This window comes from Ochotona princeps, chromosome X, assembly GCF_030435755.1.
Source record: "Ochotona princeps isolate mOchPri1 chromosome X, mOchPri1.hap1, whole genome shotgun sequence".
NCBI classification, from domain to species: domain Eukaryota; kingdom Metazoa; phylum Chordata; class Mammalia; order Lagomorpha; family Ochotonidae; genus Ochotona; species Ochotona princeps.
Window position 1 is genome coordinate 27,808,690 of NC_080865.1, and position 144,179 is coordinate 27,952,868.

Genomic DNA, 144,179 nt, shown 5'->3' on the forward strand with positions numbered 1-144,179 from the left:
AATACTGGCTTCTAAATGGATTTTTAAAGAATATGCCACAGAGAGATGAAAATTATTCTAGAAGGAACTTTAGAAGCATAGGAAAGATCAGTGATCAAAATTCAACATTACACTAAAAATCCTAGTTAGTGAAATAAGTCTAGAAAATGAAATAAAGGAATACAAATCGGCAGTGATGAAATAAGACCATTTCCATTGACCACTGTCAATGTATAAAAACCAGTAGTCCACGAAAAAAGCTAACGGAACTAACAAGTGGGTTTATTAAGGTCTCAGCAAATGAGATCAGTCTGCAAAAATCAAATGTTTTTCTGTATATACTGGCAATAAACAACCGGGGACCAAAACTTTAAAAAGCACTGTTCACAATAACAGCAACATCATAACTTCAGGTTGATTCTTTAAAAAATGTGTAAAGTTTGTATACTAAAAACTACAAAACATCAATGAACAAAAATAAAAGATGACCAAGAGGTTGGCATTTGGTACAGAAGTTAAGACACTCGTTGGGACTCTCTCATCCCATATTGGAGTCCTGCACTTAAGTCCTGGCTTAGGTTACCATTCCAGGTTCCTGCCAGTGCACACCATGGGGGCAGCAGGTCATGTGTCAAGTAATTGGATCTCTGCCACCCCCCTGGCAGACCCAGAAAGCGTTGCAGTTTGGGCTCCTGGCTTCTCCCTGTCCAAGCCTCAGCTGTTGCAGGCATCTAGAAAGTAAACCAGCTGACAGGTGATTTCTGTCTGTCTTTGTCTCTCTGCCTTTTACATAAAATAAGCAAATAAATAAGATGACCTAAATTAATGATGATATATGGTGCTCCTAAATTGGAAGACTCATTTTGCAAAATAGATTCATGTATTTGTTTGAAAGGGGGGAGTCATTTTCCACATGTTAGTTCACTCCTATGACACCTGCAACAGCCGAGACTTCAAAGCATGGCATATATAGGTCTCCTGTATGGATGGCAGGAATACAAGCACTTAGGTCATTGTCTGTTTGCCTCTCAGGCACATCATCAGGAAGGTGGATCAGAAGCAGAGGAGCAGGGACTAGAACCAGGCATTCCAAGGTAAGGTGTTGACATCCCAACTTTAACCTTCTGTGCTACAAAACCTGCTACCCTCTCCCCCTTTAAGAATTCATTGTCAGGAGTTCTGTGCCAGGTAGACTTTAAGATGGCTCTGAATACTCCCTGACTTCTGGCACTGATGCCCTTGTCCTGCCCTTCTCTTGAGTGTGAGCTGGACCTAATCAGATGTCACCTCTGTATTAAGTTGCAGAGGTAGCTTTTGTCTTGAGGGCTCCCTCTCTTGCTCTCAGGGAAGCCAGCTATCATGTTGTAGGCTGAGGGAGGCCTCCAGCCAGCCAGGAACTGAAACTTGCCCACAGTTACTGGAGTGACTTTGGAAGCAGAACCTACTACAGCTGAGCCTTCAGCTCGGCCCTTGCTGACAATTTTATTGCAACATTGCGAGAGACTCGAGGCAGAGGACCAAGCTAAGATGCAGCCAGATTCTTGACCCATAGGATCTGTGAGAATATTTGTAGGTCTCTAAATGTTGGGCTAATTTGTAATGTAGTAATAGATAATATAGTATCAGGTCTTCCCCAAACAGATCAAGAAATTCAGGGCAACTCCAATCAAAATCCCACAGTGATTTCTTGTAGAAATTGTCCAGCTGACTACATTTATACAATAAAGCAAAGGAACCAGAATAGCCAACCAGTTTTGGAGGACCCACAGTACTGGATTTAAAATGTACTGTATAACTAGATAATTGAGACAGAATGATAATAGCAAAAGGATAGACTCATAGGTACATCAAATGGAACAGAGTGTCTAGGAATAGGCCCACACATACATGTTCAATTGATTTTTGACCAAAATGAAAAGGCAATTTTTAGAAAGATCATTCCTTAAAGAATACTGCTGGGCTACTGAAGAAAGAGCCTTGTTGAAAGCCTCATCTACAAAAATAAGCTAAAAATGGGCCTAAATATGAAACTTAAAACAGTGAAACTTCTGGGAAAAAACGCAGAAGTATATCTCTATGACTAAGGTTGGACAAAGACCTTTTCTTCAGACAGATTTGGGGGAGGGGATGAGATTGTGGTACAGCAGGTTAAGCCAGGGCTTGGACATCAGCATCCCATAGCAAAGTGCTTATTTGACAAAGTGCTACTCGGCTTTCAATCTCTATTCCTGCTAAGGCATCCTGGGAAGTGACAGATGATGGCTCAAGTGCTTGAACCCCTGCCACTCATGTGGGAGACCTTGATGGAATGCCTGGATCCTGGCTTGTACCTTGCCCAGCTCCAGCTGTTGTGGCATTTGGAGAGAGAACCAAAGGATGGAAAATCTCTCTCACCCTTTCTCTATCTCTCTTTCACTCACTCTCTCTTTCTCTCTCTCTCTCTCATTTAAATGACATAGTATTTTTGGTGAGAGAGGGAGATAGAGACAGATAGAGACAGCTCTTCCCTAAATATCCACAGCAGCTGGAGCTTAGAGCTGGGAGCTGGGGCTGGGCCAGGCCAAAGCCAGTAGGTAGGAATGCAGTCTGAGCCTCCCACATGGGTATCAAGAGCCCAAGCACTTGGGCCATCATCTGTTGCCTTTAGGTATATTATCAGGAAGCTGGATCGGAAGAGGAAGAACCAGGACTCTATTCCAGGGACTCCAGTATGGCATGTAGACATCCCAAACATCAGCTTAACATGCTGTGTCACAGTACCTGCCTCACAATTTTTGTTTCCTCTTTTTTGGTTTATTTATTTATTTATTTTTTAAAAGATTTATTTATTTTTATTTGCAAGACAGATTTATACAGAGAAAGAGAGACAAGAGAAAGATCTTATATCTGCTGGTTCACTCCCCAAGTGACTACAATGGCTGAGATGAACTGATCCAAAGTCAGGAGCCAGTAGCTTCTTCCAGATCTTCCACACAAGTGCAAGGTCCCAAGGCTTTGGGTAATTCTCTGCTGCTTTCCCAGGCTATAAGCAGGGAGCTGGATGGGAAGTGGAGCAGATGTGACATGAACCGGTATCCATATGGGATACTTGCACTTGAAGGTGAAAGAGCCTGTTGAACCACAGTGCCAGCCCCAAGACTTTTTATTTCTAACATAAAACGGTAACCCCAAAACATTAAGTTGGATTCATCAAAGTTAAAACCTTCCTTTTCAAAAATGCTGGTAGGAAAAGGAGACAAACTAGAATCTGAGAAGAATATTTTTTAAATGCATGTCTGATAAAGGAATTGTAAGTAGACTACATAGAGCACTCTCAAGAGTTGTTAGTAAGAGCACAAACAACCTGAACAAAAATGTACAAAATATTTCAACATCTTTTTTTTTTAAAGATTTATTCATTTTATCACAGTCAGATATACACAGAGGAGGAGAGACAGAGAGGAAGATCTTCCATCCGATGATTCACTCCCTAAGTGAGCCGCAACGGGCCAGTGCTGTGCCGATCCGAAGCCGGGAACTTGGAACCTCCTCTGGGTCTCCCACGCGGTTGCAGGGTCCCAATGCATTGGGCCGTCCTTGACTGCTTTCCCAGGCCACAAGCAGGGAGCTGGATGGGAAGTGGAGCTGCCGGGATTAGAACCGGCGCCCATATGGGATCCCGGGGCTTTCAAGGCGAGGACTTCAGCCACTAGGCCATGCCGCCGGGCCCAATATTTCAACATCTTTACCAAAGAAGATATACAAATGGAAAATACATATATGAAAAGGTGTTTAACAGTATTAGTCATTAAGGAAATGCATATTAAACCACAGTGAGATGTCATTTTGTACCTATTTGCTAAAAGGAAAAAGGTTGATAATATCAAGGGACTTGAACATCTATTTTCTTTTTTCTTTTTTTTTAAGATTTATTTTATTTTTATTACAAAGTCAGATATACTGAGAGGAGGAGAGATTAGAGAGAAAGTGTAGCTGCCGGGATTAGAACCAGCAGCCATATGGGATCAAGGCGAGGACCTTAGCCACTAGGCCATGCTGCCGAGCCCTGAACATCTATTTTCAAACAAGGACTGTACATAAATGTTTAAGATAGTTTAATTCTCAAGACTGGAAATAACCCAATTGTCCATCAACAGATGAAGGAATGGACAAAGTGAGATACACAGAAACAGAACAATAGTTTTGCCTGCGTCTGTACTAGAACTATTGATACAGGCAACGATATTGACACATCTCAAATATTTATGTGGTGACTGAAAAAGCCAGACCAGAAAAAAAAGCCTGTACGATTTGAATCTACTTTTTATAGAACTCTAGAAAAAACAAAGTAATTCATACTGTAAAAAGGTAGATGAATGATGGCTTGGAGATGGGGATGCAGAAAGCCAGAGGGAGAGATGAAAGGAATTGGGAAGCAAACTTTGGAGCTGTGGAGGGTATACTCACTATCTTGCTTGTGGTGATGGTTTCATGAAAGTTCAGATGTCAGAACTTACCCAAGCGTCCTCCTTCTATATGTGCAATTTAATGTGTGTCAATAAATCAGTCAAATTAAAATTTTTTACTTTAAAAATGATCGCCATGTATTGCAAACATTTTTCTCTAGCCCAATTTTCTAAGTGAAGATTATAATTGTAGTCATGCTTGACTGGGCACCTCCCTCATTTATTGATTATTAGAAACAGAAAGATAGGAGTTCAGGGATTAAATTGGCTCTCTCGGGCCCTGTGGCATGGCCTAGTGGCTAAAAGTCCTCACCTTGAAAGCCCCGGGATCCCATATGGGCCCCGGTTCTAATCCCGGAAGCTCCACTTCCCATCCAGCTCCCTGCTTGTGACCTGGGAAAGCAGTTGAGGACGGCCCAATGCATTGGGACCCTGCAACCGCGTGGGAGACCCGGAAGAGGTTCCAGGTTCCCAGCTTCGGATCGGCGCAGCACTGGCCCGTTGCGGCTCACTTGGGGAGTGCATCATCGGACGGAAGCTCTTCCTCTCTGTCTCTCCTCCTCTGTGTATATCTGACTGTAATAAAATGAGTAAATCTTTTAAAAAAATTGGCTCTCTCCTCTTTGAAAATCATTATTCACCCTTTAACTACCAGGATTAAATGTCTTCAGTCAATATGCAGCGATGTAGAGTGTTTTTTTGTAAAGACAGGAAGGAAATACATGAACGGTAAGAAAGCATAACGCTTAAGTTAGAAAATTCTGTCATACTGCTTTGTCTGCTATCATTGTTAATCTCACCAAAAATACTATGAATGGTTAATGAATTAGTGTGGAGCCGAAAGTCTGGAAACAAATGATGGGGAAAATGGGGTTCTGTTGGAAAAGAAACATGGCTGAATAATTTAGGACCTGTCCTAGCTGTTCATGTGCAAAGAGACATTCTCAGACCTTGCAGGATGATGTCGCTTTCTGAAAAGATGACTGGAAGCAATAATACTGCCATCAGAAAATTAATCAGGATGAGTCAGGCTGCACAAATGAGGACCCTGGGCAAGCAATGAATCCAACAAAAGCAGCAATTAAATACACATAATTTTTCATGCCATGACTGTGACAAAAGGCACAATTTAGAAATAAAGAGAAAGATTAAAAAATGAAAGTCCATATTAGGTATAAGAGTAGGGTTACATTGTGGTAACTGTGCCCAGCGCTATAGCCTAGTGGCTAAATCCTCTCCTTGCATGTGCCAGGATCCCATCCCATATGGGCATCAGTTAGTGTCCTGGCTGCTCCATTTCCCATCCAGTTCCCTGCTTGTGGCCTGGGAAAGTAGTAAAGGCTGGCTCAGAGCCTTGGGACCCTGCATCTCTGTGTGGGAAACCTGGAAGAAGCTCCTGGCTCTTGGCTTCGGATTGGCTCAGCTCTGGCTGTGGCAAACACTTGGGGAGTGAACCAGCAGATGGAGGATCTTTTTCTCTGTCTCTCCTCTGTGTAAATCTGACTTTCCAATAAATAAATAAGATTTATTTTATTTTATTTTATTAAATCTCCAGCAACGGCTGGTGCTGAGCCAATCCAAAGCCAGGAGCCAGGAACTTCCTCCTGGTCTCCCATGCAGGTACAGGGTCCCAAGGCCTTGGGCCGTCCTCAACTACTTTCCCAGGTCACAAGCAGGGAGCTGGATGGGAAGTGGGACTGCTGGGATTAGAACCGGCGCTCGTATGGGATCCCGGGGCATTCAAGGCGAGGACTTTAACTGCTAGGCCACGGCGCCGGGCCCAATGTAGATTATTTTTACTTCTCATAATTAAGTGGCACATAGTTTCAAACATGGAATCAAAATTAGAAATTAAGGAAAGTATTAGTAAGATAAAAATAACATACAAATCTTACAGCTCGTTAGAGGAAAAATAGATATCAGTGAATACCTGGCCACTTTAGCAAAAAACTAACAAAGGAGAAAGAAATGAAGCTTTAAGGGCACATAGAAAGCACAGAATATAAAATCATGTCAATAAGAACGGAATGAAGTGGTCTCAATATGCATCCCAAGTTAGGTTTCTTCTTTAAAAGGCTAATGACTTTCATGTCAGGCCAGTAAAACAAAATGCAGTGTAGTTATATGCTGTTTATGAAAGGCACACATGAATGGCAAGCAAAAGTTAAAAGCTTTGTAAAATCATATCAAGAAAATTTTAGTGAACGACATTTGACTCAATGCGTAGGTTGACACTTGGGACACCTGCATCTCATTTCAGACTTCCTGCTTCAAATCCCAGTTTCTCTTCTCACGCAGCATCCTGCGAATGCACACCCTGGAAATCAACAGGTGTTGGCTCTGATAAGGCTGCTGCCAGCCATGTCGGAGACCCAGATGGAATTACAGGCTCCTTGCTTTGGCCTAGGCCAGCCCTGGACGTTTGGGGAATGAACCAGCATCTGGCCCTCTGCTTTTCCACTTCAAATGAAATAACAAATAAATAACTTTTTAAAAAACATGAGAATTCTGGTAACAGGAATGCTATGTAAAAATTATAATAGTAGGATTGAAAGCAGCAAACATTTGATAGACAGGTATTTTGTAATTTTATAATGTATTATTTATGGACCTTATAAAATCCAGATGGTGGAGCAGATATAAACACGAAGGTAGAGTTGGCCGGTTAGCTCAGTTGGTTAGAAACACAAAGGTTCAGCAGTAGAAAAAAGCCAAGAATGTCCTGTGCTGTGACTGTCTTCATTCCAGAGGACTGAAAAAAACCTTCTTTGTGCTTCAAGACGGCTGTATGAAAGCTTTTTAAGAGGATGGGTAATTTACATTTTGACAGATATTTATTCACATCAAAGTTCTTACCACCCTAGGAGTTTATATCTTACAATATATAATTTCTAATTGTAGGTTAAAGATTCTTTCTCTGATTAAAGACCTTTCCTCAAAGCAGTGAGCTGGGGGAAGGCAGGGCAAGGATGCAGTGTGTCCTGCAAGTACACCTGCTGTAGTCTGTGATGGCGCCTAGTGAGGCAAGATCAAAAAGGATCGTAGAACACACTGGCCCTGGCCCTTTTGCCTCTCCGTTACACTCATTCCTTTGCAGCAATAATAATGAGGCACTGTGATGTGGTTAACAACAATAAACAGCAGAGTAGAAGCAACTGTTCTCCCTTGTGCTCCCAACCCCGAGTCAGGCCATATCCAGCTTTATTGGCTCCAGGGATTTCCCGTTATCACTCAGAAAAGGTAGCAACCAAGAATCCTAAGTCAGTACCTATTGTGCCTTGTCCCCCTTCTGTTATGATCACATAAACTTGGAATTTTGACAAATTTACTTTGAAATAATGATAGACTTATAAGAAGTTGCAAAAATAGTATAAAATGCCCCCATATTCTCTTCCCCAGCTTCCCTCTTGGGTGATTTCTTGCCTAGCCATAATGTAATATCAAAGCCAGAATGACATTGCTAAATTGCTGTTCCCCATAACACACTTTCGCCATTTTTTCACCTACATTCAGCTCTGTGTGTGTGAATGTGAGCATACAGTTCTGTGTGATTTTATTCCACATGTAGACTTCTGTATTAAACCACTTCATCCATGATGAAAAATTGTTTCATCACCACCAAGGAACTGCCTCACACTACTTTTCTGTATTTGTACTCAGTCCTCATTCTCTCCCTCATCCTTGTTGCCTAGCAACCACTAATTTGTTCTCTACCTCTACAGTTTTGTTATTTCAAGCATATTATATAGATGGAATTGTGCAGTATGTAACCTTCTGAGATTGACTTTTTTCCCTTAAGAATAATGCCTTGAGTTCCATGCAGGTTTTTGCAAATATAAATAATTTCTTTTTATCGCTAAATAATTTATTTCTCATTGGATGGATGTACCCGAGTTTGTTCAGCTAGTCTCTCACTGAAGGGCATTTAGGTTGTTTGTAATATTATCATGAATAGAGCTACTATAAACATTTGTATACATAGTTTTTCTGGACATAAGTTTCCATTTCTGTATGATAAATGTCCAACAGTGTGATTATTTGGCTGCATGGTTAGTGCATATTTAGGTTTTCACAAAAATGCAACACTGTTTCGCAGAGTGGCTGGACCATTTTCCATTCCTAGAAGTAATGTATGAGTAATAATTTCAGTATTTTCCTATGCTCATCGGCATTTGGTATTATTACTAATTTGTATTTCACTCATTCTAATAGTTGCATGATGATGTTTTAGTATGATTTGAATTTGGCCAATAATAATGAATAGCTTTTAAAATTTTTTATTTATTTTTTTTATTTTTCTGAAAAGGGAAGAGAGGTACAGATATCTTTTATCTGCCGTTTCGCTCTCCACATGCCCACAATAGTTAGGACTGGGCCAGCCAGACCAAAACCAGGAGTTGGGAACTCAGGTCTGGATCTCTCACAAAGGGGTCAGGGACCCAAGTACTTGTTTTATCTCTTGCTGCCTCTCAGGGCACACATTAGCAGGAAGCTGGAATGGAGAACTGAGTTACAACTCAAGCCCAAGTTCTCTGATATGGGATGCAGGTAACTCAAGCAATAGCTTATTCCACTGCATGAGACACCTTCCCTAAATATCTTTTTCTGTGCTTATTTGCCCTGTATAAATTCTCATCATTGAAGTATTGATTGTACATTTTCTAATTGGCTCTATATTTTTCTATTGCTGAGTATTGAGAGTTCCTTATATGTTCAAGATATAGATTCTGTTAAATATGCTTTGCAAACATTTTCTCCTAGAATGTAGTTTGTCTTTTTTTTTTTATCACCACAACACATTAATTCACTGTGTAAAAGTTAATTTTTATGGAGCCAACTTAACTGTCTTTTATGGACTATACTTTTGGTATCATGTTTAAGAACTCTGCCTGGAGATTAGCATTGTGGCACAGTGGGCTGAGCCACCACTTGTGGCAAAAGTGTCCCATATTTGATTTCCGGTTTAAGTCTTGGCTGATAATGTACCTGAGAAAGGTGCCTGAGGTGCTTGAGCCTCTGTTACTTGTGTGGGAGACTCAGATGCAGTTCCAAGCTCCCAGTGCTGGCTACTGTGGCTATTTTGGGAGTGAACTAGTAGAAGGAAGATTTTTCTGTTTGTCTCTGTCACTTTGCTTTTCAAATAAAACAAACAAATAAATAATTGGGAGCCGGGGTTAGGGGGATGGTAGAAGAATTCTGCCGACTCTAGCTCCTAGTGATTTTCTGTTGTTTTCTTTTTCTTTTTATAAGATTTATTTATTTTTATTGGAAAGGCAGATCAGATTTACAGAGAGAAGGAGGGAAAGATCTTTCATTCACTGGTTCACTCTTCAAATGGCTGCTATAGCCAGAGCTGAGATGATTCAAAGCCAGGAGCCAGGAGCTTCTTCTGCATCTCTCACATAGTTGTAGGGTTCCAAGGACAGGAGCAGGGAGTTGGATGGGCAGTGGAACAACTGGGGCATGAACTGGGCCCTTATGGGATGCTGGCACTTGCAGGTGAGGATTTAGCCATTGAGCCATCGAGCCAGCACCCTGTTACATTTTCTTCTAAAAATTTCATAATATTTTACATTGAAATGTATAGTCTACCGGTCCAGCGCGATAGCGTAGCAGTTAAAGTCCTCGCCTTGAACACACTGGGATTCCCATATGGGCCCCAGTTCTAGTTCTGGCAGCTCCACTTCCCATCCAGCTCCCTGCCTGTGATCTGGGAATGCAGTGGAGAATGGCCCAAAACCTTGCGACCCTGCACCCACCCGAGTGGGAGACCCAGAAGAGCTCCTGGCTCCTGGCTTTGGATTGGCTCAGCTCCAGCCATTGCGGCCACTTGGGGAGTGAATCAGTGGATGGAAGATCTTCCTCTCTGTCTCTCCTCCTCTCTGTATATCTGACTTTCCAATAAAAAAAAAAGACTTCAAAACGTTAATGGAAATGATGACTGTGAAAAAACTGATTTTGCCCATGGAAATCTTAAAAAAAAATTTATGTCTACCTTGTTAGATTTTGTACCCAACTCATTTGTTTTTAGTGTTGTTTGTGGGGGGAAGATTGCCTCTAGTTGTCTTACTCAGTCAAGTGTGGTTTGTTGAAAATAGTGTTTTTTCAGTCATTTAATTTACTTTGTATTTTTGTCAAAAATCTATTTTGCTTATCTTTATTCATTTCTGTGTTCTGTTCCATTAATATATATGTGTATTCCTTTATCAATACCACACTGTCATGATTACTGTAGCTGAATACTATGCTGACACTAGATAAAATGGTTATTCCCATTTCTGTTTTTCAAAATAGTTTTAGTTGTTCTGGTTGCTTTGCCTTTCCAAGTAACTTTTAGAATAATCTTGCCTACATCCATGAAAAAGGCTTGCTGAGATTCTGATAGGAATGATGTTGAATTTGTATGTCAGTGGGCAAAACTGACATCTCATTACACTGGTTCTGCATGTTTCTCCAACTCTTATTAAACCTTCAACTTAAATCTTTTTTGATCTCTTTCATTGTCAGTTAAAAATATTCAGAGGGCTAGTGTTATGACAAAGTGGGTGAGGCTTTTGCTCATGATGCTGGCATCCCATATGGGTGCTGGTTTGTGCCATGGCTTCTCCACTTCCAATCCAGTTCCCTGCTAATGACTTGGGAAAATGCTGGAAGAGGGCCCTGTGACCCATGGGGGAGACCCAGATGGGTCTGTCAGCTTGGCTCAGCCCTGTCTGTTGTGGCCATCTGTGTGGTGAACCAGGGAATGGAAGATTCTTTCTCTCTGTGTGTAACTATTTCAAATAAATAAGTCTTTAAAAATGTTTTCAAAATGTAGAACCGGTGTACATATTTTTTTGTTTTGTTAGATTTATAGCTTGGCAGCTGTTCTTAATAAAAATTTTACTAATTTTTTCCTAATACTTTACTTTTTTTTTTTTTAAAGATTTTATTATTATTGGAAAGCCGGATATACAGAGAGGAGAGACAGAGAGGAAAATCTTCCATCCGATGTTTCACTCCCCAAGTGAGCTGCAACGGGCGGGTGCGCGCCAATCCGATGCCGGGAACCAGGAACCTCTTCCGGGTCTCCCACACGGATGCAGGGTCCCAATGCATTGGGCCGTCCTTGACTGCTTTCCCAGGCCACAAGCAGGGAGCTGGATGGGAAGTGGAGCTGCCGGGATTAGAACCGGCGCCCATATGGGATCCCAGGGCGTTCAAGGCGAGGACTTTAGCCGCTAGGCCATGCCGCCGGGCCCTAATACTTTACTTTTAATGTTAATGTATATTAATGCAAAGAGAACAGATTCAATGTAGTTGAAGATTGTAGTTGTAGTTCTAAGAGTGTAATAATATTTCCTTCCCCCCACCTTTTTTAAGATAGGGTTGGAGCTGAGCCGATCCGAAAGTAGCAGCCAGGAGCTTCTTCCGGGTCTCCCACACGAGTACATGGTCCCAAGTCTTTGGGCCATCCTTGACTGCTTTCCCAGGTCACAAGCAGGGAGCTAGATGGGACATGAACCAGCGCCCATATAGGATCCCAGCATGTGCAAGGCGAGGACTTTAGCCACTAGGCTACCACTCAGGGGCACCTCTTCTTTCTTCTTTATCTCTCTCCATTCTCCTCTTCCTTTCCTTTTTTAGTTTTTGAGATAGCATGTTTTTTTTTAAAGATTTATTTATTTTTGTTGGATAGGCGGATATACGGAGAGGAGGACAGACAGAGAGGAAGATCTTCCATCCGATGATTCACTCCCCAAGCGGCGAGGACTTCAACCACAATGGAGGTAGCGTGTTTGTAATTAATGTTTACAGTCAAGCATTTATTGTTCCATTAAATAAAAAGATCAACAAGTATAAAGTAAAAAGACCCAAATTCAGTGATAACATATTTAAGGGCTACAAACACTAATCGAGTGGAAAGCTGGACCATTTCAGCCCTATCCAATAAATTTAAAAATAATCACAGGTCATTTAGTTGTATAACATTTTTTTTAATTTTATTTTTATTTTTGATGATGTTACATAGTTAATCAGGCTGGGAAGGGTAGGGGATCGGGGAAAGTGGCGAGACCACTGTTTATGCATTTTCTTTTTATTCTTCCTGTATCTGGAGGAGGGGGATACAACGGGAGAGACCACACCCAGCTTCCCAACTGCTTCAGTACCTGATGTCATCCCAGGGTCCCCGGGGTGGAGCGTGTTCTGAGGGTTCTGCTCAAGTGGTTTTGATAGTTCTGAGTTGTTGATTTGCCGCTCCAGGTGTAACATTCTTAACCACTGGTTTGACAAAGAGATAAATCAAAGTTTTACAAAAATATATTTGTAGTAATACTGATACACATAGGCCTTTCTATGTTTTTGATTTTTAAAAAATGTTAGCTCTTGTGGTTATGCAACAAGGTGGAGAAATCCATCATGGTGGGAGGGTTTGGGGAGGGGTGGGGAGAACCCAAGTATCTATGTAACTGTGTCACATAATACAATGTAATTAATGAAGTTAAATAATAAATAATTAAAAAAATGTTAGCTCTTACATGGAAGAGAGAATATGCTTTAATAGCAACTTAAAATGATACCTTTTTGATTGATTTGAAAAGCAGAGTTAGAGAGAGAGAGAGAGAGAGAGAGAGAGAGAGAGAGACAGAGAGAAAGAGAGAGAGAGAGATTCTTCCATCCACTAGTTCACTCTCCTAATGGCTGCAATGGCCAGGGCTGGGCCAGGTTGAAGGCAAAAGCCTGGAGTTTTCCTTGGGTCTCCCACATAGGTACAGGGGTCCAAACATTTGGGTTATTTTCTGCTGCTTTCCCAAACATTTAGCAGGGAGCTAGATCAGAAGTGGAACAGCTGGGACTCGAACCAGTGCCCATATGGGATTCTGGCACTGTAAGCAGTGGCTTTGCCTGAAACACAACAGTGCCAGCCCAATGATACCATTCTAAATTGTTGTTTTCACATTTCTTGCTAACTAGATGGGAATATGATTGCTTTTGTGTTTTTCTTGTATACTGTAATGTTGTTGAACTTGTTAATTCTATGAGTGTTTGTGCATTCCTAAGGATTTTCTTTATTTTTTAACAGTGATTTATTTATTTGTTTAAAAGGTAGAATGACAAAGAGGGAAAAAAACTTTCCATCTGCTTGTTCACACTCCCTTCCCTCCGAAATGACTATAACAGCTGGGGCTGGGTGAAGCTGAAGCCCGGGATTCCATCCCATTCTTGCATGTGAATGCAGGGGCCCAAGCACTTGGGCCATCTTTTGCTGCTGTTGTGGCCTGGGAAAGCAGTAGAAGATGGCCCAAAGCTTTAGGACCCTGCACCCATGTGGGAGGCATGGAAGAAGCTCCTGGCTCCTGGATGTAATGAGATACATTAGCTGGGAGCTGTTTAGAAGTGGAGCAGCCAAAACTCAAAATGGTCCTCATATGAAATGTTGTCATATGAAATGAAATGCTGTCAGCCAGGTGCTGGCTTAACCTGCTGTGTTATTTCAGTCCCCCCTGGAATTTCCTATGTAGATTATCATGTCATTTGCAAATAGAGACAGTTTTTTTTTCTCCAGTCTATATCTACTTGAAAGGCTTATCAACAAAGGGACACAAAGATATTTTCCATTCACAAGTTTAATCCCTAAATTCCTGTATTGGCTAGGACTGGATCAGGCCAAAGCAGGAGCTGGAGACTAGGAGCGAGGAACTCCAAAGAGCTCTCCCACATGGATTGCTGGAACCCAAATACCTGGACCCCCTGCCTCCCAGGTTGATTAGCAGGATGCTGCATCAGAAGCAATGTAGCCCTGAGTCAAGCCAGAATACAGGTATCTCAAAAGGAGGCTTTGCTCACTGCGTCACAACACATGCCCATCCGTGTGCATCTTAAGTCATTTTCTTCCTATAGTTTTTTTTTACTTCAGTATATCTGATTTTAAAAAAACATATTCATTTTTATTGGAAAGCAGATTTACAGAGAAAAGGAGAGACAAAGAGAAAGCTCTTCCATTTTTTGGTTCATTCCCTAAATAGATGCAATGGCCAGAGCTGAGCCAATCCAAAGCCAGGAGCTAGGAGCCAGAAGCTTCTTCCATGCCTCCCGTGTGGGTACAGGGTCCTAAGGCTTTGGGCCATCTGCTGCATTCCCAGGCCACAAGCAGGGAGCTAGATGGGACGTGGAGCAGCTGGGACACGAACCAGCATCCATATGGGATACTGGCACTTGTAGGCAGACAAAGTAGATGTAATTTATCAGGTTGAGGAAATTCCTCTGTGTTTCTTATTTGTTAAGTGTTTTTCATGAATAGGATATTGAGTTTTGTCAAATATTTTGCTTTTTTATGCATCAGCTATAATATCATGATTATTCTACATTAGCCTGTGACTATGATGGAATCTAGCACCTATTTTTTTTAAAGATTTATTTATTTTTCTTGGAAAGTCAGATTTACAGAGTGGAGAGACAGAAAGAAAAATCTTCTGTCTACTGGTTCACTCCCCAAGTGGCTGCAATGGCCAGAGCTAAGCTGATTCAAAGCCAGGAGCCAGGCACTGTACAGGACCATACGGCAGCTTTTTAAAGCTTTTTAAATTTAGAGTTACTCTGTACTGGAATAAACCCCAGTTGATCATGGTGTGTAATTATTTTTATATAGTTTGCTGAATTTGATTTGTTAATTTTTTTGAGGAATTTTGTATTTAAGTTCATGAGTTATATTGCTTTGCAGTTTTCCTTTTTGTGCTGCCTTTGTTTTTGTTTTAGTGTTGCAGAAATGTGGCCCTCACAAAATGAATTGGGAAGTAGTCTATCCTCTTTGATGATCTGGAAATAGTCTCTTTAGAACTGATGGTAAAACTCATAGTGTTTTAAAGCTGAAAGACACCCTCGCAATCACTAGTACTGATGGTACCTTGATTTGACCATTGAGAGCCAAGGGGACCCCATTCTCCATGCAGCAAAAATGAATTGTGAATTTCCGTATGTTGGAGGGTTAGCAAAGGGATAAAGTGATTATTTTTGACACACAATACAAAGAAGACAGTATGTTCAGAAGTAGCTGAAAAGCCATTCCCTAACAAAGTTGACATTTGTTCTCTTCAGTGCACTCTAAAGCTAGGAAATGACAATGAATTCAAATATTGAGGCAATAATGTAGAACAGTAAGAGCTGATGAATCTCAAGTTAGTTACCCAAAAATTGACCTTGGGGGCAGAGATCATTCATTTAGAAGATGTAAAAACCACAAACAGAGAATACCTTAATTGGAAAATAGAGAAGTTACTGGGAGGAATTAGACAAGGCAGGATAGGTGAGCAGTAGAGGGTATATAACCAATTCCATTACCATTGGAGGTGCCTGTCGCTTAATGTGCTGGGGAAGTTTTGAAGACTGATAACACACACAAACACATATACACACCCCTACCCCTCAGTTATTCTACCTAGGGCAAACAGAGCTGGGGTTTTTACACAGCAGTTTGTTAAGTGGGATGTCAGGCTTTGTGCACCGAAGCCGTATGGGCAAGAGGATCGGGCAGAACTGGGTACTCACTGACAGCACCTACTACAGCAGGGTAAGAGGATTATAATTTGGACACAGAGAAACTATCTTCTGGAGATAGACTTCTATGAGTATAGAAGGAAAATACAAAATTAAATTATACTTTTATGTTCCTGGGGTGACTGTACAATTTTTGTGAAAAGTAATACTCCTTTATGCTGTGCCCTCAGAAATAATCTATCAACGCAAAAAAGACTGACAAGAGACAGTATTGATTCAGTTTAAATTAATGTGAACCTAAATATAATCATTATGGTGTTTTGAGTATTATATTAACTTCTTTGTGCTAAATGAGAAAGTATCTCAATTGAGAAAAAGCAAAAGGTAATGGATTGCATGCTGAGAATAACCTATGTATTATTTAGTTTCTTAAGAGATGATGTCATAACTCCTTCATTGGGACACAGTCCCTGCAGGTGAACACAAGAAGCAAAGCAAAGAGCAGCCGAAACAACACCAGGCTACAGTACCTGCCAACATACATATGGGTCAGGTCTGGGGACAGACCAATCTGGGCCAGCACATACCACCCGCTAGCAGATCTGAGAACCATGGTCAGGGGCAGGAGGAACCAGATCCGGCCGCAACACCAGCCAGTTCACATTAGGACCGAGACAGCAATCATACTGAGTTGGGACAGGCTGCAGCACCCACCAGCAGGAGCTGGAACAGAGGGCAGACTAGACTAGGCCAGACTGTGCAATAAGATTGTAGATGCTGAGGTGAGACGAGTCATGCCAGCCTGGGCCCAGCGGGAGCTGGGTTCATGAGTCCCAGGGACAGGGGATCCGACAGGGCTTGGGTAGCTTGGTTCAGGACCTAGGGTCCATCTGCATGGTGGGGACTGGTTTCCTGAGCTCCAGGGACAGGGGAATCGGTGGGGTTGGGTTGCCTAGCCCATACCCTGGGATCTGCCTGTGAGGTGGATGTCTGGTTCGTGAACCCTGGGAGCAGGAGATCCAACGGGGGCTTGGGTTGCCTGGCCTGGGTCCCGGCACCCTCCTACTAGGTGGGTGCCGGGTTTGTGAGCCCCAGGGGTGGGGGATTCCTCTGAGCTTGGGTCACCTGGCCAGGTCCTGGGGCCTGCCTCAGAGGTGGGTGTCAGGTTTATGAGCCCCAGGGGTCGGGGATCTGGTGATGTTCGGGATGATTGGGTCTTGGAGCCTGCCTACTAGGTGGGTGTTGGGTTCATGAGACCCAGGGGTGGGGGATCTGGCGATGCTTGGGACAACTGGCTTGGGTCCTTGGACTTGCCTGCAAGAACATGTCCTACTTAATAAAAAAGGCAGAACACTGCACATAGGCCATGTTGTAAAATGAGATTACAGCAGCTCATTTGGTGCTGTAGCAGTAGAAGAACAGAACTAGCTGGACAACTACCGCAAACAAACGATGACAGCAAATAATTTCGGTGAATGGAGCCAATGGACGTTGGGGGGGGGGGTGACATCATCCTTAGATCGGTGAAGTCAGCATTCCAGAACTATCCAAACCACCTGGACAGAACCCTCGGAATATGTACATGTTGAGACTCTGGGTTGACGTGAGGTGGCGGTTCCTCATCCCTGGGGACTGGGATGTGTGGAAAGTCATGAGTGGTTTCCCCCTTTGTCTCTCCTCTTCCCTCAGAAACAAGAAGAAATAGCAAATTTGGAAGCAATAAGTGCACCTAATTTTCCCTAAACCTCGATCCTTCCCACCCTGATCCACCATGTAATCATTATAAAAAAATAAATTTTTTTTTAAAAAAGAAAATTTCAAAAACAAAAAGAGATGACATCATGATAAAACTCCCCAGGACAAACAGTACAATAGCATTAGTCATAGATTTCTGGAAATGCTGACCCAACATCTCTGAACACTAGAGGTTTTTTATTTATAGAAATCTGTAATAATTATTGATCCAAAATATGCCTAGGCTGTATTTGATTCTTTCTTAATATTCTATGATGGAATGGTATAATTTTTGGTATTTATTTTTTAAACTCTGACTCATAATGATCATATCTTGATATTTTCATTTTTAGAAGTTTGTGATATCCCTGCAGATGATGGAGAACTCTTTAGAACGCAGTTTGACAGGTTAATTGAATGCCAAAGATTGTCATAATTTAGTATTACCAGAGAGAAATGAATATTCACTTTTCCAAAAATACAGAAGGAAATGATTTAGTTTTAGAAAACTAAAAAAATGATACACATGAATATTTTAAACTTAATGTCATTTCTGTGAATCATAGCTGAATGTAATACTGTAAATTTATAGACTAGGGCTGAACATTTTTGAATTTTGGACAAGCTCTTTTTTTCACGTCTTTTTGGCCCACAGACCCCAGCATCTCACCTTACTTCCAAGCAAAGATTTGGTAGTGGAGAGGAACTAAGTTCTCATATTACTAAAACCCCATTAATTTTGTAAACTCAGCAAATACATTCACCAATATATTATATGCAAATAAATGACAAAACATTGAATTAACTCAGTTAAAATAATTTAGTCAAATTATGAAATTTACCATGTTCATGAGAAGGAATTCTTGATGTTAGATTTTAAAAAGCAAATTAACATTTCTTTAGTGATTGACATTATTCTACAAATTATTAGCTTTAGTTGGGGAGGCTATAGTATTGATTCACCATAGTAAAACATCATAGAGAGTTTCATATTGCAGGATCTTACTATTCTGTGTTTTACTTAAGGTTCTGGTTACTTAGAAACATGTAATGAAATTTCTTCCTCTGCTTTTAGAAAAGCTTTGATTACTGAGTTCCAGGAAATTGTTCCTATGAAATTTGCAGTTGTTGTCAGTAGTGTTTGGTCAAATGTACCGTTGTTAAAAGAAGCCACTGTTTGTGGCAATGTAAATTAGCACAACCATTATGGAGAGACAATATGGAGATTTCTTTAAAAACTAGAAAGAATTGTCATATGATCCAGCAATCCCACTATGTTATATATCCAAAAGACATGAAGTTGCTGTATCAAGAAGAAATACCTGTTTCACCATTGCTTATAGCAGTACTAGCCACAGTAGCCAAGATATGGGATCAACCAAGGTGTTCATCATTAGATAAGTGAATAAAGAAAATGTCATATAAATATACCTATACACAATGGAATATTATTCATCCATTTAAAAAGAATGAAATCCTGTCATTTGCTGCAAAAGGGATTTAACTGGAGGACATTATGTTAAGGGAAATAAGCCAGTCACAGAAAAACAAATACTACGTGTTTTCTCTAATATGTGGGAGCTAAAAAAAAAATCTCAGTCTGAACACAGAATGGTGATTACTCAGGACTGAGAGAGTGGGGGGCAGATAAAAGGAGACTGGATAATGGGTACCAAATTAGAGTTAGGCCAAAGGAATAGTGTTGTACAGCACAGTATGGTGACCATAGTTCACTGCAACCTAGTGTGTGTTTTCTGAACAAGTACAAGAAAGGAGTTCCAAGGCTCCAAATCATGAATTTGAATGACAAACAGGTGGAATGTTGACTACCCTGATTTGATCAATATATATTGCATACATGGACGTCCCATGGTTGCTCATAAATCTGTACAACTCTTGTTAAAAATTTGTAAGAAAAACAAAAAAGCCTAGAAAAACAGATAACAGCTTCTATCAAGTGGTTTGCAGTTTCTTGGGCCCAGCACGTTAGCCTAGCAGCTAAAGTTCTCCTTGCCTTGCATGCACCAGGATCCCATATGGGCGTCGGTTCGTATCGCAGCGGCCCCACTTCCCATCCAGCTCCCTGCTTGTGACCTGGGAAAGCAGTCAAGGACAGCCCGAAGCCTTGGGACCCTGCACCTGCATGGGAGACCTGGAAGAGGCTCCAGGCTCCTGGTTTTGGATCAGCGCAGCTCCGGCCTTTGTGGTGCTTGGGGAGTAAATCAGTGGATTGAAGCTCTTCCTCTCTGTCTCTCCTCCTCTCTGTATATCTGACTTTCCAATAAAAATAAAATAAATATAAAAAAACATAATTTCTTTTTTTTTTTAAAGATTTATTTATTTTTTATTACAAAGTCAGATATACAGAGAGGAGAGACAGAGAGGAAGATCTTCCGTCCGATGTTTCACTCCCCAAGTAAGCCGCAATGGGCCGGTGCGCGCCGATCCGAAGCTGGGAACCTGGAACCTCTTCCAGGTCTCCCATGCGGGTGCAGGGTCCCAAGGCTTTGGGCCGTCCTCAACTGCTTTCCCAGGCCACAAGCAGAGAGCTGGATGGGATATGGAGCTGCCGGGATTAGAACCGGCGCCCATATGGGATTCCGGGGCGCTCAAGGCGAGGACTTTAGCCACTAGACCATGCTGCCGGGCCCAAAAACATAATTTCTTTAAAAAAGATTTATGGGCCCAGCACGGTAGCCTAATGGCTGAGGTCCTCACCTACATGTGCTGGGATCCCATATGGGTGCTGGTTTGTATCCTGGCTGCTCCACTTCCCATCCAGCTCCCTGCTTGTGGCCTGGGAAAGTAGTTGAGGACGGCCCAATGCCTTGGGACCCTGCACCTGCATGGGAGACCCAGAAGAAGCTTCTGGCTCCTGGCTTTGGATTGGCTCAGCTCTGGTCATTGCTCCCATTTGGGGAGTGAACCAGAGGATGGAAGATCTTTCTGTCTCTCCTTCTCTCTGTAAATCTGCTTTCCAATAAAAGAAATAAATAAATCTTAAAAAAATTTACTTATTTATTTCAAAGATAGAATTACATGGAAGAAGAAAGAGAGATATTTTGTATTTGCTGGTTTACTCTTCAAATGTCCATAATGTCTGGGGCTGTGCCAGGCCACAGACAAGAGTCCAGAGCTTCTTCCTGGATATGGGTACAGGGGCCCAAGAATTTGGTTCATCTGCTGCTGCTTTCCCAAGCACATCAGCAGGAATCTTGATCAGAAGTGGGGCCGATGGATCTTGAACTCAAGTCTATATGGGATGTCAACATTGTAGGTGGTGTCTTAACTTGCTATGCCACAATGTTGCTCCCCCCCAAGTTAATAATTTCTTTAGGAAAACATTGCTGTTCTATTTCTGTGCTATTTTCAGGAGTTCCTTTGTCAGTGCTATGTATTGCATATATAAGGCCTAATATTTTTGGAGATCTCTTGAGTTGGCAAGCAAGCAAAAGTTACAGAGTGCACTATAACAATCTGTCAGCCAAAAAGACTGTTGGGGTGGGCATTGTGGCACTGTGGGCTAAGCTACTAGTTGGAATGCTTACATTTCATATAAGTCCCAGGTACTCTGCTTCAGATCCATCTTCCTAGGGAGCAATGTGCTTTTTATCTTTCAAAACTGATTACATTTGTGCTTGTAATAGTTTACTTCATTGTAAATTTATACAATTTTGTTTTTAATAATGGCTGTACCTAATAATCGGCTCACAAAATTTCTGACAACTTAAGAATCAGCTTGAGCCAGCTAAACACAAAGCGCTCCAGCACACTTCTGGCTGCAGCCTAACCGTTCCTTTGCTTTCTTCCATTTAGAAACAAATGGGTTTCAAAAATCAAGTGCCTACTTGCGCAGGGTTTTAAACAACAACAATAGTTCCACAGTGATTGTTAGCAAAGCCACTGGACCATGCTCATCTTCCATTTTCTGATCCTCAAAGTCAACCATTTCAAATATTTTAATAGATTGTTTTGGTATTTTCCTCCATATCTCTAAATTGGATGCTTCTTGATTTTCAGTTCTGTGTATTTCTATAGAATGACTATTTGCACCTCCTTCTCCCCAAATTCATTTGTTAAAATGCTAAACCCCTGGTGTGATGGTTTTAGGAGGTGGGGCCTGTGGAGGTAAATTAGTGAGGGAATTGGAGTTGTCATGAAATGGGATTTTTTTTAATAGAAATATTTTTATTTGAAAGGCAGTTACAGAAAGAGAGAGAGAGAGAGAGAGAGAGAGATCTTCCATCTGCTAGGGTGATTGGCTGGCTATCTTGGACAACTCTTGAATTGCGGCTGCGTAATGCTGTCTCTGCTATTACATGGGGACCTCTCTCTGGGTCTCAGCTTCTGCCTGTCTTCTTGCACTTTTTTTTTAAAGCTGTATTTGTTAATTTAAAAGTCAGAATTACACACACAGAGATAGAAACAGACAGTTCTTCCATATGCTGGCTCGCTCTCCATATGACCATAGTGGCTGGGGCTGGGCCAGGCCAAACCTGGGAGCCAGGAGCTTCATCTGCATCTCCCTTGTGGGTGGCAGGGACCTAAATACTTGAGCCACCCTATGCTGCTTTCCTAGGCTCGTAAGCAGGAGCTGGAACATTGGAGCAGCCAGGACATGAACCAACACCCGTATGGGATGCTGGCACCACAGATGGTGACTTTATCCACAATGCTAGCCCCAACACATATCTGTCTTCTTAAAAAGACTAAATAGCCTTATCATACTAGAGGCCTATCATACTGTAGTGTCACTTCATTTTACCTAATTACATCCACAACAATCCTGTTGCCATTACAATATTGTCACAATTCAACCCATGACAACTAGGAAGGGAATTGTTTTTCCAGTTGCTTCTTAAACAGATTTTCAAACAATCCCTTCTTCTTCATCCCTTACTTCCAAAGGTAGCCTGCTGTTGCCAGTTCTGAGTCTTCTGGGGTGGGTGGGTGGGGGAATTTCTCACTGTTTGCTTCCTAGCTTTATTTAAGATTAATTGAAGGGTCTGTTTTCTTGAATCTGCTACGTCAACACCACTCATTCACAAGCTTCCCAACTGATGAAATGTTACCACTTTTTTCTCTGATCTCTATCATTGAAGACTTATGCTATTAAAAACACAAGAAACAAAAAACATACCTCTTTCTTGTTATTTTAGAAGGTTTTAAGTGGGGAGCAGAGTCTTAGATGTTCAAGCCAGCATTTTTAGCCAAAAATTCTCCTACATTTATCTTTGGTCTCTCCCTCTCAAATGGCGCCTTCATTAGCTATTTGTTTTTTATTTGGAGGTGGGGAGGAGAGGAGGAAAGGGAAAAAGACTATTGGTTCACTCCTCAAATGCCCCAAAGCCAGGGTTACTCCAGGCTGCACCTGGGAACTAGAAACAAAATCCAGGTGCCCACGAGGCTGGCAGGGACCCAGTCATGGAAGTCTTCACCGCTGCCCAGGTCTGCGTGTGAGGGAGGTTGGGCTTAGGAACGGGAGCCAGGTGTGGAAGCCAAGGACACTGCAGTGTGGGACTTGGGCATCTCAAGTGTCAGGCTCAATTGTGCTTTCTGAATTTGCTCGCATGTCAAACCACAACAAAACTTTTTTTTCTAGAGAAAAGAATTTCTCTAATCTTATAGATGTGAATAATGGAAGAACAATGGGGATTGGAAGAGAGAAAACCCAGCTTGGCTAATTCTGATCCCCTACTCTCTATGATAGCATGTTTCCTCCTTGAAGTGTATAAACACACATCAATCCAGCACTCACCACTCAGAGGATGAACAGCTGGAAATTAATATGACAAGGCACATAAACAGTTATATGAAAAGATGTTTAAAATCTCTGATGTAAAGGAGTACTGCTCTCAAGATTTTATCCAAGGGATATAATTGAACAGAATGAAGTCATAGTGTGAACTTTGGCTAACAAATGGTGGACTGAATAATATGGAAAATATTCCACTGTAAAAGCCATAGAAATCCTAGATAAAATGCAAAACATCTTTTTCTGGTTTTTTTTTTTAATTCAAGAGAATGAACATGGGTCAGATACTCAGATCGTGTTAGTAAAGTCATGAATTAGTTTCCTGCAGCTGTCATTAACAAAGCGCCACTAATTAGATGGCTTAGAATAGAAATGTACTGTGTCCCAGTCCTGGAGGCTGACGATCTGAGATCCAGGTGGCAGCATGTACTGCAGGGAAGAACGTGCTTAAGCCCTTAGCTCAGGGCAGTCCCCTCCCTTGTCACCCAGGCGTTCTCCCTGCATCCCTGTGCCCTCACTTCCCCTTTTCAGAGGGACACCAGCCATTCTGGACGAAGGTCCACTCTACTTGAGTATGGCCTCTGTAACTTAATTCCATCTGTAATGACCTATTTAGGGTATTCGTTTACCCTCTTGTCTAAGCACTTCCTATGCAGACTTGTTCCTTGATTGCAAAAACATCTTTTTAAAGGCATAGTTGAGCTTGTAGGAAGGAAAATTCACAGGAGTGTGAAAAAAGATGGAGCTACATCCTGACATAGTAAGTGGTTGATGCCTTGACCATGTTAGGTTACACAAGGAACTACAAGGTTCAGGTTTTCAGAGCCACCTGTGTGCAGGCAAGGTCTTGGGCTTGGGAGGATGGGGAGTTGGGACTAAAACTTCTGCATACGGTCAGAATCTCAAAGGATAGTCCAGCCAAAATAAATAGAGAAAAGCGAGATTGCAGGAGAGTGATCTTCATCATAGCAGAAGAATGCAAAATATGGAGAGAACATTTTCAAGGCTGTCAGAGTGAAAAGAGAGATTATCTATAAAGCAGGCAGCGGCTATAGCTAAGAAAAAAACACTGTGCAGATTCTGGTGTGATAGCCTAGTGGCTAAATCTTCTCCTTGAGTGGGCCAGAAGCCCCCATATGGGCACCAGGTAGTGTCCCAGGTGCTCCACTTCCCATTCAGCTCCCTGCTTGTGGCCTGGGAGAGCAGTAGAGGATGGAGCAAAGCTTTGGGACCCTGTACCTGTGTAGAAGACCCAGAAGAAACTTTTGGCTCCTGGCCTTGGATTAGCTCAGCTCTGGCTGTTGTGGCTACTTGGGGGGTGAACCAGTGGATGGAAGATCTGTCTGTCTATCCTCTCTGTGCATCTGCCTTTCCAATAAAAATAAATATTTTTTTTTAAATAATTAAAGGCACGACACAATACACTAGTGGCTAGTCCTTGCCTTGCACGTGCCAGGATCCCATATGGGCGCCGGTTCTAATCCTTGGGGCCCTGCCCTTGCCTGGGAGACCTGGAAGAAGCTCCTGGCTCCTGGCTTTGGATTGGCTAAGCTTTGACTGTTGTGGCCACTTTGGGAGTGAATCAGCGAACAGAAGATCTTCCTCTGTCTCTCCTCTTCTCTGTAAATCTGCTTTTTCAATAAAAAAAATCTTAATAAATAAATAATAAAAAACCAAATACAGTGAATGAGCACACTTTCAGAAAACCAGAATCAAAGTAATGAGATACTCAAGAAAGGAGCTTCTAAGAGAATACATCAGGATTAAAGAAATGTTACTAGATCGAAGTCTGAGATTTATAGAACAAAAATAATGTCTATTGTGGAAGCAAAAATCAAGCTAATGCTACAATACTGGATGTAATAACTGGTCAGATAAGAGGATAGTGGTTAGCATTATAAGTTTTGGAGGAACATGGATATTGATTAACTTTAGGGTTTAAGTACACATGCTACAATTCAAGAGTAGTGAAGAATGGCAATGAAGTCTTAAACTCCCATCATAGCAGATGGAATACAGCGGAAACAAAAGAACAGTCTGGGGGGGGCAGGGGTTTGGCCCAGCAGTTAAGACACTGGTTGAGACACTTGCGTACCTTTTGAGAGTACCTGAGTCCGAGTCCTGCATGGGCTTCCTGACTCCGGCTTCCTGCTAACGGCAGACCCTGAGAGGTATTGGTGATGACTCAGGTGATTAGACCTCACCACTCATGCAAGAAACCTAGAATGAATGTCCAGCTTTTGGCTTCGGCCCTGGCCCCGCCTCAGCTACTGCTGGAATTGGGGAGACAGTTCTCTCTGTTTGTCTGCCTCGCAAATAATTTTCTTAAAAAAATTTTTTTTGATAGAAAAAAGGAAAATATAAAAAAAGGAAATGCAGAATAGATAACACAGACTAAAATGGTAAAAATATCCTAAATATATCAACAGTGAATTAAAATTGCAATGAAATATAAATGAACAAAAGTCACTAGTTAAAAGGAAGATGTTGGTGTGAACATTTGTTTGGTCTAGCTCTTAAGACACCTTGGTGCCACACTGAAGTGCTTGAGTTTGATTCCTAGGTATGGTTGCTGAGTCCAGCTTCCTGCCAATGCAGACCCTGAGAAGCAGTAGGTCATGGCTCCAGTACATGGGTCCTGCCACCCATGTAAAGGGTCTAGATTGAGTTCCCATCTCCTGGTTGCAGCTCTGGGCCAGCCCTGGCTGTGAAATAGTTGACGGGAACTGTATCTGTCTGTCTCTCTGTGTCTTTCTGTTTCTCAAATAGAAAGTAAATGAAAAAAGGAAGATGTTCTCAGATGGGATTAAAACAAAAAGAAATTCAAATGTTTACTGTTTTCCTAGAGAAAACCTAAGATACAAGAACAAGGGTTATCAGAGCAATTAACAGCAGGTATTGTGACAACCTCTAAGATTTTGGGGGCTTGAAACAAAAAAGTCTACTTTTTCTCACGTCTTAATTCATCGTGTCAGAATGCTCTCCTGCTGTGTTTCTCTCAATAGTGACACAGGAATGTGGGGTCTTCCAATCCTGCATCTACCACCTTGGAGTTCTTTGCATAAAGCCATGTGAACAGAGGAGAAATGGAGAAATGGAGGGAAGGTAGGAGAGAGAGAGAGAGAGAAAGAGAGAGAGAGAGAGAGAGAGAGAGAGAGAGAGAATTTAAAATGTACAGCATTTTAGGGCCCAGCTTGGAAATGGTATACATCACTTCATCACTTTTGCTCATATTCCTTTGGGCCAAAACTCAATCCACATGATCCCCACATAAGCTTAAAACAATTGATAAATTTTGTCCTGGGTTCCCATGAAGAGAAAATGGAATCAGTGAGCATCTAGCCAGTCTCTGACATATAAAAAGCTTAAAAGTAAAATAAGATGGAAAAGGATGTGCCATGCAGACAGCAAGCAGAAAAACCTAGAGCAGCTCTGTTCATATTGGCTAAAGTAATCTTTAAGGGAAAATGCATGATTGAGAACAAAGAGAATAATTACATGATGGCAACAGATGTGACTACAAGGAAGAGATGCTAATTCTGAAATTATTATACAAGGGGCTTCAAAACATCCATGGGAAATTCATATTACTTTTTCTTTCATCTTTCCCAGAAACATTTTGAATCCTAGTATGTACCTAATGATGCCTTTAAATAGCATAAAGCAAAATTGACAAAATTATGAGAAACTGACAAGCCCACTAGCATAATAGGACATATATAGCAATATATGTTTTAGTAACTGACGTCACATAGATTGAATATTGGCATATGAAAAACATAAAGAGTACAATTAATAAGCTTGAACAAAAGTAAATGTGTAGAATTTTTTATTCAGTTATAGGAAATGAATTTCTTTGTTTCTTCTTTATTCCTTCATTTTTAAAAAAAATTTACTTATTTTTCCTTGAAAGAATTACTTGAGAGTCATGAAGGGGTGTTGGGGGGAGATCAAGAGGAAGAAAGAAATCTTCCATCCATTGATTCACTCCCCAAATGACCACAAGGGCTGGAACGGGGCCAGTCTGAATCTGGAAGCCAGAAACTTCTTCCAGATCTCCCATATGGGTGCAGGGTCCCAAAGACTTGAGCTATCCTCTGTTGCTTTCACAGGCCATTATAGGGAGTTGCATCAGAAGTGGAGCAGCCAGGGTAGGAACTGGTAACCATAAGGAATATCTGTGCCATGGGTAGAGGATTAGCATGCTATACCAGGCCCTGCATGGTTTTCCTGAGTGCATGAAAAATTTGTGAAAACTGACCGTGTACTTGGCTATAAAGCAAGCCTTAACAAATATCGCAGAATCAATATCATACAAATCATGTTCTCTGATTACAATATAATCAGGTTAAAAATAAATAACAGGAAGGTAACCAAAAGAAAAAAAGTAGGGCCTGTGTTTTGGCACAGAGGGGTAAGTCACCACTTATGATAATGGTATTTCACATCAGAGCACTGGTTGAGTCTGATGTGCTCTGCTTCTAATCCAGCTCCCTTCTAATGTGCCAGGCAAACCAGCGGAAGATGCTCTAAGGCCCGGGCTCTTGGCTCATGACTTCTTTGATCTGGCCCAGGCCTGGCTATTACTGCCATTTGGGGAATAAATCAGTGGTTGAAATGTCTTTGTCTAGCTCCTCCTCTCTGTCTCTCCCCTTCTCTGTTATTAAAAATAAATATTTTAAACCAAGCTGTATATGGAGATGTTCTGTTATTAATAATGTACTGTAGTGAAATACTAGGAACAACTGAAATAGCCAATGACATAGCCATAATTAAGTATGCCTTGTGGATCCAATGGGCTTTAACAAAGGGAAATGTGCTAAAGATACAATATTTAGTGTAAACTTGATCTGTGTTACCTGTGATCACAACCATGTGAGCACAATGTATGCCTTAGGTAGATCAGAAATAGAAAGGCAAATGCAAACACTGTTACATGACAGTGATGGGATTTAAGCACACTTGTAAATGGTTTAATATGAATTGAGAGAATCAACAGAAGCCATGATCTCTATGTAGCAGCAGATGCTAGTTCTACCTTTATACCTGTGGTGTCTTCATTTCTAGCAGTGCAGTTTCAGCTGGGTACATAACTGTCCCAAGTGAAAGCACATTTCCAGTCTCCCTTGTAGCTAGGTGTCGTAATGAGATGAAGTTATGGCTAATGAAATGTGAGAAGGGAGTACCCAGAAAGCAGTGCACCTTTCCTTTCTCCTTCTCCTCTATCTTGCCACTGAACTCTGCCTTAGCTGTGTTTATTACATGAGCCATGAGCAGACTGAGTCTGACATGCATTTGATCCGAGGAAGGAACTGCTTATCCAATTAGTGAATGAGAATATGTGTGACTCATGAGGACAAGTGTTTTTCTATTCAATCAGCGTCCAGTACAAGCTCTGGAAACAAGGGGATTATCCCTCCTTTTCTGGATCTAAGACAAGGATGTGTTAATATTAAAGAGTGCACATTTATGTTAAATGAATTCTAGTGGGAATCATACATAGCTATTCCAATATTCTTTGCATTTCAAAGACTATTTTAGCAGAGGATATGATCCTTTTGTAGGTTTCTATGCTTGAGTTAGATCAGCAATCAATGTACCAATTTTAAATCAACCAGTTTTAAATGTTAAGCAAAATAAAAAACTGTACCTTTAAAGCTCAATAAATAATGGCACTTTGTTTAGTTACCACAGTCTCTGGTAAGGTTTAATATAATCCAGCCTGGATCACAAAAGAAATCAATAATTTGCACTGTATCAGGAATAAGAATTTTATCAATTCAAAATGAAATTGAAATATGTATTACTCACAACAGTCTTTATACTTGAAAAATAACCTAAGTACAACATGAAAGCAGATGCAGCACTCTGCCCCAGGTGCTTACACTGCTCAATAATGATTAGGTATGCCGTGTCATGCCTACTGCAGCAACAAATCCATTATTATTTGTATTATAATTCAGAGTAAGTCATTCACAAGCTGTTCTGTAAAAACAACATGCAACTAGAAAAAAGAACATTGGAGCCTCACTCAGAGCTGCTTTTATTCCACGAATTCTAATATTCATGCTAAGCATGGCCTGTTCAGATATTTTTTTAAATGAAGCAAAAATCAAAACGGAATAAAGGTCCCAGCGACCAATTTTCTCACCATTTCTTGAACAAAGCAGTATACTGCTAATTCAAAGGCAACTAATCCAAATTTTTTAGATTAAAATTCTGTTGGTAAAAAATGATTGCCCCTGTGGCAGTCCAAACAGGCTAACAAATATGTCACACACTTAAGAGAGCAAACTGAGGACTTTGTTCTATTTTATTTTCCTTTCTGGATCATTACACACTAGCACATTGTTAAGCTGCCAGTTAGCTTTGCATTAATATGATGCAGATTTATCAATGCCCAAGCTTTCACACCAGGTGAATAATTCCTTTTCTTCTTTCTCCAAATCGATATCTGACAGAGATTCTTGAACCTCCACAATGTCAAAAGTTGGTGTGGAGAAGATGATTGTTTCTTGTGGTTTTTTAGTTGGTTTTTCTGTTTTCAGTTCCTAGGTAGAATTGTAAAGAAAAGCAGAGAGTTTTTAATATTTGTTTTTATTATTGTATATTTTAAGATTTGATTCTTTACATAATTATCTTCATCCCCTAACTATTTACTGCAGGTCTTTTAAAGACTAGAAAGTAATATATGCATATATGTTTACTGTAAATGTCCCCACCATATAAAAGTATACTGTACAGTTTTTACTATGTTTACTGAGAAGTGACTTCCATTTTGAAGAAAGCACCATCAGAGACATGCTGATTCCACACCCATAAGGAGATGACATGTAGTTTTTGTTTTTATTTTTTTCAGCGGGAGCTGGCTAGAGTGGGGTGCTAACTCTTGTTGATGTGGACGTAAAACAGCTGTTGTCTGTTAGAAAAACTATTGGGAATTTTTACTTATTTATTTGTATTTACTCGAACTGATTTTTAAAATATTTATTATTTATTTATTTTTTAATGTAAGAAGCAGATTAAAGAGAGTGAGAGAGCAAGAGAGCGTGCTTCCACCTGCTGGATCACTGCTCAGATGGCAGCCAAGGGCCAGAGCTGAGCTGATTCAAAGTCAGGAGCCAGGAGCCAGGAGCCAGGCGGTCTTCCTCTACTCTCCCACACAGGAGCAGGTGCCCAAGGACTTGAGCCATCCTCCATTGCTTTCCCAGGCCAAATGCAGGGAGCTGGATGGGAAGTGGAGCAGCTGGGACTCAAACCAGCACCCAGAGGGGTGCCAGTGCCACAGGGTGCAGGATTAGCTTGCCCAAATAATTTTTAAAATACATATGTTCAGTGTGGAAGTAGCCTTGTGTTACCGCAGGAATAATTTGCCAAAGATGTTCCAGCCTTGAACTTGTAGATAGAAATATTTCACACAAATCAAATTACTTACAAGCTATTTCATTACAGTCTACAACAATGAATGGAATACAATTTGTAGTCACCTCAGGAGTAGGTTTTTCTTTAGCCGCCTTGTAAACTTTCTTCATTTTTTTAACTTTCAGTTGAGCTTGCTTGGACCGACGTCCCAGATGTTTACACTGGCCTGGATGGTAGGAGGGTCGATAGGAAGATCGGATATTCACAGAGGATGTAGGATATCTAGAAAATATTTGATTTACAGACAAAAATATCACACAAAATCAAATTTAAATGTGAAACAAGTTCCAAATTTTACAATATGTGCTTTTCATATTATATGTGTAATTAGTCATATTGCATGTAAGATTTCAGCTTAGACTTATTTCTGCCTAAGTTTACACAGCATAGTTCTTTTTTTTTAAGATTTATTTATTTATTTATTATTACAAAGTCAGATATACAGAGAGGAGAGACAGAGAGGAAGATCTTCCATCCAATGATTCACTCCCCAAGTGACCGCAACGGCCGGTGCTGCACCGATCTGAAGCCGGGAGCCAGGAAACTCTTCCGGGTCTCCCATGCAGGTGCAGGGTCCCAAGGCTTTGGGCTGTCCTCGACTGCTTTCCCAGGCCACAAGCAGGGAGATGGGTGGGAAGTGGAGCTGCTAGGATTAGAACCAGCGCCCATATGGGATCCTGGTGCGTTCAAGGCGAGGACTTTAGTTGCTAGGCCACGCCGCCGGGCCCCACAGCATAGTTCTTTATCTGGCATTTTATGAAGGTATATAGGTGATGCTGCTAACGAGGGTGGTGAAAATTACAAAATCTAGGATCAATTTAGAATGAGCATTTCCGGAAAATACTGCATTGTAGCTACCTGCATTGTTTTTCACTCTATGCTAGCACAAAGAAGATTACAGTTCGTAATGGTTGACAGAATAAGGATTTTTTTAAGTTCTTTTTAAAAAAATTTATTTATTTTTATTACAAAGTCAGATATACAGAGAGGAGGAAAGACAGAGAGGAAGATCCTCCGTCTGATGATTCACTCCCCAAGTGACCACAATGGCCGGTGCTGTGCTGATCCGAAGCCGGGAACCTGGAACCTCTTCCTGGTCTCCCCACGGATGCAGTGTCCCAAAGCTTTGGACTGTCCTCGTCTGCTTTCCCAGGCCACAAGCAAGGAGCTGGTTGGGAAGTGGAGCTGCCAGGACTAGAACCAATGCCCATATGGGATCCCGGCGCGTTCAAGGCGAGGACTTTAGCTGCTAGGTCACGCCACTAGGCCCAATTCTTTTTTTTTTTTTTTTAAAGATTTATTCATTTTATTACAGCCAGATATACACAGAGGAGAGACAGAGAGGAAGATCTTCCGTCCGATGATTCACTCCCCAAGTGAGCCGCAACGGGCCGATGCGCACCCATCCGAAGCCGGGAACCTGGAACCTCTTCCAGGTCTCCCACGCGGGTGCAGGGTCCCAATGCCTTGGGCCGTCCTCAGCTGCTTTCCCAGGCCACAAGCAGGGAGCTGGATGGGAAGTGGAGCTGCCGGGATTAGAACCGGCGCCCATATGGGATCCCGGGGCGTTCAAGGTAAGGACTGTAGCCGCTAGGCCACGCCGCCAGGCCCCAATTCTTTTTTTTTATTGGAAAGTCAAATATACAGGGAGTAGGAGAGACAGAGAGGAAGATCTTCCGTTTGCTGATTTACTCCACAAGCGGCCATAACGGCCAGAGCTGAGGTGATCTGAAGCCAGGAGCCAGGAGCTTCTTCAGGATCTCCCATGTGGGTGCAGGATCCTAAGGCTTTGGGCTGTCCTCTAGTGGTTTCCCAGGCCACAAGCAGGGAGTTGGATAGGAAGTGAAGCAGCCGGGACACGAACTGGCATCTATATGGGATCCCAGCGGAACCAAGGCAAAGATTTAGCCGCTAGGCTATCGTGCCTGGCCTGAAGAAAAATGTTTTGAAAAAAACATGTGTTGGGGTCAGACCCAGTGGGTGCCGTGTCCACAGTACCTTGACCTTATCAGCGCAGGGCACGTGGGTTCAACTTCCAGGTGCCAGCACCTGCATCACTTAGCCTGTGAGCTTCTTCTGGGGAAGATCCCTTGTGCGGGGGAGGCTGGACAGGAGAAGTAGCTGCACTTGCTGCGGAGCAGCCCTCCTCCCAAGGCTGGTGGGTGCTGGTGTAGTGACACGCGACTCCCACCCGAGGGCTGACAGGGCCCGGGCTCTCCGGCCTCTGGGACGACTCTGACCTCAGCAGGGCTGGAGCCCCAGTTAGCCACAGTGCTGGCGCTGCTGGTGCTCGAACCCTGCTCTCAGGGACTGCTTGTGGCAGATCCCAAACGGAGCCTGCATCCAGCGATGCCATTAGGAGAGTGTTTTGTCCTCTTTAATTGATTTAGAATCTGGCTGCCGATCTGGCTCTTAAGTGACTCACGCTTGGATAATCAGTAGCATGAGTCCCAACAGCAGGGCTTGTTGCCTGAGGTTATCACGTCTGGTGGCTGAGAAAATCACATCATTTATTTGACCTTGGTGGTAATAGGGTTAAATTCTACATTCAGTGCTCATGTGGATGAGTTAGAGAAAATCTATCTCGTGATGACAGACTGTGCCATCTGTCTGGCAAATGTATAGCCCTGATCATATAATAAGTGGTTTAAATTTCGTTATTGGGTCAGCATCACTCATCTCCATTCCTTGGGAAAAAAAAAACACACAGTATGTCTGCTTGATGCTAGGCCTTCAGTGGTTGTTTTTTTCCCATGTGTTAAAGGAGACTGTTTCATTTCAAATATGACTGAAAATAGACCACCACTAGGCCCTTTCGGTGTTACTATGTCTTTTCTTTTTTTCCTTAAGAAACCAGTTTAATTTGTAAATCAGATGGGCTAGGTGAGACTTAGTAATGGAAAGAAAAAAGAATTATAATTGGAGTAGTCACAGTCTGCCCATGTTGTTTCAGATCATAATACATCTATTTTGCTACAATGTGTGTTTCTGTAATGTGAATAGGCTCACATGCTATTGGTAAAGGAGGAAATAATGTCACTGTAATTTCTGTGCAATTTATCTGAGGCAAGGGGAGCCAGAATAGCAAGAATAGCATTTTGAGCTGCAGTAGAAAAGGAAGAAAGCCCTCAGCTCTGTGCTGTGTGGACAGTGGGAGCCCTTTTGACTGCAGTTTTGAAAACAAAAATTTGTCCTTCTACCCAGGGCTCTCTCAGAAAGGCGCCCCTCCTTCACACCTCAGTCGAAGCCACCGTTACTGCCCTGCACCTTCCTCCCCACCTGGGAGAGCTCTTGGCCCTGTGCAGTGTGTCTTCCCTCTTGACTCCTCCCGAGGCAGCCAGGCAGGCCGGGGCCCCACTTCCACCCGCAATGTATGTCTGCTAGCTGCTCTAATCACATAGTCGCTGCTAGTTCTTCTCTGTGGCACATTCTTAGTATTTGCTGTGGCAACCTCTAGCCACACTGAGCTGCCTCTCTGATGGCACAAGTAACCTTCCCATGTGCCAACTGTGTTTTTTTTGGTTAGTGTGCCATTTACAAAGTTGCTTGAATTTTGACCAATCAGCCCTAACTCAATTTGTCCCCCATGTGCCCTTGTATTGTCTTCACTTAGTTATTTGGCAGAATGTGAACATTTTCAGAAAGGCACCTAGTGTTGTAACCAATGAAGAATCTCTTTTACCTAATTTCAGAAACAATCTGTAGCTGGTGCTGGCGCATTTCTTCTGTTTGTGGTCTCTGTGTCAGATACTTCATTTCTTTTTGTAGGCGGTCTGAGATGACTTTAGTTTGTGCGTATTCGACTATGTCATATATCATCATTGTTCTGGGGATGTTTTCAAGGTTTAATTTTCGCCAATAGTTGTTTTTGCCACCAGAAGATGCGGGGGTTTCATCCAGGAGGCTGGAATACTATATGAAAAAAAAATGATTAAGAATGATTGCGGGGCCCGGCGGCATGGCTAGCGGCTACAGTCCTCGCCTTGAAAGCCCCGGGATCCCATATGGGCGCCGGTTCTAATCCCGGCAGCTCCATTTCCCATCCAGCTCCCTGCTTGTGGCCTGGGAAAGCAGTCGAGGACGGCCCAAAGCTTTGGGACCCTGCACCCGCGTGGGAGACCCGGAATAGGTTCCTGGTCCCGGCATCGGATTGGCGCGCATCAGCGCGTTGCGGCTCACTTGGGGAGTGAAACATCGGATGGAAGATCTTCCTTTCTGTCTCTCCTCCTCTCTGTATATCCGGCTTTCCAATAATAATAATAATAAAAAATCTTTAAAAAAAAAGATATATACTTCACTATTTATAAAAAAAAAAAAAAGAATGATTGCGGGCTGAGTTTGAACTATGGAAATACAGTGGGGTGGAGCAATCCACCGTGGGGGGGGAGGGTTTGGGGAGGGGCGGGGGGAATTCCAGTGCATGAAAAAAATGTGTGTCACATAATGCAATGAAATTAATAAAAAAAAAAAAAAGAATGATTGCGGGGTGGGTGGTGGGGTGGGGCATTGCAATGACTCAACTTGCTAATTCTCTGCCTGCAAGTGCCAGGATTCCATATGGGCACTTGTTTGCATCCTGGCTGCTCCACTTCCAACCCAGCTTCCTTCCTAAGCACTGAGAAAGCAGTGGAGAATGGCCCAAACCTTTGAGATCCTGCACCCATGTGGAAGACCCAGAGGGGGCTCCTTGGCTTCAGATTGGCTCAGCTCTGGCCATTGTGGCCATCTAGGGAGTAAAACAGTGGATGGAGGAACTTTCTCTCTCTCTCTCTCTCTCTCTGTCTTTCATTCTCTCTGTAAATGTGCCTTTCCAGTAAAACTAAATCTTTTTTTTTTAAAGATTTATTCATTTTATTACAGCCAGATATAAACAGAGGAGGACAGAGAGGAAGATCTTCCGTCCGATGATTCACTCCCCAAGTGAGCCGCAACGGGCCGATGCACGCCGATCCGAAGCCGGGAACCTGGAACCTCTTCCGGGTCTCCCACGCGGGTGCAGTGTCCCAATGCATTGGGCCGTCCTTGACTGCTTTCCCAGGCCACAAGCAGGGAGCTGGAAGGGAAGTGGAGCTGCCGGGATTAGAACCGGCGCCCATATGGGATCCCGGGGCTTTCAAGGCGAGGACTCTAGCCGCTAGGCCACGCCGCCAGGCCCAAAACTAAATCTTTTAAAAAAGGATGATTGCAGGGCCAGCATTTGGTTGTGGTGGTAAAATCACTGCTTGCAACTCTGGCATCCAATAAGGATGCCAGTTCTAGTCCCAACTGCTCCATTTCGGATCCAGCTCCCTACTATTGGCCTGGAAAGAGCAGTGGACGATAGTTAAGGTATTTATGCCCCTGCCAGTCATGTGGGAGACTTGATAAAACTCTTGGCTCTTGGCTTCAGTCTGGCCCAACCCTGGCTGTTAGGCCATTTCTGGAGTGAACCAGTGCATGGAAGATCTCTGTCATTGTTCTTAAAAAAAAAACTTTTTTAAGGACTTACTTATTTTTATTGGAAAGGCAGATATAGAGAAGGAGAGACAGAAAGAGCTTCCATCTTCTGGTTCACTGTCCAATTGGCCACAGCACCCAGTGCTGAGGTGATCTGAAGCCATGAGCCAGGAGCTTCTTCCCGGTCTCCCATATGGGTGCAGAGTCTTAAGGCCTTGGGCTTTTCTCTGCTGCTTTCCCTGTCCACAAGCAGGGAGCTATATGGGAAGTAGAGCAACTGCGAGAGGAACTGGTGCCCATATGGGATCTCAGCGCATGCAGGGTGAGGATTTAGTCACTAGGTTATGGCACCAGGCCCAAAATAAATAAATTGTTAAAACAAAGGAGATTCCTTGATGCCATCTCTGAACTTGACTGACATCTCTTTTCTATGACTATATGACTCTAAATGTTTTAGTTTTCTGCGTATATCTTAGATTTCTTATTGGAAAGCAGGGATGATGTCACATAGTATCATCCACATAGTACCACATCATTAAATACTTACTAAATGCATCAACATTTTTTAAAGATTTGTTTTTTAATTTTTATTGGAAAGTCAGATATACAGAGAGGAGGAGAGATGGAGAGGAAGATCTTCCATCTGTTGATTCACTCCCCAAGTGACCACAATGGCTGGAACTGGGCAGAACTGAAGCCAGGAGCCAGGAGCTTCTTTGGGGTTTCCCATGTGGCTGCAGGGTCCCAAGGTTTTGGGCTGCCTTCTATTGCTTTCCCAGGCCACAAGCAAAGAGCTAGAAGGGCTGCCAGGACACGAACCAGCATCCATATGGGATATTGGCGCTTGTGGAAGGTGAGGACTCTAGCTGCTAGGCTGCTGCACCAGGCCCAAATGCATCAGCATTTTTATGGCAAACATAATAAGATAGATTAAACCTAGGATAAGCCCAAAAACTGATAATAGCTAAGTGTTCTGCATAGTGAGTAGGGCTTATTCATGACATGCTTGAGTTGATGGGACATTTGTGCAAAATCTTTTCAGAAATGATGAGCTCATCTCTGGTGCTAAATGGAGAACTTTTCTATTCTCATTTGGAATATATGTAGAAAGCCCATTTTTCTTTTTATCCAATTTAAAATGATATTGAGGGGCCAGAGCCATGGTATAGCTGGTTAAGCCTCTGCCTGTGGCACCAGCATCCCACATGCATACTGGTTTAAGTCCCAGTGGCTCCACTTGCAATCCCTGCTTATGGCCTGGGAAAGCAGTGAAGGATGGTTCATGTCCTTGGGTCTCTGCCCCCAGATCGGAGACCTGGAGGAAGTTCCTTGTTCCTGGATTTGGATTGGCTTAACTCCAGCCGTTGTGGCCATTTGGGGACTGAACCAGCAGATGGAAGACCTCTATCCTGTCTTTCCTTCTCTCTGTAAACCTGCTTATCAAGTAAAATTAAATTTGTAAAAAATGATATTGATTCAGGGACTTAGAAAATACAGGCATATATAATTACTTTAACATTATTAATGTGGATTTAAGAGATTGGGATTGGGCAGAAAGAGTTATAGCGCTGAGACATAGAATAATATTGAAGCCTTTAGGTTATGTTATACACACACAAACACTCACAAGCTCTCCCATGGTTCAACACACACAGACAGGCATTCCGCACTCTGTACCATTTAGGCATGCATGAATTATAATCACCACCATTTAGTTAAATAGTACGAGTGTCCCAAGAATGTGGTTCAATTTCAGTAAGCAGCATTTAAGCATAGGCAAGTTGAAGCCCTTTAGGCTGTGGAGCACTACATAAATGACAGATGTGCCTAACAGTTAGTGACAAATCATGCCATGTCTTTCAAAGTCTGACAGTGATTCATCACTGCAGATGTGTTATTTGGTTCAAAACACAGTAGGGTTTATGATTGCATTACCTCTTTGTCTTCTGGTGGAAAAGTAACGTGGCATTTTGCAAAAATGGATAATCAAAGGACAGACTTGGTCAGCAAAGAGATAAGAAGAGTTAATACTGTCAGTGAAACTGGAATCAAATGCAAATGGAGTTCCAGAAGAAATAAGGAACCGTAGGAGCGCTGACCTGGCTATCACTAAAGAGACTGCAGGTGTACAGCAAGAGGAACGTGGGGAAGGTGAGTTTATCAACAGAAGTGAGCAAAATGGCCATGATGAAAGCGATGGAGCAGTCCCAGAAGAAGGATGCCGACCAACAGCCACGTCCCATTAAAGGAATGTTGAGAAATTTGACAACATTTAAAGTGCAAGGCATCCAGTGCCAGCAGTGGATCCACATTCACAGAGGAGTATGCCAATTTGCCCAGACAAAGCAAAGGTGCTTGCTCCTTTGCATAAGTTACATAAGAGCAAGAAGACAAGAGTCAATTCAAACCCCTCTTGGTAAGTTTGTTCCACAGATTTGGGATTCACATATTATACAATTCACCCATTTAAAGTACAGAATTAAATGATTTTGAGTATATTCACAGTGGGTAAGTTTTTTTTTCTACAAAGAAACAAAACACTTTAATTCTTAATGATTGTAATGTTCTAAATTACAGTGTGATACATGTGGGTTTTTTTCCCCTTTCATTTTTCCTATATGGTGATACTTTTCAAAATCTTTGGAAAATGGAATGAAAAGATAAGTTTATTTTGTTGCAAAAAATGTTTCAATTCATGCATAATTTTCCCATAATCTTCATTTTTCACAAACTTTCTGCATTCACTGTGTATTCATGGATTTCAAAATTTGTTGCAGCAAAATACCTTATCTTTTAATTCCACTTTCCACAACCCCTGTGAAGTACTCTCATATATCTAAAACACACACAGTAAGAGAGCTTTGCGTGTTTCAGCAAAAACGTTTAAAGGTCACGGGACAGCCACAGCTCTGCCCATTAAGTGTGCTTTGCAGAATTCTGGCTTCCACGGCCCTTTCTGATCCTGCACTCCTGCACACGCTGAGCTTGCCTCTATGTATTTTATTTCCTAAGAGTGGAGTAGTAAATGCATCGTGGTCTCAGGCCTGTCAGTGATTGACTCTGCTACTTATTAGCTGTGTGATCTTGGGAAAGGTTTTGAGAATATGCACATGCAGAGCTAAAAATGGTGACTTGACTATACAAGAACCCAATAAATGCCAGCAATAATTAATGCCCCCCGTCACCCCTCCATTAGGTCTCTCTTGGGACTCCTCTCTGTGACATGAACCCCTGACATATCCACAGCCTGTAAGGATATGACCCATGTCCTCAGCAAGGATCGTGAGAATCTCTGGGTCTACTTATTTCCTCGTTCCATTCCCTAATCTTGTAAATTTAGGCTCTTAAAAAAAAAAACAAAAAAACCAACCCCAAACACTGGTGGTAGTCTTATAAATGCCATGTTTCACATTGGAGCAACTGAGTGAATAGCAAACCATATGAATTTTTAATTTTGAGGTAGAATGTTAGGATTTCTTGTTTCTTTAGATCTTGCAAAACAAGAGTTATGATAGTACCAGCCTCATTGTGTTACCAAGAGAGTAAAAGGAGATGGGATTTCAGAAGCGTGCTTCTTTTTCTTCTTTAGGTATCTAGCTCAATTAAGTTCTTTGAGTCAGCACTGCTATGCATATAGTTATGCAAAGCAGAAACCTAGGAGACACAAGCCATGCAGGCCACCTTCCATTTCAGTCTGCTATCTGGAACCACTGCTTTCTTCACTATCTATTGTGTGTCCAAACTCACGGCCCTAAAGTAAGCTGTTTATCCCGTCACCCCCCAGCACCTCATAGTAGCAGAGGACCGCTGCTGCCCTCTAACCTGTTCTTCACATGGCAGCCACAAGGAGCTCTTCACTCCCTCATTCGGGTCAGCTTCTTTCTTTCTTCTTCTTCTTTTTTTTAAGATTTATTTATTTTGATTGGAAAGGCGAATATACAGAGAGGAGGAGAGACAGAGAGGAAGATCTTCTGTCCGATGGTTCACTCCCCAAGTGGCCACAACGGCTGGAGCTTAGCCGATCAGGAGCCAGGAGCTCTTCTGGGTCTCCTACACGGGTTCAGGGTCTCAAGGCTTTGGGCCGTCCTAGACTGCTTTCCCAGGCCACAAGCAGGGAGCTGGATGGGAAGCAGGGCCACCGGGATTAGAACCAGCAACCATATGGGATCCCGGCGCGTGCAAGGCGAGGACCTTAACCACTACGCTATTGCGCCGGGCCCAGCTTATTTCTTGAAACACTGCACCATATTCTCTCTGTGCACAGAATAAAGAAAAAAAAATATCTGCCTCTGGTCTGCAGCCCTGTCTGCTGATCTCTTCCCAGGCTGATGGCACGCCACAGTCTCCTACATGCTCTTCTTCAAGTCCACAAACCTTCTCACAGTTCCTGCAGCAACTCCCGCCCCAGAACCAGGGTCTGAGTAGCGTCACCCGTCACCCTCCACACACACCTTAGCAACACTGCCTCTGGGAGGCTATGACACACTTCACCTATGGCCTGCCCAACAACCATTGTTCAAGGGAGACTTGTAAAAACAATGTGTGGAACAAGAGTGTGCTCAGGGAAGGAGGGCCAAGCCCTTGAACCACGATTGTTCTCATTCAGGTGAGGGAAGGGATCTTTTTATTAGTGACTGACTTAAGGGGAGCATGTGACCTAGTTCTGATCAAATGTGTCTGAAGGGTGGTCTTTTAATAGCTTCTGGGAATTTTTTTCTTCCAGAGACAACGAGAAAGATAAACTAGGCTTTGGTGCCCTAGTTCAGATGTGCTTGGGACATCCACAGAGTGCCTGGGTTTGAGTTCCAGGCCTGCTTCCCATTCCAGTTCCCTGCTAATTTGCACCCTGGGAGGCAGCACCTATTGCTCAAGTAGTTGGCTCCCTGCCACCCATATGGGGGAACTGAATGGAGTTCCTGGCTTCTGGCTCAGCCTAGCTCAGTCCTAGCTGTTGTGGGCGTCTGGAAAGTGAGCTGATGGCAGATTGTGTCTTTCTGTGTTGCAAATAAATAAAAAAAGAAATTAAAAGTTTTTGAAGAGAGAACAGGAAAGATGCTAGGAGTTTTCTTTTTCTTGCCTTTGAATGGAGCTGAGGAGTGGAGTGGAGAGACTCTGGCCTGAGCACTGAAGTTCTTGGGCTGCTGAATTAGCTAGTTGAGGCACCACCTGCCTGGTTACTTTAAACTTTTTGTCGTTTGGAGTATTATGTTACTGGTAGCAGACAATATGAAAATAAAAGAACCCTTCTTTACTAAGTCAAATGCTGTTGTGTACTTGTTTATCACCATTGTGGTCATTTTTGACTTTTATTTTTTTATTGAGATGAAGTTCCCACAATATAAATTTACCATTTCAACCCATTTAAAGTATATAACTCAGTGGGGTTTAGTATATTCACGATGGGTTTGGATGGGTAGTTCACAGGCTGGAGTGATGGAAGAACTGGGTGAGGGGGATGGTTGATCACGGGTTGTGAGGTTTCCTTTAGGGACAGTGAGAAGATCCTGGAAGCAGACGGTGTTGACTGCACAGCACCGTGGCTGTGCCCGAGGTCTCCAAATTGTATACTTTAAAGTGGCCAACATGTCAATTTCATGTTATGCACATTTGACCACAAGAAATGAAACACATGATTCTTTTTGAAGAACAGAGTCAGGAAGGGCTCTTTTGGTGTGTTTTTGAACATCTGCATATAAATCCCTTACCTGTATATAATCCTTCATGGTAACAATATCAACTTTTTCAGTTACTTTGAATTTCTGGAAGCGACGTTCATCTTCCAGAAGTTGTTCATAGAATTTCCTTATTCCCATCATTTTGCAAGCATCACTTACTCCCTATAAAGAGCATAGGAAATAGACTTTAAAATAGTAGCACAATAGCATTAATTATCAGCACACACTGATAATTAAGATATAATTTTCCTGAAAAATATGTCAAATATCCTTTGTTCAGGAATATTGCTATTTAATACGAAGGCTACATTTACAAAGAGATTTTATAGAGACTTTTACACCACTTAAAATGTGTTCCCACAGCTTTGCCTACATCGTTTTAAAATGTAGCTGGAGACTAGTTGAGCCTACAATACTTAGTGGACAGTAGTTTTTTAAAAGATTTTTTTTTTTTTTCTGCCTGAGACATACTTTTCCTGTAACATCATTTGTGCTGCGGATGCACAGGAAACTTATGTGGTGATGAAAGTTGTCTCAGGAATCACATGAAAGATATTCTGGTGAGGACACTCCCTTTTTTGTGTTTCTTAGTACAGCACCCCCAGTTGGAAACATTTCACAATGCTCAAGCCTCAGTGCCCCGCTTTGGACTTCATTCACTAGGTAAAGAGTAGCAGATAAAGGTGTTTTGCTTTCCTCCACTTCTCTCCTCATTGTCAATATTTTGTTTTCAAGGAAAGCACCCAAAAAATCAGAAAGAGAAGAATCTGAGAAAATAAAGAGGCTCAAAGCCTGCCCAGCCCTACTTGCGCCATCTCCTTTCATCTCTACCTAACCTTGTGTTGAGAGCGACACAGGCTGCTGAGTGGACACTGCGCTCCTCTGCACCCCCTGTAGGCACCGGCAGACCCTGCTAGCTCGCCTTTCTATTATGGACGTGTGTTTCTGGCCACCAGGGATATGCTGATGTGGAGGGTGGCTGGCGTGGAAGAAAATTTCCACCTCTTGATTCCAGGTCAGTGTTTTCTGTCCCTTCATATGTCAGTGCCGGAGTCCAGCTCCAGCCTGGGTTTCGGAACTCGGGAAGGGTGCGTGGACGAGGCGCAGAAAGAAAGAGACGGACCACTAGGATTCCATGATGATAGTGGACACGGCAATAAAGCCGTCTGCTTTATTTATACAGAATCAGTTAAACTCTGGCTCAGACTTTCCACGTCATGGTCAAGTGGGTGTTTCTAAGGACAACCATGCCATCTGCTTTATCCAAAAACAATAGAAATTCCTGCTACAATTCTTATCCTACAGCCTAATCTTGTATTACAAAGAAAAGGAGAACCTAAAGATTAAGGAAAGGATGAAACCCTAAACACAGGTCCCTTGATTAGCATAAGGTCAATGGGGACACCCAAAACAGTAGGAATAATAGAAGGCCCTTTTGTAAGACATTATCATTGACATTAACCTCCAAGTTCACATTGTGTAAAAAGCCAGTCTCACAATAATGAAAATGCCTGGACAGATTAGAATTCTTCAGCTGAGCTGGCATAGTAGGCACGGGGAATGTCCAAGTGAAAAGCACACGGAGACCATGGTGGTGGTAGAAGTGCTGGGAGCCGTCTGCTCCAAAGCCTCCTTATTACATATTATCTCCTCTTCCCCCCAAGTCCATTAACAGGACAATAGGACGTCAATGAGTCTGCAAAGGCCAGGTGCTACTGCCTTAGGCCTGATTCCTGAGTGCTCAGCTAAAGCAATGTAAATCAGCTCCACAGCCCACAACATGTCAGAATGTGATCATCAGTGAAAGGGGGAAATGGAGGTTACAATGCTGATTCCAGGCTTTAGAAGAATGCTGGAGACAGGTTCACAATTCGCTTCCTCTATGCCAAAGTCTCCCTCTTGTTATCAAGACTGTTTCTCTTTTATTTATTCTTTGAAATATAAAAGCTTCCACAGATACATATGGAAAGTGCAAAAGGGAAAACTAGGTAAATGTACTAAATTGAAGGGACAGCAATGGTGGCATGGAACCTTCTCAAAGGTATATAGTTTTTGTTTTTTGCTTTGTTAGTTTCTGTACACTATCTATGTAAAAACAGTATTTGAGGTGGCATTGTAATTAATGACAGGCTAAGCTGCTGACCCTGGCACTGCATAGGAACACTAGTTTGAGTCTTGGCTGCTCCACTTTTTATTTAACATTTATTCATTTTTTATTGGAAAGGCAGATATAAAGAGAGAAGGAGAGACAGAAAGAAAGATCTTCCATCTGCTCATTCACTCCTCAAGTGGCTGCAATAATGGGAATTGAGCCAATCTGAAACCAGGAGCCAGAAGCATCTTCCAGGTCTCCCACATGGGTGGGAGGGTCCCAAAGGCTGCTTTCCCAGGTCACGGACAGGGAACTGGATGGAAGTGGGTCAGCTAGAACACGATCTGGCACCCATGTAGGATTCTGGCATGTGCAAGGCAAGGACTTTAACCACTAGGCTACCGTGCTGGGCTTCTGTTCCATTTTTGATCCAGCTCCCTGCTAATGCATCTGGGAAAGCAGTAGAAGATGGTTTAAGTGCTTGGCCCCTGGTGCCCATGTGGGAGGCCAGGATGGAGTTCCAGGATCCTGCCTTTGGCCTGGTCTAGCCCTAACCATTGCAGCCATTGGGAGAGTGAACCAGTAGATGCAAGCGCTCGCTCGCTCTCTCTCTCCCTCTCTCTCATAAGAGTTACAGAAGGGTGCATACACACACACACTCACACACACACACACACACTGCACTTCCTTCTGAAGGTTCACTCTCCAAATAAGGCCAGGTTGAAGTGAGAGTAACACAGAAAAAGAGGGAGAGACAGAGAGCCAGTGTTGCAGGTGGTGACTTAACCCAGTATGCTACAACTCCAGCCCCATAAATAAATCTCTAAAAAAATGAAACAAACAAACAAACAAACAAACCAATATTGGACCATCTCTCCATTATGCTTTCTCCTATTCATTTCCTGTGGGTACTAATTAACCAGACCCACAGTGACACCAAAGGTAAAAGCAAATAATTGTACATTGCTGCTGTAGGAATTTCTTTAGGCATAATTATAAGTTACTTTAACTCCAGTTACTTAGAAAAGTCTTCATTGTCAGTTCCTTCCTACACTGGCCCCCTCGGTCACCACCAGCAGTCTCTCCAAGTCTCAGTTCTCAGCTATGTCTGGCTTATTTCTGCCTATGTGAGATGGTGTCTGAGCAATGTTTGCCATCCAGTGGTCACGATGTTGATTCTCAGACACCCACCATGTACACCCAGGCTCAGGCAAGTCCTGGACAGGAGGAGAAGGCAAAGAAGAGCCTGGTCCCCAAAGGGGAGGCAGACAGATAAGATCCAGCATAGTAGCCCATCGGAGCGAGGCCAAGAGGTAGGTTCTGTTCCTGGTGGGTGACTCCAAGGGTCCAGGAGGAGAGATTTCTAAAGCAGACACTTCCCAGGATATTCATAACACTGATCCTGAGCCTCCCCCCACCCCCAACTGCCCTGGGGCTACCTGTTGGCCTAGATTCCCACTTAAATTTGTAAAGTCACTTCCCTACCCCTGCTGGGAATTCCTGTAAAGTTACTTCACTATCTAAAGTCATTTTCTCATTCCTACTGGAAATTTCGTCATGAGGGTGAGTAGTAACTGGTATCCCGGCACTGAAACAGGCTTCTTGATTTAGAACAAGAATAACAACCATCAGTTATTATTTTAATAGTTACTATTACTATTACGGTTCACTTAAGTACAGTTGCAAAATAAACAAAGCCAAAACTTTTGAGGTTGTTTTAGCTTCAAAATATGTACAGATAGCAGAGATGAGCATTCAAGTCTCGGGGTTGAACAAGTCCCTAGGTTCTGAGTTACTCATCGGCAGAGTGACCACAGGGTCCTCAAGGAGGATGTGTGTGCTGCTGCTTAGCCTGACTTCTGACTCTTAGGATTGGTTCAACTTCTGTGGGCTTCAGAGTTGGGCTCCTTCACCTTGTAACTGTCAGACTGTAGGCAAGTTAGTTTCTAAAAATGTTTTGTAAGATTTATTTATTTGAAAGAGTTACAGAGTGAGGAAGAGGTGGAGAGAAAGAGCTAGAGTCTTCCATCTTTCCTAGTGGCTGCAATGGCCAGGGCTGGGCCAGACAGAAGCCAAGAGCCAAGAGATTCTTTTGGGTCTCCCACATAGGTGCAGGGTCTCAAAAACTTGGCTCATCTTCTGCTGCTTTCCCAGGCCACAGGCAGGCAGCTGGATGGGAAGTGGAAAACGCAGAACTCGAATGGGCATCCAGATGGGATGCTGGCCTCAGAGACACCAGCTTTACCCAGTGTGCCACAGCAAGGGCACTGGAAAATTAGTATGTCAAGCATAAAGACAGTGGTAGTTCTTGCGGTACAGTCAGTTAAACCATTACCCATGATGCCTGCATTCCTATCAGAGTGCCGGGGACTGAGTCCTGCCTGCTCTGCTTCTGATCTGCATTCCTCAAATGTACCTGAGAGAATGAGTGGATGGGAGATTTGTCTCTGTCTCTGCTTCATAAATAAGATGAAGATAACATGAGATCACGTGAGAGTACTTCACAGCTTGTGGAAAATTAAAATTCACATTTATTTTGGTGCAAAAACTTTCAATATTTCATGTATGCATAGTTTTCTCATAATATGCATTTTAATGGAATTTCTTAAGCCCCTCAAATGTTAGAGTTTTTATGAGAATTCAGTGAAATACCACATAGAGTAAGATCATACTTGATAGAAATATGTTCACTAAGGGTACCTATTGGTAGCAATAACATTCCTTTTATTTAAAAAAATCCTCAAGTCTCAAAAGGTTAGGGATTTTAAGAAATATTTACTAATTTTATTTGGAAGGTAGAGAGACAGAGATTTTCTATCCACTGGTTCACTTTCCAAATGCCTACAGCAGCCAAGGCTGGGCTGGTGGAAGCCAGGAACCAGAAATTTAATACAAGTCTCCCATGTGGGTGGCAAAGACTCAAGGACTTAAGGCATTGTATGCTGCCTTCTAGGGTGTCCAAGAGCAAGAAGCTAGAATCAGAGTAGAGCTGGGGTTTGAATCCTAACACTCTTATAGAAAATACAGGTATCTCAAATGGCAGCTTGACTGCTGTAAAAGATGCCCACCCCAGGGCAGGGATTTTCAGTAAGTTACTGGATGTTATGCATTATGAACTGCCAATTGGGACCAACATTGTGGCTTAGTGAGTGAAACCAAAATCTGCAGTGTTAGCATCCCATATGGGCACTGGTTCATATGCTGGCTATTCCACTTCCAATTCAGCTCCCTGCTAATAGTTTAGAAAAAGCAATGGATGATATCCCAGGTATTTGGGCCTGTGCTACCCACGTTGGAGACCCAGAAAAATCTCTGGGCTTCTGTCTTTGGCCTGGTCCAGCCCTGGCCATTGCAACCACTTGCAGAGTGGTGCAGTGGATGGAGGACCTCTTCTCTCCCCCTCTCTCTCTTTGTAACTCTGCCTTTCAATTAAATAAATCTTTAAAAACAGAACAAAACAAAACCCTGTCAATCAACTAGAGGTGTTCCAGGGTACGGGGAGGGCACCTTTGGAACAGTGATTTCAAATGGTATGGGCCTTAATGCAGATGTTGATTTGGTGGGAGGGGACAGCAGTGGTGGGGCCTGAGACTCTGGATTCCTATGAGGCACCCAGTGCTGTAGGGCTGTGGATTACACTGTGAATAGCAAGGCTTTAAAGTAATCTCTGGTGGACCAGAGGTGGACAATCATCATTCAGAAGATACATCACTAGAGTGCTCAGCTAAAACACGATCTTTTTATGTCATCCTTTTTTGTCATTTAAAAATCTTTAAAAATTTATGTCAGATGCATGAAATTGTACATATCTAGGGGATGCCATGTGATGTTTCAATACATTTATACATTCTATGTAATGTTCAATGAAGGTAAATATATCTCCTCAAATATTTAACATTTCTTCAACATGGAAACTCCCAATTTTTCCTTCAAACTCTTCATAAAATACATACTACATTACAGTCACTCTGCTGTGCGAGAGAACACCAGAGCTGTGTATTTCTGGCCAGCTATCAGCTAGCACCTGTTAAATAACCTTTTTTCATCCTCACTCACCCCTGCTATTCTCAAGTCTCTGTTAACCACCATTTTATTTTCAACTTCTATAAGAGTGACTTTTTTAGATTCCACATATAAGTGAGATGATGCAGTCAGTCCTGTCTGTGCTTGGCTTAACAAGATCTCTTTTTTAACACATTGCTAGCCAATTGTTCTAGCACCACTTGAACTGCCTTGGCACCTTCGATGAAGATCAACTGATAATCTATGCATGGTTCGAAATTCTCTGTTGTCTGCTACTGAGCTATATGCGCTCACTGTTGTGATTACTGTAGCTCTGGCACCGTGGCCAATCAGTATCAATCCTGTTCTCCCCCAGAGGGGTTGAGGCTATTCCACATCCTTCCACTTGTTTTTATAAATGAGCACATAAAGAGTGCAGTTGAAAAGTGCTATGGAAATGGAATTGTGGTACCTAGAAGGAAGGAAAAGATGGAACACTAACGAAAAGATCTGTGACGTTCTCCCTCACTTATAAGTGAACTTAGACTAAACATCTGAATGGACTAAAACTGACTCATTCACTTAATATTAAGAAGTAAGTAAACTTGGGAAAAATTGGATGTGCTAGCTGAAGACACAATCCCTTTGTTCAAAGAGCAGTGTGTAAGCTTAATGTGCAAGAAATTCCACTTCTACAAATTTTCTGTCAGCCATAAATTCAAATGTTATCAGAGTTTGTTTTGAAGCTGAACAAAAGGGAGAATGAATCCCTAACTGTTCTTTTCAAGTTTGGAATGCTCGCATCATTAAAAATCCATAAAAAAACTTTAGAGAAACATTCAAGCTGGACAGTATGCTTATATTTTTATAGTAAGAACAAACCAAATTTCCACTGTGTACATATCTGCATGGGAAAAAAACTAAGGATGCATGGCGACTATTACAGTGATACCCCAGGAGAGTGAAAGTTGCAGCATAGAAAAGAAACGCACAAAGCATATTTTCATGTTATATCTAGGCTATTTTTCTATATTCTACAGTTACTTCATAAGTTCAGTAGACTTTAAGTTATTATATAGTATTTGGATGTTTTAATACATGAAGAAGTCTTTGCAAAATCCATAAAAGATACATATTACCTTCTCCAGATTTATTTGGAGTTAGGATTGTAGTAGCGTGGGTTAGGGTGCCACTTGGAATATTGGCATCCAACATCTGAATGCTGGCTCAAGTCCTGGCTGCTTCACTTAGTTGTTTTGTTTTGTTTTGGTTTTGTTGTGGCTATTCCACTTATGATTCAACTTTTTGCTCATGGACCTGCCAACAGAAGATGGCCCAAGTGCTCAGGCTGTTGCTACTCATGTGACAGACCCAGATGGAGTTCCTTTGTGGCTCCTGGCTTTGGTGTAGCCCAGCCATGGCTGCAGTGGGCATGTGGGAAGTGGACCAGTAGATGGATGATCTTTCATCGATTGAGTCACTCCCCAAATGCCCACAGCAGCTATGGTTGGAGCTAGCCAAAACCAGGAGCCTGGAATTCCAACCTGGTTTTCCACATGGGTGGGTAGGAGCAAGTCCTTGGACCATCAACTGCAGCAAGAAACTAAATTAGAAATAGAAGTGGGACTCCCTGCCAAGCACTCTGATGTAGGGGGGTCACCCTAAGTGATAGCTTAACCTAATGTGCCACAACATCTCCCTGTATATTATCTTTTAATTCTATTTTTCTGTGAGCCTTTTAAGTATACTCAAGTACAATGATTTCTGGCCAGTGCCTCCAAGGTTGTCATCCCCTCAATCCTGGGCATTTCAATTCCTGGAACAGCTCCATTATACAACCTCAAAACAGGGACAACAATGAGCTTATTCAGAGCAGACTTCCATACATTTTCATACACTTTCACATTGGAAACCAATATACATAAATGAACAAGCAATAGTGTTTTGGAAACACCATGGTCCATAAGGCAAACATGTCGTCTGTGTGACGCATTTCTGAAGCAGAGCTCAGTGCTCTCCTCCCTTGGTTGAGCATGCAGAGAGGAGCAGCCCATGCTGTTTCTCAAATGCTCTTGGGAGTCGGTGCACCGACTGCTTGGACCTGCTCAGAAGCCACCAGGCTGGGTGGTCCACTCTCCTGAGAAAATGCTACATCTCATGGCTTCCAATGAGCTGCACTTTTGTGTAAATATTTGCAGCAGGAGACCTTCCTGTGGTTACGAGAAAATAACTTTTGAAGTATGATTTATAAAAGGCTAAATATGAGAATGTTCACCTTTAAAACTCCATTATAGTCAGGAATAAGGCCCAAAGGAGTAAAATCTCTGCTGGAGATCCCTGCTATTCAAAGTGTGGCTCATGGACCAGTGGCAGCAGGGGCAGGGACAGCATTTAACAAGATCCCCAAGTGAGTCCTGTGCTGAACACACAATTATGGTGAATATTCATGGAACTGAAAAGTATGACAAGATCACAGGTATGCAGAGATAAAGATTTTGCAGGTTCTTTTCAGTAGCATACTCCAGGACATATTTTTTCCTTAAATATTCTACCAGAATCACACAACAGCAAAATTCCAATAAGACAAATGAAATTGCCTCAGATGTTCTGCATAATTTAAAAGCCCTGATCAACCACTCTGCTGCTTTAGTTTATTATTAACAAACCAAAAATTTAATACAAAGAAAACGGATGGATTTTTTTTCCGTAGGATCTTATTAAGTAATTCATTCCAAATGCTTTTTAGCTAATAAATGGAGACACTTGGCAACACAGTGCTTAAAAAAGCACAACCTGCCTAGTGAGCTGTTTAATGATGAAACAACCTGCTCTGTAGACTGTGAAGGTAATTCAGATCATACCTAGATGCGAAGGAGGTAAATTAACATAAAATGTACATTATGAAATGTTACCTCACTGCATGGCTTTAGCATATTTTTCCCACTAAGATATTTGTATCCATGGCCTTCAGTTTGAAGAAAAATTTTAAACACGATGAAAGGTGGAAATTTTTCGCCACTAAATCTGGAATAAAGACCAAAAAAGGAAACATTAGGCTTGAAGTTTTGAGCTCAGTTTTTTCTCCCCCTTTGTACTTAAAATAACTCAGGTCTTTCTTGTGCACAAGGTTAAGGCTATGCCCAGAACATATAAAGAACTGGTGGTGAGCAGCCAGCAATGAAACTTAGTGGGTAAGCTACCACCTGCAACACCAGCATTCCATATCAGAATGCCAGTTAAGGTTCCAGTCCTGGCTGTTCTGCTTCCAATCTGGCTTCCTGCTAATGTGCCTGGAAAAATGACACATGATGGCCCCTGCCACCCACATGGGAGACCAGGATGGAGCCTCTGGTTCCTGAAACTGGCCTGGCCTGGATCTGGCTTTTTTAGGCATTTGGGGAATGAAACAGCAGATGGAAGATCTCTGTTATTGTGCTTTTTTTTTTAACCCCTAAGATTTACTTATTTATTTGAAAAACAGAGTCTCTCTCTCTCTCTCTCTCTCTCTCTCTCTCTCTCACACACACACACACACACACACACACACACACCCCTTTCTTCTGATAGTTCAGTTCTCAAATTGCTGCAATGGCTGGGGCTGGGCAGGCAAAGCCAGCAACCTGGAACTTCTTCCAGGACTCTCACATGGATATGGGCCCAAGCACTGGGCCATCCTCCACTGCTCTACCAGTTGTGTTAGCAGGGAGCTGGATCAGAAGTGGAGCAGCTGGCTCTCAAATCAGTACCCATATGGGATGCTGGCACTGCAGGTGACAGTTTTACTGCTACAATGCAATGCCAGCTCCATCATTGCCTTTCAAAGAAACAAAGAAAGAAAAGAAGGGTCCAGTGTGATAGCCTAGTGGCTAAATTCTCGCCTTGCATGTGCCATGGTTCCCCATATTGGCACCGTTTTGTATCCTGGCTGCTCCATTTCCCATCCAACTCCCTGCTTGTGGCCTGGGAAAACAGTCGAGAAAGGCCCAGAGTCTTGGGACCCTGCACCCATGTAACTAAAGAGCACATGTGCATTTTGTAACCCTATCCTGAGAAGCATCTTAGATCTAGAAAAGTGAATTTCTAGGACTTCTTCATATTACCTAGGTACTTCTTGAAATAAATCAGCACAGACACATTACCTGAATCTGACTTTGCACTTCATGCTTGGATCTTTAACAAGTTTAGCCTCCAAGGGGCTCACTTGCTTCAGTATTTCATGTGTCACATGATATTCCTAAAATAGAGGAGAGTCCCGTAAATGCAAAGTAGAACCTGCCCAGATGGAATTTCCTGACCTGAACAGGAGCGGTGATGGTAGAGTATGCTCGACCAGGCTCACTTCTCCTCTAGGCTCTTGCACTTGCCGGCTTCGCAGCCTTCAGTTAGTTACTTCATCTTGTTGGTCTCTAAGTTTAAATATCTGTCCCTTCCACAGATGGCAGGCTCTGCTTCTTACAGTGGGTGATAATTACCGAGAAATGTGTCTGACCACATTGCTAGGCCACTAGACGGTAAGCTTCATGAAACTAGGAACAGCGTCTTTCTTCTTTACCACTACACTCCTAGCATCTAGCATAGTGCCTGAGAAACAGCACATGCTAAACAAGTGTCTGATGCTGATGCTGAAGGAATTACTGTAACGTGGGTATGATAATAAGAATAGTCAGTTACCAGCTTTGAAGCACCTTGATGTGCTGCACACCGTGTTAGGCGCCTTACACAATAATCTCATTTAATTCATACAACTGCAATAGTTTTAGAATATTATCATTCCCATTTTACCGAAGAAAAGGTTGAAACTCAGGGAGTTTTTCTAACTTATACAAAAGCATACTGGTAAAGGAAAACAGGATTCAAACTTGGATCTGTGTGATCCTAAAGTTCCTATGTTTTCCCCAAATGCCCTCAACCGATCTTTGTGCTACTGTTAATCATATAAAAATCTGGTTAAAGGTTTTTTGGTTTTTCTTCTATTTTATTTTTAATTGTATAATACAATTCCATAGGCCCTTAACCCCTTCCTAAATTCCCTCCCCCCAACTGTTTTCCCCCATATTATTACAGTAGTATAGTTCTTCATAAACAGTCATTAAGTCCATCATTCTGCTATTTAAGTGTATCCTGACATTATAGGTATGGACAATGGCAGAGAGTCCAACATCCTATTGTCAAGTTTCATTGGGAGTCCATCTTTGATTTGGAAGTAGAGATGCATACTGCACTACATCTTCACATCTGGATATGATAGTCTCTATTACACAGTTACTATACATTCCTTAAAATGAGAAGCTATAAAACAAAATCAACAATGGGAACAAAGTTTAAAAAATTACACGACCATGGAGTTAAATAACATGCTACTGAATAACCAATGTTTCAATGAAGAAAATGGGTGAAGGTTTTTTTATGTAAAATATTTACTTGAAACAATAGGATAGTAGAAAAATTTAATTTCTTCCCATTACTATAAGTCTAAAAGTACAAGACTAGTATTTTATAATAATTAAATACAAGTACCCTATGTGAAGGTAATGGCCAATGGGCCTAAAGTGTCGTGGGTTCCCTGGGGAGTGGGTTACTTGGAGGCATTCTGTTCTGACATCAGAAATGGCTCTGTGGGGCAGGTGGTGAAGAAGGGTACACATTGCTCAGACTTGGTGATTTTGCAGAGCTGCTAAAATTCCCGTAATGTGCTGCTCTGTAGAACAGGCTCTGACACTATGGGTTCTTTTATTAGGCGACTGTTTGGTACTCTACCAAGGGAGGCTGATTACTCTGCTGGGATTGCCAGGATCAGTTTCATGGGAAGAGAGAAGACATGCTTCTGTTATGGGTCTTGTTTTTCACTCAAATAGAATCTTTATCTTCACATTGTTCTGTATCTGCCTTCTTCACAAATGAGCTTTCTGGGACAATGTGACAAAGTTGAATGCTGTGAAAGCATCGACACTTATTTAGCCAGCATCTCATCAGCAGATGCTGTGTCATTTACTCTGCTGTCGCAAACAATGCTGCAAGGAAATTGGACATATATTATAGAATGGAGCACTAGATTGCAATTGCTTCGGTGGGAAGAGGTAAAGTTACTTTTTAAAAAAGCTTTATTTTTATTGGAAAGGCAGATATACAGAGAGAAAGATCTTCCATCCACTCGTTCATTCCCCAAGCAGCTGCAACAGCTGAACTGATCCGTAGCCAGGAGCCAGGAGCTTCTTCTGGGTCTCCCACGTGGGTGTAGGGTCCCAAGGCTTTGGGCTGTCCTTGACTGCTTTCGCAGGTCACAAGCAGGGAGCTGGATGGGAAGTGGAGCAGCTGGGATTACAACCAGTGCTCATATGGGATCATAGCATGCACAAAGCGAGGACTTTAGCCACTAGACTACTGCGCCAGGTCTGTAAAAGTTACTTTTTAAAAAGATTTGTTTCATCTATTTAAAAGAGAAGGAGATATGGAGAAATTTTCCAATTGTTGGTTTACTCTCCAAGTGGCCTCAACAGCTGGGGCTGGGCCAGGCCAAAGCTAGGAGCCTGGAATTTGATCCAGGTCTCCCACATGGGTGGCAGTAGCCCAAACACTTGGGCTGTCTTCCACTGCTTTTCCCCGGTGTATCAGCAGAAAGCAGGACTGGAGGTAGAGCAGCTGGGACTTGAGCTTACACCCACATGGGATACTGGCATCACAGATACAAGCTTAACCCACTGTGCCACAATGCTGGCAGTAATGGCATTTGCAATCCAGAGATTTTATGTTGGGAGATCAGTATCTCACATTTTCACATAAGGAATAAAATAAAATTTACAAACCTCAGCAATATATTAATTTCAGCCAAAGAAATGAGAATCATTTACATTACAGGCAGGGTTAAGATGCCACTGACATCCAATCCCATCAGAGTGCCTGGGTTTGATTTCCAGCTCTAGTTTCAGTTCTAGGCAGCAGGTGATGGCTCAAGTACTTGGCTCCCTGCCACTCATGTGGAAGACTTGGACTGAGTTTGCAGTTCTTGGCTTCAGCCTGGCTCAGCCCTGCTCAGCTCGTGTGGGCTTTTGGAAAGTAAGTCTGCAGATGGGAAATGTCTGTCTCTTTCCTTTTTGCATTCCAAATAAATAACATAAATAAATAAAAATGAAAAAAGTCATCCACGTTAAAAATTAATCCAGAAATATTCCTTCAATCTAATAACAGTGCAATATTATTAGACTCAAATAGAAATGATAAAGAAAGATATCTAGCCTATCTTGAATTAAAAGATCTCTTAGCTTGATAAGTAATTAAATTGTTGGGAGAAAACAAAAAGGACAATTCCTACCGCTGCACAAATGGTATGCTTTAACAGTCGGAACAGCATCCTGTCCATGTAGGTTAACCAGGCTCTCTGTATGATTCCAATGGATGTCTCTTTATTAAATCTGGGGGAAGAAAAGAGGTTAATTTGTATGAAGTGTTTTCATTTCCCCCAAATCCTGGAGAACTCTGTTTCTGCATCCTCTTTCCGTACCGCCCCACCTCTTGTGCTAAGGCTGACCTAATGAGGAACACTTGGATGTGGGAATTGGAACTGGTCACTTACAGAATGAAGTCAGAATGAGGATAAAGAATATTCCCTTTGAGGTTAAAAAAATGTACTGGCTAGAGCTTTATCATGAAGAGGATTACATATTATAAATTAATTATTAAGAGGCACACATGTTGTAAATAAAAGTATGAGGAGATAAGTTGCTTTTTGAAACATCCAAGGCCTAAAAGGGTTCTGTTACAGTTGTTTCTTAAAAACATGGTCCAACTAGCTCAAGTGCAATGAAAATGGAATGTGGAATAGTCAGTTACTGGAGGCCCAGTTCTGTTCTGGGGGCTGAGGACTATGCCCTAGAAAAAGAATCTCCCTTCTCTAGATTTTGCCTTGAACCAGGCTCATTCCTGACAGGTCAGAGAATTCTTCTGCTTCTGATTATGGCCCAGCACTGAAAGATTGCTGGGGTCCCCCTCTGCAACATCCTCTTGCCCATCAGTCTTCTCAGAGCTACGTGCAAGAGAAGTACTAGCTCGATGCTGTGTAATACCGCTTTTGGAATTCCTCTCTCCGCTCTGAAGCGCAGAAGCCAAGCTTTGGATCTCACCTGATAGCATTTTACAAGCTGCCTACCCCATGAGTCACTTACCTTCTCCCAGTCCTGGCTTCATTTAGAAAAGATAGTAATACTCAGGAGAACTATGTCACATGGTAGCATCAGATCAAACAGATGTGTATTAACAAGCTTTTGCACATCATAAAATGCTACATTTACAATATTGTTATTCAATTGGAAAGTAATTTTTAAAACTCAAAATGCCTCTCGTTTATGCAAGAGGTGTTGGGTATCACCTCTGTAAGCAGCATTTACGAACTGTACAATTATGAAGAGTGATACAAGGCATATAGGTGAAGAGGCACTTACGGTAGAAAGATCCTGGTCTCGACAGTAGCAGCAAAATGGACTTTTTTTTTGGGAGTGCTCTTATCTGCTTTGCGAATAGCCGTCCCTTTAACAATTGGGGAACCATATGTTTTCCTCATGATGGAGCTCTCTGCAAGCACATAAATTCAGCTTTTGAAGACATAATCTAATAACACTGTTGGGATTATACTGGAACACCATATGATTGTTGTGCCAATCCCAGAAGCCTTTTTTAAAGGGAAGGCCCTGTGCCTTTCCTAATGTTGGTTAGTTAAGACTCTTTGTGTCCTAAACATAATATGTGGTATGTAGGAAAGACAAGCGACCTCTCCATTGCATTCTAGCTGCTCTGTTTCTAGTCTCTCCCATTCATCTTTCCATTACTGCCGGAATGAACGCTTTAGCACACTAGTTCAGTCTTACCATTTCCCCAGAATTACCCCAACAAGCTTGCTGAGGGCAGGTGTCTGGCTAACTATGGAATCAGTCACCAGTGTCCAGTAGAGTACAGGGTTTGCTTTTATTTGCTGGCCTTCCATTTTTTTTAAATCAAATTTCTGTAAGACTTTGGGCAAATCACCTACCCTCTCTACAGTTCAGTTGCTGCCTTGGCAAACCTAGTGAGAGAGGATGTTAAATGACCTACTGGCTCCTCTGCGTTTCTTACTAGTCTTTGAAGCATGACTCTGAAGTAGATGTGGCTCCCAAATTCTTTAGTCTTTCTACTAAACTAGGGGTCTTTATCTTCTCTTTTGGGAGAAGAGACTCCTATGGACAGGTCCATTGGGTAACTATGTTGTTAAGAGGCTTAACCTAAGATACATCGGACGATAAAGGTCTTCAATTATATTGAAATTGTCAAAATGTTTTAAAAAGCAAATTGCAGTAGTGTCGTCTTTATGCATTAAAAATGAGAGCTGATAACTAGTGTGGTTTTGAAGTAATTAACACAAATGTTGTTTCGAGATACCTTTCCTGGGTGTCATGAAACACTCATGCTTTATTTCCATGACAGTGATATTGCTCACACTATTGTGATCTGTCGTCTGCAAGCATGGTAACTGAAAGAAATGCTAAAGTTCAATTAGAGGTGAGTAAAAATGAAGCTATTTTCCCCCAATCAAGTTCACATACTCCCCGAATCATGAACTCCTGCCCTCACTTATCACCGGGCTTTGCACTTTTGTGTAAGTGTGAAGTCACATTACCATCAGCGTGCAGTCAGTACTTCTCCCCAGGGCTGGGCATGGCTTGGAATATGCAGTTCTCTGGAGCAAAAGCAAAGCAGCCAGGAGTTCAGGCCAAAGCAGTTCAGGCCAACACCTGATTGCTAACACGCAATCTAAAACGAAGCTCTGCTTCCCTGAACTGTCCCCAAGCATGCAAAGCCCAGATCCTCTGATGGGTCTTCCTTACATGCACTTCTGGCCATGCCCCACTCTATCTCCAGGGGTACATTTTTCTGACAGCAATGAGAAAGCCACTTCTTCAACCACAGCTGTGTTCCCAGTACTGGCCCACGGGAGGGCAGGGACAGACCACCACACAGATCCCGAAGTTCTCCCTACGCCTACCTGGCTGGGATTTGTTCAGAAACACAGACTGAAATGTGTAAGACCTGGTGCAACACTTGAGGCTTGCACACAGCGCCACGGGTGACTTCTAGGATTGGATTCTTGCTTCTCACTTTCTGTGTGACCTTGTATGAGTGACTTACTTTCTCTGCCTTTCTTTCATCTGATGATTGGGGGCAATGATTGTGCCCACCTCCTTAGATTGTGTCAAAGATTAGGTGAATTTATGTAAATGCATTGAGGTCAGATGTGTGCATACAACAAATGCAATATTCAGTGCTTGTAAATAATTATTGTCATTACCGGTTACTTCTAATGGACAAACATTTGATTTCTAGTGAGGTGGTTATGTGTCAGTGTTTTAAAGAGACAAAAGCCTTGGGCAACTCAAGAATATGAGAAATTAGTTTAAATTTACAGCCTGAGAAACCTTTAGTGAATGGTAAAAAAGCTAAAACCGCAGCAGCATTGTGACATAACGGGTATGGCCAATGCATGCCATGTGGGGCGCCAGTTTGAGTTCAGGAAGGGGCTGCAGTTTCGATCCAGTTCCCTGCTCGTGGTTTGGGAAACCCTGCACTTATGTGGGAGACCTGGATGAAGCTGCTAGCTTCTGGCTTCTCCCAGGTGCAGTGAAGGCCTTTGTAACTATCTGGGGGAATGGATCAGCAGGTGGAAGATATCTGTATTTCTGTAAATCTGACTTTCAAAATAAATAGATAAATCTTATTTTTAAGAAAGCCCTAATAACCTTTTTTTTTTTTTTTTTAGCCCTAATAACCTTTTGAGAGATAAACGTAGGCCTCCGATCGGCGACTTCCGAATGCGAGGCTTTCCAAGAAACCCGAAGTCCGCTGAGCGCCCCCACCTGGAAGCCTCTGAGGACAGGTTTCCCAGCGCGCACCACCGGGCGTCCAATCCTGAAGGCCAAGGGCGATTCTCAGGGCCAAAAGGCGCCTGGCGCCTCCCTCTACGCGCCTCCCTCCGGGTGCTTCCTTTTGCCGCCCCGCCAACTCAGGCGGGGAGGGGGGGCTTTCTTGTCACCTAGCAACCAGCGGCGCAGGGGCGGAGCGTCATGGAGGGCGGGGCTTTATGTGCCGCAGCTAAGTGACGTTGCTGCAGTCCAGGATGGTTGAGCCTGATCTAGTTGCCTGTACAGTCATCACCCGCATCGCGGCGCGCCTGCGGTTGGGCCAGTCAAGGCCCTATCAGGCCCCCGTAGTCGCCTTTCTGTAGTAGGCGGGGCCAAGGCCGGGGTGACCCTGCCGGAATCACCGCTGCTAGCAACATGTTCAAGGTGAGAGCATGGAGTCGGTTCACAGTTACCATCGCCCCCTCCCGGCTACCCGGAGCCCTCCCCGCGCTGTCGTGGGATTTTCCGGGGACTAGGCACTGTTCGCCCCGAGGCTTTTCCCGCCTCTGACCGGTTCATGCACGGAGTCAGCTTTGGGCGAGCGGCTGCCGGGAGGAGGCGTGACACTCGGGGCCCTGCGGATCGTGCTCTTGTGAATAAAACGGTTGGAAAAGTTAAAATAAGTTCCCCAAAGTACTCCCCCCGCCCCGGCGTGCCTTCTTGGAATCGTGGGTAGGGTGAGGCCAGTTCCGGGCAGTGCGTGCTTGGCGACTTGAGTTGATGGGCATCAGATTTCAAGAACCTGGTTTGTGGGTGGGGGAGGTTCGCGGGGTGGAGGAGGCTAGCGTGGACCGGGGAGCTGGGTTTGCTGCACGCTCCTGTGCCCGCTATCCCTATTTGGTGCAGTCGTATTGGCTTCCTTACTGTACATGAGCATGTGTCCTTTAAAAAGAAACTGATTTTTACAGTCAGTGAAGACTTTATGTCAAAAATTCCTAGTTTTAACCATAAAGGCATCTTGGAATTGTGCTGCCCACTGGACCTTTATGGAGCTCCCATCATGTGCTCTGAGCACAGTGATAATGGCCATAAAAAAGCAGAACATGGATTCCACCTGCCAGTCCTGGCTTTGCCTGTTGCGTGACCTTGGACAAGTCATTTAACCCAGACAATAGCATCTGCCTTGTAGTTGTCCTGAGGAGGTTGGCATCTGCAGACTGCTTGGGAAACGTCTTGACACACGAAAGCGATATAAATTCCTTTGATAAGTTGAAAGTTCTGTGCTAGCGCCTCAGCTGCCTTCTAGGGTTAATAATGAAGAGGATGCTGTGATCCTGTTGAACCGTAGCAGTCCTAGTATATAGTCCTGTGGTGAAGAGCAGAGCAGGTCCTTTTTGTGCAACGCGGAGTTGTTAACCTGGGCTCCTCCATCCTACAAAGGGCCTCTGTGCCCAAAGTCTGAAGGGGAAAACTCTTGCTCATCTGCGGTGAGCTCAAGCACCTCCTTCTGTTGGGAAGTACATGGGAAGCAAAGCACTGCAAGCCAGTAGGTTGAAGTGGCATTTCTAGCACCCCTCAGTCTGCGTTGTTTGAGTCATTCTGCTGGTGCTTCCTTTCAGCAGCTGGATTGACAGGCAGGTACTTCCAGGTTTGGGGGCTTAGTTTCCCTCTGTGTATCTTCTTCGTGGCTAATGGAGTCCAAGAGGACATGTCCCAACGTGCAAACACTGTCACACTTGGTGCTTTTTAAACAAGCTACATGGCCAAGTTTGTGTAGAGAAGGGAGGGAACTAGACAAGCGCACTAGACACTTGCCCGGGCTGGTGTTGTACAAATGGTTAAGCTGCGATCTGTGATGCCAGCACCGCATTGAAGTCCTTCTGCTGCACTTCAGATCCAGTTGCCTGCTACTGTTCTTTGGTCTGGCCCTGCACCAGCTATAGTAGCCATCTGGGGAGTGATCCAGCAGCTACAATACCTGTAATTCTCTGTAACTCTGGCTTTGAACTAAAAAAAAAAAAAAAAAGGATCTTTTTTTTTAAATAGTCACAGTAGCAGTGCAAGTCACAGACGTTTTCGTATCACATGACTGTTGAGGCAGATATCAAAATATTATGAAATTAGAGTACTTAAACTCACCATCAGATGTTTTAAATTAATGGATTGATGAAGCACATAATACTATCAGAAACATTTTTTGGAGATTGGATTGGAAGTGGAGCAACCAGGACATGAAACAGTACCTAACTGGGATGCCATTGTCGCGGGTCATAGCTTCACCCACTTTGTCACAGTGCTGACCCTGCATATCAGAAATTTGAGGGAACACAGGCCCCTGATTTGGTCACGGAGTGTCACTCAGGACCCTGGATCTGGGCATTTTAAAAAAGATATACTTGTTAAGGGAGAGAGAAAAAGAATGAGAATATCTTCCATCTGCTCGTTCACTCCCTGAATATCTACAACAGCGGAAATTGGTTCAGGCTGAAGCCACAACTCTCTGGCCTCCCACATGTGTGGCAGGGGACCAGGTGCGTGGGCCACCTCATCTACTTTCCCAGGCGCATTAGCGGGGAGCTGGATCAGAAGCAGAGCCTGTTCTCTGATGTGGGATGTTGGTGTTGCAGGCAGCAGCTTGTCCTGAGGCACAACAGTGCCGTAAAATATTGTTAGAGTTACTTCAATGCAGTTGGCATTTGATCTTATGCAGTTAGAGTCGTCATTTTGGCAGGGGGTCCACAGTGCTCACAGACTGCCAGAGTGGTTCTTACCTTAGGAATGGACCCCTGGGGGCTGGTGCGGTAGCCTAGTAGCTGAAGTCCTCACCTTGGCATGCATCAGGATCCCATCTGGACACCAGTTTGTGTCCTGGCTGCTCCGCTTCCCATCCAACTCCCTGCTTGAGGCCTGGGAAAGCAGTGGAGGACGGCCCAAAGCCTTGGGATCCTGCACCCGCGTGGGAGACCTAGAAGAAGCTCCTGGCTTCGGATGGGCTCAGCTCTGGCCATTGCGGCCATTTGGGGAGTGAATCAGTGGACAGAAGATCTTTCTCTATATGCTTTCCCCTGTAAATCTGCCTTTCCAGTAAAAATAAATAAATCTTTAAAAAAAGAATAGGGACTTTGAACCATGGGGGACACAAAATGAAAGGAGTAGAAAGAGGAGAAGCAGTGTTGGGAAGGCCACACTAGGCAGAGCACAGCGCAGTGTCTAGGTCAGGGTGCGAAGTTGGAAGCAGCTGCGGCTTTGCCAGGACAGTTGGTGAGACTGAAGCAGCAGCTCCCAGAGTTCAGGGGAAACACGGGCCCCTGGTTTGGTGACTGTCACTCAGGACCCTGGATCTCCACTTCCACTGTGGGTTGGCTTCCTGTAGGGCTGCAGCATGACTCAGAAACAGATGCATGTTCTCATTCACTGACACAGGAACGCTCAAGTTACACCCTTCCTGTGTAGTCTTATTGGGCAAAACTTACATGACCCGGTAGCAGTTGCCAGGGGAATGCTCTGCTGAGACAGACTGACTTGGGACGGGCTTCCTTCCATGGAGAGGAGTGGAGTGCTGGAACACAGTGTGGTTTTTGTCAAGGAAGAGAGGGACCGGAGGCATAATCTTGTCTGTGTGCTTGGGGATGTGAGTGGACACGGGTCTGTCGTGTTTGGTGCCTGAGCGCTGCGTACAAAGCTGGCTGTTAAGCGAAGGAGAATGTGGAAATGAAGGGAACGGAGCTTGCGCTGGTTACACTGTGCAACTGCTGACAGTATGTGTAGCCCTGGGAGCTTCTGCAAGAGAATCCCTCAGCTCTCAAAGGGGGAGAAGGTTCCTTGCCGTGAGGTGGAAGGAATGGAGGGCGTGGTAGTGATTGTAACCCAGTGGCTCTCACCAACCCCTGAAGCTTAGAGTTGTACATTCTTGGGCTGTCGTTTATGTCTTCAATTTAGTTACATTGGACATTTGTATACTGGAATAGAATTCATGGAAGTCTTTCTTTTTATTCACCTTTATTTTACTATAGAATCAGTATGCTGATCCTTGTCTCTGGGGAGCTGGAAGGTGTGCATGTTGGTCATAAATTTCCTATCTGGGTAGCAAAGGAATGCTGCAAAATATTTGTCATAAGCCAGTGGGAGCTGCCACGGTGCGGTGGGCTGTGGTTCCTGTGGCTAGCAGAGTGCTCATTGGAGTTCCAGCTGCTCTGCTTCCGACCCGGCTGCCTGCCGATGAGCTCGCTCTCGTTTCTTTGCTTTCCCCCCACCCCTCATGTCTCTCTGCTTTTCAAATAAATATACCTCTTGCCTTAAATGGTAGTGTTTGGTCTAATATATGAGGATTAGAGCTTGTGAAACTTTTAACGTACGTGCAGCTCTTCCTAACCTGTGGATTCCAGCTTCAGATTTGCCATTTGGAAATGAACTGCTGGGTTCTATAAATTTCAGGGGTCCACCATCACACAGTTAATAACAAGAATCGAGGCTTTTACATTTTCAAAATGGATGATTGAATGTAAGAGGCACTGACCAAGGAATAAAATATATCTAGGAGGCTGAGGTATTTAACCAGGAAAGATTACTGCAATCACAGGTCCGCTGAGTGGGAGCAGAACAAGTGTATGATTGACCTGGGCTTGGATAGTAACAATTTGGGTCAAGTAAGACTGGAAAACAAAGGAACTGTACTCTATATGTTGATACAAAAAGTATGTGTGGCTAGTTCAGAATGTGAATGGTAACCATTGAGTTAGCTATTCCTCTTATGGCCAGTAGGGGTCACCATTGGATAACAAATCATTTGAGCAGCTGCTCACTTCTGTATTTGCATTGCATTGTAGCAGGCAGTTTTTCCTGTGCTGTTGCAGAAAGTCTGAATGTTGGTACACCTAGTTCTCACATTCACATTGCTAGATTTCATCCTCAACACAAATTTTTTGACAGTTCAACTATGGACTGGGCATCATGTTAGACTTTGGGGGTTAGAAATGAGAAGGACTAGAGTGGCTAGAATCCTCATCTTGCATGCGCCAGGATTCCATATGGATGCTGGTTCTAATCCCGGCTGTCCTGCTTGTGGCCTGGGAAAGCAGTCGAGGACGGCCCAAAGCCTTGGGATCCTGCACCCAAGTGGGAGACCTGGAAGAGGCTCCTGGCTCCTGGCTTCAGATCAGCGCAGCTTTGGCTATTGTGGCTGCTTGGGGAGTGAAATATTGGACAGAAGATCTTCCTTCCTGCCTCTCCTCCTCTCTGTATATCTGACTTTCCAGTAAAATGAAGTAAATCTTAAAAAAGAAAAAAAAAATGAGAAGGGCCAGCGCTTCTGTGGGAAAGAATCCCCAGATCCGGCCACTCACATTCCTCAAGAAGACCAGTCGTTTCCAGGACCCTGCCTGTGGTTCCTGTTTGAATTTTATTTGTGAGGAAGGAATCTTTAATTTCTTTTGGAGGGGGGAACCCCTGGTGATTGTGAGACTGCTTTTAAAAGCTCATGATGTGATTATGACCATGGACCTGAAAAGTCCACCCTGCTGCATTGAGTCTCAACCTTGACTGTGTGTTAGAGAGACAGGGGGAGCCTTGAAAGTCCTGGTGGCCAGCCCTGAGCCTGGCCCTCTGCCATCAGAGTCTAGCCGGTGCATCCAAGCATTGGGTTTTCTATAGCCAGCAGCCAACCTTAAGAATGACTGACTTAAAAAAAAAAAAAAAAAAAAAGAATGACTGGCTTTGAGGCAAGAGCACCAGCAGGGGGCATCAGAAGACTTTGTAGAAGGAAAACCTGCTTGACCTTTCAAAGCTAGGCAGACAAGGTTAAAAAAATCTTCCAAATTGAAGTGGAAAACTGGGTGCAGGACAGAGATGAGCAAGTTGGCAGTGTTGTGACCTTGAGCTTCAGCGTGTCCCCTTGGGGCAGATGCCCCAGGGCTCTGGCCTCTGCTGCTAGGTCAAGATCAGTGTTGAGTGCACTCATGCCCAAAGCGTAGACCTCTGTTCGGCACTAAGTACTCAAGAAATGTGAGCTGTCATTACATTTTCATCATCTTCTTGTAAAAGGCTGCCAAAGTAGTGTTGTGGTACCTGGGGATCTGCAAAAGTGTGTTTTTATTTCCAAACTTGGTAGGTGATCGCATGTGGCAGAACAGGGAGAAGAGCTCAGGGATGTGTCCCAGGCTCTTTCTTTAGCTATTCCAAAGGTAAAGAGACACAGATCTTCCTTCTGCTGGTTCACTCCCCAAATGTCCGCAAGAGCTCGGGCTGGGTCAAGCTGAAGGCAGGGCTGGGACCTCAGCTTGAGCCTCCCATGTGAGTGGCAGGGACCAAAGTCCTGAGCCACCACCACAAGCCCCCACGGTGTGCAGGAGCAGGAAGCTGGGACCTGGAGCAGAGCCGGGACCTTAGGACCCAGGCACTCCCAGATAGGGCGTGTATTCAAGCGATGTCTCCTCCAAAGGTCAGGCCCTGCCCAGGCCAAGATGGAGTGGCTGTCTAAACCATTCATTGAAATGAGGAAGAGGAAGAAGGCAGAATTTGGGTTGGAGGGAGGTGGTAGATTGTTTTTTAACAGGTTAGACTTGGTGAAGTGGCTATGGGCTTGGAGAGATGGCCGCCAGTTGACATGGAAACCAAGGGTGTGGGGTCTTCTGGGGAGCTGTGGGCCTGGGCTGGGGAACTCAGCTGGTGCTGTGCTAACAGAGGCCTATGGCCGAGAAGAGGGCCCGGTAAAAGTTACTGTGAGTCAGTTACTTCTGCAGGGCCGAGCTGTGGCTTGTTCCTTTGGCGCCCCAGGGGACGTGGCCCAAGGTGGCCTCCCATGGCCTTTGTGGCTTGGTGTGATGCCCGAGTGGCCTGTCTGCCCTCCTGCCAGGCCCAGCTTTTCCGTGTTCTAGTGCCTTAATCATGCCAGCTGAGTCAAGAGCTCAGTGCTGTGACGTTCTCTTTCACATCTGAACATGATCTCACATCCGTGCATTCTGAAAGGTCCTACCTGAGCACCTGCCAGGGAGCGCTTGGGGAATTACGAGGAACAGACTTAGACTTGCGTAAACACAGCTTTTGTGGGCAGAATTTTTTCTTTTCCCTTTCTTACCTTTTCCAGAAGTTAGACAGCAGAACAAACCAACCACCGGCTGCAAGTTCAGGCTCGGGTTCTGGTTGTTCTGTTCCTGCCTCAGTGGCCTCCCCGAGGTGGTGTAGTCTCTCAGGGTCCCTTGACCACAGTACTGCAGAGCTGCTAGCATGCCTGGCTGCCTCTCCCGGGGGGAGCCCAGGGGCAGGTGTGGTGGCGTGGCCGGGCACGCTGTGACCCTGAGCACTCTCAGGCCTTGCTGCACTTTCGCCGGTTGCGTCTGTCACCTGTGCAGAAGAAAACTCCACCTGGGATGCTGTAGCCTTCTTCCCTGTACTTCTAAAACACAGGCAGCTTCCTGCTGGCAGCTAGCACTGCCAAGGAGAAGTAAGTAGATGAATGAGACCTGGCAAGAATGGGGCGGTCAGAAAATGGGGAAGAAAAGTACAAGGAACTTGAACATTCGTGAAAAATGATTTTATGACCCTCTGAGGCCGCCTCATGTTTGGAGACCTGCAGGACATAAAGGTTTAATTTTTAATCTATGTACATGTGTTCCACACCCATGTCCTTTCTAGGCTAGACTGGAATGCCCTAGAGTCTAGGAAATGACCCTCACTGTTTATTGGAACGGTGCGTTTAAAATCACTTCATATAAGTGAATTACATATGTAAGAAAACTATAGCAAAGATATTTCAAAAAGTTCAGAATCGATATATTTATAGTATTAATAAATTTATTTTTGTTTGAAACGTGGAGTTACACAGAGAAAAGGAGAGATCAAGAGAAAGCTCTTCCATCTGCTGATTCATTTCCCGAATGGCTGCAACAGTCAGAACGAAGCCAGTCTGAAGCCAGGAGTCAGGAGCTTCTTCCAGGTCTCCCATGTGGGTGCAGGGTTCCAAGGACTGCAGCCATCCTTTGTTGTTTTCCCAGTCCTTAAGTAGGGAGCAGGATTAGAAGTAGAACACTTGGGACTAGAACTGGCAGCTATATGCAGTGCTGGTGCAGCAGGTGGAGGCTTAGCCTACTATGCCAAGGTGCCATCCCCTTTCGTGTTCTTTTTAAAAATTTATTCATTTTTATTTTAAAGCTAGGTTGAAAAAAAGAGGGGGGAAAAGAGAGAGTGAAAGATCTTTCTTCCACTGGTTCGCTCCCCAAATGACCACAAAGGCTTCTTCTGGATCTCCTGTTTGGATGCAGGGGCACAAGCACTTCAGCCAGCCTCTGCTGCTTTCCCAGGCACATTAGTGCAGTGCAGGGTTGCGGGTAGAGCACCGAGGACTCGGACCAGCACCGACATGGGATGCTGGCCGTCACAGGTGGCGGCTTTACCTCTGGCCTCTGGGGTTCCCTATTTCTGGCTTTGTCCTGGCTCCAGTCCTGGTCATTGCAGGCGTTTGGGACGTGAAGTAGCCATGGAAGATCTTTCTCTCTGTCTCTCCTTCTCTCTGTAAATCTATCTTTCTGATAAAAAAAATAAAAAAGAAGAAAAACCAGATGAGAAGTAAATATTTCCCTGTAGTATTTTTCTGCCTGTAGTCCGTTAGCTCAAAAGATGAGTAGACTCAGGATGCCATCCTGTGAGGAAGAAAAAGATGCTTGTTGTTGTTGTTGTTTTAGGCAAGCGGCAGTACATTGCTATCTGGGTGAGGAAGTTCGGAATGAATTTGCAACCTGGTAAATCACATGTCATGTGTGCTCCAAGGCTGAGAAGTTAGCATAGCCCAACTGGGTCGCTCAAGAATTGCCTCAATGAGGTTATTTCATTCTTTGTTCTTGAGAATACCTTCCTGTCGCTTCTCAGCCTTTTGGCTAAGATCAAGTGAGAGTACCTTCCTGTTTATTTAACTCTTTTAAAAAGATGTATTTATTTTTATTGGAAAATACAGAGAGGACAGACAGAGAGAAAGATCTTCTACCTGCTTCTTCACTCCCCAAGTCACCACAGTGGCTGGAGCTGAGCTGATCTGAAGCCGGGAGCCTCTTCTGGGACTCCCAACGCAGGTGCAGGGTCCCAAGGCTTTGGGCCGTCCTTGACTGCTTTCCCAGGCCACAAGCAGGGAGCTGGATGGGAAGTGGAGCAACCAGGACATAAACTGGCACCCATATGGGATCCTGGCACATGCAAGGCAAGGATTTGAACTACTAGGCTACCGTGTCAGGTCCCCTTATGGATTATTAAAGTTAGTATTTTTCTGTGTGAGTTTTATAAAATTTCATAGCTTTTTAAAAACTTGTTTCAGAGGCAGAGAGACCCAGAGAGCTCCCCTGTGGGGCTTCACTCCCTGGATGCCCACATGGCTGGGGCTGGGCCGGGCTGAAGGCAGGATGTGGGTCTCCTCTGGTTGGCAGCAGCCCACTCATTCCCAGGCTGGAAGTGAGCGCAGGCTCACTGAGGGAAGACATGGTTGTCTTTAGTGGCATTGTAACCCACAGGCTCAAAGCTCACCCTGATCACTGTTTTGTTTTTTTTTTTTTAAAAAAAAACAAAAAATGAAATAATGCTGGTGACATGTTGACTTTGCCTTGCTGATAGAATTGTGTGGTACGTTCTGCCCTTCCGATAGAAAGCAAAGCTGGGGTCCCATGAGCAAAAGATAATATTAATCCTGAGAGCCTCAGTTGTTTCTGTGCTTATCTGTTTAGATTATAGTCTGTTTGCAATGGATGAGAAAGAACTAGAAAATATCAGTTAGTCTACTGTGGATCAGCTTTGGAATTTTCTCATGAAATTGTTCTTTGTTTGTCTTGGTGGGAAGACAGTCTTGCTTCAAATCTGAATCTGAAAATGCTGGATCTGTCCTCCCCTTTCTGGTGAGTCAGGTGCAAATGATGTGGTTTGCATGGTTGTTAAAGTCTGAGTGCTCCCGAATCTACACATGCCAGCAAGGGTCTGAAAAAACCATCATCTTGACATGATAGATCGAATTATCTCCTCAATATATTTATTCCCCAAATTCCACTACTGATCATTGTATTTGTCGAGAATTAGCATCATCAATCAAAAACATTTTTACTCCTCTCCGGTTCAGAACTATTTTCATGCTTTGTAAGAAAATCTTTAGAATCACCTCTGGAGCCAGCCATTTGGTTTTGTTCTTTGCATGTCCCAAGACAAATCAGTATTTGTTGTAAGAAGTTTAGGAACCAGAGAAATACTAAAGAATTTTCTTTTGGAGGAAAGATTTAGTCAGGTTTTTTTTTAAGTTTTATTGATTTATTTTGGAATACATTTGAAAATGACCATATTTCTAAGATGTGCCTAAGAATAAATGCTAAGAAGATCTAGAAGCCATTCTGAGAGGGGTCAAGCGATAACTCCTCGTGGTTTTGATTTTCACGTCCGTGGTGGCTAGTCATGAACATTTTTTCGTATGCTTGTTGGTTGTTTTTATTTCTTCTGAGAGCTGTCAGTTGAAGCGCTTTGCTGCTCACCAGCATAGTTCTGTATCCGGCACTTTATGAAGATACAGGTGACAACAGGAGTGATGGACATTCCAAGACCTGGTTAGAATCACCGTTCTTGGAAAATACTGTGCAATAGCTTCTGCATTGTTTTTTACTCTATGCTAACACAAAAAAAGGTTACATTTCATAATGGTTGAAGAAAAATGTTTTGAGAAAACATGTGTTGGGGTCAGACCCAGTGGGTGCCGTGTCCACAGTACCTTGACCTTATCAGCGCAGGGCACGTAGGTTCAACTTCCAGGTGCCAGCACCTGCATCACTTAGCCTGTGAGCTTCTTCTGGGGAAGATCCCTTGTGCGGGGGAGGCTGGACAGGAGAAGTAGCTGCACTTGCTGCGGAGCAGCCCTCCTCCCAAGGCTGGTGGGTGCTGGTGTAGTGACACGCGACTCCCACCCGAGGGCTGACAGGGCCCGGGCTCTCCGGCCTCTGGGACGACTCTGACCTCAGCAGGGCTGGAGCCCCAGTTAGCCACAGTGCTGGCGCTGCTGGTGCTCGAACCCTGCTCTCAGGGACTGCTTGTGGCAGATCCCAAACGGAGCCTGCATCCAGCGATGCCATTAGGAGAGTGTTTTGTCCTCTTTAATTGATTTAGAATCTGGCTGCTGATCTGGCTCTTAAGTGACTCACGCTTGGATAATCAGTAGCATGAGTCCCAACAGCAGGGCTTGTTGCCTGAGGTTATCACGTCTGGTGGCTGAGAAAATCACATCATTTATTTGACCTTGGTGGTAATAGGGTTAAATTCTATTTTCTTTCACATTAAAGAAGTAGAAGAAGGAAACAATTGGAAAGGTAGGCTTTGGGAGAGAATGCTGTAGTGAGTGGCAGTGGAAAAGCCTTGTGCAGCCGTCCTCCAGGACGGTACACCTACAGCCCGAGGCTCGGCTCGAAGCCGCAGCTGGCCATCCTGACCTGGACTTCGCAGCTTGTTTGTGCATCTTAGAGAGTGAAATTCATGTATTTGGTTGTAAATTTTAGCTGTATATTCTGTGCTGTATAGCTTGGTATTTCAAAACATGTATAACATACTTGAATTCGGTTAGCAGTTTCACATCCTTAAACATTTAAATCGTGTTTTGATTAACACATAATAATTGAACATTTTTCTGAAGTCAGGTGTATCAGTACATATTGTGCACTGATCAAATCAGGCTGATTTCAAATTATTCACAAAACAGATAATAGGTTCTTGTGAACTTTTGTCGCCCTGCAGTGCTGTTCTATACCAGAACCCACACATTCTGTGTCATGGAAATTTGTACCTTTGGTCTATCCCACCGTTTCCTGCATTCTTAGCCTCTAGCAGTCACGTAAGGACTTACATTTGTAGGAAACATTTAAGCCTCCTCCCCTGCCGTGCCCATGCCGCCACTGGGTGCTAGAGTTCAAGTTCTGGCTCCACTTCTGAGTGTACCCCAGAAAGCAGCAGATGAGGGCTCAAGTATTGCGTTCCTGTCATGAATATGAGAGACCGGGATTGAATTTCTAACTTCCAGTTTGAGCCTGGCCCAGCTTACGCCGTTGGTGGCGTTTGGGCGAGTGAAGTGCTGGGTAAGAAATCACTGTCTGTCTCTGTCTCTCTGCCTTTCAAATGGATGAAAGTAAGGACTTCATACAAGCAAGACAAGTGTTGGGTCTAAATGAACCATCCTTCCAGGGAGAAGGCAGGGAGCTATCAACCTTGATGAGCTGAGCAGAGGGTGAGACGGCCCACAAAGAGAGCAGGGCAGTGCCCAGGAAGCTTGTAGAATGGGGCAGAGTAGATTCTTAGCAGCCAAGGAATGAGTTTGAAGATAGTGGGGTGCCCATCAGTCTCAGGGTGCACGGGGCTTAGCAGCTGGGATGCCCTGGTGACCTGGAGAAGAACAGTTGGAGGTCCTTGAATTGTGAACAGAGGAGGAGATCAAGTTTAGAGGAACAGTATCTTTCTGTGTTGAACTATATATACAGGCAAGTATTTTGTACAGTCACACCCACTCCCTGAGCTGCTAAGGCATCCCCCGTTCTGCCTGCTAACCACAGTCTATTTGTAGAATCAGTTTGTCCATGGAAGGAGGTAGAAGGATGAAGTAGTAATTTCAGAATTGGAGTGGAGTTGGGGCTTCCTTAGAATTGGGAGAGGTTTTCTTTTTTTAAAAAAATGGAGAGAGCAGTGAGGGCGTGCACGCACACAAGCACGCACTGTCACCCACATGGCTGCGGCTGCCACACGGCAGGGGCTTGGCGTTTAGTCCAGTCCTCCCACGTGGGTGGTGGGGACCCGGCTACTGGAGTTGCCGCTCGCTGCCTTCCAGGATCTGCATCAAGAATTAGAGTGAGGAGCTGAACTCAGGCTCTCTGTTGGGGTTTCTGAGAGTTGTCACCAAGACCAAAGCCCACAGCAGAGAGATTTTCTTGAATTCATTAAATCCCATTGTTGCTCCAGCAGGTGGTCAGTCTTTTTGATTTTTATGTTTAAGACAATTTCCGTTTTGGTCTTCAAACTCGGAAGTAAATTTGTGTTTATATTATATAAACATCAATGGGCTATTTCCTAAGCATCCGCTTGTGAAAGAGTGACTTTCTAAACTTGGCCCATTGTGGGAAAAATCCTTAGGCCCCTCTTAGAGATACCACACACCACACACTGGATTCTCCATAGAATTTAAAAAGAAATTTTTCAGGGATTTGAGGTTTACTATTCATCTCTTTAAAAAAAAAAAAACCTTAGGGCATTGTATTTTTACTTATTATTCCATTTTTATTTGAAAGGCAGAAGTGAGACAGAGAGAGAAGGAGAATCTTCCTTCAGCTGACTTACTCCCCAAATGCTGGGGTTAGGCCAGGCTGAAGGCGGGAGTCTAGAATCCCACTTGGGTCTCCCAGCTAGGTGTCATGGACCCAAGCACTTGAGCCATCACCTGCCTCCTCTCAGGATATGCATTGGCTGGGAGCTGGATTGGAAGTAGAGCTGCCAGGACTCCAACCAGGCACTCCGAGATAGTATGTGACTGTCCTGAGTAGTGACTTCACTGTTGTGCCAAGTGACTACACCGGGTATTTGTTTAGATTGTATTTTTTAGATGTCTTTAAAGCAGATTTAATGGGACATAATCAGAATGTTGTCCCGGACCTGCAGATTTTTTTTTTTTTGCAGTGTGCTTTTATGCGCAAAAGGTAGAATAGGTCAGCTTTCTGAGTAGCTTAGTGCTGATGGCCAGGTTCATGTTGTCTTCAACCATGGCTGACAGTCTGCCTTCGTGCTGCACCTGAAAGATCAACACAGTCTCACCCAAATCTTCTTTAGAATATTAGCTTACTTTTAAAAAGATTTATTTTTATTGGAAAGTCAGATACATATAGAGAGGAGGAGAGACAGAGAGGAAGATCTTCCTACTGATGGTTCACTCCCCAAGTGACCGCAATGGTCGGTGCGTGCCGATCCGAAGCCGGGAACCAGGAGCTCTTCCAGGTCTCCCACACAGGTGCAGGGTCCCAAGGCTTTGGGCCGTCCTTGACTGCTGTCCCAGGCCACAAGCAGGGAGCTGGATGGGAAGTGGGACTGCTGGAATTAGAACTGGCGCCCACATGGGATCCCGGCATGTTCAAGGCAAGGACTTTAGCCACTAGGCCACGGCGCTGGGCCCAGCTTATTTTTTATAAACCATAGTTAGAAACTTTGTGGATAAACTCAAGCTTAACTCTGCAGTAAGGGCAGACCACATGTCTGCTGGAATGCTGTGTCCTGTTTAGCACTGTGACTGACGTGGGGTCACAGGGATGCAGTGAATACTTGTTTTTGAAGCGGTTGACCTCTTCTGACTGTTGTGCAGTCAAATCATCTGTCCCTGGGTCATCGTGGCAGGAGAAGGGAGTGAATGTATGTTTTCGGATACTGGCTACCTTCCCTTTTATGCCATTTTTTTTTTTTGGTGGGGGAAGGGCACCGTCTATCTCAGCTCCAATCCTGGTGGTTCTGTTGCCATCAACAGTTAAGCCATGTAAAGCAAGAGCTGAGAGTGTAAGATCTCATAGTGAGGATGTTCCTCGACAGGGTAAGTATAAGATATCTTGCTGGAGAATAGAATCAGAGTAGAAAGAAGGTCTAGCCACGAGAGTCAACATGCTCAACTCTGAGGTCTGGAAATGTTTTCAAACACCAAGTCTCCTTTATCTAAGCCAAATTTTAATCACCACAAAGGCTGTGAATATTGTAGCTATATTCAAAATCTGAGCCAAGGCAACACATTGGATTCCTTACTTTGGGAGAGGCATCTAGGAACTGAGAGGTGTACTCCAGAGTCCCTAGACCTAAAGCAGGGATAGGGGGCTCGTGTTGTGGCACAGTGCGTTAGGCCACTGCCTGTGATTCCAGTATCCTATATGAGTGCTGGTTCAAGTCCCGACTGCTCCACTTCCAGTTCCACTCCCTGCTAATGTGCTTGGGAAAGTGGTGGAAGATGGTCCAAGTCCTTGGGCCTCTGCACTCATGGGGGAGGCCTAATGGAGCTCCTGAAGCCTGACTTTGGCCTAGCCAGCTCTAGCCATTGGCAGCCATGTGGGCAGTAAAGCAGCAAATAGAAGATCTCTGTCTTTCCTTCTCTCTTTAGCTCCATCTTCCAGGTAAATAAATCTTTCAATATATGTAAAAAGTAGGAATGGGGTATTTATATTATAAACATGAATCATGGGCCATACAAAATTAATAACTTACAAATTAGACTGCTGTAGATTTCTTGAATTTCAAGTCCTACTTTCAATTGTCTAGTAGGGCCAGACTAAATGATTTCACAGGCCTTAGGTGGCCCAGGGGCTGCACGCTCCTCCCCAACCGCGGGCCCTCTCCTCACCCCTGGAAAGAAACATAGCCCTTTTGTCTAGGCTTGTTGCAGATGTGGCTCCTAACACATTGGACTTGACTTTGTAGCAAGCCAAACTCATCTAACACATTGTGGAGCATATCTGTTCAGTTCTTGGAAGGTGCATACGCACCCATCTGTTGAGGCAAGTCATCTGCCCTGGGCATGGAGCAATCCTGCAAAACGGACTCTCAAGGTTTGGTACCTGGGACAGGGAATGGCCAGGCCATGGGTACACACCAGTTCCAAGGTCTAGTGCCCATCAGGAAAGGAGCAGGTGAGAGCTCACTTCTCAGGAGGCTCTCTGGCTCGGTGTCTTTCAAAGGAAAAGAAAATAATTTAAAAATCAATAAGCTTGAACAATGAATGAAGAGAGGGCGATAGAGGAGAATTACTAAGAATCCGATCAAATGTTGTATTTTAAATCAAGTTGACATTTAAAATCAAAGGTGAAAGTGGGTGAGATTGATACCATAAAAATGGAAATAGGAATTGAACGAGAAAGCTATGCGAAATGTAGGGGGTGGCCTTGTGGCACAGTGGGTTAAGATACTACCTGTGATGCCAACATCCCATTTGAAAACTGATTCAAGTCCTCAGGTCCCTGCTAATGTGCCTGGGAAAGCAACAGAACCTGACCCAAATTGTTGGGCCCCTGCCACTCCTGACTTTTGTCTGTTCTAACCCTGGATTTTGTGGTCATTTGGGGAGTGAGCCAACTGATGGAAGATCTCTCACTCTCTTCCTCTTGACTTCTGTCAGATAAGTGAATCTGAAAAAAATGCATTAATAAGTAGATCAGGTCAAGGATTGAAAGCTGGAAATGAGAACTAGGAAGATCCACCGGAAGCAATACATCAAACAAGGAGGAAGGTCAGGAACACTGAATCCAAGCGGTCAGGGCAGGAGTGGCTGCAGAGCGCATGTGTTGCAGGTTTGCTTCGCGGTGTGGAGAAACGGTGATGGTGGCTTTTGTGTTTCAGGTACTTCAGAGGTCTGTGGGGCCTGCCAGCCTGGGTCTGCTCCCTTTCAGAGTCTACGCAGCACCGAAAAAAGACTCGCCTCACAAAAGCTCCGTGAAGGTCGATGAGGTAACATGCTGCTGTGAACATGTGGCTCACTTACTGACGAGGAGTTTCTATCAGTTGCCTATCAGAAAGAAGTGACTGGAAGATGTCTAAAAGAAAGAAAGAAAGAATTATGTGTCCTTAGACTCCATTATCTTTGTGGGAAATTGCTCAGCTGTAATTTTTTCAGTAGATAAGCTTTAATAGTACTCCACTCCAGTATATTTAAGGGATATTTTGTAGACTTTTTAATGGAGACTCTGCACTGTCCTAGGAGATTATAAACCCAACTTGGTTTTCTAAGCTCTCTGCCCTATTCTGGGCTGTTTATTCTGCCAAGATATTTCTTCTCCCTTTCTAAGTGTGACAGCCTTGACTTGTTTCTGCTTGGTGGCTGGATTAGAGGCCCCTAAGTAGATATTTAATAGACTGAGTAAATAAAAGAAAAAAATCTTTGCCCCATTATTTACATTCCATTTGTTGTACTTCCCCCCAATTATTGGGAGATTGGGTTTCTGTTGTCTCTGAGTACAGTGATATAAAGTCCTCCCTTCAGTCTGGGGCAAGGTTAGCCCTTGCATAAAGCTAATTAGGTTATCTTTTCTCATTTAATGTCTTCTCAGGCCTTGGGACAGTGATGTTTTTCAGTGAAGAGGGCAGCCCGTAGTGGGCACGGAAAGCTGCCTCTCTGGGTGGGGGCAAACCCACCAACTGCTGCTTTTGGATCAGCACCAGACTGATCATTTGCACTAAGTAACATGCCCTTTAGTTGCTGTAAGCTGCATGTTTACCTCTCCAGCACCCTTTGGAGTAATGGAGTTCTTTTTCCAAATTAAATGTAAGGTGGAATATCAAATACCAGTACGTAACACCAAATGCCAGTATGTAACACAGATAAAGTGTAAGTTGCTTTGTGATCAGTGAATAGGGAGAGGGATCGGATACTCTATAGCCCTGTGCTATTGGCCTTGGCCTTGTTGATTAGGAAATTAAGGTGCAAAAGATCATCTGAAGTAAGGTTCAGTTTGCCTATAACCTCTAGGGTCAGTGTGATTCATTAATTACTACAAATATTTTACTTGCAGATTTGATTATGCGTTATGTGGTGGTTTCCTTTCTCTATTATCTCTTACATGTTTCTTGGTTTGGTTTTAATGTGTGCAGCTTTCACTCTACTCTGTTCCTGAGGGTCAGTCTAAGTATGTGGAGGAGCCCAGGACCCAACTTGAAGAAAGCATCTCACAGCTTCGACATCATTGTGAGCCATATACAAGGTGGTGTCAGGTAACGGCTCTTCTGAAAATGCATTTTTGTCTGGAGGCAGTGCTGAAAAGGGAGTGTTGCCTGTGTGTTTCTGGGAGAGGGGCTGATGAAGGGCCCCAGGTAAGATGATTCCAACATTCATCAGTGTCATTTGAGGCCAAGGTACAGAGATGCTCTTTCATCCTGGTGGGAGCTGTCACCATGGTCTCAGAAAGTACTTCCGCTTGCTGGGCAGTGAACAGCATCTGACTCATGAGTGGATGGCTGGTAGCAGGGGGAAGTGTAACATGTTCAGCCAGTGCCTGTGACCTTGACATCCTATGTGAGCACAGGTTCGAGTTCCAGTTGCTGCACTTTTGAGCCAAAGTAATGCTAACTATCTTATTGGTTTTGGTTATGAAAATATTGTCTACCAAGGGAGGATCCGGTGCTGGAACTCTCATCAAGGAAAAGGATATGTTGTAAGCAGTTATATCAAAATTGTTTTTCCCCCTTCCTAAAGATTTTATAAATTAGTATGGATTGAGCATTTCTAATTCAAAACTCCAAGGTGCAGAATGCTTGAAAATATGCAACATAGCACTCACTTGATGCTCATAACGGTTTGGATTTTGGAATACTTCAGATTTTGGATTTTTGGCTTAGGAATTCAACTATTCCAAAATCTGAAAAATTCCTAAATCAGAAACTTTTCTGGTTCCAGGTTTTTCATGAAAGGGTTACTTAGCCTGTACCACACTAAACAGTAATGGCTGTTTCCTGATTTGCCAGTATCTTTGAAGTTATATTTGGAAATGGCGATAGGCTAAGCTGCCACTTGGGAACCTGCACCCCATATCTGAGTGCCTGAAACTAAATCCTAGCACTGCTTCCAATCCGTCTTCCCTCTAATGTGCCTGGGAGGTAGCTGGTGATGGCCTGGGTGCTTCTGTTCCTTCCTGCTTCCTTCGTGGCTTCTGGCTTTGACCTGGCTCGGCACTGGCTGTGGGCATTTTGGAGTGAACCAGTGGATGGAAGCTTGATCTCTCTGTGTCACTCTGCCTTCCAAATAAATAAATCAAAAAGTGCTTTCATAATTATGTTTTTGATAAATTTTTAAAATATATTTTAATTTTATGGGGAAATGTGATAGGTGGAGAGTGGGGAGAGATTTTCCAAACACTGACTCACTCTGCAAATGACTGCAACAGTCAGGGCCAAGCCAAACTGAAATTAGGAACCTGAAACTCAATCTGGATTGTCCACGTAGGTGGCAGGGATCCAAGAGCTTATCACAGAATTATAAAAGAGGTATTACCTGCTGCCTCCTGGCATGCACATTAGCAGGAAGTTGGAATCTGAGACAGAGCCAGAACTTGAACACAGGGACTCCGCTGTGCAGGTCTAGTAAGCAGCAACTCAGTTGCTACACCGAGCATCCTTGTTCGGATGAACTGAAAGCCACAAAAGAAATCCTTCTTTAAGGAGCGGCTAGTTTGGGCACCTTCTGCACTGTAGACTTCTTGAAGGCAGGTACCTTCTAGCTGTTCCTTTGTCTTATCACCTGATGTTCCTGTAGGAAGCTGCCTTTTTGTTGCTAGGAGAATGCTGGCAATTCGCTTATTTCAAGTGTGTGTCTGTACCGAACTGCAGACTCCCTGGTCTTATTGAAACTTCTCATTTTGGCATCAAAGGAGTAGTTTCCAGATATAACCTCAAAAATAACACCAAATCGGGAAACAGCATTAATGTGAAAGGCAGATATAGTCTCATGGAGGAAAGAACTGCTGTAATTAGCAAGGAGATTAATTTGTTGCCTCTTTTCTCTCACTTTAAAGGAAGAATAAGATGGCTGCATTGTCGGATGCTGGAAAACCCTAAATGAGGCCATTATGCTTTAGTTTTCACAACCAACATTGCAGCCTTCCACTTGGAATCTCTGCTTTGTGGTGCTAAGTAGAGTCACTGTGCCTAGCAACATGCAGAAAGGGAAAAGTACAAAAAGAAAAAGACAAAACCTAGGGAAACAGCGTATTATTCCTGTGTTCAACAAGTGTTACTAAGGGGCTGGTAGCATGGGGCACTGGGTTAAGCTGATGCTTGTGATGCGGGCATCCTATGTCCAAGTGCTGATTTCAGTCCCAGGCACTCTGCTTCCTATCGAGCTCCCTGCTAATGCATCTGGCAGCAAGGGAGTATTCCAGGCCAACTGGCGGAGTCTCAATATGCCAAGGTCTAGCAATCATTTAAAATGTGGCGTTACTCTACGAACCTCCATGGGCATGGGATATTGACGGACCCACACTGGGTCGGCCCTAGGTTTTAACACCACGAAAACTGGTGTTTGAAGTTTTGCCAGTCCCATGTCCCCAGTTTCTGCCCACACATGGGCGTGGCGGGGAGGAAGCCAGCAGCCATTCATCTATTTCAGGGGCCTGGGGAGGAAGGCCGCTGATGTAGCTGCTGTTCATCTTCAAGTTGCATGGTTAAGACATGGATTGGCTGTCCCTCATGATTGAGGACCTGAGGCCCCTCCTGTTGGAAACAGATTTGGGACCCCATCTTTGTAAGCAAGTCTCTTCCTAACAGCGGGTAAGGGCATTCAGGAATAACCATGAATGAGTGGGATACCCGGCCCATGCCTATGTTCTTTGGGTAATCCATGAGTATTGGCTCATTCCTGTGGCCCCCTGGACCCAAGAAGTTTTACTAGATAATTTATCTTGAGGCTCTAGTAATACTGAATGTTGTATTCCAGTGACCACTAAGAAATTTATTGAGTCCCCTCCACCTTAAGGGTTACCCTGGGCTCGGCGACAGTGTCCAAACCCCGACGCCCCTAGTCACTCAATTCTTCTGTTGCCAGGACTGGTACTTCACTGCGGTTTTAAATCTGGGCATTCCCTTTTCCAATGTCCCTCTTCTTTACAATAAGCACACTGATTTGTATTTGCCTGGCCTTAGATTTGTATTCCGCCTTGTCTTGTCCTTTGTTCCCTTTCCTTAGCATCCCCTGTTGCAGTAGCTAACAATATCTTTGCTAAATTGCAGGTCTGCTGATCACTAGCCTTAACCTGTTTTTCTTCTGGGCTCTCTCTATTATTAAAAACCTTTTCAGCAACTTGAATACGTTTTTTTCTCCCAACCTTTCTACTCTCTGTAACTTTTGTTTAATGTCTGGAGCTGCCTGGTTAACAAATGCCATGATCACAGCTGCTTTGGTCTCTGGCACCTCTGCATCCATGGGCGTATACTATCTGAAGGCCACCGTGATTCTCTTTAAAAATGCAGCTACACTCTCTTCTCGACCCTGCTGTACATCACCTACCTTGACCTTGGCCAGATTAGCGGGCTTGCAAGCAGTGGCTTTGAGACTCCCCAACAGAGTCTAGTGGTAGACTCGGAGCCTCTCCTTACCTTCAGCCATGCTAAAGTCCCATGCTGGACGAGAGAGAGGGAAACATTCACTGATAACATCCAGATCAGTAGTGGGCTCCCCATTAGCGCCCGGCGCCAGTTTTCGAGCCTCCACTTGCATTCTCTTATGTTCCTCGGTAGTCAAGAGAATCTGAAGGAGCTGCTGCCAGTCGTCCCAGATTGGCAAATGGGTAAACAGACTAGAATCTAAGAGGCCCCTAGAATTATCAGAAAACTTAGCCTTTTGCATTTTCCAATCATACAGGTCACTGGTAGGAAAGGACCAGTTGTGATGCGAATGATTCCCCGCCCCATCAGCGGGTCCTAATGCACGGAGCGGCAGCAGGCTTCAATCAGCGGTCCTGGGGAGGTCGGTGCAGCTCGCTGCGCCCTGCTCCGCGTGCTCACTGCCGGCCGGATCTGGCCCAGCACCCGCAGGGGCAGATGCTGGGTTGGCTGGAGTGGGGAACTCGTAGGGGAGAGGGAAAATTAATTCTTCATCCACCCCACTCTCCCAGGATCGGGTAAAGTGGTGCCAAAGGTTTGGTTTCACTTGTGTTTCCATTCCGGGTATTCCCGGACCACCAACGCTGTCGTCGGGAGCTGTCTCTGTGGGGACAAGAAAGGCTTTATCCATCCAAGTGGGGTCCTGACTAAATCTTCCCAGACAGCTGTGTAGGGTGCCTGGTCAGGGCGTCCTGTTCGGGGGCGAAGGACAGCACCTTTAACAGATAGATCGAATGTGCCCTCCACTGGCTGGCCTACATCAAACGTTTGCCACTCTGTGGAACAAAAGATAATTAGCTTTCCTTTTTTGGTATCTAAACTCAAGTGACGTGCCCTTGTCTTTACTTCCTTAAAATTACTGGTCAGAAGGGAAAGGGGGTTAGTCAAAATCTGTCCCATTTTGTCTGTCTAATGATCATACACACTACAAGCAATCACCAAAAGAAAAACCAAAATGGAGAATGGACCCTATTTCAGATCTTTAACTCTCTCCAATGCTCGGGCAGGACCCTCTTTCAGGTGTTTAACTCCCCTTCTAGTGGGAACCCAGGATGTCTCACAGGACCCCTGACTGATGGACCCCCAGTGCATCCCCTTGACCCTTAGTCAGTCTTCCAAAACCCCAAGAACACATCTAGCCAGAAACAAACAAACAAAAAAACCTCACCACTGCTGCGCTTGGGGTCGGAGTTCCTGGAGACCTTGGGGATCCCAGATGAGCCTCCTGCTGTATGACCAGATCTCGAAGTCTCCGAAGACCACCAGGAGACCCATTCCAATGCTAGCACATGGTGGCAGTTTATTCAAACTCAAGCCTGGGCCCCAACCATCATCAATGCCGCAGATAAGAATTGAGCGCCCCAAGCAGAACGGGCAAAGTTTTTATTACAGTTTAGGGGATTTCCAGTTTTAAATCCTTGTGATTGGTTGACACTTCAAAAAGTACAGCTTGGCATTTTCTTATTAATGGGCGATAAAGCAAGTGGAACCTAACTAAGATAAGGGAACTTGGGAAATGTCCTGCTGCTGTCTTATAGGCTGTTAGTCTGTTGGCTGTCTGTTTGCAATGCTTTCCAGAAACAAAATGCTTCCCATAACTGACAGGATGATGCCTTTATCTTAAGATGGTAGAACTCATGCTAAGGCTCTTCACTGCCATGTATGTGGGAGACCTCACTGGAGTTCCTGGCTCCTGGTTCCACCTTTGCCCTGACCAGGCCATTGCAATGACTTGGGAAGTAAACCAATGCATGGAAGCTCAAGCTCTCCCTCTCTTTTCCTCTCCCCGCCCCTCTGTGTCTTTACCACTGTCATTCTACCTTTTAAATACATTTTTTTTTCTAAATATTTATTTAAAGTGTTAGTAAGACGATTTATCCAGCAAAGACAAGTATGTTTATTATTGCTTTCTAATCAGTGAATCCTACTCATTCAGTTTCTTTTTACCTTTGTAGGAAATGTACTCTCAGGCTAAGCCCAAGATGCAAAGTGTGGTTCAGTGGGGATTAGGTAAGTTGCTATCTACAAATAGATACAAGCGTTTATTTCAGTGATATTGGACTCTTTACTGGGGGTTCCATGAATGAACTCTAAGAGGTCTGTAAGTTACTCTTAAGTTGTATGCAGAATTTTAGCACTGTGTGGGTTTTTCTAGAAAGAGGATCTGTTTCCACTGGGTTTCAGAGGACTGGTTTACCCACAGAGTCATGTGACTTCTGGGTTACTAGGATTGTTAGGCTTGCAAGTGCAGATACACTGAAATAATAAAAAAAATAGATTTCCAGATGCAATATAGAACAGCATATCATCTCATTAATAGATTTTCAGAATTAGAATAGATCATTTGCTATTAATTACTACATGCCTTAGAAGCCTGGAGGTGGAAAGGAGCTGAGCTGATGTGCCCAGGAACAAGCTTACTGCGTGACTAGTAGTATCACATGTTCTCATTTGCCTTTTTTGTCCTTAACAGTTTATTGTATGTGAACCATTTGTATACCCCCACGAACTGTTCACTGTCTGTGTTCTGACTTAATCTCAGTCAAGAACTAATTAAAGTAATAGAGACACTGATCATGTTTCATTCCACTTAGTGGGCATCTTTGCAAACCAAAATCTTGTTTTTGCAAGATTTCATTTCCATGGCGTAACAAAATAAATAAATGTTACCTATTATTTCCCAGTCACTCATAGCTGTAGCATTATTTGTGATATTTGTCTTGTCCTCTGGTCTCACTGTTACTGCAGAGGCTTTCAGAACAAATGCTTCCTCATGAGCTGGGCTGGCTGTGAAGATGATGAATCCGTTGTCCAGCAGTCATGACCAAGGCATGCTGCCAGAAACTGGGCTTTGGCTTCAGTGCAGTCTTAGAACATATCTTCTTTCCAATTCCTTTGTGGTTTACCCACTTGGGCTCAGCTCACCAGAGCCATCTGGGTGTCCTGCTGTCAACTGCTGTGTACATGTCTAGAATTGAGCAACACTGTGCTGGTAGGCAAAAATAAAGGGAAGTAAAAAATTGCCTCAAATGACCCAGACAGCAGAATGGAAAGGAAAAATTAGGTTAAAGGCAAAATAGCTAAAAGCCCAGATGGAAATGAATGCAGATGGGTCACAAGCCCTATAATAGTACTTGCAGTCGTCAACATTTCCCAAAGAACCCAGGAAGGGAAAATTGGCATGTATGTGATACCACCTAGGGGAGGGAATTATTGACTAGTCTAGTTTATTAGTCCTATTCAAGCATGTTTATTAAGTGACAGTCATGCCAAGCATTGAAGATTAAGGTTGATAAGACCAGGGGCACAACAACAAGAATGTAATTATGTTTTTACTGCTAATATAAACATGGAGGTAATCATAGATTACTAATGAAGATCCAGAGGAAGGAGATTGTTTAGCAGAAATTTGGGAGATGGACACAGTTAAGAAGGATCTCTGAGTTGAGTCTTGAGGGAGCAGTGCTAAGCATATCAGGTTGTGGTGCTGGACTGCAGCTGGCTTTTTACACAGTGGATATGGAGAGCATGATCAAGGCTTAGAGTTGTGACTGGGTGTTCAGGGTTTGGGAAACCATAAGCTCATGGGAAGTGCTGAAGATGAAGTTGAGAGAAAGAGTGCTTTGCTGAGTCATCTTCTAGCTGAAAGTTGTTTGCGAATTCCTCCAATAGTTATCAACTTCCAGCTGAGTTCTTGATAAATGTCTGTTGAATTATTCTCTGCTATTACTGCTAAGAGAAGAGGACCCAGCAATCTAACCAGTCCATCATTAAGGAGACATAAGGTACACACCTGAATGATTGAACACAAGGTGCTATGAGCTTACATACCAAGTGATGCTATAGAGAATAACTGTGATGGGACCTTAGAAGAAGAGGAGCAGTCTGGGCTGATGAGTTTAGGAACGGCGTCACAGAGGAGGTAGGACTCCAGCTGACTTATTTGGTGGGAGCGTCTGGATGGAGCAGAAGTCATCCTACAAACTAAGTTGTAAAGCCTGTTGTGGCATGGAAGTAAACTCCTTGGTTATATTTGTGTTTATTGATGTCACTGTCTACAGCAACTATTTTCCACATGATTTTTGTGAGTACTACAAGTTTCCGTCATTATCCAAATTTATTCTGCTCTTAAGTTCAGATGATGAATTGATGGCAAGCATACTTGTTTTCTTTAATGCTACTGGGTTTGGTTTCTAGGTTTCAGGGAGCAAACAGCATTTGAAGATAGTGACAGATCTATGCAAAGATTTGTCTACGTCTCCTCTGCGTTGCTATTTGGATAACAATTTACACAGCCAGGGATCTCTGTATTTATGTTTCTTCCTGGGCAAATGGTTGAGTCAAATATGTTTCCTTCACATAATCTAATAGTGTCAATAGCCTGTCAAAGCAAAAGTGCTTGAAAATTGGATACTTGCTTTGTGTGTGGTAAATCATATCTGAATATCATGTAAAATGGAAGCGTTAAAAATATATTAGCAGAAGTAATGAATACATGGGTTGATACTGTGTATACTAAATATATATGACTTTTTTGAGTGTTTTAATGAGCCATTTATGAAATTTTTTTCATCTGATTCTATTGTAGACAGCTATGAATATCTCCAAAATGCACCTCCTGGATTTTTTCCAAGACTTGGTGTTATTGGTTTTGCCGGCCTTGTTGGACTTGTTTTGGCTAGAGGTAGGTAAAATTTTGTGCCCTTTTTATAGAAGAGTTTGGATCATTATTTTCATTTACTGATTTTCAGAATGAGGGAATTCTAAATATGGCATGCTTAATATGCTTAATTGTTCCATTATATTTGGTTTTAAGCATATATTGAAATTGTTTACTCTTGGTTTAAAAAGTTATTTAGAGAAGTGTTATAGTCTTATTTAAATAGTATTTGCTACAAGTGAACATCCCAAGGCCAGGGGCTGTTGTTAGGGAGGCAGGAATGTGCGACCCAGCGAGCTTACCCTTGGGGAAGACACTTGGAAGAGTTGCACAGGCGCAAAGCCAGCTCTCTGTGCTGTGGGTGTAATGTCGAGTGTTGGTCCCCTGCACGTCCACCAGGGTGACCATCCTGAAGAATGTTGGGGACCATGCTGTCCTTGGCAGAACAGCAGCATGGGAATGCCATTACTGTGCATTCCTATTCCTACTGCTTGTTTGTTTCTGTCTTTTTCATAAAGGGACTTGGTAGCATTAAAATGACTTGACATCCTAATTCACAATGTTCATACACATGAAAGATCTTTTCCCATGGCTGCTAGAGAGATATGGGTAGTTGATAAAGTTTGGGAACTGCATATAATGAAAAAACTAGACCTAGATTTCACTGAAATCAGCTTACCATTTAATTTCATTTTCCACAAACATTTTTTAAAGATTTATTTATTTTTATCGCAAAGTCAGATATACAGAGAGAAGGAGAGACAGAGAAGAAGATCTTCCATCCGATTATTCACTCCCCAAGTGACCACAATGGCCGGCACCGCGCCAAACTGAAGCCAGGAACCAGGAACCTCTTCTGGGTCTCCCACGCGGGTGCAGGTTCCCAAGCCTTTGGGCTGTCCTCGACTGCTTTCCCAGACCACAGACAGGGAGCTGGATGGGAAGTGGAGCTGCCGGGATTAGAACTGGCGCCCATATGGGATCCCAACGCATTCAAGGTGAGGACTTTAGCCACTAGGCCACGCCGCCGGGCCCTTCCACAAACATTTTGAAGTACCTTCACAAGGGGGTTTGAGTGAGCAGTGTCAGAGGGGCCCATTGGGCAAGATGAGTAGGTGCGAGGTAAGTTTATGGATCAGAGTGGGTTGCTGATGCTACGAGGTGGATGGAGCAGGTGCTGGCAAGTAGCACAGTGAGCTCAGGTCCCTCCTGGGAGGATTTCTTGAGCACATCTATAATGTAGTCTTAGTTAATGAAGATGGCTATGAGCATGGTGGTGACAAGAGACTCCCAGGGCAGGTAGGTTCAGCTGGACCACTGAACGTTGCCACTGTTACCTTGCAGTGACTGCCCCCCAGCACTGACGGTCAAGTTAATTTCCTGTGGCAATGCTGATAGCTACAGCCCCCTACCACTGGCTTCTTAGGAGGCGTGGGGCAAATGATCTCACCTCCTTCCTGACGTTCTGGGGTCCCCAACTCACCGTGTGAATGAGAGGTGGTAAAGACCTATGGGCTGCCCCTCAGTAGCCTCGTCTAGAGGAACAAAAAATAACTGGATGGCAGGTTTGCTTCTCTTCACCTGCTCCCCACCTGTGTGCATAAAGGGGCATTCCAGGGGTGGGAAAGGCTTTTCTCCTCTAGGTATCAATTCAGGCAGTAGCACCAGGACAGGGCCATTGTCAGTCTAGGTTGATAGTATTTGTATTCTCTTCTGTAAACCCAATTCTATGCTTGGATATTTGTTTAAAGTTTGAAGCCAATAAACAGTGCTTATCTGATTGGAACTGTGTAAATATTATGAACATATGCTGTGCTAGCATATGAGTGTGCAGTGTGCTTTTACTAACTGATTTTCAATGTCAAATCTATGTGTCTTCCTGTTCCCTCTGCTACCAGTTTCTGAACCTCATTGTCAGGTTTCTGCAAGCTCCACAGCCGGCTGTTGTTTCGATTCCCTTCTTCCGTAGCTCCGCAGCATCCTACCATCTGGCCTGAGCCTGCAGCAGAGCCATTGCTGTGTTCAAAGAACTTGTCTTCTTTCCGCTTCTTAGATTTGAGCCCCTTTTCTTGATTTCCATGTCCTTTCTGCCATGCTGTTGAACTACATGCTTAAGTTACTTTCATGGAAACACACATGGAGGCAAGCTTGTTAAGACCTTGCATGTGGGCCCGGTGGCGTGGCCTAGCGGCTAAAGTCCTCGCCTTGAATGCCCCGGGATCCCATATGGGCGCCGGTTCTAATCCCGGCAGCTCCACTTCCCATCCAGCTCCCTGCTTGTGGCCTGGGAAAGCAGTTGAGGACGGCCCAATGCATTGGGACCCTGCACCCGTGTGGGAGACCTGGAAGAGGTTCCTGGTTCCTGGCATCGGACCAGCGCGTACCGGCCCGTTGTGGCTCACGTGGGGAGTGAAACCTCGGATGGAAGATCTTCCTCTCTGTCTCTCCTCCTCTCTGTATATCCGGCTTTCCAATAATAATAAAATCTTAAAAAAAAAAAAGACCTTGCATGTATGGAAAAAAAGAAAACCAACTTTCTCCCCTCCTATCAAGTGTTAGTTTGGCTGGGCGTTGAATTTGTTTTTATCAGAACTTTGAAGGCAGTATCTTCTAGCATCCAGCATAGCTGGGAGAGTCCGTCTGGGTGTTTGGTTGCTGCTGAAATGATTCATTTCTTCTCTTCCTGGAAACCTTGAGAATCTTTTATTCATAGTTATTCTGAATTTCCATGATGATGTGGGGAGATACAAATGTTTTCACTGCTTGGTTGGACATTTTGATGGATCGCAGCCCTTTGCTGGAAAGGAAGAGAATCTAATGTCTCTGAAAGTTCACTGTCATTCTTTTTGTTTGCTGAACTTAGATGAATTAGTAGTTTGCTCATTTTAAATGACCCTATTTGTCTTTTTTTCTTGATTATTATTTTGTTCCTTTCAACCTTTTTTTTACTTTACTGATTTCCAAGCTCATTCTTGTTCTCTGAATGTTCCTTTGCTATAGACTTTATTTTTCTTCAAATATAGCAATTTCTTGAATTTATTTAATGATACTTAATAACAGGCTTAGCTTTGTTTTGAAGTTCTCTTTCCTGTAGGGGTCATTTTAAAATTCTTGCTCATCTTGGTCTTTTCTTTTATCTTGCATATTTTCCTCAGATGTGACTGCTGGTCCTTGTTCGTCCGGTCATGTTTCAGAATGGAGCAACTGAAATACTGAGAGGAAGTCTGTACACATGGGGATAGGAGGAGGTGGGAGTGGTACTTTGCTGATAGGCAAGTTCCCTGCCTCAAGTCACCTTGTTTAAAAAAAAAAAAAAGATTTTTTTTTTAATTGGAAAAGCAAAAATGCAGAGCTTCTACAGGAGAGTGGATGGCCAGCGCTAGCCTGAGGAGGGCCTCACGCTGTGGTACCACCACAAGCGCTGCTTCTGCCCAGCTCACTCCCTGTGTTCTCAGCAGAAATTCTGTGGTGTTGCTCTAGTGGTGCCCTACCATCTTCAGAGAATTGGGCCGTGCTACAGGCATTTGGCACAGTGGTTAAGGTGCTGCTTGAGATGTCGACGCTCTAAGTCAGAATGCTTGAGTTTACCTCCTCTCTATGGTTCTCATTCCAGCTTCCTGCTGTTGTATCCACAGTGAGGCAGCAGGTGGTAGCTTAAGTCCTTGGGTTCCTGTCACCCATGTGAGAGACTTACATTGAGTCCCGGGCTCCTGGCTTTGCTGTGTTTCTGCTACAGCTGTTTTAGGCATTTGGAAGACGGAAGCTCAGTATTTTTCTCTTTTAGTGTATGTGTCTACCTTTGAAATAAATAAAAACTAAAAGTAAATAAATGAATTTTGGTTTCCAGTGACTTCCTGGCTGTGGACAGTTGTGTACTGGCATGGTATGGTCTGTGCCTGGGCCTTGCACTTGTCCCTCTCTCGATCCCTGGTTGCCAACTCTGCTCCCTGAAGTCCCTACCACCCCTGCTGCTGGGATGGGTCTCTTTCTCTGTTGCAGCCTCTCCTCAAAACTTCCTGGCATTTTTCCTGTACATGCTTGTGTGTGTGTGTGAAATTTCTTACCTGCTACTGGCCTCTCCGCACCTTTTCTCAGCGTTGTGGGTTTCTGCATCTGGACTCCATTTTTTACTGTTGTTTTAATAGAGTTTCAGGAAGGAGAGGAAGACAGGAACTTATGTTTAGTATTTAACTGGGAAGCTGTAGAAACAAAAATACTGGTTTGCTGTTTATTTTCAAAGCAATATTTTGTGTGTGTGTTTCTGTACAAGAATTGCTTCTATTGAAAACATTTATGGAGTAAAGGAAGCTAATCACAAAAAAGCATGTTATATGATTGCATTTACAAGAAAGATCCAAAGTAGGCAAGTTCATCATCAACAGAAAAACATTAGTGGTGGCCTAGGATGGCAGTGGAGTAGGGACACTGGGCAGTGACTGTCAGTGGACCCCAGTGTTTTTTATTGACTCGTGATGATTTCTTCACCTGGAACAAGCTGAAAGAAAGCTGTTGTATACTTTACATGGGTTAGATGTGTGAGTTCTCTCTCCATAAGGTTGTGAAACCATAGTGGTTCTTTTAGGTATAATAGTGTCATTAGACAACTTTCTCAAGTTAGGACCAAAGCAGTGTTACTCAATATTAAATGTGTGAAGTAAAATTGTGGTAGTAAGGCCAACAAGTCGTGTGATGATATTTCCGACCTTTTATTTATTAGGTTCAAGAATAAAGAAGCTCGTGTATCCTGCTGGCTTCATGGGACTAGCTGCCTCTGTCTATTATCCACAGCAAGCCATTGCATTCGCCCAGGTGAGTTAAAGCCAGCCAGCTAGGGTGTCCCTCATTCTTCCTGTGATTGCCATGCATTTGCTGCCGAATTTTATTTTATTTTGCAGTTTGTATAAAAATATATTTAATGATTTATCTATTTATTAAGTTAGTTTTTATTGGAAAGGCAGATTTACAGAGAGGAGAGATATAGAGAGAAGGTCTTCCATCTGCTCGTTCATTCCCCAAACAGCCGCAATGGCCAGAGCTGAGCTGTTCTGAAGCCGGGAGTCAGGAGCCTCTTCTGGGTCTCCCACATGTATACAGGTTCCCAAAGCTGTGGGACATTCCCCACTGCTTTTTTAGGTATAAGCAGAGAGCTGGATTGGAAATGGAGCAGTTGGGACACAAACTAGTACGTATGTACTATGTGCCAGCAACAGAGAGTGGAAGGTTAACCTGTTGAGCCATGATGCAGCCCCAATACTTATTTATTTAAAAAGCAGAAACAAAAGACAGCTTCCATTTGCTGGTTCACACCTCAGGTATATGCAATGGGTAAGATTGGGCCAGGGCAAAGCCAAGAGCCTGGAACTCAGTTCAGATCTCCCATGTGGGTAGCAGGGTCCCAAGTACTTAACCTGTCATCTGCTGTTGTGATCTGAGTTGGAGCTGGAATTGAATCCAGGGAGTATAATATGGAATGCTGACCATGGCACCAAATGGCTGCTCCTATTTTGCAGTTTTTCTAATACTAGACTAAAATCTGTTTAGCAAGTATAAGTATTGTTCTGAGTGAGTAAAAGATGGTGTGCTCGGTTTTGGTTTTTCTTCCAGTCATGCCAGTATTCAGAGAATGCTGAGTTGAAAATCAAAGAAAGTTGCTGATACCATTTTTTGCCTACTTATAAGTCTGAAGACTCAGATTCTAAAGCTGACCTTTGTGGCTCACTTAGCTCCGGCAGGTCTGCTCACAGCCTCTTCTCTCTAGGGTTGCAGGTGCACTATGCTGTGGCCTCTAGGGCTTCTCCCTGGTACTGGTGCTGGCCTTGCTTTTCTTGCTGTGGGCTTTGGGGCATGTACCCCCATGTACTGGGAATGCCCTGCTTAGGGATCTCAATCTCCTGTGTCTTCCTCACTCTTTAGACCCCTGCTTGGTGGTGTCCTGACAAGGAAGTAGGCAGCTTGAGTAACTCTGTAGCAGCAGTTCTTAAAAGCTGTGGGCTCCTGGACAGCAGAAACGGCACCACTTGGGAGCTTGTTAGGGATGCAGATTCTCAGGCCCCAACCCAGATTGACTGGCTTGAACACAGCGTGTGAGGAGGGTGGCAGCCAAGCCCTTCAGAGTATCTTATTATCAGCGGGTGTTTGAAAACCTGCTGCTGAAGGTCGGCTTGCCTTAGCAGTAGACTGGACTCCCTGACTTTGGAGCATAGAGTCCCTCGCAAAACCGATGAGAGCAGAGCAGGTTCTGGGTGGCTTTGGAGCTGGGGACCTGGTTGTCAGAATTACCCTGTCACAAGGAGACCGAGTCCCGGGAGGGGACAGCAGTGTACCTTCCAGGATTGTGCTCTGAGGACTTGAGCTCCCTAGCTTTCTTGACTCCAAACTCTGGGAGAAGGCTCTGGTTTTATATGACAGCCTAAGGGACTCAGTTGTAAAATTGCTCGCTTTGCTGGCAGTTGTTACTAAGATCTTTCCGGCATCAGCAAAATGGTTGGATTGAGATTATTATGCTAAGTGGGAACAGTGAGACCCAGAATGAGGAGTGTCACACATTTTCTCTTATTTGTAGAAGTTAGTATAGCATGGGAAAATTGGGTGTCATATCATTTGATACAAAGTTATAAATATTACTCCCCTGAATCATCATGTACATAAAAGTATGCCCTTCTTTTTTTTTAAGATTTGTTTATTTTATTACAAAGTCAGATATACAGAGAGGAGGAGAGACAGAGAGGAAGATCTTCCATCCGATGATTCACTCCCCAAGTGAGCCGCAATGGCCAGTGCTGCGCCGATCCGAAGCCGGGAACCAGGAACCTCTTCCAGGTCTCCCACGCGGGTGCAGTGTCCCAAAGCATTGGGCCGTCCTCGACTGCTTTCCCAGGCCACAGGCAGGGAGCTGGATGGGAAGTGGAGCTGCCGGGATTAGAACCGGCGCCCATATGGGATCCCGGGGCGTTCAAGGCGAGGACTTTAGCTGCTAGGCAACGCCGCCGGGCCCAAAAGTATGCCCTTCTTTACCCATGATATTATCGTTGTCAAAAATCCCTCACTTTGTGAAAATCTGTTTTTAAGAAAAAAAATAATATATGTATATCTGTGGATATCTACATATGAAGTAAATGTGACAGAATGTTGAAAATTGTTAAATTTTTTAAAAGATTATTTCTATTGGAAAGGGAAATTTGTTTCTAGCTTCTGATTCACTGCCCAAGTGACCACAGCAGCTAGAATTGAACTGATCTGAAACCAGGAGCCAAGAACTGGATCACCTATGCAGGTGCAGGGTCCCAAGACATTGAGCCATCCTCTGTTGCTTTGCCAGGCCACAAGCAGAGAGCTGGATGACAAGTGGAGCAGCTGGGACATGAACCAGTGTCCTGAGGGCAGAGGAATAGCCATTTGAGCCATTGTGCCAGGCCCAAAATTGTTAAATTTTAAAGCTAAGAGAAGAACAAACTTAAACAATGGGAAAGATCTTCCCAGCATGGCCATGGCATTGCTTGTAACAAACCTGGAGGCAGATAGCTAATGTTCTTGTCCCTGTTCCAGCCCCAACTCTGGAACAATGAGTAACTGTTCATATCGGTCTATTGTGATTTATTAAATTGCTGGTGTTGGAAGTGTGGGGCTAGGCTGCCAATTGAAATGCTGTTTGGAGGGGTGGTGTTGGCGTAGTGGGTAAAGCTGCCGCTGTAATGCCAGCTTCTCATATGGGCAGTGATTTATGTCCTAGCTGCTCCACTTCTGATCCTCCTCTCAGCCAATGGCCTGGGGAAAGCAATGGAAGATGGCCCAAGCCACCTATGTGGGTGACCCAGATGAAGCTACTGGCTCCTGGCCCAGCCCTAGCTGTTGAGGCCATCTGGGCAATGAACCAACAAATGAAGGACTTTGTTTCTTGCCTTTCTCTCTCTCTCTCTCTCTCTCTGTAACTCTGCCTTTCAAATAAGTAAAAAAATAAATCTTAAAACAATTTTATTTAGAGAGCAGAGCTTAAGAGCAAGAGAGCGATCTTGCATCTGATGCTTCACTTCCTAAATTGCCACAATGGCCAGGGATGTGCCAAACCCAAGCCAGGAGCCTAGAACTTTTTCTGGTTTTCTCACATGAGTACAGGATCCTAAGCACTTTGGCCATTCTCTGCTGCCTTCCCTTGCATACCAGCAAGGAGCTGAATCAGAAGTGGAATAGCCAAGACTTATGCTGGCATTGCATGCCATGGCTTAACTTGCTATGCCATAATGGTGGAAACAAACAAATAAATGTTTTTAGAGGGAGGTGTTGCCTATGGAACTGTATAATGGAGTAATAAATTAGAAAAAGAAAGGCGATATTGTAGCCAGCACAGTGGTCTAACATGCTAATCCTCTGCCTGCTGGCACCAGCATCCCGTGTGGATACTGGTTCATGTAGTGGCTGCTTACTTCCCACTACAGCTCTCTGCTATGGCCTAGGAAAGCAGCAGAAGATGGCTTAAGTCCTTGGGCCTCTGCACCCACATGGGAGACCTGGAAGGATCTGCTGACTCCCAGTTTTAGAATGGCCCTGCTCTGGCCATTGCAGCCATTTAGAGAGTTGAGCTAGCAGGTGGAAGATTTCTTTCTCTGTCTTTCCCTTCTCTGTGTAACTCTTTCCAAGACTTTCCAAGTAAAATAAATAAATGTTAAGAAAAAAAAAGATGGGCCAGGCAGCGTGGCCTAGCGGCTAAAGTCCTCACCTTGAACGCCCCAGGATCCCATATGGGCGCCGGTTCTAATCCCGGCAGCTCCACTTCCCATCTAGCTCCCTGCCTGTGGCCTGGGAAAGCAGTCGAGGACAGCCCAATGCATTGGGACACTGCACCTGCGTGGGAGACCCGGAAGAGGTTCCTGGTTCCCAGCTTCGGATCGGCGCGCACTGGCCGTTGCGGCTCACTTGGGGAGTGAAACATCGGGCGGAAGATCTTCCTCTCTGTCTCTCCTCCTCTCTGTATATCTGACTTTGTAATAAAATAAATAAATCTTTAAAAAAAAAAAAAAAGAAAAAGATATGGCCGCCCTGTGTGTGCTGGGGAGGGAGGGTCTTTTTTGTGTTAAATACCACAGCATTTGTTGCAGAACATATCTTTTAAAAAAGCGTATTTATTTGAAAAAGGAAAGTGAAATAGGAAGAAAGAGAGAAAGAGATCTGTTTGCTGGTTTACTCTCCAGATGACTGCAGCAGCTGCAAGACTGAAGCCAGGAACTCCATATGGTCTTCCATGTGTGGCGAGGGCTCAAGTACCTGGTTCCCTCCTCTGTTGCTTTCCCAGGCAAAATAATAGAAACTAGATCAGAATTGGAGCAGCCAGGATTTGTGCCAGTGTTCCCATGTGGGATGCTGACCTTGAAGGCAGTTACTTAACTCACTGCACCCTGATGTTGGCTCCATAAAGCATCTCTGTGTTCACAACCAAGATAGTGAATGCAAATTTAAGTTGTAAGGTTACTGCAAAAGAGTTAGTTTGCACATCGGATGTGTACTGTTTTCATTAGATATAGGAGGGTACTTCAAAGAGTTCACGGAAAATGGAACTGACAGATAAAGTTTATTTTCATATAGCAAAAAAAGTTTGAGATCCAGGTGTAATTTTTTCTTGAGATACATATTTCATGAACTTTTATATTATAAACATTTGTGTATTTAAAAGGCAGAATGAAAGAGAAGATGAGAGTAAGCCTCTGTCAATTTACTCCCCAAATGGCTGCCTTTGGGGGGCTATTCAGGCTGTTGGCAAGGGTCCGGAACTCCATCCAGGCCTTCCACATGGCTGGCAGGTCCCCAAGCAGGTGGGTCATCATCTACTGTGTTCCCAGGCACGTTAACAGGGAGCTGGATTGGAAATGGAGCAGCTAGGATAGCCCTTCCATGAATTTTCTGAAGTAACCTTGTGAAACATTACCGGTACATTTGAGGTGGCAGAAATATTCTGGATATAGATGCTGATCATGATTTTATAATACTTTGAATATACGTACGGCCACTGAACTGTGTAAATGGATAAAAATGGTAAAATTTGTTTTATATATGTATGTTAACCCAATAAATTCAACAACGGTTTTACCAAGTAAAACCAAGCGATATGACTCGACATGGTAGCCTAGTGGCTAAAGTCCTCACCTTACATTCACTGGGATCCCATATAAGCTCCAGTTCATATTCCAACTGTTCCACTTCCCTTCTGGCTCCCTGCTTGTGGCCTGGGAAAGCCATCACGGATGGCCCAAGTCTTGGGACCCTGCCACCCATGTGGGAGACCCAGAAGAAGCTCCTAGCTTTGGATCAGCTCAGCTCTGGCCATTGCAGCCACTTAGGGAGTGAAGCAGCAGATGGAAGATCTTTCTGCATCTCCTTCTCTCTGTAAATCTGACTTTCCAATAAAAATAAATAATAAATATTTAACAAAAACAATTTTAAAAGAAGCAATAAAAAATCAACAATTGAAAGATGTTTGTTGATACTGGGGCCAACAAAGCGAATTAGTAGGCTAGTGCTCAGCCTGCTGTGCTGGCATCCCATATGGTCCCATTGAGGTACTGCTTTCCCAGGCTAATAAGGAGCTAGATCAAAAGTGGAGAATCAGGATATGTACTGACACCTATATGGTGCAGTGGTTAACCTGTAGCCTGTCGTGCTGGCATCCCTTGTGGGCACTGCTTTGAGTCCTGGCTGCTCCAGCTCCCTGCAGTGTGCCTGGGAAAACAGCAGAAGATGGCCTCAATGCTTGTGCCCAGATGGAACAGCAAGATGAAGCCCCTGGCTTCAGTATGGCCCAGCTCCGTCATGGAGCCAGTTGGGAAGTGAACCAGTGAGTGGAAGACCTCTCTGTAACTCTACTTCTGAAATAAATACACCTTTTAAAAAAATTTAACTGCATCCAACCAGAATCATTTTTCTGCTTAGCCTTAGTATCTGTTTAGTTGGTTATATTTTACAGTTTTATTGTGTGTGTCCCAAGACTAATCCTCTTCCTTATCACGTACACGGGATAACAACATATTTTCAATTCTGTTTCAAGGTCAGTGGTGATAAATTGTATGACTGGGGCTTACGAGGGTACATTGTTGTAGAAGATTTGTGGAAGGAGAACTTTCAAAAGGTAAGAAACATGATTTACATTATCATCCTTTTGGTTTAAATACAGGGTTTCTGTAGGGTTTTGTAAAATATTACATGAAATATTGCATAGACCTGTTTACTTTCTCTGTTTTTTTTGCTTGTTTTTAAAAATTTGTTTGTTTGACAGGTTGCAAGGGCTGGGGCTATTTCCCACCTGCTGTTTCTTGCCCTAGATGCCCACAATTGGCAGGAGCTGAGACCTGAGTCACTAGTGGCAGGGACCCGGTAACTTGAGCTGTCGCTGCTGACTTCTGACTTCTGAAATCAGGAGTGGCTCCTGGGCTTGAATGCAGGCGTTTTGGTAGTGGATGTGCAAGTCCTAACCAGACTCAACCACAGCCAAATGCCTACCTTTGAAAATACAGAGTCCTGGCGTTGGTGGCTCAATTGGTTAATCCTCAACTTGCAAATGGTGGGATCCCATGTGGGTGCCAGTTTGTATACAGACTGCTCCACTTCCCATTCAGCTCCCTGTTTGTGGCCTGGAAAAGCAATAGAGGACAGCCCAAAGCCTTGGGACACTGCAACCATGTGGGAGACCTGGAAGAAGTTCCTGGCTCCTGGCTTTGAATTAGCTGAGCTCCAGCTATGACAGCCATTTGGGGAGTGAACCAGCAAATGGAAGATCCTTCTCTGTCTCCTCTGTAAATCTCACTTTCCAATAAAAAGAAATAAATCTTTAAAAAATATTCTAAATAATGATGTTCTCAAAATTGCAATCCAGAATTTGGAAGTAATATTATGGCTTAAATTATAAGCCCTCCTCATTGTTTACAGAAATCCTCCTCCAGTGATTAACAGCGATTTTTGGATCCGTGCTTTCTAAAGGAACGAGTCCCTAAGGAGCCTGTTAAATCCAGCTCTTGAGTTGATGTTCAGTATCAGTATCAAGCATCCCTTGGCAACCCCCTTTAAAGAATAAACACAGCTTTATTTTCATTTCTCTGACCTTTTCTTTGGAAGCTTTCTTTCCTGTTTGAAAACTTGCTTAAGTCCCCACTGAGTTTTATATGGAAAAGGAAATAAAATGTCAGGAAAACTGCATGACCTGAGAAGGAAGCATGGAAGATGAGGCCAAGTCGTCCTTGGCTCCCAGCTGCTCCCTGCCGTGTCTGACGGGCCTGAGGTGCACCAGGGCCAGAGGTGAGCCCCAGGTACCCTCGGAGGTCTTGGTGGGGTCTGCGAAGACACCTGCAGGCAGGGAGGCTGCTGCTGCTCAGCTCACCTCACAGTTTAGAGAGTTCAACCGAGAGTGGGACCAGTGGAACTGTGATTGGACTAGGCCAGCACTTTGTGAAGACTTGGCAACATTGGGGATTCAACCTGACCGAATTTACATGCAGGCCTTTTGGGAGTTGAATGGTAAAGATTTCTAATGAGCTGGTGCTTAGTTTGCATTTCTTTCTCTGTTCTTCCTTACATTGGCCCTGTTTAGAATCGTTAATAACTTTGTGTACCCTTCCATTTGCTTGCGCAGCAAGTGTGATTTTCCTCATTTCTCTGTCCTCAGAGGAAGGTGATAAATTTGATATTGACTACATTAAACCTTTACTACAAGTTTGAAAAAGTTTTCATTTTTTATTTGAAAGGCAGAGTGACAGGGACAGACAGTTCCCATCTGCTGGTTCAACCCCACGTGCCTGCAACAGCCAGGATCAGGCCATGCCAAAGCCGGGAGCCCAGGACTCAGACACCGCTGCTTGAGTCACCATCACCTGCTCCTTGGTGAAATCACCAGTGGAGCTGGACTTGAAACCAGGCACTCCGACAAGGAACGCAGAGTCCCAGGCACTCCGACATACAATGCGGAGTCCCAAGCAGCAGCTTAGTTGCCATCCAAGCACCTGTTTGCTACAAGTATCTTCAAATGGAAAATAGCAGAAGACTATTAATTCAAGATCCCATACACTTTTATTTCAACAATTATTTGTTCCTGAAGTGTCTTTCTTCATCACTTGTACTTCCTACTTTGTCGGATTTTGTAGATTTTAGGGTTTGTTTTTTTTTTTTTTTTATGAGAGCTAGGATTTCAGCTACTTGAAACAGAAATCTTTTTTTTTTAGAGACCTGGAGATGAGTATCTTCTATTCACAGACTATAAAATAATTAATAATTTAGTAAAAGAGATAAAAAGCACTGAAAATTTAAGGCAGAATGAGTCTGGAGGGCTGACACAATGGCTCAAGAAGCTGATAATCACCCACCTGCCAGTGCTGGCATCCTGTATGGATACCAGTTTGTGTCCCAGCTGCTCCATTTCGTGATCCAGCTCTCTGCTTGTGGCCTGAGAATGCAGTTAAGGATGGCTCAAAGCCTTGGGGCCCTGCACCCACGTGGGAGACCTGGAAGAAGCTCCTGGCTTCTGGCTTTGGATTGGCTCAGCTCTGGCCTTTGCAATCATCTGGGAAGTGAACCAGCAGATGAAAGACCTCTATCTCTTCTCCTCTCTGTTAACCTGCCTTTCAAATATAAATAAATAAATATTTTTTTAAAGATTTATTTATTTTATTACAAAGTCAGATATACAGAGAGGAGGAGAGACAGAGAGGAAGATTTTCCGTCCGATGATTCACTCCCCAAGTGAGCCGCAACGGCCGGTGCTGCGTCGATCCGAAGCTGGGAACCAGGAACCTCTTCCAGGTCTGCCACGCGGGTGCAGTGTCCCAAAGCTTTGGGCTGTTCTCGACTGCTTTCCCAGGCCACAAGCAGGGAGCTGGATGGGAAGTGGAGCTGCCGAGATTAGAACCGGCGCCCATATGGGATCCTGGGGCTTTCAAGGCGAGGACTTTAGCTGCTAGGCCACGCCGCCGGGCCCAATAAATATTTTTTTTAAAGTCAGGACTGAAAGGTAATAGCAGGAGAAAAATGTAAGATTTTTGGATGAGGAGAGCCTGTCTCATGAGGGGCATTGAGGGACATTTCATGAGAGAGATTGAGTTGTTATTTAGCCTATTTGGAAGATGCTTTTCAAGGCTGGCTTTGGTTACCAGTGTCAGATGCCATCTGATTCCTAGGTGTTTGTACTTTAAGCATGTAACAATTCTCTGAACCTTTTGTCATACATTGGCAAAAAAAAAAAAGTGTGGATATGATGCTTAAGCAGGGCCCTGTGGGTGGGCATTTGGCATCGTGATTAAATTGCTGCTTGAGGTGCCTGAAGAATCCCTTATCAGCGTGCCTGGGTTTGAGTCCCAGTTTCACTTCCCCTTGCTGCTTCTTGCAGATGCAACAAGTGGTGCCTTAAAACAGTTGGGCCTCTGCTACCCACGTGAGCAATTTGGATGCATTTCAGACTGTTGGCTTCAGTCTGGCCCCGCCCTGGCTGTTTGGAGCATTTGGGGAGTGAATCAGTGGATGGGAACCCTGTCTCTCTCTCTCTCTCTCTCTCTCTCTCTCTCTGCCTCTCACTCTTTCAAGTAAGATGAAGATATATTTTAAAGAATACTTGAACTTACTCTTTGAAAAAAAAACAGAGCTTTGAAAATTTAAAAGGTGTGTGATGGCTCAATTATTTTTTGTTTTATTTTTTCTTTTTTAACATTTTATTTTTGATGATGTTTACACAGTTGATTAGGGTGGGAAGGGTCAGGGACTAAATCTTCTATATCTTGGGGGAGTGGGGAAACAAGGTAATATCCACACCCAGTCTCCCAACTGCCCCAGTACCCAGGGAAGGGGAACAGCTACCCGATGTCATCCCAGGGTCCCCAATGTGGAGCATGTTCTCAGGGTTCTGTTCAAGTGGTTTCAGTAGTTCTGACATGCTGTCAATCTCGCAGATCCAAGGATGAGGAAATCTTTCCAAGGTCCATGGCTGACACAGTCCATCCCAGAGTCTCCATTCACCCCAGAAATTTGCTGTCATGCTTCTCTGGGGTAGTTGTCCAATTTGTTCTGCGCTCCTTCCTCTGCTATGGCACCAGATGTCCTCTGCAGGCCCCAGTGAACTGCCTGATCCTCCATGTGCATCTGGACGTGCTGTCCACTGCACCATCTGCAGTAACTGAGGTGGCCCAGTTGAGACACTTACACTCCACTGTCGGATCACAGGTCCTGTCACTCTCCCCATGGTTGGAGTTCTGAGCCCAGCAGTTTAGTTGCAGGGATCCTCAAAGAAATCTCTTCTGAGGTGATTCCAGACCTGACTTTCATGTATACCCGCCAGTATGGGGTCCAGCTCATTCTGTCATCCACATCAGCCTACACAAGCAATGATAGTTGCAATTGCTGGATCAGATCTATTTCCAGCCCCATCTCTTATGCAAACCAATGGGTGCTGCAGCCCAGCCAACCCTGCCCTCCACACACTCAGCCCCCATGTACACCATTGGGAGCTGCAGCCCAGTCAGAGCAACCGCCAATAATCCCCACTGTGTCGGCTGCCAGTCCTGGTTTCTGTGCCTGCCAACATGTGCAGTGGACTGGTCAGGTCTGTCCCACCTCCCATTTGGCTCTCATACACATCATTGAGCATTGAAGCCTAACTGAACCCAACCAACTCCACCCTCAGCCTTCACTCATGTCAGTGGGAGCCACCGCCTTTCTAGCCAGACCTGCCTTCAGTCCTGGGTTATCCTTTTCACTGGTCGGAGCTACAGCCTATCAGAGAAATGCCCACAATTTCTTTACTGGACACACTCCCTACCCACTCTCTAGGTAGTTTTGCAGTCTAGCTCTACAGGACTTGCCCCCAGTCCCAGATGGCTCAACTCTTAATTGTATTGTTTTCCTGTGAGACTGTAGTACTCTCAATTACCCACTCAGGTCTGTGACATTTTCCTGTCCTGCTGCATGCCTTCTCATTTTTAGGACTTGATTATAAATCTTTGTGCTGAGTCTTCTACCAGTAATGTCTGAAATTTATCTGCTTCAGCTAAAATGAACTCTGTCAGAACTGTGAGGCAAAGATACGTGTGTCCAGAAAGAGTGTCATTGTTGTGTGGTCTAGGGCCTAGAATATACAGGAGAAGGTATTTGGCATAGCATTTAAGAAACTACATGGGATGCCCATATCCCATATCAGAGTACCTGGATTCAAGTTCAAGTTCCACTTCCTTCTGGCAGCAAATGGTGGCTCAAGTACTTGGGTCCTTGCCATCCATCCATGTGAGAGACATAGATTGAGATTGGAATTTCTGCTGTTGGCCTGGTCCTGCCGATTGCCATGGTATTTGGGAATGAAGAGCAGATGGAAGTTCTCTCTCTCTATATGCTTATGTCTATCTTCTTTCAAGTAAAATGTGAATATGGTTTTTTTTAAGTTTTATTTGTTTTTATTGGGAAGGCAGAGATACAGAGAAAAGAAAAGAGAGAGAAAAATATCTTCCATCCTCTACTTCACACCCCAGATGGTTGCAGCAGCCAGAGTTGGGTTGGTCTGAAGGCAGGAGCCAGGAGCCACTCCCAAGGGCTTGGGCCATCCTCTATTACTTTCCCAGGGCATAAGTAGGGCAGTGGATTGCAAGTGAAGAATCTCATATGGAACTGGTGCCATATGGAATACTGATGCCACAGGCAAAGGCTTAGCATACTACATGGCTGCGTTGGCCCTGAATGAAATATATTTTTATAAGATTTATCTATTTATTTTTGTTGGAAAGTCAGATAGACAGGACAAAGATCTTCTACCTGCTGATTCATTCCCCAAGTGGCTGCAATGGCTAGAGCTGAGCCGATTCAAAGCCAGCAGCCTCTTACTGGTCTCCCACACGGGTGCAGGGTCCCAAGACTTTGGGCTGTCTTCTGCTGCTTTCTCAGGCCACGAACAGGGAGCTGGATGAGAAGCAGGGCGGATGGGATTAGAAGCAGCCCCCATATGGGATCCCAGGGCGTCCAAGGTGAGGACTTTAGCCGCTAGGCTACTGCTCTGGGCCCTGAAAATATTTTTTAGGAAGAATATGTAGCAAACATACACAGTTTAAAATCCTACAGTGTTCTAACTGAACATATAACATCCAACCACCTACCTTTAAAAATAGGAAATTACCAGTGACTTCTCTCCATCCTCCATTAGCCTGTCCATTTCCCCAGAAGGAACCACTCTTTGGAATTCTCTGTTTTTCATTTCCTTGTTTTTAATAATTTCTTTTAGTTTAAATAGATATTCATTGAAAGCACTGTAGTTGGACTTGTCTGGTTTTTGCCTTTGTAACAAATAAATGTGCCAGATTTGAATATAAGTAGAGTTGAAGTGGAATCTTGCATATATATGTATTATGTTGCAGCAAGCTTCATTTCCTTGCCATTGCATTTATGGGCCCTGGAAGACAATAGTTTATTGGTTTTCGTTGCTGTGGGGGAGCGGCTAGTTGGCTGGTTTTCAGGACGTTGCTATTACCCACGTCGCTGTGAGCATTTGGGTGTTGCTTCCCAGTTGTGAGTTCTCTAGCTAGGGATTTATGGTTCATAGGGGTCTGTATTTCTTTAGCTCTACCAGATGATGTGAAGTGATTGCTTTTTATTTTGGCCAGCGTACTGTCTTTAAATCATCTTTCCTTGTTAAGAGTGTGTGAATATACAACTTTATGCCATAATTTTTATTTTAAAACTATAGGTCAGTGTTCCATTTGTTATATGTATCCTTATTTTTCTGAACCATTTGAGGATTAAATGGGTTTTAAACTGCTAATTAGTGAGTCTACAGGAATGGTACATTCATTGTACCATGTGTGATATGGAAAAAAAGAACAATAGGCATTTCAAAATAGTTTGCACCAAAATAAACTTGTCTTATATTTGTTTGAAAGGTAGAGAACAACAAGGAGAAGGGCAGAGCCAGACACGCACACACACGCACACACACTCTGTCTCTCTCTCACACACACACACACTCACACCCCTTCACCTACTGGATTATTCCCCAAATCTTGCCACAACTAGAGTTAGACCAGGACAAACCCAAAATAACTGATGTCCTTTTACTATAATAACCTTGTCTTATAGCTTTATCACCTTAGTATTTACCCATAATTTGACTTCTATACCTTTAGATTCTTTGTTGTTTCTTTTTTTAAGAGTTTTTTTCAAAAGATTGATTTATTCTTATTGCAAAGGCAATTTCAGAGAGAGAAGAGGAGACACAGAGACAGAGATCTGCCACAGTCTGGTTCTATCCCCAAATGGCCACAACGGCCAGAGGTGGGTTGGTCCAAAGGTGGGAGCCAGGAGCTTCTTTCTGGATCTCCCACATGGGTGTAGGGACCAAGGACTTGAAGCAGTCAGGACCTGAACTGCTAGTCATATGGTGGCTTAACCTACTGTGACACACCACTGGCCTCCTCTTATGCGTACTGAAGTACCATTGTCTCCTTTTGCTGGTTGTTGTCTCTGCATCCTTTTGATGTGCCTCCAGCAGTCAGTCTTGGATGGCTTGTTCAGTAACTGATGTGGCAGGCTGTTCCCAGAATGTCTCATCTTCGCAGGTTGAGTTTACATTTTCTTCCTTTTTGATTCAGCTGAACTTCTTTTCACATGCTTGTTGATTTCTTCTTGAAATACTTGTTCCTGTTTTTTGGCCAGTTTCTGTATGGCTCTTTTGTCCCTTACTGATTTAGAAGGGGGTCTTTGTTGTTTCTCTAGATAATAACATTTTGGAGCGCAGGTTTGTGGATATTGTCTCTCAAGCAGGGGCTTATTTTTGCTGATGACCAGAAGTTCTTCTTGTAACTGATTGATTGATCGTTTAGGGCTCTGATTCTAACTCCTAATCTGAAATTGTCAGGATAATCCCAGCCGCAGTTGGAGGTCAGTTGCAGGTGTCAGTCCTCAGAGCCAGGGACGGCTCCTGGGGTTACCTTATAATGAAACACAGCAGTGTGTCTCAATGAAAAGCACATTTTCATTTGTCAGTAATTTAAAAAAAGATTCAAGTTATCATTAAAGATTACAGAATGACTATTAAAGGCCAAAACTAATGAATTATTTAAAGGATAGGAAAATACATAAGGAAACACAAACCAGTTCCCCACATGAAAACTGAGCAGAACTTTTGAAATTGAGCCTTTCATAGCTTTGTCAGGCCGCTGCTGACTCCGCAGGGAAATGGAAGGGAAGCGGCAGCACCGCCCTGAGTAAACATGCCCTGCTTTCTCTCCCTGCCCTCAGAATTCCTCAGCTCTCTAAATGCAGGAGTGTTTGGCTAACAGGAAGTTAGGTAATCTTCTAAATGTCTGTCCTTGAAAAAAACCAATGACAGGACAAATGTTGCATAATTCTACTTAAATGAGGTACATAAAATAGATGGATAGAAGCAGAGCATAGAATGATGGTTGCCAGGGTCCCAGGGTGGCAAAAGTGTGGAGTTGCTAATAAATAGTTATAAAGTTTCAGTTAGACAAGATGGTGGGTAAGTTCTAGAAATCTGTTGTACAAACAACATTTAAACTTACGAATAACAGTACCAGATTATACACAGACAAGTGTGCAGAGAAGGGGCAGGCACTTAACCTAGCAGTTAAATGCCTGCATCCCGTACAAGAGGGCCTGGATTCCATTCCCAGCTCTGGCGTCTGCCTCCAGCTTCCTGCTGCTGCAGATCTTGGGCTGTGGCAGGTTGGGGCTTCACTTTACCTGGGAGGCTTCCATTGAAGTCCCAGCTCCAGCCTCCACCTCAGCCATCCCTAACTGTTGGAGGCATTTGGGGGTGAATCAGCAGGCAGCAACTCCTTAGCTATTTCTCTCCCTCCCTCCGTTCCTTCTCTCCTCTCTCTCCTAGCCACTTCCCCTCTCAAATAAATACATTCTAAAAATATGTTGAGATAAATTTGATCAATTTCATGTGAAGTGCCCTTAACATTATAGGAAATTGTAAAGGGCAATTTAGTAGGTTTTTGATAAAACCAAAGTTGTTCTGAACTTGTGCCCTTTCTAGTATTTTGCTGTCTAGAATTCTAGGAAATTCAGATAAATAAGCAATGATTTTCTTTTTTGAAAGATTTGTTTGTTTTTATTGGAAAGTCAGATACAGAGAGAAGGAGAGACAGAGAGAAAGATCTCCCATCCTCTGGTTAATTCCCCAAGTGGCCACACGGCCGGAACTGAACTGACCCAAAGTCAGTGGGTGGAAGATAGCTTTTGCTCTGTGTCCCTCTTTTATCTTCCTCTCAAATAAATCTTTAAAGGAAAAAGAGGGGCTAGCACTGTGGTGTAGTAAACTAAGCCTCTGCCTGAGTACTAGCATCCCATGTGGGCACTTGTTTGTGTCCTGGCTACTCCAGTCCTGCTCCCTGCTTATGGCCTGGGAAAGTAGGGGAAGATGGCTCAAGGCCTTGGGCCTTTAACTCTCAGGCTCCTCCCCTACCCCCGCAGTATGTCCATGTGAGGCATACATACAGTGCGTGGACCCTAATGTACAAAAGCTAGCAACCACTGTTCTTGGGAAAATGCTCATTTTCATTTCTGCCTGAACAGATAATGTTTACTAATAGATAATGCTCTTGCCAGGCTTGTGTCCCATAGTAAGGAGTCCTTCTGTTGTCGTTCTATTTTCCTGTAGCTACTGAAATAAGTGGCTGCACATTTAGAGGCCGAAAGCAGTACACATTTATTATCTTTGCTCTCTAGGTCGGAAGTGCAGTCCCGGTGCTGGCAAGGTTGCATTCCTTTCTGGAGGCTTGCAGGGAGAATTTCCTGCTCTTGGAGCTTGCTGACAGAAGCCAGTTCCTTAGTTGAAAGCACCAAGATCTGTTTTGTTGGCTGGCGCTGAGAACTAGTCCCAGCTTCTGTAGGCCGCAGCCTGCCTTCACACTGGTCGCCTCCCACTTCCTTCAAAGCCAGTGGCAGCAGGTGGAGTCTTTTTCAAGACCCCTTTCTCTGATACCTCCTTCTAGCACTCTTAGACTGCACAAGCCTGTAGTGCTTTCAACTGGGCCCACCCAGATACCTCACGATCATCCTTGGGGTAGCTTTAGTTTCCCTTTGTCATATGAAGGCACATAGACACAGGTTCTGGGGTTTATTTTTTTTTAAAAGATTTATTTATTTTTATTGCAAAGTCAGGTATACAGAGAGGAAGATCTTCTGTCCGATGATTTATTTCCCAAGTGACCACAATGGCCGGTGCTGTGCTGATCCGAAGCCAGGAGCCAGGACCTTCCTCCGGGTTTCCCACGCAGGTGCAGGTGTCCCAAGGCTTTGGGCTGTCCTTGACTGCTTTCTCGGGCCATAAGCAGGGAGCTGAATGGGAAGCGGGGCTGCCAGGATTAGAACCAGCGCCTATATGGGATCCTGACTGTGCAAGGCGAGGACTTTAGCTGCCAGGCTACAGTGCCAGGCCCACGTTCTGGGGTTTAAATGCGGGTACCGTGGCCGGGAGGGACAGTATTGTCTACCACATCTAATGACCTGGAATTTTGCTGGGGTCTTTAGCAGGTCATTTATACTTAACTTTTTTTTTCCCACTGTAATAAAGGGTCACATTTACTGAGCACTCTCTGTGGGCTTGGCCCTTTGCACAAAGCCTGTGGCAGGTTCTATTGTTAAGCTTTTTGAATAAGTTCAACAGTGCATTAAAGCAGTTCAGTGGGAGAGGGACTCAAGCATGCCAGCCATCTGCTATACCTCAAAAGTCTGGCTGCTATCCCCCTTCTTGTGGCAGCATGGACTGATTAGAAAGCATCATTTTGATCGAAGATGACGGTTTCAGTTTTGCTGATAGGAATTACTGTTCTTAGTGGTAGAAGAGGTAAGAAAACAATTGCAGGGGGGCCAGCCTGGTGGCAGCACTGCCTGATCCACCTCCAAGTGCCAGAATCCTATATGGGCACCGGTTCCTGTCCCGGCTGCTCCACTTCCCATCTAGCTGTGTGCTTATGGCCTAGGTGAGCAGTCAAGCATGGCCCAAAGCCTTGGGACCCTGCACCCGTGTGGGAGACCTGGAAGAGGCTCCTGGCTTCGGATCGGCTCAGTTCCAGCTGTTGAGGCCACTTGGGGAGTGAACCAGAAAACAGGAAATCTTTCTGTTTCTCCTTCTCTCCATCCATCTGTCTTTTCAATAACAATATATAGCTATTTTTTAAAGATTTATTTTATATTTTTGAAAAGGCAGATATACAGAGAAGGAGAAACAGAGAGAAAGATCTTCCATCCCATATGGGATCCCAGAGGTTATAAGGTGAGGATTTAGCCACTGCGCTATCCCACCAGGCCCAATAAATCTTTTTTTTTTTTTTTTAAGAAAACAAGTTTAGAAGCGAAAACAGAAATGCAATAAAGTTAGATTACAAGGATAATGATTGATTCATTACACATTTAAGTAAGGCCATTTTTGCTCCAAAAATGCGAAAAGCAAATTGATTTCTGGCTTGTGTGAAGCCACAAGCTGCGCTTTGAAATCAGAATGTTCCCTCTGAGGTCATGGCACTGTCTTCCCAGAGAGGTCTGGTTTGTGATGCAGTGGGTGGACAGGATTGGTATGTTTTTAGTGAGATAGTTGACTGTCATGTTTTTAGACAACCAGTGATATGTAACCCAACAAGAAAATGTCCTAGCAATAGAATTGTTTTCCTTGATCAGAAGAATGTTTTTCTGGGCTCATTTTCTTACTGTCTGAAAGATTTAAAAAAAAAAAAAAAGCTAATGAGTTTACCTTCTTATTTTTCTGAGATTAAGGTACAGGCTAGTACAGCTAGTGTAGGTCCTTAGAAGTACTTGGGACCCACAATATTAATTCACACCCCAAGTGAACGTCGCTAGCAGGAGAATGCTGTTGTTTCGGAGATGGTTCTCTGACTTTCCCTACAGCTCATTCTCGCTTATCCTTCATTAGTCACACACGTGGTTTTTGTCACATTCAGCTGTCTAGGTTCTACCCCTTTGCATATTCAACAAATATTTATTTTTTAAAAAGAGATTGATGTATTTATTTGAATTACAGAGTTACAGAGAAGGAGAGAGAAAGAGATCTGTCTGCTTGTTCACTCCCCAGATGACAACAATGGCTACTGGGGCTGGGCCAGGCCAAAGCTGGGTGCTGGGATCTTCTTTCAGATCTCCCACATGAGTGCAGGGACTCAGGGAATTGGACCATCCTGCACCGTTTTCCCAGGTTGTTAGCAGGGAGCTGAATTGAAAGTAGAGCAGCTGGGACTTAACACGTATGGGATGCTGATATTGTAGGCAGAGGTTTTACTTGCTGTGGTACAATGCCAGCACATTTGTGGTACAAATTTTTTGGTACTTTGTAAGTTAGTGCCAAGATTAATGGATTCAAACATGAGATATTTATACAGTTTAGGAGGTTTATGGGTATTTGAAGAGTGGAAGGTTTTAACTTTTGGGGCTGGCATTGTGGCATAGCATGTAATGCTACTTCCTGCCATGCTGGGATCCCATATAGAATCCAGTTCAAGTTTCAGCTACTCCACTTCCCATCCAGCTCTCTGCTAATGTGCCTGTGAAATCTGTGGAAGATGGCTCAAGTCCTCAGGCACCTATGTGGTACAGCTAGAAAAAGCTTCTGGCTCCTTGATTTGGACCAGCCCAGTTCCAGCCGTTGTAGCCATTTGGTGAGCAAGCCAGTCGATGGACAATGTCTCGCTCTTTCTCTTTCTTGCTCTGTCTCTTCCTCTCTCTTTGTAACTCTTTCAAATAAATAAATTTATTTTAAAAAGTAAAAACAATAAAAATAAAATATTTTTTGGCAGGGTGCCAAGAAAGCTGTGACCTAAAAGAATGGTTAGCATTTGGCAAAGCAAAAATTGGGTTACCAGTCTTGATCAAGAGGTATATTTTGTAAAAGTCTCTGTTCTAAGAAGGAGCTTGACAAGTTTGAGCAGCAGCAAGGAGGTCTCTGGGGCTGTGTGTGTGTGTGTGTGTGTGCGTGCATGTGTATGTCTGTCAGTGCCCTTGTAGGCACATGTGGGAGCAAGGGTAACACGTGGCGCTGGAGGAGGGGATGCAGGTGCCAAATCCTGCAGTCTTCACTCTGTGTCAGGTAGACCTAAATATTGTGTGGTAATCCATCAAGCAAGTCACATGGCCTTCCCCCCTCCCCCCGCACAATTCCACCATCCAGTGGGTATGGTCTGCAGGTAGAACCGCCCCTATAATTGATCATTTGAGCCTTTGCACTGCAGAATGAGAGGGGTCGGTCTTGTTCTGGGCCAGAGGTACAAAGTAGTACCTACAGACCAGTTGTCCACCAATCCAGGCAGTCCCAGAGCCCCCTAGAAGCCTGCTGCTGTGAAATGTCAGGGTCAGTCATGTGTTCCTGCTCTCACCTCCACTGCCTCCCTATCAGCCCTGAATCCCCACAAGGGTCCCCAGGGGAGCCATGCCAAGTCCCAAGCATAGAATCCCTACCTGCTCTCCCCCCCTGAACCCATTCAGATCTGTGACATTCCACAGGCCTTAGTCATGTATTTTTTTAAGTCAAAGACCTCCAGACACACAGGGAAGAATGGAAGGCCTTAACTTTGCCCAGGGATGACATGGCGTCATTGCACATTCCCGGAGGGCAGCCAGGCAGGATGGGTGTTTCCCCTTCTCATCTTTCTCTGCACATATTTGTCTGGTGAGCTGGCCTCTGTGGTGGGTCAGGATGTCTGACCTGTGGCTGGCTACCTGTGGATGTTAAGTCTTCTGCAATGAGGGCAGTGTTAAGGAGTAAAGCATGCTTCTGTGGGAAACTAGCAATTTTGTCACTGTTGCTTTGAGGGTTGTTTTTTAATGGAACCAACTGCTCAACTCAATCTGTGTAATGAGGGCTAATAGAACTCTATTTCCTGTTTCCTGTGCTGCAGATCTTCCGGGAGCCCAAGGGATTCTTTAAGTTTACTGAAAACTGGGGTGCTCTGTGTTGTAATAATGTTTAGTGGTTGTGACTGCAAGATTGTAAACATCAGATGTCATTGCCCTTCTCAGCTGTTCTTAGCCCCTCCCCCAATAAGATGGTTTGACACCCCATTCTAGAAAGTAATCATAGCATTGAGTGTTAGTCAAATTGCGTTTAGCCAAATACTGGAGGCACTTTGAAGAGTTTCACTATTCCTTCCCCCCCCTTTTTTTTTTATTAATTACATTGCATTATGTGACACAGTTTTATAGGCACTGAGATTCCCCTCACCCTTCCCCAAACCCTCCCCCTCCCCATGGTGGATTCCTCCACCTTGTTGCATTACCACAGTTCAAATTCAGTTGACATTCTTTCATTGCAAACATCTACCAGGCATAAAGTCCAGCATCTTATTGTCCAGATAAGTTCATCAGTTTCTTGGGGAGACCATCTCTGGTCTGAAGGTACAGCTGGCAGAGTGTTTTTGATATTTCAACAGATCTGAATTGCTGCCACTCTCACCACTCCAAGCACAATGAAGTCGTTGGAGAATCCACTGATTGACACAGTCCATCATAGAGTCTCTGTTTGCCCAGCATTTTCATTGCCAACATATAGCTGTCACTGTTCCTTTTCAAGTGTACTTAAAAGCTCTTATTTTTGTTTTATAAGCCAGGAAATATGAAGAATTCATCTGAGGACAAGTAGAAAACTCCGTGCTCTGTTCATTTTATTGAGGTAAGGAACGAGAAAAATGGTTATCATCACTATTGTCAATGCTGGCTGAAATGATTTTTTTAAATTAATATAGCAGTTTTACCTTGATACGAAAGTGCAAAGGCAGTATGTTAATTTCTTCCTTTAATGGTTGAAGTGCCACAGCAGCAGCTTAACCCACTATGCCACACCACTAGCCCCAGTCATTGAGATTTCTTCTGATCTGGTTCTCTATTCATCATTTGTTTTTGTTTGTTGAATACTCACTTATTAAGCACCTGCAAAATGCAAATATACTAGTTACATTAATATTATTTTGTGTTTATATAGAAGACTGTATAGTGCATTTGATTTTCTGGCATTAAAAGGATTATTTGGAATATAGCTGACATTAAACTACAGGAAAACGATTTAATGTTAGTATATCCATGATGAGGAATAGTAGTCAATTTCATTGATACTTAATTGAATGTCAGCATGTGTAAAATTATTGTTAAATAGAAAAAGGTAGAATGACATGTTTTTAGAGGAAAAAGATCATGGTATGTGACAGAAAATTTCACTGTGCGTGTTGGTAATAGGAAACTTTTTCTTACATTTTTTATTACTTTCTGCATATTTTAAACTTTCTGTGATTATAAATTTTATCACCTGAAAAAAATTAAGTCCATATTTATTATAAATCCTGAGCAGTGTTAAAAATTGATGAAAACCTGGGCTTCAAGTGGTGTTTCCTTCTGCAGTTGTCTCCATATGTTTGGAGAGTCAGATCAACTTAGGATCTGAGAGAGATCATCTGGCCCAACTCCAAGCCTCATGTGGAATCCCTGGAGCCCTGCCCTTTTACTCCCTCCACCATAGGGAATTCACTGCACAGGCCTAGCCATCTTTGGGCAGTTTGTTAGGAAGCCAACGCTTACATTAAGCACCAAGACATTTCTCTGTGAGTGCTGTGCAGTGGCCCGAGGGTCATCACAGTAAGCAAATCTCGTCCACATCAGAGCCCTCCGTGCAGTAGACTAAAGTCAGGACTTCTCAGGTACCATGGCAACAGCTCAGCTGGCAACTTGTGAGAAGGCAGCCTCAGGCAGAAATAGAGCACAGTGACAGACCTTCCATAAACTGGCTCACTTTACAAATTGACAATAGCTGAGGCTGGGCCAGGCCGCAGCCAAGAACCAGAAAGTCCATCTGATTCTCCCATGGGGTTGGGAGTACTTGGCTAATCATCCTTTGCCTCCCAAGCTGCATTAGCAGGAAATTGGATTGGAAGCAGAACAGTTAGGACCCAAACTTGCCATTTGATGTAGGAAGCAAAACTCCCAAGTGGTAGCTTAACTCACTGCACCACAAAACTTGCCCCTGATTTTTATTTTTTTGATAATTGATATCATACTCTCTAAACTGTCCTACAGATGTGTGGACATCTCCCTGAAAGCACATGATTGTCATCATAATTTTATTCTCATACTTAAAAGCAACTAATTCCCTAATGTTATCTAATGTTGAGTCAGTGTGCTCATTTTCCTGAATATTTCATTATTTTTTTTAGATTTATGTATTTATATGGGAAAGGCAAATTTACAGAGAGAAGGAGAGACAGAAGGATCCTTTATCTGCTGTTCTACTGAAATGGCCACAGTGGTCAGTGTTAGGCCAGTCTGAAGCTGGGAGCTTCCTCCAGGTCTCCTACATGGGCACAGGGGCCAAGGACCTGAGCCATCCTCTGCTGCCTTCCCAGTCCACAAGCAGGCAACTACATTGGAAGTGGAGCAGCCAGTACTTAAACCAGCACTCATATAGGTTGTTGGTGCCACAGGCAGAGAATTAGTCTATTGAGCCACTATGCCAGCCCCAATAATGTTTTCAAATTGGAATTTAAAAAAAAAATTATTTTGGGGGGCCCAGCATGATAGTCTAGTAGCTAAAGTCCTCGCCTTGCATGCACCAGGATCCCATATGGGTGCCAGTTCATGTCCTGGAAGCTCCACTTCCCATCTATCTAGCTCCCTGATTGTGGCTTGAGAAAGCAGTCGAGGATGGCCCAAAGCCTTGGGACCCTGCATCCACATGATAGTCTCAGAGGGAGATCCTGACTCCTGGCTTTGGATCAGCTTGGTTCCAGTTGTCACAGTCACTTGGGTAGTAATTCAGCAGTTGGAATATCATTCTGTCTCTCCTTCTGTCTGTAAATCTGCCTTTCCAATGAAAATAAATAAATCTTAAAAAAATTATTTTGGCACCATGGCATATTAGGATAAGCCTCTGCCTGTCATACTGGGATCTCATATGGACTCCAGTTTGAGACCCTGCTACTCCACTATTGATCTAGCTCCCTGCTTATGGCCTAAGAAAACACTGGAGGACGACTGAAGTCCCTGAGCCCCTACACCTGCATGGGAGGTTGCCGCAGAAGCTCCTGGCTTCGAATCAGCAGAGCTCCAGCCACTGCGGCCACTTGGGGAGTGAATCAACAGACAGATCATCTTCTCTGTCTCTCTTCCTCTCTGCATATCTGATTTTCCAATAAAAATAAAATCTTAAAAAACTATGTATTTTTATTGGAAAATCAGAAAGAGAAAAAACAAATCTTCTATGTGCTGGTTTAGTCTTCAAATGCAAATAATAGCCAAACTTGGATCAAACCAAAGCCAAGAGTTGAGAACTCCATGTGCATCTCCCACATGTGTGGCAAAGACCTAAGTACTTGAGCCGTCGTCTGCTGCCACCCGGGGTGTGCATGTGTAAGGGGCTGTGTAGCAGAACCAGGGCTCCAGTCTAGGTACTCCAGTATGGGGTACAAGCCTCCTGGGCAGTGTGGTGACCACTGCACCCAACGGCCACTCTCATTGCTAACAGTTTCCAATTTGTTTATTGGAAGCAGGATCCAAACAAGGTCTGTCCCATTACATTTGGCTGATATGTATCTTTTTTTTTTTAAGATTTATTTGTTTATATTGGAAAGGCAGATTTACAGAGAGGAGAGACAGAAAAAGAGAAAGATCTATCCACTGATTCACTCCCCAAGAAGCCACAACAGCTGGAATTGAGCTGATCTCAAGCCACGAGCCAGGAGTTTCTTCTAGGTCTCCCACGTGGGTGCAGGGTCCCAAGGCCTTGGGCTGTCCTCTACTGGTTTCCAGGCCACATTCAAGGAGCTAGATGGGAAGTGGAACAGCTGGGACTTGAACCTGTGCCCATATCAGATGCCAGCACTTAGACTTGGAGGATTGGTTAATTAATCCATTCCTTTGGCCCCTAGATTCACTGTTTTTAATAAGACTATGTCTTAGTTGATGCTATATGTACTATGTTGAATCAGTTAATTCTGTCACTCTGTTTTTCAAATACAGATTTTTTTATGGTTACTCTTTCTAAAGAATTTTCATAATGCAAAATTTAGCATTATTTTAATTTTTCTGGTACAATTTACTTACATTTCTCTTTCCTTTTAGTTTTAGGTAATCAGGAAACAACACACCATAAATCAGTATTTCTACAGACAAATACAGAGGAGTCAGCATTGAATGTAGTAAATCGACTTTCTTCTTCAGGAAAAACTATACTAGACTCTGTTATCTTGGGAACGGCACACAGCAAGCAGACTAATCAAATTCCCTTTACCTAAAGAGACTGTACAGGCCTTAGAACATCTCGTTCTCATATTGCTCTTTATATACAGAATTAAAATCTCAATTGAAAAGATGTCCTGCTTTTTTTTTTTACCTGATATTATCAAGTGGTGGTAGAAGCGAATCTGGTACCATGTGCATGGTGTGTGTGTATGCATGCTGTGAGTGCATACAGGAGTGCAGTGCACGTGGTATATGTGTATGAGTGTTGGGGACTTGTCAGCCTTCCCTGGGGCACTTGCTAGAGAGTACAGAATCTAAGCCTCATAAGCTGGAGTCAAGAAGACTGGCTTTGTGTCTGAGAGTGCAAGGACCAAAGCTGGAAGCAGTGGTTGGCCTGACACTGGGTAGAGGACATACAAAAGAAAACAGTAACAGTGAACCCTGTTTGACTGTGGCCTCCTAGTTTGCACAGGTATCCCAGTTCTTGAATTCCAGTAGGAGACTCAGGATGCAGCTGTATGTGTCCTCTGCCAGTGGGTGGCTGGGATGTGGTACGTATGTATTGGTCTTGGTGTACTTGGCTTGCGTCCTCCTGCTTTGCAACTGCTGAATACACAGTTCATTGAGCTCTGCACTCCAGGTGCTAGTGGGAGCTGCAGGAGCCTCTTGACTGGGCAGCTAGCTGGGAAGGCTAGCAGGGGCACAGTATGTGGAGAAGAGCATAGAGTGTCCCAATTTATGCGTAATTTGGAAGCTCAGGTCTTTGTACTCCTTGGATCATCAGGTTTTTTTTAAAAGATTTTATTTATTTTTATTGCAAAGTCAGATACACACAGAGGAGGAGAGACAGAGAGGAAGATGTTCCGTCCACTGATTCACTCCCCAAGCGGCCGCAAGGACCGGAGCTGACCTGATCTGAAGCCAGGAGCCAACAGCTGCTTCTGGGTCTCCCACGTGGGTTCAGGGTCTCAAGGCTTTGGACTCTCCTCAGTTGCTTTCCCAGGCCTCAAGCAGGGAGCTGGGTGGGAAGTGGGGTGCTGGGACACGAGCTGGCACCCTTATGGGATCTCAGGCTGTACAAGGCAAGAACTTTAGACGCTAGGCTACCATGCCAAACCCAGGATCAGCAGTTTTTGTTAATTGTTGACCTTCTAGACTTGAGATCTGTGGGTGAAATGCCCAACATAGGAACACATACATACTGATGTGCAGACGTATAACAGGGCCCAAATGGTGTGAATGGTTCTAGAACCATTGATGAAGCACATGTGTCCCTCAAAGAATGTCAAGGTTCATCCAGATATCTTTTTTGCTTTAACGCTGAAGTGTTTTTGTGTTAGTGTCCCAGTGTAGACAAATTGTAGCTGTGTCATGATAATGTGCTATGATTGTTTTAGGCTTTCTCCATTTGGCTTGGTTTCCTGCACCACCTCCAGAAAGTAGAAATTCCAAGTTGTTCCGTTGCTATGTCCTGAGAAGACCAAGCAGAACGGCTCATACCTCAGCTTGTTCTAGGGTAGGTATTTGAGTGTCTCCTAACATATCCCTTCCCAATTTTAAGCCACTTGTCAATATTAAAATGTTGCTTTAAAACTGCCTAACAGCTTCGTATAGGCGGTGGGCTTAGGTGTCACAAAGCTAGTGTCTAGGAGGGTCTTTCTGTATGTAACACTTTTATTTTGACACACCTTGTGTACACCCTGAACTGTAAAGATTTTAAAATAAGCATTTTGGGGCCCGGCAGCGTGGCCTAGCGGCTAAAGTCCTCGCCTTGAACGCACCGGGATCCCATATGGGCGCCGGTTCTAATCCCGGCAGCTCCACTTCCCATCCAGCTCTCTGCTTGTGGCCTGGGAAAGCAGTCGAGGACAGCCCAAAGCTTTGGGACCCTGCACCCGCATGGGAGACCTGGAAGAGGTTCCTGGTTCCTGGCTTCGGATCTGCACGCACCGGCCCGTTGCAGCTCACTTGGGGAGTGAATCATCAGACAGAAGATCTTCCTCTCTGTCTCTCCTCCTCTCTGTCTCTCCTCCTCTCTGTCTCTCCTCCTCTCTGTATATCTGACTTTGTAATGAAAATAAATCTTTTAAAAAAATAAGCATTTTGGAAAAAAAGATTCATTTCTTTTTATTGGAAAGGCAGATCAGATTTACAAAGTTAAAGAGAGACATAGAAACATCTTGCATCCCCTGGTTCACTCCCCAAATGGCCACAACAGCTAGATCTGAGCCTATCTGAAGCAGGAGCCAGAAGCTTCCTCCAGGTCTCCTATGCAGGTGCAGAGTCCCAAGGCTTTGGGCCATCTTCCACTGCTTTCCCAGGCCACAAACAGGGAGCTGGATGGGAAGTGGAGCAGCTGAATACAAACTGGTATTCCTATGGGATCCTGGTGCTTGCAAGGTGGGGATTTAGCTACTGGGCTGCCAGGTCCAACATACGCATGTTTTACTGTCCTGTGTTTCTCTGGTTCTTTAAGGTGCCGTTTTCTCTCTTCTCCCTGGTGTCTTGTAATAAGATGAACAATTTCCATTCAGTCTGTCTGCCACTTAATCACCATTTCTGTTTCAATGGTCTTAGGGACTTTGGTGAGAAAATTCTCTGCCTTCTGGAGTGACTTCATCTCCTTGTAAGAGGTAAATATGGTATGGTTTATTCTTTGATAATGGATTTCTAAGAGAAATGGCTTGTTAGCACGTCAGGATTTGAAAGTAATTGCTTCAGTAGGAAAAAATGGGGACTGTGCAGTCACTAAAGAATGCCTTCATTACCTCTAGCACCCTTTGGAACAAAATTGAAATAGTCATCTATAGAGGAACCCTGGGCAGCACTGTTCGGGCAATGGCATACCGAGGCTTGGGCTGCTGGGTCTGTGCCATTGGCCGAAGGGCTGTGCTGCATCCTCCAAACGGCAAAGCACTTGCCTGCCTGGAGTCGCAGCTGTTACAGGCAAATAGACTAAAGGAGATTGAAAGTATAAGCAAAATGCTTGTAATCACATGAACAACTACAACAGTGGGACTTGCTTGAGGTTAAACATGAAATTGGTAACAGTTAAAGTTAGCACTTGCAGTGAATATTGCTGATTTGTATTAGGGTAAAACATCTCAAAATTTTTGAATTCAGAAAAAAAATTTAGGGTGGGGTGGTGTTGGCATTATCTCGTCTTCAGGATTGTGCTTTGCAGTCATCTTACGGGCAAGACTTCGAGAGTCATTAGAGAGCACCTTTCTCTGGGACCAGCAGTACCCACACTTATTGTGGGACCACAATGATATTTTGTAGCAATGCCTTTGCTTTTGAAGTTCAATGGTCTAATGCAATACTACTGTTGCATGTTTTGGAACTAAATTTCAAGGCTTAATTTTCATGAAAGGCAAATATTTGAAATAATGACTTCCTCACTGGCTGAAAACAGCTGGTTTGCTGTTTTAGGTTTCACCTTAGAAAACTGCCTGTCTGGTGTTTTGTTGTTCTGTTCAAGTTTCAAGTCAGTAATCAGCCAATACAGAGTACTAAAGGTATAAGTAGGTCAAATTCCAGAAGTGACCAAAGTACAGGTTTATTTATGTTTTTTTTTTTTAAGATTTATTCATTTTATTACAGCCAGATATACAGAGAGGAGGAGAGACAGAGAGGAAGATCTTCCGTCCGATGATTCACTCCCCAAGTGAGCCACAACGGGCCGGTGCACGCCGATCAGAAGCCAGGAACCTGGAACCTCTTCCGGGTCTCCGACGCGGGTGCAGGGTCCCAATGCATTGGGCCGTCCTCAACTGCTTACCCAGGCTACAAGCAGGGAGCTGGATGGGAAGTGGAGGTGCCTGGATTAGAACCGGCGCCCATATGGGATCCCGGTGCGTTCAAGGCGAGGACTTTAGCCGCTAGGCCACGCTGCCGGGCCCCAGGTTTATTTATGTTATGAGATGATAGCCAAAGAAATTTCTAGATGGGAGAAAAGCGTTTTATGACTTTACTTTTCTTTCACTTACTGGTGCTAAGTCACCTGTATTTCACATTTAGAGGCCTTTATCTTCTTTACCAAGTAATAGAGCTTTGTTGCTGGACTTTAGCTGTGACTCTGGAAGGCAGAAGAATAGCCAAGGAGTGGATTTTCCCCCTGTGCACCTCCATCCCATGAAGTTGTGTTACCTAAATATCTGTCTGCTCAGATCATTCACCCTCCTTGCCTTGTGAGACTCCCCCTTCAATACTGACTTGCTCATTGGCGTGTAGAGTGCAGATAGGAAAAGAGTAAAATGCAAAGATACACAAAAATACAGGTTTCAAAGACTGACCTCCATGCTCAAAAGTCAAGTCCTACTGTAATGAGCCTTCAGATATTTAGATGGGGATGGGTGTTTGGCCCAGCAGTTAAGACATGGGTTGGGATGCCTGGGTCCCACATTTGAAGACCGAAGCTTTTTTTTTTTTTTTTTTTTTTTTTTTGCTGTGCCAGCCCAAACCTGGGAGCCAGGAACTCAGACCAGATTTCCCATGTGGAGGCAGGGGCTGAACTGCTTGAACCATCAAGATCTACATGAGCAAGGAGCTGAGATTCAGGCGTCCAGAGACAGCAGGTAGGCGTCCCACATGTTGCCTTCACCTCCAGGCCCGATACCCATCGTGTGCTCAGCTGTGTTGTTACTGGAGCTCTTCACAGCCACCAGTGGCTGTGCTGCTCCTGCCTCTTCTGCCCTCACTTGGCTCTGTTGGCAAGGGTGAGGAGGGACATGTCTCCTCCCTGCACCTCCCCTCCATGTTAGCGAATGCACAGTTGTTGTCTCTCCTTCTGTTTGGCTACGTCTTTGTGGTCCTGCTCATCTGAAAACTTTGGTGATTAGCATAATTCCTGGCATGATTATTCTTTACTCTCCTGGGACACCATAGCCTTTGACACTTACTTAAAAAAAAAATTTATTTGTTTTGAAAATGAGAAAGAAAAAGCAGTCTTCCATCTGCTGGTTCACACTCCAGATGGCCACAATGGCCAGGAGCCAGAAACTTAATCTGGGTCTAATGCATGGGTCAGAGGGGCCCAATCACTTGGCCATCTTCCTCTGTTTTCCCCAGGCCTTTAGCAGGGAGCTGGAGAAGTGGAGCATCCGGGACAGGAACCAGTGCCCATATGGAATGCCAGTTTCGCTGGTGGTGGCTTTACCTGGTAGACCACACTGCCAATCCCCCCTGTTAGTCAGGTATAGGTAGCATGTAAAATTTAGGAAAAGCTTGCACAATTTACACTTAGCTATAATTCTATCCAATTTACTGTTGCCCACACCTTCTGAACAACTGCCTTTCCAGCCTTGAAAGCCTTTTTTTTTGCTAAACTCCCATGCATGGGAGTCAGAGCTGATCTCTAGTGTACTGTAATCTTCCTGAGTTCAGGGCAAGTTTCCATCCTATTCACAGTGCCTATCATTGCAAACGTGTGCAGAGTAACTTCTTGACAGTGCAGAAATGCATGCCAATGCTGCTGCCATTGAAGCCTTTGGAGGGTCTCCTTAGGTGTTTGGTTTGTCTGCTTGTCACCAGTCTCAGAGTGTGTGTTCCTGTGTTCCTGACCTTGGAATTGTGGAGGAGGTCTGCTTAGGTGCTGTGTAAAGGCTTTCCAGCTTGTGACTTCACTTCGATTTATGAAGCACCCACTGTATGCATAATCTAGATACTCTGTCATGGTGGGCAGAGAGGAGAAATGTCCTGAATGATTCCAATCTTTTTTTTTTCTGTATTTTTGACAATCTTTACATAGTTTATTAGAACACAAAGGTTCAACGGCTACAGCAAAGTGGGTAAGACTATTATTTCCACTTTTTTTTCCTGTATCTAGGGTAAAGGGGGAGGTAAAGGGCGAAGCCCCACCTAGTCTCCCTCCCACCCCAGGTCCCAGATGTGGGGCATGCTCTGAGATACTTGCTCAAGTAGTTTTGATAGTTCACCAGTTATGAATCGCTGCCAATCTCGCCACTCCAAGCACGATGAGGTTGAAGAATCCACTGATTGACATAGTCCATCATAGAGTCTCCATTTGCCCAGTATTTCGCTGCCAACATATAGCTGAGGTGGTTGATTGACTTGTTCTGTCTTCTGTCTTTTCTTGGCTAGGGTTCTGAGTATGGCATTTCAATTGGGGAGATCCCCAAAGAAACTTTGAGGTATTCCCAGACCAGATTCTTGTATATTCTAGCAAGCACAGGGTCCGGCACAGTCCATCGCCCCAATCAGCTGGTGGTTGCAATTGCTGGGTTGGTTCTGTCTTCAGCCCCTACTTCCACTGGAACCAATGGGTGTTTACAGTCCAGCCTGGTTCTGCCCAGCACATACTCAGCCCTCACATAAACCAGTGGGAGCTGCAGCCTAGTTGGAGCAATAACCCCCACCAGGCCTGCCCTCTGCCCTAGTTCCCGTGCTTGCCAATATGTGCAGCAGACTAGTCCAGTCTGTCCCACATCCCATTCAGCTCTCATACATGTCAATGGGCATTGAATCCTAGTTCAACCTAACCAGCTCCACTATCCAGCCCATACACATGCTGTTGGGTGCCTTTCTGTCTAGCCACCCCTGCCCCTGTCCTGGTTTTCGTGCTCTCCAGTGGGAGTGGTAACCCAAGAGGGAGGAGCCCACTATTTCCCTTCTAGGCCATTCCCACTCCCGGATTATGCACTCTCCAGGTGGTTCTGGGATTCAACTTGACAGATTTACCCTCCAGTGCCAGCCTCTGCCAGCTGATGCTGCGGCTGAGCCCAACCATCCCTCACCTACTGCAATTCCTGCTTGCACCAGTCAAAGCAGTCAGCCCAACCCAGCTCCTCCCTGATCTAGTTCACATGAAGCCCACGGGTATTGTAGCCCTGTCTGGACTGGTCTGCCCCATCTTCACCCACAATCTCCAGTGAGAGTGACCGTCCAGCAGGGGAGCCCTCCACATTCCCCCTGCCAGCTCTGCCCTCTCCCTCCCTGGTTCTCACATGTGCTGGTTGAGTGCTGCAGCTACATCTGGTACCAGTCACCTCACCTTGGCATTCCGTAATGTGCACTGCTTTTTGTCATGACCGAACCTGGCTCAACCCACACTCTGTTCTGGTGCTTGGATTTGCCAGTGGGTAATGTGAATTGGTTCAGCGTGGTATGCCCCCAACCTGTGCCAAAAAATATGCCAGTGGGTAACTTTCCATGGCCTGTTCTGGGCTGTTTCCTATCACGCTTCTTGCACTTACCTGCAGGGACCGTGTCCTGCCAGAGGAGTTGCCCAGGCTCCTCCTTCAGAACCTCTCCCAATGCCAGATTTCACTCATACCAGTAGGTCCATGAGCCAGCCCTACTCAGTTCACCTCCTGTCCTAGTAGGAACAGTGGCCTTTCCTTACTGGCCTTCAACCCAATCTGGTTCTCTGTTGGATGTTTCAGCCCAGCCAAGGCTCGTCCATACCCACATACAGCTCACACATGGTTCAGTAGGGGCTGAGACCTAGCCTAGTCCATCCCACATCTACCGTGGTCCTCCAGAGCACCAGATGGTGTTGGAGTCTAGCCCAGCTTGGTGCGTCCAGTCCCAGTCCACACTTTTGCCAATGGAGACTACAATCATATCCAGATCAGAACACAGCCCCCATTCCTACCCCCGCGCTCCTCAGTGGGAACCTCAACCCAGCTGGGGTGTCCCCTTAGCTCCCCAACCAGGCCTGTTTCCAGCCATAGATCCCAAGTATGCCAGTGGTTGCTCTGACTCAGCTTGGCACAGCCCCTCACCTGTCCGGGCCCCTGCCTTAGATGCTGTGGCTCAGCATCCCTGACTCATGTAGACCAGTAGGTGTAAGAGCCTAGCTCAGCATGACCTTGCTCCATCCTGATTTCTAATTTTGCTTGTGAGCTAAGGTTTGCTCAGTCCTACCCGGTCCACCCCGTTCCATTACCAACCCACACATTGGCCAGCCATTGGAGCTACTTTGCCTAGCTTGTCCGGCCTCCAAGTCTGGACCATGTGTTCACCAGCGAGAGCTATGACGCACTAGGGGAGTTTCCCAAGTTCCTCCACTTGATCCACTCCCAGACCCAGTTCTCATACATGCCAGTGGGTTTTAGGTCAGTGTCCGGCATAGTCTGGCCTTCCATTTGGCCTTGTATGAGCTGGTGAACATTGCAGCCCGGCCCACCCCACACCCTATTCAGGATGCATATTCGGGTGCTGCTGCCTTGACCAGTCCAGACTGTTGTTGGTTCCTTTGCCCGTGAGTGATGGCAGGCTCCTTGGTCACACCTAGGTTAGTCCATCACCACTCCAACTCTTGAGCTAACCAGTGGGACTAGTATTCCACAGGGTTTGGCCCACACATCCCCCACAGAATCTACCCCCGGAAATGGTTATCTCGTGTGCTGTTAATGTTATGTCCCTGCCAGATGTGACCTGTCTCTTGATCCATCATTATGTCAGGTAATAGAATATGGTCCTGCTAGACAAGCCCCAAGCCTTAGCTTTTGTATGGACTGGTGTTTGGTGGTCAGCATCGTTCAGTGATAACAAGGTCTACACTAGACTCAAAGGAGGCTGGTATGTCAGTCTTATCCATAAAGATCATCTGGTCCCTCTCCTCCAACCTAGCAGGTCTCAGTACCCTTGCTTACCTTCAAAGGAAAAGTTACTGTGTTGTTGGAAGTCTTCAGGATTGATTTGAAACACAGAAGCACAGTGGGCTTGACATGGAGCTACCTAAGCAGCAATTTAAAGCCCCCAAACCCCAGAGCTTGCTGCCGGGGGACAGCTCACTGCATGTACGTGGTGGCTGGAATCGGGGCTCTGAGCATGAAGATGGACCTGGCCTGGCACCCACCAGCAGCCAATAGGCTGCTGGAAGTTTTAACCCCTACACCCCAAGGTTGCCCCCTCCCCAATCCCATCCACCATGCAATGTTGGCGGTGGGTGGGGCCCAGGCTCACCCTGTTCTCCCGACTTCCCCCCTCAGTGTACTCATCATAAAGGGAGCAGCCTCTGGAGCTCTGGCAGGCCTGGGGACAACTCACCGTATGTGGTGGCTGGAAATGATTCCAATCTTAAGACAGAGTAAGTGCCTCAAGCAGTCAGAATAATTGGAATAGCGTTGTCATTATGTACAAAATAATTACCTATGATGGTAGTCTTTGTATATTTGTCTTGTGCAAAAAAGCAGCAAAGGATAATGTGATCAGGTGAGAGCAGCCTGGTAAAACAGGGACTGCTGCTTTCCAGTGAATGATGAGGGCTTAGCTGTACTGTGGTGGCTCCTTTGGGCTACCTCTGGTCACAGCTGGCCCAGCCATGGTTAGCCTAGGGTTGGGCTTTGGGGGCAACCCTTGATGGATCCTTCCAGCTCAGGGGTTGGAAATGTCAAGCCCACAGTCTAAATAAGATCAGTGAGATCATTTGGTCTGGCTCTGCCAGGACAACAGCAGGTGCAACTCGAAATTTAGTAAATCTATAGCAGGCTAATTTTTCAGCTGATAATTTTGTATGGCCTGTAAACATTATAAATATGCAAATGGTGCTTAGAAAAAAGACAGCCTACTGCTGGTTTAGTTCATCCATTTATCCTACTGTATGTAGAAAATATTACTTATTTTATACTTATTACTTTTTCATATAAATAAGAATTTGAACATTTGGTCAAAAGTGAGACCATTTAGGAGCCTGCATGTCCTACTTTAACAGATAAATGTTTAATTTGGAGAATATTGATTTACAAAATTACATAAATCACTTTCCTTGAAATATACCACTTAATAGCATATACTACCATACAATATTTATGATAGTAATATGCTTAAATTTGTAGATTCATAAATGGGGTAAACTTGAACTCACTGAAAATGATTACAAGTTCAAAATATTAAGAAACATCAAATGTCAGTGTTTCCTGAAGTCAGTGTGGAATTCCAGCTAGCCTGAGAGACCTGGGCTCTGTGCAGAAGGGTGTTTGCATGGTAGGCCTACGCCTGCAGTCTTCCAGAAGGCCTGCCTCCAGGCTTGGCTCCAGGAAACACCGCTTCCTGGAAGTGCCTGTGCTCAGCAGGCCTGGACACCCAAACCTGCTGTGGCAGGTCACGAAGCTTGCAGGTACAAGTGATGTGAGTTGTGGCAAGTGCCTGGCTTCCTTCCGAGGGTTGGACGTTTGGGTAGCTGTGAGGGGAGACAATGCCTACGTGAGCAGCGCCCAAGCAAGATCTCCAGTCTGAGTCTCTAGCTGGCGTCCCTGAGTGGAGGCCTGGCACCCATGTGGCGGTGCTGCTGCCACAGTGACGAGAAACGTACCAATGGCATCCCCTCCCAGGCTGGGAGCTGCACAGCGCCCATAGCCTGTGGTCTGCCCGTTGCTGCCCTGTTGTGTAACCCTCTGCCATAGTGAGCCTGAGCCGTGAGCCCAACCATGTGCTCTCCCGTGAAGTTGTGGTGAACACATTGTGATGAACCACCCCCGCCTCTGAAAAAGAGCCTATTAAGATGGCATCTGTTTTATGTACTCTATGCCGTTTTCCCCCTCAAGTTTTGGAGCAGAAACAAATAGAAGGACTGTTATATTTACATTAAGTATTTCCAGGTCACAAGACATTACAAAACAGTCTTTATTCATCTTCTACAGGAAAAGGAAAAGTAGTGTTTGAAAGCCACAGAAAGCTCTGAACCTCCCTTGTTTAGATCAAATTAGTGATTGGGTTTTGTTTTTTCTCATTCTAACAGTGGCGTCTTTTTTCCTTCCCTCACTCTATGGAGGCAAGCTGTTTGGGCTGGGTCATCAGCAAATAGGTCATAAACTGCACTCCATTCAAAAGTGACATCTTTATGAAAGCATTTATTTGTCCTACAGAGAGCCCTGGCTAATTTCAAATATGGTTCTCAGCCTAGATCAGAATGCTAAGGAGCACACATAGCACGTTTTGTCTAAAATACAATAGTCTAATTGTTTTTGATGATGCCATAAATAATTCCCTGGGAAACCACCACCAAATAGTAAGACTTGTAGAAGTCTGTGGGATCAGACCACCTAAATGTCAGAACTAAATCCCTGAGACTCTCAGAAAGCAACGTAGAAATAAATCGTGATCTTGGCTTAGTTGGTTTCTTAGCTACAGCACCAAAAGCACAAATGACCAAAAAAAAAAAAAAAAAGGACTACTGAAGTTTTTTTCTTTTGTACTATGAATTATTCTAGCAAACTGAGACAGACCATGAAATACAGGAAAAATATTTGCAAGTCATCTGTCTGATAAGAGGCACATCCAGTATATATAAAGAAATTTTAGAGTTTAAAAGTAAATAACCGTAATAACCTAAAACTGAGCAAAGAGTTTGAACTGGCATTTTTTAAAAAAATACACAGGTGTCCAGTAAACACATGAAATGATGTTCCATGTCATTAGTCATCACCAGAGAAATGTGCATGAAGGCCACAGTGATATGGAGATGGGTGGCTGAAGGTAGAAAGACCTCCACGACTGTTGAAGATGGTGAGGGAACGCGTCCAGCAGTTCTTCAAAATGCTGTGCCTAGGCACTTCTACTCCCCTGTGTGCCAGCACAAATGCAGACAGGGCCCCACAGAAGCTTGGAGCCAGGTGCCCACAGCAGTACCATTTATTGTAGCCAAGGGCTAGAGCAAATTTCCTTACAATGGAATGTTACTCAGCCAGAAAAAAGAACACTGATGATACATGCCACGTGGATAACACTTGAAAACATGCCAATCGCAAAACACAAATTGTGCAATTGCAGTTATTTGAAATGTCCAGAATCGGCAAACTCATAGAAACAGAAAACAGATTTGTGGTTGTTTCAGACTCTAGGGTGAGTGAGGACAGAGTGTATCAGTTGAGACAGAGAAAGAGAAAAAGTAGGAGATGTGTATTGAGAGGTATATTGTCAGGAATGCAGAGCGGTGATTGTGGGGGCAGCTAGACACGTCTGACATCCACCGGGCGGGCAGAGAGGGCAGCGTGGGGCTGGAGTTATAGTGCACAGGGGGGAATTTCCTCTTCAGGGCAGCCTCAGTTCTAGGGCCCGCAGAGATAAAGTCAGCAGATTATAGGCTGCAGTCAGATCTCCAAGGGATCCCTCGCTGCAGTGCCTAAGTCAGTCTGTGAGTGCCCAACACTTGTCACATGAACAGAGAAACTGGTCATGGGCAGGACTGGATGCCAAGTGACTTCCAGTAATTTTCTTTTTGGAAATGGTTGCACCACTTTATGCTGAATGCTACTGTGTGCTTTACATGGGGAAAGCGTATGGTCTGGGAATTGTATACCAGTAAAGATATGTAAAAAAGGCTGCACAGTTGCACATCCCCGTTCATAATGGCACTAATCAGTGACCAAGACACGAAAACACCCTGAATGTTCATCTGAGTACTGATTGCAGAATATGACATGTGGACCCGCAGAGGATTATCATCTGGCTTTAAAAAAAAAAAATGCCATCCTGGGCCCAGTGGCTAAAGTCCTCGCCTTGCACACACTAGGATCCCATATAGGTGCTGTTCTAATCCTGGCGGCCCCACTTCCCATTCACCTCCCTGCTTGTCGCCTGGGAAAGCAGTCGAGGACGGCCCAAAGCCTTGGGACCCTGCACCCGCATGGGAAAATCGGAGGAACTCCTGGCTCCTGGCTTCGGATCTGCATAGCTCTAGCCTTTGTGGCTGCTTGGGGAGTGAATCATTGGATGGAAGATCTTCCTCTCTGTCTCTCCTTCTCTCTGTGTATCTGACTTTCTAATAAAAATAAAATAAACTTTTAAAAAATGGCATCCTCTCCAGGACTCCAACACAGCTGAGCTGTGCAGACGTTGTGCTAAGTAGAATCGAGGAGGGAGCTAAAGTAGTCACAGTCCGGGGCGGTTCCCCGGGGTGGGAGGGGATCAGGGGAGCTGCCGTTCAGTGGAAAGATGAGCAGCTTTGGGAGGTTCTTTTCCAGTGGTGTGAATGTACTAGTCACCACCGAACCTAAGGGGAGGAAGATTGCCAAGTGTATGTGGTTTTTTTTTTTTTTACCATAATACAAATATGAAAAAAAGAAGGTGGTATGTCTGCATTATCTTATCTGAACTCTCCCAGACACGCTTTCTGACCCACACAGTGTGGTGTGTAGTTTCTGATAAGAGATCGATTCTCTTGAAGTGATCAAACTAGGAGTGGGTGTGTAGGTCAACTGTTCACCACTTTGTGGCTGACTGGATTCTGTTAGCAGAGATGGTTGGAATCAAAGTTCTTGTTCTCCTGTGACAAAAGCATTTATATGCCTGAGACTACCAGTAGTAAGCAAGGCAACAAGGATTATTTAGCTAATTTCCCTTGTTTTTTTAAGGATTTTTTTTTATTGGAAAGTCAGATATACAGAGAAGAGGAAAGGCATGGAGGAATATCTTCTGGCCAATATTTCAATCCCCAAGCGGCCGCAATAGCCAAAGCTGTGCTGACCTGAAGCCAGGAGCCAGGAGCCTCTTCCTAGTCTCCCATGCAGGTGCAGGGTCGCAAGGCTTTGGGCCAAGCTTGACTGCTTTCCCATGCCACAAACAGGGCTTCTGGGATTAGAACCAGCGTTCATATGGGATCCCAGAACATGTGCAAGGCAAGGAGTTTAGCCACTAAGCTACCATGCTGGGCCCATCCCTTGATTTTAGTTTTCTCTTTGCTTCATAGGCAGCAAGGTTGGTTGAGGTAGTGCAGCCATCAGGAGCGATGGACAGCTCGTGGAGGCAGCAGGCAATGGCTGAAGCAGTTGGGTACAGGCCACCCACCCAGCCCACCTGAGCAGAGCTCCTGATTCAGCTCTGGCCTGGTCCAGCTTCTGCTGCTACAGATATATGGGAAGTGAACCAAGATATGTGAACCTTCTCTTTGTCTCCCAGTCTTTCTGCCTCTCAAATTCAATATGTATTTTATAGGGCCTTGCTCAATAGCCTAGTGGCTAAATCCTCACCTTGCATGTGCCGGGATCCCACATGGGTACCGGTTCATGTCCTGGCTGCTCCACTTCCCATCCAGATCCCTGCTTGTGGCCTGGGAAAACAGTGGAGGATGGCTCAAAGCCTTGGGACCCTGAACATGTATGGGAAACCCCAAGGAAGCTCCTGGCTCCTGGCTCCAGCCATTTTGGCCACTTGGGGAGTGAACCAGCAAACGGAAGATCTCTATTTCTTTCGCTCCTTCTGTAAATCTCCTTTCCAATAAAAATAAATACATCTTTTTTTTTTTAAAGATTTATTATTATTGGAAAGCCGGATATACACAGAGGAGGAGAGACAGAGAGGAAGATCTTCCATCCGATGATTCACTCCCCAAGTGAGCTGCAATGGGCCGGTACGTGCCGATCCGAAGCCGGGAACCAGGAACCTCTTCCAGGTCTCCCACGCGGGTGCAGGAACCCAAAGCACTGGGCCGTCCTCGACTGCTTTCCCAGGCCACAAGCAGGGAGCTGGATGGGAAGTGGAGCTGCCGAGATTAGAACCGGCGCCCATATGGGATCCCGGGGCTTTCAAGGCGAGGACTTTAGCCGCTAGGCCACGCCGCTGGGCCCACATCTTTTTTAAAAAGAAATAAAAAAAATATGTATTTTATGGAAAAATATCACCCCAGGTTTTACTAAGTCTGAATGGGTTCAGACATAACGTTACTTACCTGGTTGCTTCTGAAAATGAATTGCTGCAAGGGCTGAGTGGTGGTATACTCTGTATGCTCCTATTGATGGTATGTATTCACGGTCTCGTCCGTTATCCCCGAGCACCCCTGTGCTTGCCCAGGCAGTTCCAGCCTCAGATGTACACAGCCGAACCTGCTGTGATCCCAAATGGCCGCAGCAGTATTTCTGGCTCCACATGTTCTGGCAGAACCTTGCCACCACTCCTGCCAGGTTGTTTCGTTGAAAGCAGGCTGAGCTCAGTGAGTTCCTCCCAACTAGTTGGCTGGAGCAGGAGCCACACTTGGTGATTTCAGGGGTCGGCATGACCTTCCGCTGCTGTGTCTCTGGTACACCTGCCACCATGTTGTGAGGAGGCCACTGTCAAGGCCACAGGCAGGTGTTCTCCTGGCAGCCAGTAATGCTGCCATTCCCCCACGAGCCGTGTGACCCTCCAGAGGGATTGTGGCCCCCAGCCTTTGAGTGTTCCAGCTGAGATTTTGTCCTGCTATTATTGACTGTGATCTGCCTCCAAGGTCAGGGGTTGTTTGCTGGGCAGCTGGAATGCCTGGAACACCCACCTTCCTCTGGGGAGAGTTCTGGCCTGGGCATCGAAGTCAGTTGTCTGGGAACCCCCATGTGCACTGGTTTTAGACGTCTGGTCAAAGGCCTTGTAGGGAGACTCCGTCTGGTTCTGCTGGGTGCTGACGTGGCATTGGGCAGCTTGTGTTCAAGTGACCTTCCTCTGCTCTCCTGGGCAACTCTTTAGGGGAATGCCCACACTGTAGTGTTCTTCTCACCACTGATGCCTGAGCAGTGACAGGGCCAACAGCTTCTCCCACAGGAATCATAGATTCAGAGTCCACCACCCCCATGGCCCTGTACAGTCCGTCTGCAGTGGCTTTGGGTACATGTATGCACACATGGGCACGTGTGCAGCTTTTCCTGTCCAGGCACACACACAGTGGCTGTTACGCAGCCTTAAAAAGGAGAGAAATTCTGGCACATGGTGCAACAGGAAGTAACCCTGAAGACGTGCCAGTTGCAGCAAGGTAAATACTGTGCTTCTGTTTAGGTGCAGCAGTCAAGTTCAGAGATAGAAATAAAAGGGAGGCTTCCAGGAAGGGCAGAGGCAACACGCGGCTCATTTAAGGGGTGCCAGGTTTCCGTTTAGGTTGGACGAACAGTTTTTGAGGTGAGGGTGTCCCACCTTGTTTATGCAGTGTATGCTTAGAGGTATAGGGGATGGGAAAGGTACAGAAACAAGTCCCGGGTCCTGGATAATCTATTACTTCTAGAGATGCTTTCTAGAAGGCTTTGCATCTCTCCCTGGGCAGACTTCCGTGAAAAGCATGCAACCACTTCCCTTTCTCAGCATGTGCTGTCTGGAGCTTTTGGGTCTAAAGTTCAGCCCTCGGAGCCTCCTCTCCTGCCCCTCACCTCCCATGCCTGCCATGGCTTCCTACAGCTTTGGCTCTGCTAACACGTTCCAGCTCTGCAGAGTCCAGAAGCAGCCAGCCATGCTCTCCGTGGCCACTGTCGCACTTGATAATACCTGTTCTGAAGCGCAGCAAAGTCCAAGGTCCCAGGCCGTCTGCCTTAAAGGAAGCACTGCTGACTCAGGCGTGTGGAGGCCTGGGTTCAGGTCCTGGCCTGCAGCTCACTGCCCCTGTCGCCTTGATGACTCATTTTACTCCCATGTTCCACTGTCACACACCACCAACATATCCCCATTCTTCCTGTTACGGGCGCATCTTGAGCAATTCCCTTGGAGAACGTCTGCTTTCCCACCCGCTCCCCAGATTAGGACCCTTATGAGTTTGTCTAGTTGGATTACAAGGGACTATTGGACAATTTGGGCTTATGAGAAGACACACGTTGGATAGATGAGAAGTGAAGCAGGGATATGGGGCAAAGGGAATCTTTGCTCAGCACCATGACTCCGTGCAGGCTGCTAGAAGCAGAGGAGAGGGCTCGGGCACTTGGACACTGACAGACAGATCACTGGGCCAATGGGAACATGATCATGAAAGCAATCTGTGGCTGGCTGGACTTTGGGAAGTAGAGGTCTGCTATTCTTCTGAGACTGAGAGTTTAAATGACTTGAGGTTTACGGCAGGAGAGAGAGACCATGGAGTCAGACCTCCTCCTCACTTCATACTTTTTGAGGCCACAGCTCTATCAGGATTGAATTGACATGTTGAGTGGCTAGTAGAGATGTTAACACTAATGGCTGATGAGGCAGGAATTTGTTTCTGAAATAAAAGTGCTTGGAATAGTAAGCAGTTCACAGCTGGTGTGGCAGCTTCATGGGTAGTGGACCCAGGATCTTTATAGTTTGGCACAGTGTTAGCCTTAGGGTATGGGCCTTTAAGTTCTAAAATAGGTGCTGAGCTCCAGCCATCATTTCATAGTTCTAAGCAACATAATGAAATGAGAGAATGGAGTACATGCCACCCGCCTTCCAAGATTTCCCCAAAGTTCTACCCAAATGTTATTCATTCACTATGCCTTAACCTCCCTAGAGTGGGGTCTTTTTTACCTGGGAAGCAATATGCCAAGTGGAGAAACTGAGGCACCAGTGTTGTGGTGTAATGGGTAAAGCTTCTGCCTACAATGCCAGCATTCCTTAATGGGCATTGGTGAAGTCCCAGCTGCTTCTCTTCAGGTCGAGCTCCCTGCTAATGGCCTGGGAAAACAGCAGAAGCTGGCCCAAATGCTTAGGTCTCCTGCCAGCCATATGGGAGACCTGTACGAAGCTCCTGGCTCCTGGCTTTGGATTGGCTCAGCTTTGGCCATTGTTGTCATTTGAAAAGTGAACCGGGGATGGAAGGTCTTTGTCCTTCTCTCTGTAAATCTGTTTCTCCAATAAAAAATAAATAAATCTCGATTAAAGAAACTAAGCTCATTCTAATGTGCTGTTTATGAAAATACCAAATATACTCTGTTTGTTGACATTTACTAAATGTCAACAAGCAGCAGGTGTAGTGTTAAAGGTGATGAGTAAGTAGCAGGGTTTTGTGTGTATGGCTTTTATGGTTTGATTGATTTATTTGAAAGAGTTACAGAAAGAGAGATTCTATCTGCAGGTTCATTCCCCAAAATGCCAGCAACAGCTAAGATTGGGCCAGGTCAAAGCCAGGAGCTAGGAGCTTCTTCCGAGTCTCCCACACTTAGGCCATTTTCCACTACTTTCCCAGATGCATTAGCAGGGAACTGGATCAAAAGTGGAGCAGCAGCAGGGACCTGAAGTGGCATTCATATAGGATGCTGGTGTCACAGGCGGTGGCTTGATTTGCTGAGGCACAGCACTGGCCTCAAGGCATAGTTTTTGACCTTCAACATTTCACTGCTGAATGGATTTCCGTTGATTTGGTCTTCTGAAGACTCCCTGCTTCATGTGATAAAAAGAAAGTGAGAAGTGCATTCTGCGTGCTTGGAGCGAGTTTCACCCTACTGCTCCTCCAGAGTCTAGGGACAGAACATCAGGATGACTGGTTCCCCTTATGTCCAGCTAGTCACGAGCAAAGGCAGCTCCAGCTTCATTTCCCAGTCACTTAGGCTGCTTGGAATTGGTTCCTGTCATTTTCAATCACACATTCTATTTAAGTTATTCTCCACAAGGTGGAAGTTGCCCTACAAAGAACTTAAGGTGTCATGTCTTTGCCTCCCCATGTCATCAAATCCCATCTTGTTTATTTTTTAAGATTTATTTATTTGTTTATTGGAAAGTCAGATATAGAGAAAGGAGGAGAGGCAGAGAGAAAGATCTCCCAGCCACTGGTTCACTCCTCAAGTAGCCACAACAGCCGGAGCTGAGCTGAGCTGAAGTCACAGGAATTTCCTCCAGGTCTCCCATGCAGGTGCAGGGTCCCAAGGCTTTGGGTATCCTCTACTGCTTTCCCGGGACACAAGCATGAAGCTAGAAGGGAAGTAGAGCAGCTGGGGTATGAACTGGCGCCCATATGAAATCCTGGTACATGGAAGGCAAGGACTATAACTACTAGGCTACCACACTGGGCACATCAATTTTCATGTTAACCTTTGAGACTTTCTGGCAGCTCTTAGATATTCCTCCAATATGGGCCTTGCCTCACTTTGTCAGTGCTGCCCTTGCTCCATGGGACATTCTTTTTGCCTGCTCTGGCCCTACACTCTTGCGTCCTTAAAACACGGTGCACTCCTTACCCATGGGACATCTCCCTCATGTCTTGTGGGGAATGGGTGGAGATCATGACATTGTTGACAGTGCAAGAAGCCAGAAAATATGGCAGGCGTGTGAAAATCTGTTGTTTCCCTCTGAAAGGGAAAAAGGCTGATGTGATGCTAAGAATAGAGTAAGAACCACACCAGCGCAGTGCCTTCAGCTGAGAAGTGAATTTTTGCTCGAGTCACAGTTATTGTGTATTGTTACCATTGGTGGTTCTGGTTGGGCTGAGATCTGATTTTCAGTTCACTTCTCACAGTCGGCATCATCACTTTCCTTTGTATAACTTTTGGGAAAAAAAATAATATGAATCAGATTTTGTTTTTGGCTCTCACCAGAGACGTTGTAAAAATACAATGAGGAAAGACTCAAATTTCCATCAAAATACCTGCGTCACCACCGAGCAGCTTTTAACAGCGCTGTTGACTCCTCTGCCTTTATTGTTTCACAGTCTGCAATTGCATGACTTCCTGTCCTTCATTTAGAATGGACTGCACCTGCTGCCTAAACCCTTTGACTTCCTTTGACTTTTAGTTCCGGCTTCCTTGTTTGTATTTTTCTTTTTTGTGCATGATATTTGCAAAGCTGTGATTTATTACTGGATGCTTCCTGATCAAGGGTATATACAAACATTCCAAACGCCCAGGGAATACTCCATTTCATGATTCCCAGTCTTCCTTGTCATAGTGTGGGTCTCATAATTTGAGTCTTTAGCCTTCCCAGAGATCCCGTGAGCCATCAGATTGTTTTTCAGAATTTTCTTAAGTTACCCAGATTCTGATTCTGACATTTGAAATCAAGCAGAAAACACAGAGCATCAAAGTTAACATCCTTAACATTTCACACGTTTATTGGACAGATGTGTACGAACATTGTACACATTGTTGTGAAACAAATCTCTGAAACTTTCCTATCTTGCAAAACTGAGACTCGTACCCATTAACCAACTTCCCCATTATCTCCCCTTCCCCCAGATTCCGGCATCTGCCCTTCTGTTTTCTGTCGTGATGAGTTTGACTACCCTACATACTTCATATATGTAGAATCAGACAACATTTGTCTTTCTGTGACTCTTTTATTTCACTAGCATAAGGTCCTCAAGTGTCCTTCATGCTGGGGCATGTGTCAGGAGTTTCTTCCCTTTCAAGGTGGAATAATGTTCCATTAGAAGAATCTGTCACGGTTCTTCATTCATTCATCCATCCACAGATATTTGGGATGCGTCTACCTCTTTTTTTTTTTTCAAACTTTTTAATTGGAAAGACACATTTACAGAGAGAAGGAGAGACGGAGACAGGAAAATCTTCCATCTGCTAGTTCACTGCCTAAATGGCCACAATGGTAGGAACTGAACCAATCCAAAGCAAGGAGCCAGGAGCTTCTTCTGTATCTCCTGTACAAATGCAGGATTCCAAGGGCTTGGGCCATTCTCCACTGCTTTCCCAGACCACAGGCTGGGAGCAGGAGCAGCAAGGATATGAACCAGCACCCATACGAGATGCTGGCGCTAAGGCAGAGGCCTAGACTGCTACACCATGGTGTTGGCCCCACTCCATCTCTTTGCTGTTGTGAATTAATTATGGGTATGCAAACTCTTTTTTGAGATCCAGTTCTTGTTTACCTGTGGGAGTGGAATTGCTAGATCATCTGCTATTTCTAGTGTTAATGTTTTTGCCTTTTACTCATTTTCATTTTATTTGAAAGACAGGGGCACATACACACAGCTAACATGTGCTGCTTCGCTTCGCTTCTCAAATAGCCGCAGCAGCTGGGTTGGAGCAGGTCAAAGCCACGTGCCATCCACGTGTCTTCGTGGGCACAAGGAACCTGAGTATTTGGGTCATGAACTCCAGCCTCCCAGGGAGTGCGTTCCCCAGAAGTTGGATCCGAAGCAGAGGGGCTGGGACTTGAGCCAATCATCCCAACCCCTGCGTCAAATGCCTGCCTCTATTTTGAGGAATTAATTTGCTGTTTTCCTCTTTTGATTTTAATCAAGAAATAGAAAAATTCTAATGTGTTTGCATATCAGAAACCGTTAACACTGTTTGGCAATGGGGAAAACAAGGGTGATGCTGAATTTCTATCATGCTGTCATTACAAAATAAAATTGTAGCAAAGTCCTGGCAGTGGGTGTTTCATTTTGAGATCAGACTTCTTTAAATTGGTCTCCATTTAAGAAAGGAATATTTATTTATTTATTTATTTGAAAGGTAGAGTGACACGGGGAAGCAGCAGACAGAAGCAGAGAGCGACCTGGAAACAGGCAGACCAAGAGAGAGGTGGAGACAGAGAGAGGTATCTTCCATCCTCTGGTTCATTTCCCAAATGGCTGCCACAACCAGGAGTAGACCAAGCTGAAGCCAGGACCAGGGAACTCCATCTGGCTGTCAGATGTGGGTGGCAGGAAGAGAAGCACTTGGGCTATCGTCTGCTGCCTCCTGGGTGCATTAGCAGGGAGCTGGATGGGAACTGCAGGTACCCAGGAGTCAAGCATGGCACTTTGATACGAGATTTGGGGATGCAGGGAGCAACTTAAGGCACGGCATGGCAACACCTACTCCTATCTTCCTTTCCCTTTTTAATCTGTGATTTTCACTTCTGTCTGCTCTTTGACCTCTTCTAATTCAACCTTATTTTCTCTCCTTGATGAATGAGTTCTCAGAGAAGTTACAGGTCTACTTTTTCTCTCTCTCTGAGCTCACTTGGGTAAAATAAAGCTATATAATAGGCAAAGCCCTGGCATACTCTACAAGTGCACCAATATTTTTATGAGTAAAATTCTGTTGCTTTTGTTCAGATGTTGTCATCCAGAAGTTTCACATTAGGGCTGGCAGTATGGCTCAGTTGACGGCAGAATGGCTCAATTGGCTAATCCTCCACCTGCTTGCACTGGCATCCTGTGTGTTTGCTGGTTTGTGTCCCAGCTGCATTTTCCATCCAGTCTGGAAAAGCAATGGAAGATGGCTTAAAGCCTTGGGACTCTGTACCTGCACAAGAGGCACAGAGGGGCTCTGGGCTCCTAGCTTTTGACTGGCTCAGCTCCAGCCATTGTGGCCATTTGGGCAGTGAGCCAGTTGTTGGAAGATCTTTATGTCTCATCTGCTGTCTGTAAATCTGACTTTCCAATAAAAAAATCTTTAAAAATTTTTATATCAAACACTGCTGGGCCACACCTTCACACAATTGTAACTCCATCTATGTGCACACAGACATACACATACACACACACAAACATATGCACGCACATGCAGAGGAGGACTTGATCTCTGGAAAAATGTAATTTGCCCATTTTCTTTGAATTTCTTAACCTAAGTAGTGGAAGTTTCAGAACCAGCATAGCAGGTGTCAACTGTGAAAGTTGCCTCTAAATCTTGCCCTGAAATAGCCAGGAAGATTGAACAATGCTGTGTGATGTGCAGATTTCTTTCAGTGGAAACCCTCTGAGGACACATCCTTGGGTGGAGGGTAGAATCAGGCCTGGGGAGGCTGCCTGCCTCATTAAAGTTGGTTCCATTGGCCAGCTGTTACCTTGCATTCAGAGCAGTCCACAGGATGGTGGTTCTTGCTTCTAGCTGCCCAATTGAATCACCTGGGGTAATAAAAAAAGTCACCTTGGCCAGGTAGCCACCGCCAACCAGTGGCATCAGCCTCAGGGAAGGGGCAGGGCCGGGCAGCAGTGTGTGTGTGTGTCTGAGACAAAGAGCAGATGGCAACTGCCCCCCACCCCCCAGATTCAGGATTTTGTAATTTAGCATTTTTATTAAAGAATAATACAAACTTTCATTTCAAAGTTGAAGTGTGATGAGATCTGTGACATTTTTGCCCTAACAAGTGTAACAGCAAGGATACCTCCAAGATCATTGATGCTACAACAGAAGTGGATAAAAGACATGTGTTGTATTGACAATAATTAATTCTTTTTTCCAAAATAACTAGTAGAGACTACTTTAAATATTCCCAAGGAAACAAATGATAAATGTCTGTGGTGATGAATATCCTGATCTGATCATTACACATTTTATACAATCACTGTGGGTTTTAAAAACTTCATGGAAAATGAAATTTAAAAATGTTTCTTTTGATGCAAAGAATTTTGAAATCCTTGCACAGTTTTCTCATACGATGTATCTCCCACAGTTTTAGGAGATCACTCATTTCATGGAGTTCAGAATTTTTTTTACATCCAAATAAACTGTCTATTTATTTGAGAGAGGGAGAGAGTGCGCGCAGCTGAGACCAAGAGAGAGTGGAGAGAGAAACTTAGCGGAGCTGGAGACAATGCAGGCCTGTCACCTGGGGAACAGGAGCCTGAGTGCTTGGAACTGCTTGCAGCACCACTGGTAGCTCCTAAAGCTGGAGATACTGAGGCAACCTAGCTAGGCCCAATGCTCGTTGCTGAATTTACCTTTAATTCTGCTCCCCGTGGACTTTTTCAAGTACCCACTTATTTAAATATTACTGTGTACCTGGTAAATTTGTAAAATTACATGTCAGTGAAAACTTTGCATGTGAAATATATGTACAAATTAGTTCATGAACAGAATCATTTCCCATCTTTTTGTCCTCAGCGTGGCTTTTTGTATTATTTCTCACCTATATATAGAATTCCATTCTCTTATTTTTAAAAAAAAAAAGATTATTTAAAAAAAAGATTATTTATATGAAGGTCTGAGTTGCAGTGAAGAAGAAACAGAAAAGCTTCTCCATGCATTGGTTCAGTTCCCAGATGGCTGCAACAGCTGGGGCTGGGCCAGGCTGAAGTCAGAAGCCTGGAATTCCATCTTGGATTCCTGTGTGGGTGGCAGGGGTACAAGAACTTGTGCCGTACTCCAATGCTTTCCCAGGTCATTGGCTGGATCAGAAGTGAGGCAGCCAGGACTAGAACCCATGTCCACATGGGATGCCAGCATTTCAGGAGGTGGCTTTACCCACTCTGCTACAGTGCTGGCCCCTCTCATGTAATTTTGCTCTAATGGTTCTAGTGAGTATTGAATGCCTGTGACTCATTAGAATATTTGCCCCTGTAATTCTTTTAATAGTCTGTATTTAAAGAACCTCCCAGTCTCTTACTACCTTTGATGTTAACTGACTAACATTGTGGTTCATTTCCTGTTATTTCCAACTTTGGAATTAAACACGAAATGAAATCAAAGCAAATCAAAGGCCCGGGTCAGCTTGTCCTGTTATGAGCTGCAGCTGTGGTTCTAGAAGGTTCTAATTCAACAACTGGCTGTGTTCCTTCCTTCTGCCCCCATAATGGAGGCCTCTCCTTCTTAGACGGGATTATTAAGCATGGTCTGGCGCTGTCTGTGCCAGTTTTTAGCTTTTCCTAGGCTGAATCACATATTTGGCTGCTTTGGAAATGTACTTGACAGAAGTTTATTTTGCATGTAAGATCTTGTCCTTGAATGTCCTCCATTCTTGCGATTCTGAATACAGAAATAGAGTAAAAGGGTGTTGGTTGGTGGGAAGGGTGAAGAAGAGGTGTGGGCGGTGCTTTGCTTTTTTTTTAAGATTTATTTTTTCTTATTTGAAAGTCATTGTTTTTTATTGGAAAGGCAGATTAACAGAGAGAAAAAGAGACAGAGAAAGATCTATCTGCTGGTTCATTCCCCAAATGATCACAGTGGCAGGAACCAAGCTGATCTGAAGCCAGGAGTCAGGAGCTTCTTCGGGATCACCCACACAGGTGCAGGATCCTAAGGAAAGTAGAGCAGCAGGGACACAAACTGGTCCCCACATGGGATCCCGACACATACAAGCTAAGGATTTAACCACAGAGCCATCACACTGGGCCCAGACAGTGATTTTATTATGTGCAGTTTTGAGTTAGAGGTACTTGATTTCAGTTTGCAATCTAGTTCAAAATTCCATGATCATAAACTTAAACATCTGTCTTCCTCATGTGTGTTGTGCAGATTAAATGCTATAATGTCAACTATGCACAGTAAATGTTGTTCCTTAAGTAGTCACCTGTGTGATCATGTATTAGAAGAACATTCTAATTTCTTATAGTTTATCATAACAAGAGAATCAGATTTAGTGTCTTTTTTTTAAGATTTATTTATTTTTATTGGAAAGGCAGATATACATAGAGGAGGAGAGACAGAGAGGAAGATCTTCCATCTGATGATTCACTCCCCAAGAGAGCGCAATGGCCAGTGCTGCGCCAATCTGAAGCCAGGAACCTGGAACCTCCTCTAGGTCTCCCACACGGGTGTAGCAACCCAAAGCTTTGGACCATCCTCGACTGCTTTCCCAGGCCACAAGCAGGGAGCTAGATGGGAAGTGGAGCTGCTGGGATTAGAACTGGCGCCCATATGGGATCCCGGCGCATTCAGGGCAAGGACTTTAGCCGCTAGGCCACACTGCCGGGCCCTTGAGTAAGTCTTAACCTGGTATCCTGCCTGCCAGTCCTATACTATACAAATGGGAGGCAGAAAACACCACTGTGTGATCTGCTAGCACGCAGTTTAGAACCCTATGGAGAGAAGGGCTCGTGCAGTGGTTCAACTGGCTAATTCTTTGCCTACAAGTGCCAGGATCACATATGCTGTTTCGTGTCCTGGTTGCTCCACTTCCCATCCAGCTCCCTGCTTGTGGCCTGGGAAAGCAGTCGAGGACAGCCCAAAGCCTTGGGACCCTGAACCCACATGGGAGACCTGGAAGAAGCTCCTGGCTCCTGGCTTCACATCTGTGCAGCTCTGGCCATTGGGGCTGCTTGGGGAATGAATCATGGGACGAAGATCTGCCTCTCTGTGTATCTCATTTTCCAATCAAAATAAATAAACCTTCAAAAAAACCTACATGGATTTCAAAATCATTTATACCAAGATAAATACTTTTTAATTCCATATGCCATACACTTTTTGAAATATCCCCCCATGTTTCCCAAATATACGTGTGTTTTTATGGCCTTAGTTAATGTCCAGTACTCATATAGTACAGGCAAAGATTTATCTCATTTCTGAACGTTCTGTTTCTTTAACAGGAAATAAAACTGTCAGAGTTATCCAAAGCACAAAAATAAATCTGATTTGATGAACAAATTGTGATTTGCTACAAGAAATCGATCTATGTATAATCAATTGAACATTTGTGCATAAGTAATTTAAATATTAAATTATTGGGTCTAGCATAGTAGCTCAGTAAGCTAATCCTCCACCTTCAAGCATAGATATCCTAAATGGGCGCTGGCTGTTGTTCTGGCTGCTCCACTTCCCATCCAGCTTCCTGTTTATGGCCTGGGAAAGCAGTGGAGGATGGCCCAAAGCCTTGGGATGCTCTACCCATATAGGAGCTCCTGGCTTCAGCTCAGCTCAGCTGTGGCCATTGTAGTCATATGGGAAGTGAACCAGCAGATGGAAGATATTTCTCTGTCTCTTCCTATGTCATTGAATCTGCCTGTCAAATAAAAGTAAATCTTTCAAAAAATTAAGTTGTTTTTCAAAAGTCAAGTTATTTGTAGACAAGGTCATATGATGGAATTATCCAGAATTTTCTTATCTGAAATTTTTAAAAATTGAGTGTTTTTTATTAACAATAATTGTACATGTTTATAGATTTCAGTGCAATATTTTAATATATGCAAACAATGTATATGGATCAAATCAAAGTGATTAGCACTTTTCCCTCTTTTTCCTTCCTTTATGATTGAAGCCTTGCAGTTCCTTTGTACTTTCTGCTCAGAGACCATGTACTGTGTTACAGGAACTAGAATCAGCCTTGTATGCTGTGTAGCACTGGGAACTTGTTACTTTGGTGTTGCTGGGGTTTGGTGCCCATTCTCCAACCTGCCTCAATGTCCATTCTCTCCATCGTCTACTGATCATCACTGTTCAGTTAAGCCTTTGGCGTCTACGGATGAGGGAGAGTAGGTGCTATTTGTCTTTCTGTGTCTGTCTTATTTCACTCAGTAAAATGACCTCCATTTTCATCCGCTTTGCAGCAAATGTCAAGATTTCATTCGTTTTTTATAGTTCAATAATAGTCTGTAGTGTGTCTGTATTGCAGCTGTTTTATTCTGGTAATCCATGGATGGAATGTTTCTTGATTTCATATCTTGGCGATTGCAAGTAAGATGGCACTACAAATGGTGGTGAAGATATCTCTTTGCTTTGATGACTTCATGTCTTCTGCATGTATATCTGCTAGTGGGATTGCTGGCTCATATGACAGTTCTATTTCTAGTTTTTTTTTTTTTTTTTAAGAAATCTTCATTTAAAATTATTTTAAGAGCCTGTCATGGGGCCAGCACCACAGGCTAAGCCTCCACCTGCAAACACTGGCATCCATATAGGCTGTGGTTCATGTCCCGGCTGCTCTACTTTTGATCCAGCACTGCCTGCTAATGACCTGGAAAAAAAGCAGAGGATGGCTCAAGTCTTTGGGACCCTGCACCCTCCTGGGAGACCCAAAAGAGGCTCGTAGCTCACCCCTGGCCTGTAGCCATTTGGAGAATAAACCAGCAGATGGAAGTTCCTTCCCTCCCCGCCCCTGTAACTCTGCCTTTCAAATAAATAATAATAATAATAATAATAATAATAATAATAATAAAGGCATGTGTTAGCAGTTAGGATGCCTGTGTCCTGTGCCCGAGTGGCAGTGTTGGCTCCAGTTTCCTGTCAGTGTAGTCCGTGGGAGGCAGCAATGATGGCTCAAGTAACTGAGTTTTTACATACACTGAGGAATCGGGATTGAGTTCCTGGCTCCTGCTTCCAGCCCTGGAGTAACCTTGACCATTGTGGGCATTTAAGGATTAGGAGATGAAACTGTGGTTAAGAGATGTTTCTTTGCTAATCTCCTTTTTTTTTTTTTTTTAAAGTAAATGCAAGTTCTTAACCACCTTCTGTGACCACCTCATTGACATTTCAATTTTAGTTTATACATGACATATAACATACATAACATAACATGTTATACATAACATCATATCATCTTAAATTAAGGCAAACATGTGGTATTTAACCTTTTGGGATTGGCTCATTTCCCTTAGCATTATGGTTTCCAGTTTGGCCCATTTGGCCACAAAGAACTGCATTTTGTTTTTTTTAATAGCTGAGTAGTATTCCATGGAGTAGATGAACCATAGCTTTCTTATCCAATCCTCTGTTGATGGGCATTTTGGTTGCTTCCATGTTTTTGCAATTACTGATTGTGCTGCTATGAACATAGGAGTGCATGTTGGTTTCTCCTAAAACAGGTATTTTGGGTATATTCCTAGGAGTGCTATTGCTGGATCATACGGTATGTTGATTTTGAGTTGTTTGAATGTTCTCCATACTGATTTCCATAGAGGCTGTACCAGCCTGCAGCCGCACCAGCTAATCTCCTTTTTTAAAACCGTATTTATTTGTTTTATTTATTTTAAAGATTTATTTATTTGAAAAGCAAAGTTAGGGGAAAAGGGGAGATGTCTTCTATCCGCTCGTTCATTCTCCAGGTGGCCTCAAAGGCTAGGCCAAAGCCAGAAGACAGGAGCTTCATTAACTTCTCCCATGGGGTGCAGGGGCCTAAGCACTTGGACCATCCTCCACTAGTTTCCCAGGCCACAGGCAAGGAGTTGGATCAGAAGTAGAGCACCCAGGACACGAACCAGTGCCCATATGGGATGCCAGTGTTATGTCAGTAGCTTTACCCACTGCATCATAGCACCAGCCCCAATAAAAATTTAAAAAATAAAATGCATTTGAAGCATTTCTGACTTACATGTTGGTTAGCAAACATGTAATCACCATCATCTGACGCTTTGAAATAAGGCACTAAAATGGGAAGTGGGGAGAGAAATCACTAGAAAACTTTTAAGAACCAGATGTCAGATCATGTGTACTACTTTTTAGTTTTTGAGTGTTTGCATTTTGGTGAACTGGTTTTTTTGGTACTCCAAGTAGAAAGTTGCCTAGGTTTACACAGTGTGAAAGGTTTTATAGGAGTTTGCTTTTGTTTTTTAGGATTTATTTGAAAGAGTTGGAGAGGGAAGGAGGAGGAGAATGAGAGAGAAGGAGAGAAAGACCATGACTCTGTCTACTAGAGAAAACTAGAAAGCAAAATGCTCGCCTTCCCAGACTTCTTCATGCCTAGGGCTTGCCTTGTGCTACATTCCAGCCAATGAAGTGTAGGTACAAGTGCTTGAAGATGGCTTTCTTTAGAATTACAGAAAAGGACTAGGCTTTTTAAGAAAAGATGTTTTTTCACCTTCTGCCTTCCTCTTTTCCTTTTGTAGAAAATGAGCACTTTGCTTAGAAGTCCCAGAAAGTGACATTAAGCTGAGAGTTAATTAGATGCAGGGGAATGGAGATCTTCAAAGAAGAATGGTGCTGTGCCAAGAAATTATATTTAATGAAAAACAATTGAAGGACAAGCTATCTGATGGGTCTTAGTTTTTTTATTATTATTCAAGAAGAAGAGATACAGAGAGATAGAGTTGCCAGCCCCTGTTCATCGCCCAAATGCCCACAATGTTCAGGACTGGCTTTTGTCCAGCCTGGGCTGGGAACGCATTACAGGTCTCCCACGTGAGTGGCAGGCACCCAGCCCTTGAACCATTGCCTGCTGTGCCTCTCAGGGCACAGGTCAGCAGGAAGCTGGAATGGAGAGTGCTGTCATGTGGGATGCAGGAGCCCTAACTGGGGACTTCACTGCTAGACCAAATGGCTGCCCCGTCTCCTGTATTTCGAGTAGACAACTTCTATTTGTAAAATCATAATATGTTAAAAAAAATCATATGTTAAATAGGTACAAGGAGTGCAATTGCTGGTATACTGTGGGAGTATTTTAAAAACATTATGGAAAAATGAAATTAAAGTGTAAGTTGATTTTGGCGTAAAAAGTTGAGCTCCGTGCATAGGTTTTTCATAATATGCATTTCTGTGAGCCTCTGTGTTGTGCTCTGGGTTGTGCCAACCATCAACCTGCTGGGATTTTTTTTTAAAGATTTATTTAAGGAAGGAAAGACAGAAAGGAAGCTCTTCTGTCCGATGATTCACTCCCCAAGTGGCCCCAACGGCCAGAGCTGCACAGATCCAAAGCCAGGAGCCCTGAGCCTCTCCTGGGTTTCCCACATGGGTGCAGGGTCCCAAGGCTTTGGGCTGTCCTAGACTGCTTTCTCCAGCCACAAGCAGGGAGCTGGATGGGAAGCAGGACCACTGTAATTAGAACCGGTGCCCATATGGTATCCTAGAATGTATGAGGTGAGGACTATAGCTGCTAGGCTATAGCACTGGGCCCCCTGCCATTTTTTTCTTAACCAAAATTCTGCTTTTTTAGGTGTTGAAAAAGATGATTGTCCCAAAGCTAGTGTGTAATGGAGCTTTTATGTCATGTAATTTGCATCCTATTTGGGGAGGTAATTGACAGTCCCAATAAAGTTCTTGCATAATCCTTTTTTAGAACATTGTGATTGCCTCCTAATGGGCTGACTGCTGATATCCTTTAAGTCTTATATTTCTAGCATGAGAACAATCTTTGGTTTGACTTGCTCAAGTGTTTGAAACAAGTGTGAAGATTCTTTAGAAAGT

The 144,179-nt window shown here is 44.2% G+C and overlaps 2 protein-coding genes across 2 annotated transcripts; one reads left to right on the top strand and one right to left on the bottom strand.

The window, feature by feature from the left end:
* Positions 1–29,683: 29,683 nt before the first annotated feature.
* On the bottom strand, positions 29,684–59,049 carry CXHXorf58 (chromosome X CXorf58 homolog). Its single transcript, XM_058658754.1, has 9 exons — positions 58,806–59,049; positions 56,451–56,580; positions 55,325–55,424; positions 52,155–52,249; positions 50,928–51,039; positions 41,952–42,083; positions 34,493–34,722; positions 30,876–31,032; positions 29,684–29,939 (listed from the first exon to the last, which is right to left on the bottom strand). Exons 2-9 carry the CDS (start codon positions 56,567–56,569, stop codon positions 29,763–29,765), a joined length of 1,122 nt encoding a protein of 373 aa, XP_058514737.1. The 5' UTR covers positions 56,570–56,580; positions 58,806–59,049; the 3' UTR covers positions 29,684–29,762.
* Positions 59,050–59,158: 109 nt separating this feature from the next.
* APOO (apolipoprotein O) lies at positions 59,159–113,956 on the top strand. Its single transcript, XM_058658986.1, has 9 exons — positions 59,159–59,321; positions 75,222–75,329; positions 76,470–76,589; positions 81,926–81,980; positions 84,559–84,654; positions 89,348–89,439; positions 95,663–95,743; positions 110,207–110,272; positions 113,707–113,956. Exons 1-8 carry the CDS (start codon positions 59,313–59,315, stop codon positions 110,240–110,242), a joined length of 597 nt encoding a protein of 198 aa, XP_058514969.1. The 5' UTR covers positions 59,159–59,312; the 3' UTR covers positions 110,243–110,272; positions 113,707–113,956.
* Positions 113,957–144,179: the final 30,223 nt, after the last annotated feature.

Bases quoted from the DNA above. Each gene is read 5' to 3' on its own strand.
- CXHXorf58 (XM_058658754.1), bottom strand. From the start codon at position 56,569: ATGAGGAAAACATATGGTTCCCCAATTGTTAAAGGGACGGCTATTCGC. The intron at 52,250-55,324 runs GTAGGAATTGTC...CCTCTATTTTAG, and splicing joins AGCATACCATTTGTGCAGCG to GAATATCATGTGACACATGA. The intron at 29,940-30,875 runs GTGACTACAAAT...AATTCTACCTAG, and splicing joins AAGAAAAACCTACTCCTGAG to GAACTGAAAACAGAAAAACC.
- APOO (XM_058658986.1), top strand. The intron at 75,330-76,469 runs GTAACATGCTGC...TAATGTGTGCAG, and splicing joins GCTCCGTGAAGGTCGATGAG to CTTTCACTCTACTCTGTTCC. The intron at 81,981-84,558 runs GTAAGTTGCTAT...ATTCTATTGTAG, and splicing joins TGTGGTTCAGTGGGGATTAG to ACAGCTATGAATATCTCCAA.